This window comes from Stegastes partitus, unplaced genomic scaffold (genome assembly GCF_000690725.1).
Source record: "Stegastes partitus isolate 25-593 unplaced genomic scaffold, Stegastes_partitus-1.0.2 Scaffold4, whole genome shotgun sequence".
In the NCBI taxonomy this organism is placed as follows: Eukaryota; Metazoa; Chordata; class Actinopteri; family Pomacentridae; genus Stegastes; species Stegastes partitus.
The window spans coordinates 666,931-783,336 of record NW_007577735.1 but is presented as its reverse complement, the minus strand read 5'-3'; the positions used below and the strand labels follow the sequence as shown (position 1 = coordinate 783,336).

Genomic DNA, 116,406 nt, shown 5'->3' with positions numbered 1-116,406 from the left:
TGTGTGTATTTGTGTATATGTGTGTGTATGAGAGCGGCAGTAGGTCTGACTGTGGTATTGAACCCGCAGCAGGACATGGAGGCTGAGGGATTAACCTCTCTACTGCCTGCCATGGAGATGCCCATAATTGCATCGATCTGTCTGTTGCCTCGTTTCCACCTCAGCACTGACACGGTGTAGTTATCTCATATCCTCCTAATCTCTTTATTTACAGCCGCTGTGCAATTTTCCCCCCAATTGTTCCACTATATATAACCCAAATATAGCCTGTGAATGATTTAAAAAAACAAAAAAAACCCAACAAAAAACAAAGTGCAGAAAAGGCCTTCAGCAAGATTCCAGCTAATTACTTTTGTTGATGTGTGATGTGATAATATTTGCCATTCAAATCAGGGCTTAAAGAGATCAGAAACCCAGTGAAATTAATCTGCTTCCTGAAAACATTCTGTATTCTGTTTGCCAAATGACATCCCATTCTTTCAAAACGGCCAAACTGGAAGGACACAATCGCATCATTCACTGGTCAAGTCGGAGCATTCCTCCTCCGCCAACACTCTCCGGTCACTTCGCTGCCTCAAGCTGCGAGCTTCTCATCACATCACATGTACACTGTTCACTTCTTTTTGTGACCAGACCCTCCAGTTCAAAGCTCACGCAGGCTGCGTGGTTGTGACAGCAGAGGATATAAACTGCAAAAAAGGTAGTGACTTAAAGGAAGAAAGTATTGAGCCATGCAGGGCTACAGATGCAGCTGAAAATTGGCAGTATTTTGTAAACTCATCAGATAATCTCTGGCGCTGAAGCAAGAAAGAATGAACAGATAAGTGTTGTATACACAGACAGGGAGGCAAAATCATGTAAACTTTCATTGGAAATTGACTTCCATTTTCTCCTCTCTCAGTTTACTTCACTTTATTTGAAGCAGTTTTGGACACTATTCTCAATGACCAACCTGACATTTCCAATGCAGGTACAGCTGATTTGGCCTCTACAGAGCTGCAGTGTGGTTGATAACTCCTGTTAAAAGGCATTCCAACAAAAATACAACCTTTATAGAAGTATCCTAAATACTCAAAGTCATTCTCAAACAGAATTTATGTTATGCTTATGTGCTTTTTTATATTTGTATTTCCTGAAGAGTAACACCCATGACAATGTGGCAGATTATCCAGATCTTAAAAGGTATGTGATCTGTCATCTGAACAGCATGTACGCTCCGTCACACAGGTACCTGTCAGGAGTCCATTTATCACCCTTCTCCTCAAATCATGTCTTTTCCTTTGAAAAACACACTGAAAATAGCCCCTTATTCATTATCGGTTTGTTTCGCTGTCAGTCTGTGATGATTAAGTTACACGGCACCTACACACACACTGACTGTGATCTACTGTACAAACCATACGTCAGATGCACAACACCACTGCAGCGTAGGCCACCGCACAAACACACCAGTGTAAAGTCATCTCTCACTGGTGCCAGACTAAATGCTCCTTTGTGACAGCTTTAACAAGTGAAGGAAAAGTGGAGAAAAAAAAAGCTGAGTTCTTACCATGCTGCTACTGTCAGAGAAAAGGTCCCACACTAACTGGAGCAGCGTAATAACAAACACACACCCTCTCTCTCTCTCTCTCTCTCTCTATCTCACTTCTTCATACACACACTTTCACATTCGGTCTTGCTCGTCCTGCAAAGCTGTACAGGCTGCATTCTTGACAGTCTTTTGACAGCAATGAACTTCCCTCACCCTGCCCAGCTGCTCCCCTCCGCCCTCCCTGCGCCGGATCACTGACACATGCACAGTCACTTTTATTACACAACTGCAAACTAAACAAAAACACGTCACAACAACACAACTGGTAGTCAACACACAAAGAGACACGTAGAAGAAGTGCAGTCATTTATTATGAACAAAAAAAAAGGGGAAGAAGAAATGAAAAATTGCTATTTTTAATCTGGACACATCTTGTTTTGACTGTCTACAGTAATGAAACAGGAAGTGAAAGACACACGGGAGAGAATAATGATGAAGACACGATAATGTAGTGTTTTGTAGGAACATTTAAATGAAGAGTTGGTTTTAAAATGCATGAAAATACCATTTAATTATAATCTTCTGTATGTATTACAGTATTATTGACTCTGAATATATGTGTGTGGTTCAGGAGTTCAACTTGCTGCAGTGCATACAGATTTCCTGAGACAACATCTGTGAGTGTGTTCATTCTTTACCCTCAAATGAAAGATGGTGTGAAAGTTTTACAAAATGACACAAGTCTTGGCTAAAAACTAATTTCATCCCGAGTTGGAGAAACTACATTTTCACCCAACTACAGCAAAAATGAGGCCAGCAACAATAATTCTACATCTATTTAGGGATTACGCCAACCGTACAATCAATACATGACTATAAATAGCATTCCAATAACTACATTTTTTACTGTTTAGATGTGTGCCTGAGGTGGAGATGAGTGACGTGGTTGATGTGTACGAGCAGCATTCCAGCAGCAGTGCAGAGCAATTACAGCAATACATAATTCACCTTCAGACTTTTTCTTTTTTAAAGAAAGAAATAAAGGGCCTTCAGGAGCTAGAGATCTTTATTTTGTTTTGTTTTTTCAGAATATTAAAGCAACAAGATTTCAAGATAATGAATAAACATGATATAACAGACAGGGAAATATTTATCAGATGGAACAGTTAAATTAACATGTTGAACAAACTGCACACAGTGAATGTTTTTTTTTTTACATTACACAGGGTCGCTTCTCTGTCGATGCATAATCGCTGGGGACAGAAGTGTATGGAAATCTGCACAGATAACAAACAGAGAGTACTGCGCACATCCAAAATGACATGACTCAACTAGTGGATCCGAGATAAGCATGAAAGTGACAGTAATGGGCAAACGATAGTGATGTGTTCTGACAGCTTGACATGGCTGCAAGTATAGAAATAAATAGCGCAGAGTACAGAAGGAACACAACATCGAGATTCCCTAAAAGTGAAAATTAGCACACAAACCATATGATACATGAGTAAATCAATGATAGCGCACATACAACAAATACTGCAAGTGGCATGCGTTACTATTTTATTTTTTTTCTGCTATATAAAACAAGACTGTATATGTTCTGGTACACAGTGAGGTCTCAGTTTTCTGGCAGCATAAACTGTGATGGCCTTTTCACGCGTAAAGTGTGCAAGTTAGTCGTTGTGCGGTTGGTCGCACCCCAGCTCAGCGAGAGGAGGGGCTACTGCAGCCTGAGGCAGAGCAACAGAACTGATGGGCACCCTCATCCTCACCTTCCTCTCTTGGAAAAAAGCAACACGGGATGAGTCAAAACACAGAAAGACACACAAGGACAGGAGACAAGACGGAGAGAAAAGACAGACACAGGAGGACAGAGAATGAAAAGCAGCATGAGACATACGAAAAGCAGAGAAAGCAGAAAGCAAACAGGTGGAACAGCTATGCAACAGCTAGAGTGGGTGGCATTTTAAGTCGAAACAGGGTCATAAAAGGCATCTTTATGAAAAGTGATGTTTGCTGTACGCCGGTTATGTGAGCGTCACAGCTGCCATTAGATGGCAGTGTTGCAGCATCATGCGCAGATGTGTCTGAGAGCAGCATCAGTTGAGGGATAAATGAGAGAAGGAGAGAAAAGAGGGTGAGAATTCACCAGGTTCACTTGTGACTCAGTCCACCTCAGTCCCAAAGCTTATTGAAGATGACTGCCGCTTCCTCTCGCTCTCTTTTTGAGGAGCTGTGTGTTTTAGTTTTTTTTTTTTTTTTTTTTTTTTCTAAGCCGGCCTAGCTCCAGTTATTACTCACACCTGGGAGTGGTAGGAGACTGAAGCACAGGCTTTTAAGAGGAGAGGATGGAGAGGAGGGGGGAGAGACGTGCAGGAGGTAAAGCAGGAAAACAGGCAGTCAAGGATGAAATGTAAAAGAAGGTGATGGTGACAAATGCACGGACTGCTGTGTGAGCGAAAGATCTGGAGGTTTATTTTAAGTGACTTACAGAGGCTCCTTGTGGGGTTGAAGGTTTGTTTTTTTTTCCGTACTCACTGTAATCACGCCCCCTTACCTGTCCTCCTGCTGTAATCTTTGGTCAGTAGAGGGGCAGCAGTACTGATGGAGACTGACGAAGCTGTGAACAGTCAGACTGGTGGGGAACAGAGCGGCACAGGCAGCGCTGCTCGCCGCCGTGGGAGTGGTGGGAGCCGAGGTGGGCTGCCCCGAGACAGACGGAGGCCGGACACTGACAGGACCAGAGATGGACGACACAGAAACACAGAGAAACATGGGGAAAGCAGAGAAACACAGACACACAGAGTCAGCACCAAAGCAAAGACAGACAAAGAGAGACAAAGCATTTGAAGCCGCACATTGATAGCGACAAATCATGGAGCAGCGATGGTAATAAGAGGAATGGCACATTTAAAAGGAGAAAAGAGATGCAGATGTGTGACACGTTGTACAGACTCTGACTAGAGACACACCCTCACAAACAAAACTGAAAATCCTGACACAGATTACAGGTGGTTTAAATAGTAACATAAAGAATTTCAGAAAAACATCTGATTCAGGTCTAAAAACCACCCAGCCAGAGTTGTTAAATAAGATCTTTTTTTGTTAGTGGAACTCCAACCACTCTGATGGATTATATAAAGCTCTAAACTGGTCCACAGCAGAGTTCTTGGCTGGATGATCCTGTATGAAAATGGGAAACCACTTTCTGTAATGCATGCAAAAGTGCACGTATAACACAAAAGCCTCTCCGCTGCCCCTCTACCCTGGCAGGAATTATAGATGTTCCATCTGCAGATTGTGAGTGAGCAGCTGAAGAGTGTGCAGTGGTTGAGATTAGCATGTAAATGGCTGGTTTCTCACTGGGGCCAGCTGCTGTCAAGGACATGCAGTCCCTGTTATTTTAGCATGGAAACACTTTCAGAGAGGCGTAGAGATGGAGACACAAATGCAGCGCTGTGAGGGAGAAGAAGTAAAATAGTGCAACACTTAGAGCACTTCACTGCAGTTTAGCGGCTTGTTTCATGGAACAGAATTTTAACCTCTAAAACAATGAGTGCAGCAAAGAAACTAGATTTAAAGAGAAGCTAGAAACGACATCTTGAATCCTCTAAAAACGTAAAATCTGACAGCAGGTTTGATAGGCATGTTATTTTTTTAGCAACAAAAACTAAAATTACATGTAGAGCCAGAAACTGTAAAAGCAAAAAAAAAAAGCTTAATTTGCAACTTTCCAACAGTCCTTGAACTACTCATGTGTGCATGCCAGCCCATCTGGAAACTTAACCACAAGAATAAAAATGTGACACTTCATCAAAATCACTTTTTTGTTGTTTTTACATGTCTCATCTAAAAATTCATCCAAAATAAAACATTTTCTTGAACCAGATTCTGTTAAAAAAAAAAAAAAAAAGAAAAAGCCTGGACTCCTTGGTGCAGCCTTGAAGCCAACAGTGACTCAGCTGTGAGCAACAGTCGCGTGACTAAAATTCAAGGACTATTTGGCTGAACTAGGCTGAACTGCAGGCTGTGCATACACAGAGCAGAGAAAAGACAAGCATCGAAACAAATAAAAAAATGTAGGTAGTAAGATATCTGTAGTATGTAGACTTACCATTGTTTCACAGTTCTGGAAACATCTGTAGCCACTTGGAGAAGTGTCGATTCAAGTTTTTTTTTTCAATTTTTGTAAAATAAATAATAAAAGTTTTTTTTAAAAGTTCTTTGTGCTCTATGGCATTAATAACGGTGTCATACTGCACAAAAGAAGTTCTTTCTACTTCTATTCATGGTTGTGCTGTTTCATACAGAGTTCTGAGACTTTATATTGCAGCGAAAAATGAGCCCACAGTGAGCAGAAATCTGAAAAATGTGACAAGAGCAAAAAAAAAAAATCCAAGGGTTTAGACATTTATTGTTATATGTCAGATAATATTCTAGATTTTTCACACTGTCAACAAATCCCATTAAAAAACACAAAACTAACAATTAACTGATCCTAATAACAGGCATTTTATGTGCAGTCAAAGCCTGACGAAAGCTTATTCGTCCGTGTGTTCCAGACATCACCAAAGCTAACAAAAAACACAACTGTGAGGCACATCATAGCACTGAGTGACATGTTCCTTGATTACTATAAACCCACATACAGCCTCCAGCTGCTGTAAATACTCACTAACACACCAAGTCCACGGCTGAAAATAGTCCACTGCACACGTCGTGTTTACTTCTGTTTGAGTAACTTTTGCTAAAAACTCGAGTGCCCCGCTGTTTTATAAAATCACTGAGCCTTTATTTTTTTATTTAAATTGTGAAAACAATGTGGCAACGTGAAAAGGAGTTATACGCAGCGATGAACCTACAGAGAACGACCACCAACATCTGCGGCTCCCCACGGCTCTATGATTTCGGCAAACACAGCCAGCCTTCCTTAGGAATTAGTACAGATCGAAAGCAGAGCTAAAAACAGAGTGAATATTGGATTTTGCATTCACCAGATGGACAGAAACTCTAAATAAATGATGCTATTACTCTAAATAACCCAGTGTTCGACAATAAGCTCATAATATCGGCTTAAAAAGTGATGATACTTCAGTGTTGTCTTCACTACTTGTTTCCGCTGTCCCAAACTGGGGCAAAAAAAAAAAAGGGAACAAATAGGCTTGGATCTGATGGACACGGGATTAGTTGACAATAACGTAAGAAGAAAAATATAGAATGTAAGCAGCCTTATCCTTTAATCCTACAGATGACATCAATTCAAATCTAGTTGCTGTTTGACAGGATTTTAGTTTAACTCTGGCTTTGTAAGGTTGGTCTAAGAAGACAAAAGTCAGCACGTTAAGCAGAGAGTGGTAAGAATGAGAGTGTTTAAGGATATAATCATGTAGGTGGAGCGCACGTTTGCTTCGAGCGGATGATAAAAAGTTCCAGTAACGTGAGAATAAACTGTCAGAGGCCATTTAAATGAAAGCAGACTTATTTAAAGACTACACTCAGGTTACACCCTCTTTATGAGACACGTGTTATATTGCTGAACATTACCCGTCTTAATTTCTCTTTGTTAGATCTCGCCAAGAAGGGAAACATTGGAAACAAACAAACCCGATGACCTGTTCAGCTTCTGGATGAAGATGTGGAAAGAGGAAGAGGTGCCGTTATGTAAGCCTGAGCCACGCTTGTACTCGCTGTGTGGTCCTGCACTGCCAAGATTTGTGTTTTACCAGAACTAAGTGATGGTTCCCGTTAGAGTGTCCCAAGCGAGGTGAGTGTTGACAGGCTCATCTACAATCTGATTCCTGCTACATGAGCAGTTACACCTGAATCCCCGAGTGCCACAAGAAACACACACACAATGCCCCAATCGCACTCCTCCTCCTCCTCCTCCTCCTTCTTCTTCTTCTACTCCTCCATAGAAAAACCAAACACACACTCTACCCACACACACTCCTGAATGCATACATCTCTCATTCTGTTATTAGCTGGCCCGCAGAGGATAACGAGATATGAGAACGAGATGGAGATATGAATCAACATCAGCGCAGGTTGAAAGAGATTAGTGAAAACAAAGAGGACACAGCAAGTCCACGCTTTAGAGAGAAAGTGGTACATTGGGTGAATGTGTGAGGTGGCGTGTATTTAAAGCAGTAAGTTGACAGAGGCTTGGAGGCAGGAGGAAGAGTGGGAGGAGAGAGAGAGAGAGAGAGAGAGAGAGAGAGAGAGAGAGAGAGAGAGCTACATGAGAGTGGGAGAGGTTGAATACATGAGGAGGGCAAGGGTGAAAATAATCAAGGGAGGAGGAATGGAGGTAAGAAGGACAACGAGGGAGGAGGGGATGATGTGGAAAGGCACGAGCCGAGTGATGGTGGAGTCAGTGTTTCCTCGAACCTGCGCGGCGGCTGCTCGGGGGTGTCAGCGTGTAGGTGAGCAGCTATGTATAGTCGAGCGAGGAGAGTGGGAGGCTCACATGCGGCGAATCACAGGGAGACGTTGGGCTGCGCTGTTTCTACGTACCACGGTGGACGTGTCAAAAAGCAGACCGTGGTCAGAGAGAGCTACCATTTACATCCACGTGGCATTTTTTTTTTGTTTTTGGGCGAGGGGCTATAATTTGCACATCCAATTCAAGCGTGATGGTATGAGCCACTCCAAACTGTGCCTTCACTGTGTTTTTAAAAAAAAAAAAAAAAAATTCTCCACCATTGTCTACGAAATAAAGCGTGGGGGAGCGCACTGCGTCATCCCACCTCCAGCGTGTGACCCGCCTGACTCCTGCTGACAAACGGGGATGTTTGATAACCACACATGCTGCGTCGTAGCCTAAAGTTAAGTGTGTTTTATACCCCCACCACCACCACCACTGCCACCATCTCCCCCCTCTTTCTACCAAGCTCTTCCACAACCAACCCCTCCCGGTTTTCCACCGCGAGCTTGAGTCTCCTGCTGCTTGGCAACAGTGCGGACTGCCTGTGTGGGCGTTTGGCGTTGAGTGCCAGGCGAAAGCACTGACAAGGAGGGGCACAGTTACAGTTACGATTCAAACACGCACACCAGGCACCTGCTGTACCCTGTGAGGCTGCGTGCACATGTGTGTGTTTGTCGGTTTGATATTAACTGGATGTGATTTACCAGAATGGAGAACAATTAGACTTCATTTGAATGTGATGTGGGAGACATAGAGGGAGTAATTCAAGGAAATGATATCCCTGCAAAACCACCACAGGGATATTCTGTAAAGTCTGAAACAGATCTCGGTTGTGGAGAATGACTAATTGTTTGCATTGGCGCCTAGAGAAACCGCATCCCAACTTTTTCGGCGATGGAGAAACCTGTAACCTGCAGATGAACAGAACAATTCAGCGTTTATCTGTCTTCAATACGTCTCCTTCATCCCCATCGGGCTGTCATTCAATCCTTGCTTCTGTCTTTCACCCTGCTCCTGCTCCCACTCCTACCCTCTCTTCACTTCTCTCCATCTCCCTCTATTCTGTGTCTCTCGCCCACAGAGTTCTTCACAGAAGAGCTCACAGCGTTCCCACGGTAACCAGTCTCCCTATTCTGCTTCACAGAACGTGCGCATGAGTGTTTGACAAACATCCCGCCTCGAAAAGTGCCACTTATCTGCGTTTGAACGGGAAAGACAATGAATAAAGTCATAGTAACAGCTGGGAAAACACTCGGGAAGCGCGCCAGAGTTAAGCAAACGCTGTCCAAATCGCGTCCAGTTTGAGCGGGGATGTGCTGAAGCCATGATGCTAACGCCAGGAGGTGGTGGTGGTGGTGGTGGGGGGGAGTTGATGATTAGATCGCCAGTGGTGTTTAACCCACTGATGACTGGACAGCAGTTTAGCCCTAATGACAAAGCAAGACCTCTAATCTCTGTGCTAATTTGCCAGAGCTGTTGTTAAGACACAAGAGAATCTGCAAACAGCTGCTGTTTAACACAAAGCTGCTCAAAAAAAAAAAAAAACAGCCTGGGGGGCAAGAAGGTGGGTGTGACAGGATCAGGATATAGGTAAGGGGAGCAGGAAGGGAGGGAGGTGATGCAGACAGAAATGCAATATTGCAACTGTCTTGAGGACAGCTTTACAGTTTCCACAGCAACTATACTGTATTTCTCGCGGCGCTAACACTCCGAGAACATTTCACTCACTGTGAAGAGCTTTACATCACAGCTATTCACTTGTCCCCACCTAACCATTTCAAGAATGTCCGGTCTGATGATATATGCAGATAGGCGGGTGAATGAAAGTGGATCAGTATGAATGACGGGGAGCAAGGGCAGGAGTCTAGCGGTGTAACAATATGCTGCCGGAAACATTTAAGTTCAGCATACTGTAGATGGCAAAACTGAACAAAACTGAGAATTTTTTTATTCAGTCAAAAACCCTGTCTGTCTTTTGAAACCTATCAAATCACACTATGAACCCTGTGAATGCATTTACATGTAATATGCATGCTGATAAAAAAAAATAAAAAAAAAAGAAAGAAAGAGTAGATTTGTGCATTAGGCATAAAATCTTTAGTGCCTCTTGGTGCTGAAGGCCACTGGTCAGTCTATTCTGAAGGTATATTTTTTTCATCAGGCTACTAATATTTGGAAACATGTGCCTTTCGTGAATCCTGAGTAACGTATGGCTAAATATAAATGAATAGGGGTATGATTTTTCACTTGCATGCTCTGTATGAAGCCATGAACACTCACTGCACTCAAAAATGGCAAGTAGAAGGCAAAAAAACACCACCCACATACAGTTGCCTCCCACACACACACACACATCCATCATTTAAATTTACGTCAAGCTAAACTGCATCACGGTAATCATTAGCACAGTTGTGATATTTTCATTCTCTGCAAAATTAAACATTGTTTATTCCATTACTGTGAAAAAAAAAAAAAAACCATAAACACTTGATTGGGCTCTTAAGAAGTCGGCTTGATTTTCTTCTAGAAACGTATGACAAATCCAGAGAGACTAGATTACCTCCCATCACATCACACAGCATGTTCGGAGCAGGTCAGCACAGGCTCAGCTGAGCTTACCCACACATTTGCCTGAGGGCCAGTTCATCTTTCTCTAAGTCGTACCAGTGCTATCTTAGCTGTGAGCTATTGTGCGATGTGAAAGTGCAAAAAAAAAAAGAAAAATTCATGCGTATTATGAGCCCGTTATTAGCGTCAAGAAAAGAATATTCAATCAGGAACAATAACTGTGCTTCAGTTAAATGCAGGAGAAAAGAGAAAGAAAGAAAGAAAAAAATAGCGGGTGAGCTCAGAGGGGAAGAGAAAGAGAATAGCACAAAAGTAATTTCTGCAGCTTCTCTGAGTCATATCTGCAGCAGTGGGAAACAGAAACAGCGAGGGGGAGAGAGAGAGAGAGAGAGAGAGTGAGTGTACGTACGTGGGTATGTGAGAGAGAGACAGAAAGAAAAAGGAGAGGGTGAGAGAAGGGGTTGGAGTGGGGTGGGGAGGGTTGCAAAGGGGTTATGTGGAAAAGGGCTGCGCGAAAATTAGCAAAATTGAGCTCCTTGTGAAACAAAAAGCCCATTAACGTTCGCCTAAAACCGAATTAATGTCAGTTTCAGAGAGAGTGGAAGCGCGTGGCCTCGGTGCCCTGCGTGGAGAGAAGAGAGGGATGGAGGGATGACGGTACAGAAGTACCTTCACAGGGCCTCTGTGGAGATTCTCAATGTTCCCACTGTGGAAGAGTGAAGAAAGATAGCACAGATCTCTGTTGGGTTTTTTTTTTTGTATTATATAATAACACTGCTCTGAGTATCAGCACCACTGGGGATGTCGCTGAGACCTCTAGCTGCCCCTGCTGCTCATCTGTGAGCTGTACAAGGCCAGATGCATGCACAAGGCGCATAATGACACCCGTATGTAACTACAGTGTCACATTAGTGTATAATAATGGACATCCCAGGTGATATCCTGCAGCGCACACTTGCAAAAAAAAAAGAAAAAAAAAAAGGACACATCACCTAGACACACATATATGCACAGCAGTAATTGTCACCCCTGGGCTAGTGGTAATTATACTCTGGTCATACTAATTAATCTCTCGCGCACTCTGTCTGCCTTCCTCCGTCTTTCGTGTGTTTTTTGGATGCTCACACCAGCACATACTTCATATAAAGACTATCTCACATACAAAATGCACTCACATGACCTCTCCCAAAATAACAGCAGCAGCACGAACAACAACAACAACAACAAAAAAAAAGAGAAACATCTGCCGCACTCACAGCGAGCCGTGGCAATGCCCTCAACCCTGCTGTTTCTTGGAGGAGGGACTTGACATCAAATATCATCTCACCCCGAGGCCTCCGACTCACATTGTTCACACTGCCATTAACAGCAGGAGAGGGTAGCATTTGGGACAGCTGTTTATGGCGTGCCGCTGGGAGTAAGGAGAGGAGAGCGAGCGACTTTGTTTTGATGCAATTCCTGCACGCATGGTTAATAAAATGGGTCCTCTGCTTCTTTTGTCTGAAATCAAAAATTGTGGGTTACGTGAGCTGCGGAGAGCACAGGGCAGAGATGAGGACTCCTGCTGGAGGAACAAAAACTAATTGGGCAAAAACAAAAGGCAGCTCTCTGAGCCTTCTCTTGCCCAGACTCCCCTCTCTCATCTCTCCCCCTTCCTCCCTTCCTCCCTCCCTCACACACCCTGTTGACAGATGGCAAATCAGTGTGTGTGTTCCACCTTTTCTCTTTTAGACTGAGGCACGCTGAGTAAGGTCGCTCAGTCACTTTCCTCCCCCTTGTCATCTTTTTCCCTCTCCCATATCTTCCCTCTGTCTCTTCCCCTCATCTGAGCCGTATTTAGAGTGTCATGGGCGACAACGATGAAGAAATTCCTGTTTGCATCTGATCCATTATCAGAGGAGAGAGTATTTGCCACTGACCTGAGCTAATAGGCCAGTTTTGGGTTGGGCTGAGTCACAGCCAGACAGGGACAATATGGCTCTGCTGTGCGGGTGACTCTTTATTAAATGTGACACTTCATATGATACGCTTGTCTGAGCCTGCATCTAAAGTCAGCTACAACCGCTACAGGCAATTAACAAGGGAGGATCAGCAAGATCTACATTTGCAATTCATCATTGCATTTAACACCCACATAAATAACTAATATGTGCTTCTTTGTAATGACAAAGTCACCCCCGGGGATGAGGAGAGGGAGACCAGAGAGGCAGACAGCGCAAGAAAAGACGACTCCTGATCGATAGGGGATTTGGTCAACTCTGAATCAGTCATTGATAAGAGCACTGGGACCATGAGAAAACAGACAGCGAGCGAAATCCGGTAATAACTGCTCAGATGATTGTGTGTTGAGAAATACATATGCACAAGAACCAATGGCTTCTGTTACCAAGACTGCAACAATTTATTTCACCGTGTACTTTTTTCACATGAATTGCTGCCTACTCACGAAGCTTAATGCTTCCAGAACAAAAGCCGACTCGATCCCAGTGTGTGTGTGTGTGTGTGTGTGCGTGGTTAAGTGAGAGCGCGGACAGATGCACTTGCTGTTTGCCAAAGCTGTGTTTGCAGCACTCCAACTTCAGGTCAGCCTTGAATTTGGGGAGGGGGGGGCTTAAAAAAAAAAAAGCTCCTAGAAACCAACCAGCACACAGATCAGAGTGGAAGAAGAAGAGGAAAAAGGAAAAGCACATTTTAAGCAAACAGTGGGCGGATTTTCAAACAGAAAGGGCTTCTCTGGTCCAGAAAGTTCAGATCATCATTATAAAGAAGCATAACCCTCATGCCTGGACTCCTCAGAATACTACCATGCGACTCCCACACACACCATTAGACTGAGATCATTACAGGAATCATACTCTCTGCAGGCAAAATTACACACAGCGTGATGGAGCTGACACCTTCGAGCACCTATCACTCTACCCATAATCCTCCAGCACTTTGCAGATTTCCTCCTAGTGGTGCATTAGAATATGACTTCTAAGGTTTAGCCCCATTACTGGGAGGATTATCTGCCATGTCTTAGAAAGACTACTGCTCTGCACAGCCTGTCATTATGTGGGCTTAGCATATGAATGTTCTGTCACATTTCAACGTTATGCAGACTGAGGTCAACCGGACAATTATGACGAGATCGCAGACTTGATTTGACTTGCTGGTGGGATAAGAGGCCTGTGTATGTGTGTGTGTGTGTGTGTGTCAGAGGGGAGCTTACTTTCTGCGTAAGGTGGAACTGGTGTTGGTGTCTTGGCTGTCGGTGCGTTCGAGCCGGTCTGCTGTGGAGGAGCCACAGGAGAGGCCTCGGGTCAGCCTGGTGTGGGTTCTCCTCTCTCTGCTGGTCCCCGGAGTTGTGGTGGATCCAGTTGCCACCTGAGACGCTGAGGTGCTACTGTTCCCGCCACCGCCGCCAGCTCCACCGCCACCATGATGGATGGGGAGGGACAGGGGCTGGCTGTGGTTGTGGTTCTGCTCAGGGGTGTCTGCTCCAGGGGTACATGGGCTGCGCTCCTGCCTCAGGTCCTGGTTCTCCTGGCTGACCCGGTCCAGCTGTCCCTCCAGCTCCTCGATGCGCCGCCGCTGCGTCTCCAGGAGCTTGGCCTGGCTTTCGATGATGTTGTTGAGCTCCAGGAGGTACTCCACGGCCCGGTTGGGGCTCTCTGGGCTTGTCTCCATGGTGGGAGCCCTTCCTCGAGGGGGGTGACCGCCGCCAGCCGCAGTTTCGACCCCGCAGGGTCGAGATCCACCCCCCCCACCAGCCCTGATGAGTTGGGGGGGGAGGGAGGGACCGACGAAGGCTCTGGTGAAGGTTAACTTATGGGCTTTGGATGTTCAGAAACAGAAAGTCACAGAGATTAGGAGGTTGAGAATTTCAGAGAGACTACATATCCCCAAATGTGAGGGCAAAAATCAGCATTATAGCATCTTAGTGGCTATGAAAAAAGGCTGCAGATGAAAGAAGAGAGTTCAAAGCTCAGAAAGAAGCTGGTGATCGACGGATTTCCTGCAGTCATTTTTAAATCAGCGCCGAACAGGTCAAGAGTTGGGGGCTTCATGATTAATGTTAATTTCATGTGCAAGCTGCTGAAAAACAGACTGGGGAGGCAGTGGCAGAGGTTAGTATTGTCTGAGGCTTTTCAAACAGCTGGAATAAACTTCCACTTCATCTGATGGTTTTCTGTGCAAAAATATATATAAATATATACAGCAGAAGAGTACGAGTTTACCCACTGACCTGTGACATATTCTGATCATTAACTTTACAGCTTTCTTTTCAAAATAAAACACCAAAGTTCAACCTGTCGACATTAAGGGGGAAGGGGGTGAGGATGGGGAAGGGGTGTGGGGAGACGCTCGTGTAGGATCTACCACTAATTATCAGGCGTTGTCAATCATTACATAACAGAGAAAATTCTGCTCCTTCCCACGTTGAATATCCCCGCAGTCCATCATCGTCGCTTTCAACCCATGGCTCGGTGCGTCTTTAAAGCGCAGAAAGTAAGCAGAGCTGCCTCGCGAAGTTCATTCTCCAAGTCCAAATCGTCCCCTCTGGTCCGCCAAAAACTACATCCCTGCTGTTTGAAAAATTCAGATTACATCCCAAATCGTGCGTCTCTGTGCGGTTTCATCCGAGAATCGAGCAGAGTTTAACCTCCACGTCGCGCATTCATCGAGACTGATCTCCGAGATTTAAAAAAAACAGAAGAAGAAAAGAAATGATGATAAAAAAAATTTTAAAAAAAGAAAAAAAAACTTGCCACCTCTGAAGAACCAGCAACTATCCGGAATATTTAGACTGTCCTAAAGTCTCCACAGGCTGTGACAAGCCCTTTAAACTGTACTTTTGTGTTTCTGCAGCCTTGGCGCTGCTGTGTTGGGCTCTAACCGAGCAGGGAGGCTCCTCTCCCACTTGTCTGACTTGGGCTGCTCTCGGCTCCGTATTCCATGCGGGCAGCAGAGGTGGCTGTCCGTTCAGGTGGCGCACAAACACAGAGGTTTTTGCTCCTTTGCGCGTCTGAACTGCAGCGATGCGTGCGGCTCTTCCTGCAGAGCGCAACAGCGTCAAGTGCGGAATAATGACAAGTGACATCCGCACGTGGGTTTTCAAAATAAAAGACTAACTGTTGCGCATAAAGGAATCCCTTACCCAGTTGACCACCGACAAAAACAGCTATGCATTAGCAGGAAAATATAGAAATTATCCAGTGTATAATTGAAAACTGAAAAAGCAAATTAATTCATGTATCTATTTTTTTTTCCAATTCTGCAAGCCTAGTGGTCTTGCAAGACACCTCAAATGCATTTGTCCATGTAGATATTAACATAGATTCAGAGCCAGTGAGTGATGGCAAGATATTCACACCTTTGACTGCAAGAAAATAAAAAACAATAAACAAACAAACAAACAAAAACAGTGGAGACTTAAACAAAAATAAACAAATAAACAAACTCAAGGCTGTGCAATCTGCAAATCAAGTTTGAATTGTCAATTACAATTAGCAAGCAGTGGCCTCCACCAAGCAGCCAATTTTCCCCATATTGTGATTTCCAGCCAGTGTTAAAGTCCTGCATTCATTTGATCTACACAATTAGATTAATGGATCATCAGAACAGTTGTTGTGTACTCTGAAATATGTTGTACAGTTACTTTATTTCTGCAGTTCCTTACTGGCTTTTAAGCTCAGTCCACTCCTGTAATGTAGCCTGGCTGTAGCTTCCTCCTGTACGACTGAGGAGACAGCGGTGAGGACTGAATGGAGTCAGAGCTCCACTGAGTGGACACACGGCTCAATGACAGCATTCTGCGCGACTGACACTTCACAGCATTTACTGTTTTATGAGAAAACAATCAGATGGTAAGCCACAACATCACCAAAATGTAATCATCTGTTCATTGGGCCATTATCAACATTCCCTGAAAATTTCATGAAAATCCGTTGATAACTTTTCAATTTATCTTGCTAACAAACAAACAAACAGACAAATGCTGGCTAAAACATAACCTCCTTGGCGTAAGGAGGTAATAATAAGAAAAGACACTCACCTTAAGGACATCACGTAGTAAGTAGGGTATTGCAGAAAAGGTGCGCTCAATTTGCTTACCCAGTTGTCCAGGAACGACATTATCATTTTGTGCACACATTACTTCGTGGCCACAAATTAGTATTTCGTCCACACGTTGCACTTATTTCGTGGCCACAATATAGCTTTAACGTGGGAACGAATTAGTATTTTGTGTGCATGAGATACTACTTCGTGCGCATGTTATAGCTATACTGTGGCCATGATTTTATTTTATTTTGACCATGTCATGTCTTGGGCTCTCGAGTTTTGTTGCGAACAAACAAACCAACAAACAGATAAACGACGGCTAAAACATAACCTCCTTGGTGGAGGTAACCAGTCCCTCCCATCTGACCCCTGTGTGTTTTCTGATAATTCACCAGAGAAAACTTTAAAAAGAACATTTTGGGTAAACTTTTAGGGATCATACCACCAGCTGGCATTGCTGCTCAAAACAAGTTATGGCAAATGAAATGTCTTATTTTTACCAACATTTTTACATCGGGCTCATTTTATGGCCATGATTCCTTCTGTGTCAAAATCATTTTCTACTATATTCATATTGACACTTACGAATGGCACTTATGGCTGTAAAATGGAGAAACAATTCTGGTTGGAATTAAAATGTACAAAAGTGCAGCCCCTCTTCTATCCATTCATTTATACGCCACCATTGCATGTCACTTACCTTGTCTCCTCTGTAGTTGGTGTTTTGTTCTCTCTGCAGGTTTCTCTGGAACTGGAGCTACATGTCTCTGATCTGCAGTTACTGACCTCTGACCTCCAAGATTCATTGTTCTCTTATGGATCGCTTGCCTGTTTTCTGCTATCCCATTCTCTCTCTGTCTTACCCTAAATATGATCACAAACCTAGTAAATCACCCTTACAGAACTTTTCTGAGAGGTTTCTCAAGACAATGTTTTAAAATCTGTATTTAAGAATCAAGTGCAAAACATTTACAAACATTTATTTGATAAAATCCATTCTCTCCAAATTGATGGCTGAAACTTGCTGTAGTGTTCAGCTGACATTTTATTTAGAAAGTCCAGTGAGAGTCTCACGTTGCATCTTTGCAACTTTACACACTCCAGGAACCCTGTTGAGCGCCTGAATCCAGGCTGCTCAGGTAAGAACCAACACTGTACATTGCAAAGTGACTCTTTTTTTATTATTATTTGTTCAGTATTTCCCTCTAACCACCACCCAAACGCTTGATTTGAAGCCATTTGAATATATTTTCAGTCCACTTCTTCTCCTCCTGCAGCTGATCTGAGAGCTGCTCTGCTCTCACTGCGGTGGTTTTTATTTATTTTTATTTTTTTTGTTTTGTTTTGCATCTGAGCTGACTTGAACAGAAGGATGCGGCTTAGGACAACACGAGAGGAAGGCAGGCCTCAGAGCGCTGTTATTTTTAGGTGGCAGTGCTTAAGTGTTCATATCTGAGCTGCAACACTATAAATTCACCTGATGTGTGTTTGTGTGGGAGCTCACACAGGTGAGGCTGGGCAGTGCAGGAAACTATTAGACTGAGTATGGAAAATGTAAAACCTATGTTCTAGTAGGAAGCAGGTTTAATATTTAATCTGTGGAAAATAATGAGATTTCAACCTCTTTATGGTCCCCATTCACCCATGAACCCCACAGAACAAGATTTTTATGTGCAATTTCTTCTATCTCATGGGGTCATTAAAGCGATCTTAAAAATTCTCTCTCTCACACACCTTCATCTTGTCAGATCCCATCTCACCCATATTTTTGCTGCCATCTGCTGTCCATTTCTGTGGCTCTCGGGGTGTCCAGAAAAAGCAATAACAGGGAGACATGCATGACACACGAGGAAATTGGTTCAGCAGTTTTATTTGCAGTTTTATGAGGATGTGTTTACAGTTCAGCCATACAATCCCCCTTAGGAAATGAAAGTTTAAAAAAAGAATATTAGCAAACGTTATAAAACAAGTCTTATATATAGGCTAGCAAGCTACACTGTATGTATGGTCGTTGGCTGGAGAAGTTCAGTGCTTCGTCGCAGCAATGCAAACCAATGGCCAGATCACACCGAGCGATTTGTTTCAGTTGCTGTGATTACAAATGAAGGAATGACTTCACTTACAGCATCGACCTTTAGATGATTCTGGACTGGTAACAAATAACAGTCTGCGTCTCCAAATGCCTCCACGAAGAAGAGCCAACGTAATATTGCTTTAACATTTAAATCAAAGGAATCACCTTTTATGAAAAATGCTGTGAAGTCACTCTGTAGCTTTTTCTTCCTAATGGCTTTTCTAGAGAGCAAAGTATCTGAAAACCTGAGTATATCAAAAAAGATAAATCTCATAGAAAAATAACATCTCACAGTATCCATTCAGAGCTTGATTCCTGTTTTTTTTTTTTTTAAATCCGTAACAGAATTTTTAAAAAAGACAGCAAAAGAAAAAACGATGTGCTATTTTATTTTGCCATCTCACACACTGAGCTCAGGTTGTGGAGAAATTCCTTGTTGTGGATTTTACAGTAAGGGCCTTTTTTTTTTTTTTTTTTTGGCATGACTGAAATTACTAAACGGCCCACCCACGTTTAGTATTAGAGACCTCAGAGCAAAGGTTTTCACAGTAAGAAAAAATCAGTGGTTAGGATAAAGTGGTTTATGTTACCAAGGCAACTGTACGTGGCACGTTGGGCACAGCACTCTCTAGAATCTAGATAGTGTTTTTTTTTTTTGTTCTGACCCCACATACACAATATTAACAGTACTTGAAATATGCACACTGCCAGATGCATATTTTTGGCATCTTTTGCTTACTTCTGAAGTAGGGTACGACACAGATCATCCTAATCCACACCCAAGCAGCATATTACAAAACATTCATGTATAAATAGGGACAATATAGGCTGTGTTTACATTTCGAGCCTCCACAAAAGCTAGGTACCACGTTATCTGTCATCACACGTTAATAAATAATATGAATGGTTAGCTGTTGTTGGTAATATATAGATATACTGCATATATTCAAATATTCAGACTCGTTATGATATATTACAATACAGTAATACAAATAAGGGCTTAGCTCCATTTAGTATAGTATTTACAATCTGTTTTTCTCTACAAATATTTACAGAATATATAGATTTCACACCTGCTTTCAAAAGGGATTTGCAATATCACAATCAAATATCCAGTTACATGGAACAACATTACAAGTTGAGGCAAGTGTCCACATAAGACAAAGAGGATATTGTACAAACACATTACACTGATTCCTCTCAGACCAGCTCAACTCGGTGCAGTAACTATGGACGGCTGATAGTCTCGGACAGTTGCATTATTATTGCTCAGTATCTTCATGAGGTAAAATTGAATGTCTGTTCTTGAGCGGTTAGGGGAGCGTTGTTGAGTGAGAGCTAGGGAGGAGGTTGAATCAAGGTGAAAGACCTTGTTGTCGTGGAAACATCTATCACAAATGCTGCAAATGTGAAGGGAAACGGCGCCTCGGAAGAAAAAATAATAATAACATTTTTGAGGGAGAGATAACCTTTCCTATCATTTATGAGTTAAAATGTGATAACTGACATTTAACATCAGCCAGAGATCAGCTGTAAAAAGGCACGAAGAATATGACTTCATACTACTGTAGATATCAAAGTGACTCAGAGAAAATGTTGGTAGTAGTAGTGCGGGTAGCTGCAGAAAAACAAGTCTAACAGTGTGGAACTGACAGAATCGGATACAGTATCATTCAGCTGCTGCGTGCTAAAAGTCAAGAGACAGCGCTCCTTCCTCCCCCCCGTCCTGTCCGCCTGCCGGGCCGCCTGGTCCCCTGTGTGACCTGAACCCTGCTCTGCTGGCTGGGCGCGAGCCAAGGGCCTGGCAGCACCGCCGCCCTGCGCCCGCCTGCTTCTGTGGCAGCCAGAGAGAGGCCTGAGATGCTGGCAGCAGACACGCTGCTGTCAGATTGGCTGCCTCCAGACTCTGACTCATCATCATCATCATCATCCCCCAGCTGCTGTATGGACAGTGTGGAGGTGAGGAAGGAGAAGGGCTTTCTCTGTGACACCGGATCTACCACAGCAACACTCAGTAATGGCCTCTCCAGCTGCCCGCTCTGTGCATCGTCATCTTTTTCATCTTCATTCATTTCTGTGTCTATATTTTCGCCCCCGTCATCATCCCATGACCTCTCCTGCTCCTTTTCTGTCCTCAGCTCCCTGTACTCTGCTGCCACGTCCCAGTTTTCCTCCTCCCCCTCCTCCTCCCAGTTCTGCTTGGGACTGGGAAGCTTTTGGTTAAGACTTGGAATGGGAAGGAAAACTTCATCTTCACTCTCCTCTCCCTGTAAATCTGCTCTTTCCTCTACTTCCTCCACCACTTCTTCCACTCTTTCCGCCATCCTCTCTTCCACCGTCTCCTCAGCAGTAGGTTCTCCCTGCTCCTCCACCTGCTCAGGCTCCTCACCCTTCGCCACCCTCACCCTCTCTTCGCTCCTGCTTTTCCTCTCTCTGCTCCTCCCTCTGTCCTTTCCCCTTCTCCTTCCCCTCCTCGTCTCCTTTTCTGCATCACTATCATCATGTTTCCTGAGGGCATCTCTGGGTAAACTCTGAGTCTCCCTTTTTCTCCTCCTCTTCCTCCTGTCCCTGGCTTCCTGAGACCTTCCCCTCCGCTCAGAGACGGGGCTTTGTAAGCCCGAGTGCTCTCCTCCCCCTGAGCCCCGTCTTCTCCTCCTCCTTCCTCGCCTTTCCGTCTCTCTCTCATCTCCATTCGACTTGCTTCTCCTCTTCTTCTCCTCCTTCTTGGAAGTGTGTCCCCTCCATCCGGCGGAGTCTACTGCAGCCAAACCCTGCTCCTTGGGGTGATGCAGGAGGGAGGGGGAGGTGATTCGGTGCTCATGGCCTGGACACACATTATGAAGGGATGGAGGGAGGAAGAGAAAACAGACTGAATAGGCAGGTAAAACAGAGGAATGGCAGAATCACTGGAAGAAAGCATTATGTAATCTGTTTTATTTAAGGTGCATTAGGCCAGCTTGTGTAACAACAGCTGCTTTTCTGTTTTGTGCAGCCATCATTAGTGATACGACACATCTGATTATTTGTATGCTCTGTGATTGCACAATTATGCCATTTTCTTCATTAATTTCTGATGTGCGCTCACAAGCTGGGAGGCAGAATCGGTTAAAAGGCAAGTTTGAAGGAAACAACATTTTGCGCTAAACATAATGTAACCTACATTACTAACTATGTAGATAATCAAGATTACATTATAATGAGGAGGTCCAATACAGGCTTCATGCTGTCTTTCACTAAGTGAAGACAGCAGTGGTGACTGGGGAGAGGGATGTAGAGAGACAGAAAATGGGAGAACTAACAGGAACCATTACCAACCGCGTATTCTCTGTCCGTCCAATGACATAGAAGCAAGGCTCGCCTAGCTTGGAGTTGGTCATACATAGAGACAAACTGGAGAGCTCCACTGAGAGAGAAAAGGAAACAGAGAGGAGGCAAAGAGTGGAGCAGAAAGGAGAGAAATGTTTGGAGGAAAGAAAAGAAAACCATGACAGGAAGGAGGGGAAAAAAATGTCATGTGGAAATGGTAAAAGCAAAGATTAGGATTAAGTGAATCACAGGGGTGATGGGTTGAAAGAAGGGAGACACCAGAAAAGTGAAAGAAAGTAGTTTGGTTAGAATCAGTCCCACAGAAAACGAAGAAGAAAGGAGACAAGACACCCGAGACATACCCTATGTATCGCATGCAAAAGACAGGAGGCTCTCTGCATTTTAATACCTTCTTTTGTTGATTAAATCCACATATTTCCATGCTTTTACCCATCGTCTGTCTTACCGTAGTCGGGCACGTAGCCGTTTCCTCTCTTAAGGACCAGGTGGATGCGGTGGCCTCCTCTGCGGATCTGCTCAACGGCCTGGCTGTGGGTCATACCGGCCGTGCTGTCCCCGTTGATCTCCACGAGCTGATCGCTCACCTGCAGCCACAACATCACTTTAGATACTGTCGCTTATTAGTTTGATCCAAATGACAGCTGACAAGACATTTCACTCAAAGCCCTGAATGACAACCTCATGATGGCGCGAGAGCAAAAGTCAGATCACCAAAGTCTGGAGGATTCATTCTGTTAATCTTTTCATCAGCGAATAAGCTATGTTGCCAACTCAATGTTATTGTTGCTCATCTACCAATTTTTAATTAATTAAAACACATTTTTAAAAACTAAAGATTTTAGGGGCTTACGTTTCTTGCTTATCTGCCAAGAATGATTTGTCATCCAAATACATTTTAAGGTGACAAAACAGAATACAGTAAAATGTTTTTTATTTTTGGAAAATCTTGAAATACTGAGCAGGTCATTTCTGGTTCGTGTCAGTTTGGACAAACTTCAGGAAAGATGTCTTTGCACCACCTGAGATTTTGTCCAGACTTTACTTTTTTGTTATTTCTGACCCAGACCTAATTTTAATGCAACATTTTGGCAGAATTTTGAGAAGTTTACATGTTTTTAGACGTGGGATTTTATGTACATTCATCCTCAAAAAATACTTTAATTATTGGTCCTTAGTTTGATAAAGTTCAACGTTATTGGGGCCCCAGAACGTTCCTGTAAGGGAACATTTATGGACTTATCCATATTTCCTACTAAAACATAGTCTTTGGTTGACATTTCACCAGCTTTTGCGACCTCAAACATCAGGAGAATTCAATGTTTGGCATATATTGCCAGACATACCAAAACAGTGATTATTAAAAGCCATTTCACTGTCTCTGTTGGTCTTACTGTCAAGTTTGTGTTGTCTTTCCCTCCTCATAGTTGTTTGAGCTGGAATGGTGACAGATCATCCACTATTGGCAACAACAGATATCATCAGATGGAGGCCACTAACTGTTGGCTTGTCATACATGCCACACATCAAATTCTGCTGATGTTAGAGGCCTTAAAAATTTGTGAAATGTAGACCAAAGAGTATAATTTTAGTAGGAAATAAGGATGCACTCATATATACACTCTTACAGGAACGTTTTGGGGCTCCAATTACCAACCTCATTTAAAAATGTTACTTTTTTTTTTTCAATTTTCAAAGGACAATAATTAAAAATACAAAAATTCCCCAAGTCTGAAAACATATGTAATTGTTAAAATATTGTCAAAATATTGTACAGAACTTAGTTTTGGGTCCCAAACAACAAGCAGATGGTGCAGCCTCATATTTTTTAAATCGACATCTACTGATATTCTGTCATGAATTTGGCCTGACTACTTCAAATGTTTGCTAGAAAACATGCTGTGACTTTGCGAGTGCACAAGGTAAACATGTGAAATGTAACTTATGCAAATGGGATTAAATAAATTCAGTATACAGTGTATAAACAAACTGAAATGCACACAGCAAACGCACTCACCTGCATTTTTTGGCTCCGTGAGGCGGGCCCTCCTTCCATCAGTCCAAGGACATAGAGGCCCATGTTGTACTCGCTTCCCCCTCGGAGGCTGAAGCCAAAGCCTGAGGGGCCACGATCCAGATCGACACTGTAATACCTGGAGTCACGCTGGGAGAGAAAGGTAGAGATTGTCATGACTACAAAACAATATTAGACGCTGTCAGGAGATAACAATAGCATCAGACATTTTATTGATGGAACACATGCGTTGTGGTATCGCGCTCACCTTTGGTCGTGATCTCTGACCCTTCCTGCCTCGGTGAGCTGGGTCATAGTCAGCGGTTTCTGAAAGGGTTGAAGAGTCTAAAAAAAAGAGATGATCATTAAGGTTACATCATGAGTGTTACTGCTGAGTATGCATGTCTTTAGATGCTGCTTGTGTCTTACAGGTGCTGGGTCGGGGGACGATCGTGAGGCGCAGAGTATTTCCCGCTCTGCGAAGTATCTGAGCGAGCTCCCGATGAGGGAGCGTCACCACTGAGCGTCCCTCCACCGCCTCCAGACGATCTCCAGGCCGGATCTGACCGCTCTTTGCCGCCGGACTGCCTCGACGGACCGTCACAAACCGGTGGGGAAGAAGGGAAGCAGCTAAAAAAAACACAACAAAATGAATGAATTAATGTTGCCTTAAGTGAATGAAGTGCTTGAGGTTCAAATAGGGTAAAGTTACAGCAACTACAGCCTCCATCCAACCCTAAAACTTTCCTTTTAACCGAAAGCAGTGAGTAATAAGTGAGGTCAACAGTAGATAAATTTAAAAGCAGGGAGATTTATCTCACCAGTGTGTGAGCCAGAATTTCTAAAACAAGCTGTAATTAAGCTTTGGATTGTTTTTGGCAGGGATTACTTTATAAATTACTTCACACAGAAGCCTTTTCCTTACACCTCCCCCATCGTCTCCTTGAAACCTCTTCTCCTTCATCTGGCCATCTATCAACCTATCTCTGCATCCGCTGACACACCGGGAACAGTTTTTCACTGTTGCTTAATTTGCCTTTCACCTCAACAAACTGTCACGGAGCCGAGCTTTCCAGCAATAATTTTCCGTCCTGAATCTGTCAAACTGCACATAACAACAGACTTTGGGTATTTACACTTTGGTTTTTACAGCGTCAGTGATTCTTATGCTCATCTCGTCTAAGATCCCCAAACTTGCAGGCTGTCCGCATTAGTATGCCAGTGGCTGACGAAACACACACACACACAGCAGTACTTTATTTTTTTGTGCTGGCACCATTAAATATTTCCCTCCTCAATGTGGGAAAACGCTGGCCGTCATCTCCCAGCCTCTGCACTGCTCATCAGCTATAATACACAGTGTGAAGCCGAGGCCTGCAGATAACGAGTACTGACTTTTGCAGTCAAAGGAGGTGGCGAAGAAGGGACAATTAGCCCCGTGTTTCTTGAACTCAATTTCTCTTATCTTCTTCATGAAGAGATAGCTCACAAGAAAAGTTCAGCTCTGGTCAGTGTCTGAGGTTGATGAGAAAAATATTGAGAAGACTAAAAATAAATTTGCTGCCATTAATCTCCCATGCCAACTGAAAAGCTTCTTACAGCTTTTAGCTGGACAGTCTGTCTGCTTAGACTTGTATCTTCTGTTACTCTTTCTGTATTTTAGTAACCTCCCAATTACTTTCTCCCTTGCCCTCCTCTCCCTCTGAGGCTATGTTGTACTTTGGTGACAGCTGGTCCCTCCAGAGTCTTGCCAGTGGCCTTATGTAACCTATCAGGCAGCATAAACATTCCCTCATCAAGCTGAGATGTATAACCCTCTCCTCAGTCCCTCCAGGATAAAAATAGCAACTTTCAATTGATTTAAAGAGCAAAATGAAATGCTTGCTAACAGATTACAATTGTAATTGAGTGGGGTTGGAATACATCGTTGGAGATGAGGTGCACGTCACATTGGAGTGACAATTCAGTTAAAATGTAGAGCCTATAAATCAGAGCCCAGAGACATATCTCCAATCTGGGCCTAATCTGGGTGACCCAGGCAGAAACGGCAATCAGGTCAAATCAAAGCCAAGGCAGCTTTGCAAATAGTCTTCTTATCATGCATAATACATCCACAGTCGCCAAACACATGAATACACATGCAACGTCCATGCTCACACGCACGCAGCAGCATTGTGCGAACAGACACACACACAATCGCACACGCAGTGACTCACACGCAGAGAGATTGGGACAGATGTACTCGGCCACAAATGCACAAGCAGACACACTTGAACTACACACAGATGCATCCGAATGGACTGCTTTATATCGTTGTGCCTTTTCCTCTGGCTCTCCGTGTTCTCCTGTCCAGAGTAATCCCACTGCGGTATGCCCAGCAGCCAGCCAGCCTCTGACGCGCTGCACTGATTACCACTCAGGAGTGCTAGTGGGCCCCCCCCTCCACTCCACCTCCACCTCGCAGCCATCGTAAAAATCCCCCTCTGCAGCCCAGATGAATCGGCGGGTGCAGACATCGCCATAGCAGCCTGCAGATGCCCACAGCATGACGGAGACCGGGGGGCGGGTGGGGAGAGAGAAGAGAGGACTGTAGATGTTTAGCAGCATCACTCAGACAGTAGTATATGTGCAGGGTGGTTAATGCTGAGCAGCACTGCTACTACTTATCTGCTGTTAAATCCATTTAGTTTGCTGCCCATGTAGCTGACTGATGGCTCTAATACGCAGACCATTAGCCCATCACCACATCATGTCATGTGCTGCTTTAAGCCTCACCGGCTTGAAAAACATTTTAAATCTTTCATCAGTTGTTGCTTCAGTCATCGCACCGGCACATAAACAACCACATTACATATCTCTCAGTTTGATCAACTACCCGCAACATGTGAGTCTGTGGATCTAACTTCTATACTGTCAACACATCTGACTAAGCAAACTTTGGACAGCAACACAGAAATTCCAAAACCCTCATGCACAAAGCAAAAAATGTGCACCAAACCTTCCCTTTTTTTTTCTTTGATAAACATACAATGAGAAGCAAATAATTACGTTTAGACTCCTTCACAGTTTTCAAAGCAGACTGTAGTCTCTCCAGCATGGCTCTTTGATTAGCATGCACAGAAAAACAAAAACCCCAAAAAAGAACTCCTATATTCCGTGTCAAGCAGCTTCAAGGTGCAGAGATTCACATGTAACGGTCAACAGGAACCAAAACACAGGTTTGCTGTCCCCCTCTGTTGCTCCTCGGCGAGGGAAATGTTCAGTGTAGCATTCAGGGAGTGATGGAGAGAGCGGGAGGGAGGGAGGGAGGGAGAGGGAGAGGAGGAGGGAGGGAGAGAGAGAGAGAGAGAGAGTGGGAGAGTTTTAATCTTTTGAAAAACCAGACTGGACGCTTTTACTGCAGAGTAAAAGGGGTGTGAGAGAGAGAGGGAGAGTGGGCGGTAGCTTATGAGTGAGAGACGAGTGGTGGAGAGAAAGACTGATGAGAGGAAGAGAAAAAGGAAATGATTAAGGAAAAAGGGATATAGAGAGAGACAGATTTCTGTTTCGGGGACATGACGAGAGTGAAATGAAGGGGCGACTGAGGACATGATGGAGGTCTCTGTGCTGTGGAAAAACAGGTGCAGCTACAACCTTAATCCCACCACAAAAACACAAATGTGTGTTAGCTTGAGCCATAAAGCAAATTGAACTGCATCAGAGTGGAACCGAGCAGCCAAACACGACACATGGGGAGGGGGAGAGGGAGCAATACATCACGGGGATGCTGCGGTTAACCTGCTATTCGTAAGCACTACACTATAAGGTAATAAGGGCAGGACGTTTTCGCTTTTCCCGACAGAACATAAACAAGCCTCAATGTCCTGTCAGGTCAGAGCGGACGCAGAAAAGCGCAGACTGAGATTGTACTGATTTGATACTTCAAACAAAAGGTCATCGTGTAGGCGACGTTCAAGCTGACATACTAAATTACAAAGATCACATGCACATATGAACCCAGAGGAATACAAACCCAGTGGGGATAGGTCGACATTTTGGGAAATACATTTCTTGCAGAGAGTTTTATATTAAGGTAACTGTCTGCTGGCTGTTCAACCCAATGATGATGATGATATTGGATATTGAGAAGGGGATGAAATGGTGAGGTCCAGACAACTTTGTGTAGTTGGTTTCATAAAATCACTTTTCAGTCATGGATTAAGCCTTTAAAAACTTATCTCAGTGTGTCAAAATGATACATTTACAACTGTTTTCCATGAAAACAATCCCACTGAAACGCTACTCTACCCTGCATAATGCCTCGTGACTAATTCCGCCACGCATGTTTGAACCAGAAGCAGTTTCTGAAGAACACTGACAGAGAAAACTTGCAACCTGCAAGTTCACAGGAATGGTCCTTTAGATTTGTTAGTTATGAAACCCTTGAAATCTGAATCCATGTTTTTGAGACTTTGGCTCTGCAGTTTCTAGGAGGAATGCTCAGCCGTTGTGTTGGCCACGTACTTCGCTCATGATCTGTCTTCTGGTATATAAAATACACCATATAGGCATGGTACCAAGCTAAAGACTTGTTTTTCACTGAAGGGGGTCTTTAATTTTTGCAGTAAGCCACCAAATTAATAACCAAACCTGTCGCAGGTAGTACATTTGCATTTAGCTTTTTATGTGTGTCATAAAACATACACTTGAATGATGTTGGGCAATTTCCTCGTAGCTAGCCAAAAGTCCACTTCATGATAAAACAGCCACTGAAAGTAGTCGATGCCAAAACAGATCTCTTACAACACTGGAAACAAAGCCAACATGAAATGAAACATTTAACTAGAATAAGGCTGGATGATGCATCATGACTCATCCGGTGGCTCGCGGCCACAGTGACCACTTTTTAATCTGTAATTACCTAATGGTGCTTCTGTCCACAAGGGCATCCAAATGAAACCCTTGGGCAGGTAACCAAATGGTAGTGCTGGGCCAGAAAAGTTCACCTAATACTGCATAATGTTCAGCCACTTCTATTTCCAATCCCTGGTGCCACACACCAAAAACCCGTGCTCTTACCTTTACCGTTCTCCACATCCTGAGAGGCAATGACAAACCCAAAGCCCTCTCCAGGCTTTCTCCTCAACTCCACATCAAACCCTCGAAGCGGCCGAGTTCGTTCAGCACTCTGCTTCTCCAGACCTGTGTCAGGCATTGGGACGGCGCCGGCATCGTCCTCCAGGCCCGTGTTCATCCAGTCTTTGGGCTCCATAGTCAGGGTCACCGGGATTGATTCCAAGAAGCTGGTGCTCTGGATCAGTGAGGATCTTGTGGGGAGGGCCGGGGAGGGAGGGGTGCTAATGGAGGTGCGGGGCATCGGCAGCACTTCTGGGAGCAGAGAGGAGCTATCTGAGCCAACAGGTGGAGGAGGGGGGCGGAGCAGAGGTGGAGGGAGTCTCCGAATAGAGCCGGGTGAGACGGTCGAATGATAAATACCTGATAATGGGAGAGAAAATTACTGTCAGATGTAATTCGCCACACTGTAAAATAATGAGTTTTTAACTGTAATTTAAAAAAAAACCAAACATGTACTGTTATTTGACATATTTTCTCTGCTTAGTTAAATTATTGATGATATCCAGTAAAAGCCCAACAGCATCGTATTAATTTACAAGTTGACTGTAAGACAAAGCAAAACAGGTCAAAACTGTAAATAATCCTCATCAAAAATCAGTCTTTTTACAAATGGAATTTTTTTTTGTTATTTTTAATTGTAAAGCAACACAATATTTCCTGTATTTAAATCGGAAAAAAATTTAGTTATTTTATACATGTTTGCTGCTATTTGCAAGAGGAATTATGTATTAAGGACTGAAGAATTATAAATCATTTTTAAACTGTAATGTTACAGATTTCTCCAGGTTTTGTTAAATTACAGACAAAAATATTGAAAATAACAATCATAATAGTAATAAATATTAATTTTAGATATTACCTGTAAATAAAAAAAAACATGCCAAAAGTGTACATAATGTCCACACAAAAAAATGTATTTTTACAAACAGTAATTTGTTCTTTTACACTGTATATCTATATAAATTACATGATTTCCTAACTATAGTTTAATAAATAAAAACTATTATTTGCCATTATCTTTGCCGTTTTTAAATTATTTTAACATTACAGTATTCCAATATATTCTTGCTGCCAGGTTTTAACAGTTTGGTGCTTTTAATTTGGTTTTGTTTTGTTTTTCCCCACAGTGCACAGTGAATTGTGGCAGGGAGGTTACTAAAATCACTTACCTCCTCTGTAAACTAGTAAAACGACTTCTCCCTGTTTGGTGTGGTCCTGCAGAACTGTTTGTACCTGTAAACAAATAAAAAGGAAACATAAAGTGGGTATTCTTTAAATTGCTTGCTTATGTTTGATCTTGCACCCTGCCTTAAAACACGCAGACTCACTATTCTAAACTTGGGGATGGATTTGTCTGACTCATTTTTTCCCTTTTAAAGCTACTGACAGTTTCAGTAAATATTGTGACATAAGCTCTCTTTGATTGGATTGCTGACAATTTCCCCCACTCCCTTGCTGCTTAATAAGCAAAAAGGTGATTTGAGTTGGGTTCATATTCCCTCTCCTTAAGTTCCCCTCATTGTTCCTCCATTACCTGTGCAAAGCTGAGACTCTGGACATCAGCTCCATTGATTTTGACAATAGCATCCCCTGGCTGCAGGGAGTTGCACTGCTTCCTGTCCCAGACTCTCTTCACCACAGTCATCCTGCCTCCAGGCCCTCCAGCCGTCACGCTAAAGCCGAGGCCTCTGTCTCCTTCAGCCTGGGCCAAGGCCACCGGCACCAGCTCCCCTCCGCTGAAGCTGCCAACTCCACTGCCCACACTCATCCCCCCGGGAGAGGACACGCTGCTGGGACTCGCAGTGGGGCTGGTGTTGCCATGGAAACCGTTGAAGCCCCGGTGGTGGGGGCTGTCTGGGGTGGGAGGAGGTCTTAGGTGGGATGTTTGTGGCCTGAAGAGGTGGGAGTGGATGTTGCGAGGGCCGCCGGGGGAAGAGGAAGGCCTCCGTGGCGACTGAGGGAGGGGCAGCCGCGACCCCGACAAAGTGCAGGTGGACAGGTCGCTCTCAGACGACTTGGACGTTCCATAACGGAGAGGATGAGGCGGCGTCGAGAGGGAGTTGTTGTTGTGATTACGGATCATCGACGCCCTGATGAGGAAGGGAAAGCAACACAAACTCAGCATTTGCTTTGAGATCCTGTATGTTCTTATACACATTAATATTTAGAGCCTTAACTAATTTGATGTTTTATTTTCATCATTGAATAATCTGCCATTTTTTTCTCAGTGCATTTTTTCTTCTGTGAATTGGTTTTTTGGCTGAGTACAACTTTTAAAAAAAAGCATCTTGACATTTGGCATTTTTGCTTAAAATAACCATTTATCCAAAAACTTGCAGAATACTTCTCTTTCAAGTAGCAGGTTGACTGACTGACAAACCACTGCAGCTCTCAAAGTCAGAAATAATCTTTCATTATGCATTTTCCCTCAAATATCTATCAAAAGCTCACTGACTCTCTGGATAAAATTGGATTCCTCTCCAGGAAATTAATCATTATTTTTTAAATTGAGAGTAATAGCAGAGAAATATCAGGGAATGAGGTGGTACAGTAAATAGATGAATGACATGCAACAAGCGTTTACAGCTGGATGCAAAGGACATCAAGGTTGGTCTGAATTGAGCCAAATTATACATTTCAAAATTTTAGATAAGCCTTTAAGCTGTACTTAAAGTACACACTTCATTTACGTTATATGCAATGTTTTATACCTGTGTGAACCAATTGCAGAAACAACTTCGCTGTCACTCTGGCTGGCCAGCGTTGGGTCGAGTGACTGCAGCCTGGCCAAGCTTCTCAGAGAACGAGGTGGGCGAACCGGAGGGGAAGAGGCAGCGTGGCTCAGACTGGATCGCCTGTAGGGAGGCAGCGGTCTGGAGGCGAAAGACGTGGCATTTCCATTAGCATCTAGAGTCATGCCGGGTTCCATATAGCTCCCGTCACTGTGGACCCCGTTAAAGTTAAAGTGCTGCATCTGGGGTGTTGGTGTTGGGAGGCGAGGTAGCTGGTGGAAAGGCTGAGGCTGGGTGGTGGTGGGCAGTAGGATGGGGTCTCCACTGTCCAGTAACCTTGGTGGAGGCTGCTTGGGACATCCATCGGGGTTGTAGAGCATCGGATACCCTCTTCTAACTTCAACATCCACGCTGTGGCCCACAGGCACTGACTTGAGCATCTCTACAACCTCTTTGTGGGACACTCCAAGCACACAGACATCGTTGATGTACACCAGGATGTCCGCTAATACAGAAAAAGCAAAAAGACACAAATATAGATGTCATTACACCATATTTATCACATCGCTTTGCATTTTCACACCTTGGTACCTTCGTGATACTTTGACAGTCTGTTTTTACATATCACTGTTTCAGCGTTTTTGACTGATTTCATATGCTTGAGTGTGCGGATTCCTGTTTACAATTGAAATACTGTTTGTGTGTTTTGTGTGGGTGTGGACTAATCCAACCAACTAATCCCCCTAAACCAGCCTATTAACAGATATGAACTAGATCAGTCCCTGCAGAGACAGCCTGTGCTCTGGCTTCATAGAGCGGTAATATCTGCTTGTATGGGCATTTGTGTGTGTGTGTGTGTGTGTGTGTGTGTGTGTCTGTAATCAGGACCTGCACTGCTGCTTGTGCATGTGTTATGGTTAGATTATGGTGTGCTAGCCTTGAGGATTAAGGACTGATTGTGATATACAGCTTCGGAAAATACAAGACTTGTAATCACAAAAAGGGGAGATCGAGAAAACAAGGATATTTTCAGTTTCAACACTTCCAGGATGGTTAGAGCTCTTATTCTGCAACTATGGCAAATCGAGTAACAAAACAAATGCTTACAAGTAGCTATTTAAATGTTCAGATAACCATATTTCACACATTTTCTCTATAGAAATACATTTCACCCAGTTTTCCCATGCAGTAACCATCCCTGGTACGTCACATCTTTTACCTGTCTTGAGTGCAGAGGGTCCACTTGCAGTCACACTGTACACCTGGAGGAACTCTCTTGGCCTGCTGCCCCCCACGATATTGAAACCAAACCCTCTGGATCCCTTGATCAAGTGTGTGTGCACAGGAAAACCCCTGAGCTCCGCGGGCTGGTCGGTGAACCCTGGCAGTCGCCGAAACAGATGAAGACAGCAGCAACAGAGAGGAATAGAGAGGATGAAACAATAATGATGTTTACCTCCGAGGACAAGTCATAAACGTCTTTAAGTAAGTGAAGAATAAAAACATGCCACCAGGGTGGGTTTAGAGAAAAGAGTGAAAACAGTCCCGTGTGTTTATATGTAGCAAAATGGTCCGAAGTGAGTTGAGAGAGAGAGAGTCATAACACCATAAAACCAATCGCCAGATGGCTTTTAACAAAATACTACACAAACCAAAGCATATGGTGGAAAGATTGCATTAAGAGCAGAATCCATTACCGGCGAGCATCCTAAAATTGGCAACATAATCCATTAGCTTGACCCAACCAAGTACAGTAATCCTGGACTTTTTATTTAAAGTTTGCATCACCAAATCTGTGAAAATTGTTGTTAGAGATTACATTTTTTACAGTTTGCCTCCTAATCGGACCCAGTCTTAGTTGTGGTTGCTGAAGCAGCATCCATTTCAATGTAAACATGTTTCTGTTACACTGTCACATTACTATTACAAAAACAGTGTGCTGTACCAGATTTTACCTCTGGCCATAATGAATATTATATCACCTTCTGCTGGTGAGATAAGTGTACTGCACTTCAACTGAGGCGAGCCCACATCACCGCAACAGAGGTTTCTTAGGTTCAGTTGGCAATCATGACAGACAAACATCGGAAACTAGATTTTGCTCTTATTCTTTTATCACGCGACCAAATTATGAAATTATGCTGCCAGTCACATGCCATCCACGTGTCGACCCTGCCAGCCTCGGCAGCGAGTCTGGCTGTTTGCCAGCAGCTCTGAGCTTTAGGCCTTAATCACTTACACGTCGCCGTTCAGCTGAAACCTCATTCCATCTCATTTGACTCTAACAAGCTGGCAGTGTCTGTTACTTCCGTTTGTGACGAATATGTAGCTCCGCTTAGGCTGTTCGACAGTTAAATGTGTTGCCAGTGTTCTAATAATTGCATAGAAGGAGAGGGAGAGAGAAAGGCGGGGAAAAAAAAAGAAACAAAGAGGCTCACATTCATTTTTGTAGATGGTCTCCCTGCTTGACGCTCGAGGACTCTGCCAGCTGGTTCTCTTGGGGCTGCGCCTTGCAGAGACAAAGGGGCAAAGCAAAAAAAAAAAAAAGAAGAAGAAACATAATAGTATTGGATATAATATGATAGCACTACAATTTATTATACATGTAATGCACAACAGAGATCACTGCCATTATTACAACATTCCATTGAAACTCTACTCTTCGGATCATGTTTAACACAATAGTCTGACATTTTCGGAAAAATAGTTATTCTCTTTCTTGCAACGAGTTAGACTGACAATCACTTTCATGTCAAGTAAATATTAAGCCAGAGCCAGGAGATGGTTAGCTTAGCTTTGCGCAAAGACTAGAAATAGGGGGAAATAGTCATCCAGGCTTTGCCCAAAAATAATTGGCTCACTGATGTATAAGTCATATCATGCTTGTTTAATTAACTGCATTAGAGCTTAGGTTAGGTTCTGGTGATACATTGTTTAGTTAAGTGGGTGGGGCTTGGCTCAGGTTAAGTTAAGAGACAACACAAATCAGTAGAGAATTTTAAACAAAACATCTCGGATTTGGTCAGAAATAAACAAATGATATAGCGATAAGGAGTTCAGGTGTGTTAGTTTCAGTTTTTTTCCCCCTTGCTTATGGTCTTTATGCTAAGCTAACTGACTCCTGGATCCTGGCTTAATATTTAGCAGACACATAGAAGAGTAAAGAATAAGCACATTTCCCAAATTTTTGTGCTTTTCCTTTAACAGATTTATGAGGAATGTGTGGACACTCACGCTATGTAAAGTGACTCTCCTGGGTCACTGAAGGCCTGCTCCCAGTGATCAGGCATTACACCTCTCACTCTGGCACCGCTTCTGCTGCCAATGATCCCGTTCTCTATGACACGACCATCCCCACCGCTGCTGGATGCCCGGGGCCGACCAGGGGATCGGTGACAAAGAGGGATGCTGCTGCTGACACCTGCAGAGCCTCCTGTAATGACAGTAGAAGAAAGGCTGTTTTAAAAAAAAAAAAAAAAAAAACATTGAACAGTGATATATTATTTAACAGATGCAGTAAGTGAAAAGTTGCTCCTGCAATCTGTAATGACCTTACGCTGTCAATTCCACTGGGCGTTGTCAGGGAGAAAGACCTGAGGTCAGCATCTCAGCCGTCTTTGTTCTCCCTCTAAGGAGGAAGAGTGTGTGACCATGCATGCCATACTACCAGCAGAAGAAAAATAAGCACTTTTCCCCCCCTCTAGCTGTCCTTGTAGCTGTCCTTCAGCCCTGAGCTCCAGCGTGCATCTGACAGACGTCGGACATGACGCTGGGTGTCCTGAGTCCTGCTGCAAACGACAAGTGCTGCCGAACCCATCCACCCACACAGCATCACTTCAAAAGATGACTCAGCAGAGGTCAGGGTGTTGGATGACTCTCTCAAACTTCATCCTGTTTGCATTCTGCATTCACCTCCCTCCAGTCCCAGCTGCCTGCTGCCCTACCTGACTGTTTGGAGCACGTTTCTAACTATCTGGATCGGTGCCTGTCTGCGTTTCCTACCTCCCACTCTGCCCGCTTCTTATCTGCTGTACCATTCTGGCTCCCTGCCTCCACCCGTCCCAACACTCGGCCTCCCTACCTGCCACCACCAGCACCCTATGTTGCTGCTCCTTCTCCCTAACCACCTAATCTCATACCTGCCTTCTGTTCAGGTCTTATGTGCTAGCTTCTTGTTAACATCACTACATCACCTCTCCAAATCTGCCTGTCGAGGTCCATTTACTCAAGTACTGCACTTAAATACAATTTCGAGGCACTTGCATTTTATTCGACTATTTCCATTTTATGCCACTTCATACTTTTACTCCATCACATTTCAGAGGAAAATGAGGTTTCTCTGTCCATATGAATATTTTTGGCTTGTGATAATTTATGAAAAACAGTTTCATAAGTCTAGAAAAAAATCCTCAGAGGGTTTAAGTAAGTATTCTAGACCTAAAGAGGTAAAATATCTTAATATCGCACAAAAATGCAAAGATTACAGGAAAGTCCACAAAATGAATACACGCGTTTGAATTCCCATTAATCATACCTTAAGCTGAACGTCCAGGGGATTTGATTTCCTGCACCACAAAGGAGACCAAGCAAATGGTTGTCTTTTACTCACCCCATTAATCATGACCATTCAGACCCCACCTTTGGAAGGGCCTTGACTCGTAGTTTGGGGACCGCTGAGCTAAATTATCTCACTGTACCTAATGTATTTAAAACTAGCTGCACCTTGGGATACAAAAAAATTGCTTACATGTCAACACATCATTTTAAACAACCTAATACTGTGATAGATATTAACACATCAGTCACAGAAAACATGTTCTTTCAAAACAAGTACTTTCACTTTAAAACTTTGAATGCACGTTTTCTCACTGGTGATTAATGAGCTCCTTTAAGTCTTCTGTTTAGCACAATAAACAGTGTCTGGCACAAGAGTCATCAATCACATCCAAAATAAAGAAGTTTGCTTTATTGGGGGAAAAAAAAAAATCTATACCGACCGTATGGTCTATTTTTACGGGAGCCTGAGGATTTTATTCAAACTATCCTGCCTTCATGTCACATGACTTCCCAGTTTTGCTCCCCTCACCTCTCTGTGTGCATACTCGACTATCTGCTTACCCCTTCGCCTCCTCGACCTAAGGCATCCTGACCTTCCTTTGGAGGTGATCCAGCAATCAATGAGGCCACAGCCCCACCGAGAGTTTACAGCATACAAATCGGGCTAATGATTGATTAATTTGGGCATCAGAGACCGGAGCTATAGATAGAGGGACGTCGCAGTGTTCAGTTGCTGGAGACTGTGTAAGGCTTAGCAGATGCCGATATGTTTTTGAGCTATTAAAAGGACTCCAATAACTTTGCAACACTCCTCTTACGATACCCTGTACCCCATCACGTTGTTTAACTTACCTGACAGGCCCGAGTCGTCCTCGCCGTTTATGCCGTCCTCTGCAGTCTTCTCCAGGTTGCTGAGCGATTTGCTGCGTGTGCGGAAGTTTCTGAGCAGGTTGCGGTGTTCCTGGTACGTGATGGGGGGGCTCTCTGCACTGATGTGAACGGGCCGAGGTGTGCCGTAGTAATTCCCTGAGGCAGAGAAGGACAGGAGAAAGACATCTTGCCTTAAGAAACGGAGATGCAACGAACACATCAAGCTGTAAAATAAAACACACTGAATGTAATGCACATACATTTGGTCGAATAGAAATGACATATTAAGACGAGAAATGATCAGCATTGCTAATAAAATCTACTAGCTCAAATCTAAAGGTCATCGTTAACATGTTATGAGTTCCAATCTGATATGAATTCATGAGGTAAATAAAATCTGTCATATTCGGATATTCAGTAGCAGAGCAGGATCATGTGATTATCTATATATACGGCACATATGCTCGTGTGTATTTGCGTTATGTATCCCCTGAGATCATATACTGCGTTCAATATTCTTATTTCTAGCCATCTGCTCCAGCTGCTAAAGAATAAATGAAATTACCTCCACCCCTCCATTTGGCTCATGAAGATCCAAATGGGTTGAGGGGAAACATTAGATTAGTGAACTCAACAGCAAGGTCACCAGCCGTCACCATTTACAGCAGTCTCTGCAGGCGACTGCACGCACAATGCTGCTGACGCTCCTGATTGCTTCGCCGTAGCTGTGTGTCCGTCAATGTCACATATAAGGCAGGTGAGGATGACATTTACTGCTCCCATTAAACCCTTATAAATTATGGATGCTAATGTATGGAAGCTTTTTAATCAGAGGCAGCACTCTGACCCTTGCAGGAGGAGGAGTCTGCAGGGTAGATGCAAGTTGAGAAACACCTGATATGTCATTAATATGCATCAAGAAATAGCTTTCAAGCTGCCTGCCCTCCTTTTATTAACTATGTAAACCCTATTCATTACAATAAAAACTGCCAATACATCTTAAGTGAGTAGGGAGAACAATGAGGGATAGAAGGGGATGGAAATGCTTTCTGTCGCAGTGTGAAATGCACAGCATATAAGTTCTGCTGCTGAGGGTCTCTCAATCCCAACAACAACAAAATAGTTTGCAAATGTGCGTAAGTGGTGAGGGATCATGGGAGTTGTTGTCTGTACCACCAATGCTGATGAAAACCTGAAATGATGTAAAACATTGGTCTCATTGTTTTTAGACATTTTACCGTGGAAATGTTACATATGAGGGTAAACCAGGATAAGACGCTACCGTTACAACAATGTCTGTTTTCCTTTAAAAAATTAAAAAATAAAATAAATTTAAAAAATATATATATATATATCATTTTGATCCAATATGCCAATATGTATACAAGAAGCATGTTTAAGTGAACAAATTAAGACATTGCAACAATAATGTTAACACATACAGCTTTTTAGACGGCTTCACTATTGCCACATAATTTAGCATTAATAAGCCAAGCAAAAAAGACAATTTACAGTAAATTATATTAAAATTCCTGACATTATTATTGTAAATCACTAATCAGCAGAAATGGTTAGCCAACAGTAGTGGAGATTTCAAGCTAGCTAGCTATTACTACAGTCAGCTAATATAGCACAGCAGTATTAGCTTAACAAAAGTCTGCTAGTAAGTTTTTTAGACAGATAATGACCTTTTGATGGTTAGTTATTTTATTATGTATTAGATAATAGTGTACATTATTTATCAGAAAATGAGGATAGATATTGAAAATCATTGGTGTCAATGGGGCATCTTCCATCAAAAGCCCTCTTCTTAAATTATCACATTTGCAAATCAGGTATTTGATATTTTATTTCAGAATAATGTGCAACACTCCATATGATCCTTACATAAATAGTAAAGTTGTACATGTCTATTCTTATAAAGTATATTATCAGCATACCTCAAAACCATTTGTTTTTATTTCCTCTAACCAGTAAACTGATTCCAAGCCTATTTAAGATGAACAACTATCCTCTGTGATAATACCTAAAATGAAACCTGACGATATGACTGCTCAGGAGGGAAATTATGATGGGATGAGAGCATCTGACTCCAGTTTAAATCCTACACCTAAATTATAAGACTGATACCAGTCTCACAGAAAAATATTTGGCTAAAGTCAAGAGATATTTAGCTTAGTTCAAATACAGCTTGAATACAGCAGAAACAGCGAGTCTGTCTCTGGGTACAAAAATAAGTAAAGCAACAAATCAGCCCAACAGCACCTCCAAAGCTACTAATTAACATGGTCTATCACCTAAATTTCAAAGCTTCTTCAGTTTAATCCTCAGAACTGAGGGAGCCTCTTGGATGAAGGTGAAAGCCTAGTTGCTCTTTACTGAAGCTTCTAGAAGTACCATGACCTGGATGACTGAGAATCTCCATAGATGTGGTATATCTCATTGGTTTAATCTGAGCAGGAGCACTACGAATGTAAAAATCACAAGTTGTGGTTCAACGGGTATTGCCAATATTCATCCTTGTCAAGAACTAGAACGTAAGACTCCTGTAGAACCTCAACTTTTCAATTTTGCACATCAAACAAACCAGATGCAACACGTTAATTATCGAGCTTTAAGAAGTGCTGGTAGGGGTATTTTGGTATCTTCAGACAGAGCCGGGTCACCTGCTTCCCATTGATTTTAGCACAAACAGTATAAAAAAGATGGCGTTCAGTCTTTATACGAAGCTAAACTAACCATCCGCTGGCTCTAACGGCTCAGATATAAAATCTTCTGATGCAACCCAGCAAGGCTTACTTAACTACAGGACGTACATATGTCTTAAAGTTGTATCTCAATTATACATCATAAATGTAATACGTATTATTATATACAGCAAATTAAACTTTGCTTTCTTTTGGCTGTAACTGATCATTCAGCTAGATGTTAATATGGTTTTCCAGTATTTAAACAAAGAAATATCTTATAATTATGAGCACTAGCATAATTTACAGTTTAGACAACACAATGAATCACCATCCAACAGTCTTTGAAGAAAACTGGGTTACACTGTAACACTCAGCGGTTGGTGGAGACGTTCACCCATAGTTCCAACTCACCTTTGAACTTTCCACTCTCGAGCAACGCTCCCGACTCCTCCAAGGAGAAAAATTCCTCAATGGAGACAAAGTTGTAGTCTACCCCTGAGATTTCCCCCTCTCTGGGCTGTCTGGTTGTACCTGGGAGAGAAGATATAATGTAATATATCAGAGTCGTGGGGATAGATATACCACCGGCTCTGACATGGATGATATATCAGTTAATCATCAGGGGTCATCAATCTGGGTGCAGTGTTTAAACAAACTGCAACTCAGCAAACTATAAATAGCCCAGGATTGCATTAGTTTGACAAATTATGCAGAAATAGTCCAAAAGGTATTAAACAAATGGCTCTGTACAGGTTGTGATTCATGATGGAAAGTTAAACACAATATTTAAAGGACTAATTGAATCAGATTACAACATTAACTGATAACAACAATTAACAAGTGGACTGTTTTTTCTATAGTGTCTTAATCTGGCCTGAAAAAACAACCAAAGGTTAACAGAGCCTCTACCCGCAAACCAAAATTTGCCCTTTGGTATGACGAGCACAATGATGACAACGGCCATTCACCAAGGCCTCTTTATTAAGGACGGATCAATAGGAACAGAATTAAACATTAATGAGGCACTGAGAAAGTCTTAAAGTCCTTCTATCACCATTGTAAAGATGGAGCACTCAGATGATCAATGGTCTGTCATCGTAATTGATTCACATTGACCTTGGCCTGGAAGAGAGCAACGAGTCCAGAAAAGCATTCTGCATCATTACAGGAGGCGAATCTCAGTGTTTGCTCTATTTTCACCCACACTTCAGAACTACAAACAATTAAACACAAGCACAGACATGCCATGTAGTGTGAAATATATCACTTTTTTTTTTTTTTTTACATTTTTCACCAAGTTAAATCTGGTGAAGTCATTTTAATTTGCAAATTGAACTATAAGGCGCCCGTTCTGACCTTGAGATGAGTAAATCCGTTTTCAAGATGGAAAAAAAAAAAAGAAAAGAAAAGCGCAGCACCCAAACCGAGGACAAATCTCTGTCCTTCTCCTGGAGGACCGCATGTGATGTCAGCGTGGGGCCAGCAGGAGGGAGTCACACCCAGCTACCCTATAAAACCCATGATTAATGCACTGCTGTCCTGGGAGCAGCTCTCCCAGCCACAATGACACATACAGCACCGCACAGAGCATGCACGCAAACACAAAGGCGCATAGACCAAAAAAAAAAAATCCTCCCAAAAAACCCACAATGAGAACTCACACACACTGCAGGGAGCTCACACGGCACAGACACAAAGCACTGGACACCAAACATTAGCCTGACCCCTTCTTCCTGTAGCACAGACTGTGTTTAATGTACAGTAACACGATGACACACCGGCTTCTGATGTTTTGCCAGCAGTTGTAAAGCTCGTCGGGCTGGCTCCTTCTATTGCACATGCTCTATTTGAGGTTCCCTCTATGCTCTCCAGTGAAGTTTGACCCTCTCTTCTCAGCTGATTAGAAAAATGTCTGCTTCTTTGTAAAGAGGCCGATAAGGGCCAATGTGGCTGCCGAATGTTGAAGCTCACACCAACTCCATCTACTAGTCCATCCCTATTTCCAGGTTGTGCCATGTTTCATCACCGCAGACACTGCAGAAACTAACAGGTAACACGTCTCATGCATTTGCACCTCCAATCTGTACTCTTAAAGGAAATTAGAGGTCTTTGTGTCTAATTAAAGGTCTAATAGCAAATCTCCTGATGGCATCTGACGTGTATGTAATTCTCCTCCTCCCCTCAGGACGCACAGTATCTCTCCAGCTGATATGGCGCGAGGCGAGGATTCATTATCTATGCACCCTCCTCGGAGATATATATGACATGTCAGCGGGGAGACAGGATGGATTATTGACATCTTCTTCTTCCCCGCCTGTCCCTGTAGGCTGCTGCACACTGATCCCCCGAGACAGGGGCGAGGGAGGGATTGAAGAGGTAATTACACAGAACTATGTATCAACACCCAGAGAGAGCTGTCTGTCAAGATCACTGCACACAAATAGCTAACAATGAACCCTACAGTTGAAAAGGCCACAGACAGTCTGCCTGACATGCTGGAGCGAGCATATTAGAATAACTAAATGATGATGTTTCTTATCTCTGACTCACTCTGAAGACAATTAGAAAAGTCTTTTGTGGGGGGAGACGGAGACACAGCCAGCCTTGATAACATGACATTGGCTCTGAATCATCCAAGGGCACATGTACAAATGGTTAGAGCGATTATACAAAAGTGGATGGAAAAGTTGAAGAGGGTAATTCAAGGTCTGCAAACCCTGCACACGGAGCAAAATGAATGACACAAAAATGAGCAACTTACATGAAATAGAAAGCTGGTATGTATAAAATGGTTTGTCTTCAATGGACTGAACATACAGTATGCTGTTGTTTGTTGACACATGTACCGGCTCCCCAAAGCTTCATGGTTACGCATCCTGTCTGCTTCAATATGAGCACACAGGCCCATTAGACTGCAGTCATCCCCTCCTCCACTTTGGCACTGATGGACATTTGCTTTTAATTTAATTCCCCCTCTAGATTATTGATACAGTAGCCTGCATTCACTTAATTCTGTCATTCATTTCCATTTTTATGCACTGCCCTCCTGACTGAGCCTTTGTAATGTTATTTCTTGCATCAGTGCCAGCTTCAATATCAGAGAACACTGTCTCATCAAAAGGATTTAAGGATTGAAATACTCTCTAAATAGCACAGCAGTAATAAGCCACAGAAAGAAATAGCATCTAAACGAGAAAAATGCATATCAAAAGCGAGGCCTTGACGTACTGTCTTTGCTTTCTCGCAATCGAAAAACATCTTTAACATACGTCAACTGAGGCTAATTAATCACAATATAAGGTGATTTAAAGCTGGAAATTACAACAAACTACATCAGAGAGTCAACAAAGAGAGCAGCAGGAACATACATGTGGTCCTGAAGGGGGCCACAATGAGCCACTGATGAAAACTCCTCAGCTTTAAGTTCCTCTTAAACACAGCTGCCTCCTTGAGGGAAAAAAAAACAACAACAAAAGGAGGAAAATTCAGCGTCTATGTGTTTACAAGTGGTCTGAAATTAGATGCGATGTGATCCCGAGCCGTCTTGGGATCAGGCTAGCATGTGAGTGTTGGTATCAGCACGAGAACAACAGCATCTTACTGTGTCATCTTCAGCAGATCAGGGGATTACACACCCAGGAGGCCGAGCTTGCCTTGTTGTCACTCTTGCTAAAATAAATCACTTAGAGACGGGATGTAGTTTGCAAAGTTTGGCACCACTGGTGGAGGAAAGACTGGACTCCTCCATGTAACACCTCTGGTCAATAAATTGCACAAACACACAGTTTCCACGGAAAAACATCTAAAACCTTCTCTGACCAACACATCTTTCCCGTTCTGATTACCAAACAGCTGAAAGCACTAATGTCAATTTGGGGAATTCAGTCCCTGAGCAGCTGCTGGTAGATGCACGGCTAAGTAATGAAAGAGCTTTAAATGGCTAAAACTGCAATTAAAGTATAATGTGATATGCATGTTGTATTATAACGGTGACAGTTTGATGTCTCTTGCGCTCTCCTGTGAGTTTTGAACTGTTCCTTGTTCTTTCAGCAAGAGTGTTGTGTGGCGTGGTGGCAGCCTGTCCCACATGACCTACTTCCTTGACTAAAGAAGAGATTAGCAGCAACTCCACGCTGCTATAGCAAGGTTAAGACTGCAGACACACTGTGAGGTCTGTCTCTTTCACACCACCACAACCTGAACAATAAAAAAAAACACAAAAAAAACATACAAGACAACACGAGCTAGAAAATCCCCACAAAAACACAAATCTTCTCTCAGAAAACTCAGCTATTATATCCTCCAGCCGATTCCACTGACGTCATATTATAGAGGATTAAGAGCAACAGATGTACTACAACTAGTTGCCTTTGGCTGCCATTGTGCTTGATTTTATTCATAAGCATCAAATGAAACTGCGTGTGCAGACTACTGGCTTTCTTTTCAGAGAATTGTACAAACACTGTATAAAAAAATAAAAAATCTGTTCAACACAACTACCATTAGATTAATCACCACCCAAACAAAAAGCCTGAAGCTCAAGGGTGTGGATTGTAAGCAGGAGACTGCCACTGAGGATAAACCCAGTGTGGTGACAATACAGACTGTTGCTACGGAAATGCCCAAAGTGATCGCACCTTGTCTGTCTGTTGCTGTCGATCTCAATTAATTTAAGATATTTCTTCATACAATCAGCCCCTGCTGGTATGTCAACGGAATCACCAGCATACATTAACACGAGGAAGTGTGGAGAACAGTTCTGCAGGACTAAATGCCAATTAACACCAAGATACTCGCACGGCAGCAACTGTGAGGTGTGTTATCAAAGAATTAATGAAGCCAGTACCAAACAAAAAAGAGATGCTTGAGTTAATTATTCACCTTTTATTAGGCTTAAACATAAAACATACAGCACATGACGGCAACAGGATGAATTTTTGCAGAGGAGACTTAAAGGACACAAAACTGCAGCAGACAAGACCAGATGTGGGTCGATCTATAGAACTGGTTCAAAGTCAAAATGGGAAGCATCTTGAAGTAAATGCGTTTTTTCCTCAACTTTGTATGCAGGTTATCTGTATAATATCTGAGGTAGGAGTTCAACAGATTCTGGATTTGTAGGGTTCATACTGATATTAGGGAAGAAGAAATTCTTGCTTGGTACATATGTTAGGTCAGGGTCATTGTTTATTGTCTTTCTAGCGATGTATTTCACAGGGTAGTAAGCAACGTATTATGAAGACACCGCTCGACTTCACACCACTATCTGCTCAGCTGTGACGCATACTCTGCTACATGTGCTGCAGACAGTGTACAGAGTGTTTTGCTTTAGCATAGTAACTAACTAGTGATGACGCTCTTTCTAAATTACCCTGAGCATCTTTTTCTTTATTATGCTCTGTAAAATAAAGCTTTCATATCTGTGGCCTGACATATTGTTGACAGGTCAATATTATGGGTCAGCTGATATAGCACCCAAAGTACACATGTCTAGTAAATGTACAGTAAGTTTTTGGAATATTTACTCTTGCCAAATTTGTCACTACAGAAACACAATGATATATAATAATAAAAGTTATTTTGGCATATTATGATTTTTGCTTACATCAACCTTGTGTGTATGTTTTTCAGTAAATTCTGTAAATAGGTTTTCACCAGTATAGCAATAAAATTACAGTTAAAATGTGCTACTTTTTAGGTGTAATTTATGAGAATTGGAGTATTTTGAATCCATTAGTTCTTTGTAAAGGGCACAACGGTGATCAGACTGATTTCATAATTAAGTATTTATTTTTGTATTTCATGTTCAAATGTTCTGTTTTTATATATACATTAAGATAAATACTACTGTAAATATTACTTTGGGTTTAAATAAATAATAAAAGAATCTTCGTAAACATCTACGATTTGTACACTTTAATGCTTTTTTGCTTTTTGTTTTTTGCAGTCTGCAGCAGTTCTGTAGAAAGGCCAGTATACAAAGACAAGACGTGTAGTGAAATACAAGCAAGAAGAGGAGCACAAAAAAAAAAGGACTTACAGGGCACAGCGCGGAGGTAAAGGTTCTCTCTGATGACCTGCTGAAGCTGGCTGTCCACCGAGCCGGGTGTGAAGCACTTACTCAGATACAACCTGAGATCCTTGCACAATGTGGAGCCTAAGGGAAGGGCAAAGAAAACAAGTACGGCATGAGGAGCAGGAAGCAAAAAGAAACAGAGAGGAGAGACATAAAGAAAACAGCTCAGTAAGCATAAACAGTGCTGTGATGGATGTTTAAATTTATCTTAAGTACTAATCTTTACTCCTGCCAGGCTTGATTTAACACTATTGCTTTATAACCCAGACTACCACATTCACACCGACTGATCTCGCTGTATCGCTTCGCATAGATCCTGACTATAAAATGTGTTTCTTGAAGTGACGGGTGCAGATGCAGAGACAGCGCGCTGGGGCTAATTGCTCCAGACGCTACAGTTGAAGCTGTCACCAGGTGAGGCAGGGCTGATCACCAGGACTCAGTTTCCTCTCTCTGATCTCTTAATATCGTCTCGAGTGCTTTACGGCCTCGGATGACAGGCCACTTGCTGTTATGGATGGGCTGAGCGCGTCTCACGCTTGTCACTCTGACAGACGACCACTCTGTCGGTGCTTCCCCTGCAGGCTGCCGCCCGGTCGGCCATCCACACCCCTGCCGCCCACCCCACCCCCACCACCACCACCGTCTGTCACAGCGGTTCTGCCCAGTTGTAGACTGAATTTCCTGCGTGCTATTAAAACTAAAACGTCACAGTGGTGTAACTGTATTAGTGGAGGCAGTCAAATGCACGTACGTATGACTGGTCACATATGGCTGCTGCCTGTAAAAAGGGAAATTAATCTGGCCTGCTGCCTTTTGGGAGAAATGATGGGCTTTTGTTCATCATGTTATAAAACAGCTGCTATTTTCCAGTCTGTTGAAGGGCAAAATTCAGACCTGAACGCTATCTCTCTGAAACTGAATAAGCCGACAATGATTGGATTTTCTAACAAATTTGAAATCCCTCGCACATTCTGCAAACATCTGTCAGATGTCAAGGATAATAGCAACGCAAAGAAGAGCCTCTGTGGCTACGCTTTCACACGGAACACTAAATAATATTTAAAAACGTGTGTGTCATCATCACTCTTTGTTTTTGTCCTGCAGCATCTATGCTAAAACCTTTAAAGTGCTCTGTTCCTCTGGGGACTGCAGCCTGGTGTCCTGCATTTGGAGGCTGCAGCAGAGGTAGTTGTAGTAGTAGTAGTAGTAAGAGGAGGAGGTGTGGTACAGCGACCCAGCATCAGCTCATCCATCACTGTCCACACTATATGCAGTCAAGCTGCCTAGAGAGGGCTAGGCAGACTTCAAAAATGATAATGGATCTACCAGTGGCAGGAGGACCAGGAGCAAAGGTCCCCATTTACACCCCTGTGGCCAAATCAGCTATCAATCTGGTGAGCAAGGCCACCGGGAGCCGCAGTCAGGTGACACTCCGGTGACATATTGCTCTGCTCAGAGCCAACAAAGATATCCATTCCCCCCCCTCCTCGACTGTTCTAAATATCAAGGCCCCTCGTGGGTGACAGACAGCTATATCGGCACACTCTTGTCATGTGTCATCAGCAATTTTGACCTCCTACCCACATATTGACCAATCGCCTTGACATAGGCAGACTAATTGACGAGTACAGATCAGCATCAGAATTGCTACAGGCTGCAGTTTTGGCTCTGTGGAGTCAGGGGAGGGTTACTGAGTGAGATTATTATGGACAACAGCTTGGACACCAGCGTAACAGATTGTTTGAGTGCAGTGGTGAGCAAGATAAACAGCAACAAGTTAAAATGGCTTCTGAAAAGCAAATATTAAAGCATCGGTAGCAATATGTAATACATAAGGTCCCTCAGCAGATGGGAGGCGCACCTATGTTCACACCTTTCCTTGCCTGTGTGGTGATTATTTATACATCAGCTAAAACAATGAGCATCGCACTAATTAATAGGGGGGTTGTGTGTTTGTGTGCCGAGTCATACCTGGAGACACAGTTTTGATACGGATAGGATGAGGGCAAGAGTTGAGGATGCCGCGGACGTCTCCTAATGTCATCCCTAATACTGGTGTTCCCCCAATCTCTAGGATAATATCACCCACTGTAAGGCCGCCCCCCGGAGCCGACGTGACAAAAGGAAACTCTCCATAATCTGCCCCTCCACCGACGGCGATCCCCAGCTCCCCCGACGAGCCCAGCAGAGGGACGAAGCTGTCCTGCACCTTGGAACGCCAGTGCAGCTTCTTCACCGCCGTCTTAGACATGGCAAACGAGCTGGAAAGAAAAAAGAAAACAGAAACGGAGGCTGAGCACAAGGTGTGAGAGCAGAAAAGCCAAAACTGCGAATGACACAACAGGCACGGAAAAAAATCCTGTGACTTTACATTAATTAACCTTTGTCAGTTGTAATTTCTCACATCATGGTTAAATTCCATCTCCACAGGTTTGGATGTTTTCTCTGTGAGAATGGCAGTTTGAAAGTCAGCTATAACCCTTCATGGGAACCATGCCTTTGTTTTGTACAAACATACTGTAATACAGCACAGCAGCAACATGATCATCCAACAGAAAAATGTCAGAGAAACTTTCCCTCATGTTCCCTCATGGCTGGCATCGTGTTTACATGTAAACATGGGAGTTCACACGTCTACAGTCACATGGGAAAATTTGCGCTTGATAGAGGTACGAGTCATGAATGCACACACATGCTGATGGACAACCTAAGACCCTGTGACTACAGTCCAATACTTGCAGTAATTTCTGTATCTCCAGTGACACTTATTACACTGTAAAAACAACAACAACAGCAAAAAAAACACAATGATAGTTTGGTAACAGGGGAGCAAAAAAAATACTGTAATATTAATATAGGAAAATAACCATCTAATAAAAATACAATAATTGTCCATAATTAAAACGTATATTTTTAGCCCTACACTGTAAAAATGTAATGTTTTTAACAATTTGAACGTGTCAGTTTTTGAACAATTTACAGATTTTCTCTGTTTTGTTATAACACAGATAATATATATTTTTTAAAATCACAGAAAAAAATATTAATTTACATGTGGGCTGTGAATAATGTCCACATCAAACATTGTTATTCTTTTAAAATGTATGGTTTTAAAATTATATTGTTTTACTGCATTTAAATGTGCTGCAAATATAAATATTTTACAGATATTTGCAATAGTTTTTTAAATATTAGATTGTGTATTTTTTAAATCATATTGTTTAATGATGTTTATAAAATAATGAAAATTACCTATATTTTATTGATACTTACATAGTAGTATAGTATAATAATTGAATTTAAAAGTCATCTATTAAATAAAAGAGACATATTTGTAAAGTTTTCATTCATTTGTGAATATCTTTTTTACCAAAAAATTACCATTTTCTTTGAAAAACTGTAAATGTTATGATTAGTCACAGTTACAGGTTTTAATGATATTTTAATGTCTATTTTTCAAATTTTATTTATATTTTCTAGGAAATCTGTATTTTTTACAGTGTACTTCAATACAAATATAAAGATTTTTCTGGACAATTAATAATTAACATTTTTAGTCTCTTCGTGTGCACAGATCCTCATGTTGTCAGCTCACATGCTGCAATTGATGGCATGTTTTGTGTGCTAATGGCAGCTGGTTGCAGTTAAGGTGAGAAGTCTTCAGGCAAAGCTGGTCTGAAAATAATGCGTTTTGTTGCGACATGCTTCCTGGAGAGCAGCTGCGTGTGTGTGGGCTGTGGATGTCGCTGACACGGTGAAGATTTGTTTGAGTCGTCCGTGATGTGACAGCCGTGATGCCAGAGATCAGACAAAATGTCCCTCTGACATTATCAGAGCAGCATTTTCACCTCGACACACAGGACAGCAGGGTATCAGAGTCAAACACACAAATGCAGAATAAAGGGGGGAAAAAATGGGGGGGGGGATTGCTATTAAAAGAATAGTTTGACGTTTGGCTAAGGGTACTTCTTCACATTTTGTGGAGAGTTAAGATGAGGAAACTGACACCACTCTTATATCTGTCCAGATCATGACTCTCAGATGAACCCATTAGATGTTAATATTGCACCTTGCCAAGAAACAAAACTACAACCAATAATGTGTGAATGCTATGCACAGACAAACCAGATAAATAGCTTGTAGCAAATTAAATTGGAACTTTCGAGATGCTGGAGATTTCTTTTCCTTTGGTGAGCACCTGGCAAACTGTTTCCCCCAACTTCCAGTCAGCAAAGTAAATCTTCCTGATTCCTGGCTCAGGCTTTGTAATCAGGATCGCAACATGACTGTGGTACCAATCGTCTCATCTATCACTTGACAAGAAAGCTACTAAATATATTTCTACTTACTTCGGGTCACCTCCATTAATACAAACTCGCTTAAACACAATACTCCAACAATAAAGCGGACAATACTGATCTCCAGGTCCAGCGTGGCCATAAGATTAGCAATTACACATCACCGGGATGCAATCCTCTTAAATGGCTGTGGTGACCCTTGGCTGGGTGGGAATAACATGAGTGCAACACCGAGCCCATCCCTAGCAGGAAGCCCCCCTTGGGTCCTGTGGGCCCAGCAGGCCTAATAAGGCTGCTTTAAAGAGTGAGAGAAGGACAGGATATATCTAATCCCTTCCACTTGACTGGCCATTCAACTGGCAGATCTGACAGAGATCCTCTTCCATCCTCTCTCCAACTGCTGAGCTAAAGAAGTGAGGTCCCTGGTGTGGTTTTTTTTTTTCTTCTTTTCTCCGTGCAGAAATGGACAAATGAGGAAACGGGGAGGTCGGGAGTGCAGCAGGATTGAAATATAAAAAGCAGAACCGTGTAGCAAAGAAATACAGATGGATTGTTTGTGGGTTTTTTGTTGTTTTTTTTCTCTTGCACTCAGAGAGTAACAGGAGAGGAGAGGAAAAAAAGAGGAAGCACAAAGGTCAGCTAGAGATCGAGAGGCGCCACACAGCCTGAGGTTGGCGTGGAACTCACTTGTTTGACCTTGCAGGGACTTCAGCTCAGGCGACATGAGTCAAAACTAGAGAGAAACAGTCGAGCTGTCGCGAAAGCATCGAGAACCCAAAAACACACAACTTGCATTTGAGTCTTGATGTCCTGTCACTGCTCATCTGGCACATTTGAATGAAACACAATCAAACATGGAGCCCTGCATATTTCAGCCTGAAATTAGCCAAACACTGCCCCCAGTGCCTCTCTTCCTCTCTCTCTCTCTCTCTCTCTCTGTCTCTTTCTACCCCACTGTGAAACCTTCTGCAGCAACATTGTCGACCTGCTTCCCCAAAGCCAGCCAGCCATCCGCCCACGCACAAAAAGCCTAACACAATGTGCATCACGCGTGCTGTGAGAGGAGAATAAAAACAGAAGCAACTTTTTCGCCATCAAATCAGACACAACATCCCATGTGCACCCATCCTGAATAATAACCCTATAAGCCGTTGGTCTCTTCATGCTTTGTCTAAAGATTTCTGGGAACTTCTCGGCGGTAAAAGATTAAAATGCTATAAATAAAACAACTGATAGGTTTGGAGTATTATCCTGTTGGAACGGTTGCATTGTGTGTCTGCATAGTACGCATAGAGGCAGAGTGTGTCGCCCAAGATGTAGCTGTTGTCTTGACCTCCCGCGTCTGATGGGGGTTTAATGAGCCACAGCCTGTCAGGTCCGCTGAAGCCTGGACTCGTCCCGCTGCAGACACGTACCCTGACACCGCCGTGCTCTCTCTGCTGTTGGTGTTGACGCTACAAACTGGCCCTGCACACTCGTCCTACTGTGTCCATTAAAAACACTGTGCTATCAAGGCCGGGGAAGGAATGCGCCGCACAAGAGGGAGTCATGTAATTCAGGGGATTATTAGGTGATCAGTCATTTGCAGTGAATACATTTACCTTGTGTATAAACACGCTGGATTTGATTTAGGAACAATCTGAGCTGTCGTGTGGAATTTATTTAACTCCAAATGGCAATATGTGACATTCAGCTGATGAGAAGGTAAAATGATGACCTCTTATTCACTCTCGCTCGTGCTGTTCCAAAACAAGATGAAGGGTCTGCAGCTACGCTAGCAGCGCTGTGAGGCTATACTTAGGCACAGCAGCGGTTTCATCCGCTATGTGTTCACAGTGCCGCGCTGATATTTAGCAGGTATCACGTTTAAAATCGTCACAATCTTAGTTTAGCATGCGAGAAAAAGACGAGGTGAAGGTGACGAGGATGCTGCTAGTTTCACAGGGGATGAAAAGTTAGAGTTCATCCTACTGGGAACATAAAAGTCTGCACTAAATTCAATGAAGAATTTTCACTAAAAGACCACATCAGCCTCGTGGTGGCGAAATGTTAGAAGGGATCGTGAGAGGCAGTGTCTCAGATCGTCACATTTTTCGAAATATTTCTGCTCAAGCATCTCTGATTTGCTTAAACTTTTAATAGCTTAACATGAGGATATTTATAAAGACATTGGTGAAATTTTAGCCTGATATATTAAATACTTTCTGAGATATTTTTTAAAACTGCACATCAACCGACTTTCAGCACTTTTTTTCGCATATTAAAATTTGTTTTAATAACAATTTCTCAGAAATTAATAAAGATAAAAGCCTGAAATTTTCACTGTTACTTCTCATAATGTAATTGATTCAGAATCTGGACCATTCTGTGTTACTTTCATTAGACTATCAGGGTAATTTCTTGTTTTTTGTTGTACAGCCTGTTATATCTGTTCAATTAAGTTACGAGACATCAACATAAGTAACTTTATTTTTATTTTAAAAAATTTAAAAAGTATTTTATGTTTTGTTTTTATCATTGTTACATGCAGCTACATACGGTTCAGAACATATCACTAGTTGACTTCTGCATTTTCAGTTTTTTGTTTTTTTTATTAATGTGTGCTCAAAAATATGACTTTTCCCAGCTTAATTTATTTTTCATATTTTCTTAACCCATAATTGGAGACTATTTGATCTAGTTGTCCAGTACTGCAGATTGTGAATCACTGGTGTGATGAGAAATAAAACAAAAAGTCTTACTATTGTTCAAACATAGCCTCAAATGTCAACGTGTGAAAAAAAGTGCTAAAAGTGGATTGTTAGGCAATTATTTTAAATATCCATAGTGTATGATTAAAAAATAAATAAATAAAATTCAAGCAAATCAGAGACGGTTGAGCAGAAGGCCCCTGATGATCTGAGACAGAATAAGCCACAGTAGGATACATCCCCCTGGCTCTGCATAATTTCATAACAGTCCATTTAATAGCTTTTGAGATACTCTGTGTCAGTCCCAAAGGTTTGAACCAACTGACGTCTCCATCCCTCTAGCCTATATGCCTCTGTTTTCTAAAAACAACATACATGTGCTGCTCCAAATGAATTATATTGACAATATACCTATAGGGGGGGACACAATATATGGATTCAAGGATATCTAAACCTATAAAAAGAATGCTCTATTGAGATTTCTGACCTTTGGGTCAGGAAAGAGCTGACCAAAACAGATCCTGTTTCCACTGACTTCCTCTCCAGCAGCAACCTGCTCAGGATCTCTACGGCTTTGCAACTCTGGCCTTTCAGTGTAATCTCAAACCACAGCAATCTGTCAATGGCAAAACACACAGCCTCCTGACTTGGGGGCTATTCTTAGATATTTTTTTTATTTACTGACTGTATCTGTTTATTCAGAAAGCATAAAGAATATGCTGGAGGCTATTATGGCGCGGTGCATAGTCTAAGCAGCTGCGGCACACAGAGTTTTCTGTTTGAAAATGACTTTCCAGCCTGAAGTGCACGAACACTCACAGCTGTATTATCCAGAGAACAGCCATTGTTCTTAGTTAATTAACCACCAAAATTATTTTTTCCTACTAAAAGAGAGCCAAACTATAATTTAAGCTTCATCCTAACAAACTCAACATTTTAATTGCTGCACAGTAATAATACCTTATGGTGCAGCCGCGTTAATGCAAAAATCTGAGGTCCAGCACAATTAAATTCTTTGCAGTGATTAGTGTAACGAAGCTGGGGCCATTTCACCCCCGGCAGCTCATGGTCTACAACGAAACGTCTTTATTACAGGACAAATTAACTAAGCAGTTATTTCAGGTTGGATCTCCAGGGTGTTAATTTATTGAAGGTACAAAGATGAGCTTTGCCATGGAGCTCAATAATTCAAAGTCAACTTCAAGCAACGAAGCAAGGACAAGAGGGAATAGCACTTGACATTGGGCTGGAGAATGTCTTCGAAGACCTTCAGGGAAAAAAAAAAGAAAGGGCGTAAGCAAAACACATCAATTAAGACAAGTGAATAATTGAATCGCTCCGTTAAAAGTATCTCTGGCAAGGCCAAGAAAACAACTTCTTGGTGATAGATTTATTCAGCGTGGGTGAAGTCCAGCGTGCACACCCTTCCATTTAAGACGGCACTTAAAAGCAGCTTCATTGACCACACAGTTGTTGACAATGATTTTAACCTTCATCCAAGCAGCTCAACATCTATTCCGTGTATCAATAACATCCGTGCGGCTGTATGGTGAGAGCGGTGACTGTCAGCTCTCGTGATTCTCCACATGTTCCTGATGTCTATCTAGATGCCGGCCCTCATCCCATCAAAGCCGCCTCTCAGCTTGTAGATCACTCTCTGACATAATCGGCTTTGACCACAGCAGAGTTTGTGAAATTTTTGCGAAAGGGCGAGAAACTTTTAACACGATCAGTTTCCTTTGACCGTGTTGCTCGGATCAAACCCTGCTTCCCTCGGTCTGATTATCTGATGCTAAACGTTGCTATCACTAAATTGTTTTCCTGCGCTGCATGAGCAGAATTGAAATGTGCTCATAAACGCTGCTGTTGGTTTCACTTGGTGGTACCATTGCTCGCTCTGTTGTCCACATTTTATTTCTGCTCTAAATGACTTGTGCGGTAATGAAATTAGCGTGTTCAATTAGCTCAGCTAGAATGCTCTATGACTTTATGTAAGCTTATTTAGTATTTTATGCATGCGCAGTGAAAGTTCAAGGCAGCGTTCCTAAATGTGAATTTTGGTGGATATTGATGGACTGGCTGCATGTTTTGTCAGCTAGAATGTGACCAGCATGCCTAAAGGGCTGCATTTGTGGGTCTCTCTGCAAACGCTGGTGGTGAATAAGCAAATGAAAAGACACACGGCTCTTTGTAAGTCTGCATAAGCCCGTCCAAAGTCAGCACGACTGATGGTTGCATAATATACTTATTACTGCACCGTTGCTGCACGTTAAAGGTAAACTTAAAGACAGCATTCATCAACACACAGAGGTCGGTTCGAATACTACTGGAGATGAAACAATTTGTTTAGTAAATGTCTGATTGTATGTTTCACAGTTTTTCATGTTTAAGTTTTGCACCTTAGGCTTTGCTGTCTTTATGTGACTATAAATTGAAATAAGGATGCAATTAATGATTACTTTAATTATCACAGATTATTTTTCCAGTTACTTGATCAATTGCTAAACATAAAAAATGTCACCTATCAACTATTTTATGATTAATTGCTGACTTGTTTGTCAACTAATTGATTTATTGATTAGTCTAATTCTAAATCAAATATTTAGGGGTTTTCGCCGGTTAATGAGACCATACAAGTAATAAGATCATGTTGTTTTACACTCACTGACTTTGGTCAATCAAAAAACTGCTGATAATTGGTGAATAGTAAAAGACAAAAGGGGAAAAAAAGCAATCCTTAGCTCTAAATTAAACAAATAACTGGTTGTCAGATTGTCATTTTGCCTACATTTTCTTGTTGAATAATTGTTGTCAAAAATCTTTACAGTCACAATAATTGATGGTACAGTGTCACACTCGGGCTGCACTTAACCATTGTTTTGATTATTGATTATTTTAAAGATTTTTTTGGTTTGAATAACCAGTTCATCTTTTGGTGGTAAACATGTCTGTCACAAACCCCTATATCACATCGGACTAATAACAATGTGAAGTATTGTGTCAAATAAGAAGCTAAAATCATAGTTTAGCATTTTTTTTCTTAATAAAAAATTATCAATGGATGATAGGGGTGTAACAATACACATATTCATGCTGAACCGTTCGGTACAGGCCCTTTCGGTTCGGTACAGACGTGTACCACGGTACGAAAATTTTAAGACTATTAAGAATGGCCAATGTACAGAATTGTTTCAAATGCGAAACTTTAAATCTCATGGCGCCCACAGTTGCGGTGGACTTTCTGCGGCTCACAGTTGTGCAGTATTGCGGAGCTAAAAACTAGTAGGAGTTTCCAGAGGACCACATGATGTGACAGACTGTTTATTCTCCTGTCGGCGCTTCCTTATAAGCCTAGTGTGTATGGCTAGCAAATGGGATGGCAAATGCTAACAACAACAACAACAAGCCAGATCTGGAAGACGCTCCAGTGTCATTAAAATCACCCGGTTGGGATCACTTCGGTTTCCTGGTGAAGTCCGAAAAAGGATAAAAACAAGTCGACAAGACGAAAACCGTTTTACAAACTCGACCCATTTATGAACAGCACACAAGCTCAAATTTGGCTGCATAATACTTCTTTCATTTATTTGAAAACTATTTTTTTATTTTTCATATTTATCGCTGAACTTGGTTGTTTGCAGCAGTGTCTTCCTGTTTCATACTGGAAAAGTAATTCAGTTATAGTTACAGCAGACCAATAAGGTGGAATTGTTAATGCTGCACTTGTACTTTTATTTATTTTATTTTGTTTATTTGATATTGAGAACGATGCAGCAGTATTTGTGTTACATTTGTGTACATTGTACATTTAGTTTGATTTACTGAGCTGCTAACAGCTTTTTGGTTTAATACAATAAACAAATGTTTTGGATTAATTATGAGCAGGTTTATTTTTTGTTGAATTTTTCCCCCTTAGCTGAGAACTGAACCGTACCGTACCGTACCGTGACTTCCGTACCAAGGTACGTACCGAACCATGATTTTTGTGTACTGTTACACCCCTAATGGACTATCAAAATATTTGCTAAAATAAATAAATCATTTTCAACTAATTAATTCAGCTCTCCTTTTTTGTTACATTTGTAACATTAACTAACATTTCTTAACATTTCCACCAGTAGTGTTGAAAACTTAGATTACATAATGATTATCTTGGACCCTCTGCCCTCTAGGCAGATATTTGCAAAAAATGAGGGACAGGTGACGAAAACAAAACCCTCCGATTGATCCCATCCCACACATCAAACTCTAAGCTCCTCTCTTCACTCTAACCTGTGGGGAAGCACACTGCTCCTAATCTTACAGCATCCTGCCATGGGTGGTTTTTGGAGGTCAGCCAAGTAAAGCATCTTAAATAACCAGTGACCTTAAATTCGTCTGAACTGATAGACTGGTGGAGTGGCAGCCAGACGGAAAATGTACAAGAGAATTCTCCTGTCTCCCACTTCATGGTCTTATCTCGTATCCGCGCCCTGACCTCTCCCTCCGAAACATTTACACCAAACTGTGCGAGCAACATGGGGTGTACTAAACCTTCCCTGATGCTCACTCACTTTCAAATCTAGGGCACGCGAGTGTTCGACACAAAACGGACAGCAGTGGCAGATTTAAAAATAAAAGATTAAATGCTTGCGAGTTGAAAAAACACAAAATATCTCCCTCTGTCACATGCACGGAGGCATTTTGCCCCTCTTACACACTCGATACAAACTCAATACATGAAAAGCTGATAAGAATACATGGGATGCAGAGTGCACTCTCTTCATGCAATCAATAAATACTAAATCTACTCCAGTGCATGGTTTTATTTAACTGTTATTAAAGCTGCTCTGCTGTTGACTACAAAAGGGGACTTAGTATGAGATTAAAACATTGTGAAGTATTGGAGTGGCGCTCATTCACACACACACAAACACCTGACAGGATAACACCAGCTCAGTGATGTTCCCTTTGGGGGAAACTGTATATTTAGAGTCACGGGATCAAGGTCAAGGCAGGGGGCACATTAGCGGGGCGCGATGTGTTGTGTACACTCTGCTCTTCCGAGGAACACCGCTGTGACAACAGGTCATCTTTTACTCAATATGCCAGGACGCATTACACCCCTCGCTGCGATCATAGATGAGTTCTCATCAGGAAGAGGGAGCGCTTTAATTAAACAGAGCAGATCAGCTCCTCAACGGCGATGACGGATAAGAGAGACAGAAAAAGGAAAAAGCAGGGAGAAATTAGGAAAATTAAAAGTGGATGATACAGAAAATAGAGTGAGTGCCAGCCGGGAAGGAGACTGGAGTAAAAACAGAAGGAACACAGAGGAAGGGTGTGGTAACCTTATGAAGGAATGGCTGAAATCATAATAACAAAATGAATAATTCATAAAGAAATGGAGGGAAGGTTCAGTTCTCTATAATGAGTCTTTTTGTGAGGTCGCAATTTGGTAACCTAAGCAGGCCTTCAAGAGTGTGCATGTGTGTATGTGTGTGTGTGTGTATATGTGTGTAAGAGAGATACTGCTGATTCAGTAGGGATGGTGAAGGTGACCCTCGCCTGCTCCTGCTGCCTCTCTCACCACCTGATATTGATCCCAGTTGTCCAACTCAGATCTGACTCAAGGATACAAGGATTCATTGCCTTCTTGACATTTCAAATATGGCACTGTGTAAATTGTAACTCCGCACACTATCATTGATTAGTTATTGATCTGCTACCTCGGTGAGAGTCTAACCACTTAACGGCAGCTTAACTGAATCTCAATGTGTACAGGTGTGGGCATGAGCGGCGGCTCCAGCCTGTTTGTTGTTGTTGTTGTTGTGGAAAATTTCATATCAGACTGCACATGAACTGTTGAGAACTAAGAATAGAGCAGACTACAACTGCAGAATTCAAATGCAGTGGCTGGGAGCAAAGGTTTGGACCACAGATGGGAGAATGTGCAGTAGCCCAGCCCTGTCAAGGGTAAACTGCCTAGCACACACATGCAGATGCATACTTTGTTTTCACCACACCTTAAAACAGCAGCATGAATATGCATGAGGCCGAAGGACACAGGAGGTACATAATTAGACAATCAACAACTCCCGGATGACACGCATTACTACGACAGAGGAGAAATGAACCTCACTTCATCCTCCCCTCTTGTTAGCAGTAAGAGGGGAGTCGTGTTTGCACGTCGACACGCATTTCCACTTACTGGTGGCTCAAACTTGGGCTGAAGAACCGGAAGCGAAAAGGAGGACACATGCAGAATAAAAACCCAAAGGCTCTGCTCACTTAAAACAGGTGCTGCACTCGAAGATGAGAAAACAAACAGCGTGAGGTCCAGAGCAGCATGTGTGGACGGTCCAACGCCACATGCCTCTGCTTCTTGTCCAACAAATTAATGATTCATATCAACAGTATAACCTTGAGTGCTCTCCAGAAGGAAAGAACAATGCACACTATTAGGTCAGAGTCACACATCCATCACTTAAAAAAAAACCAAAAAAACAAGCTGCCCTGTATGGAACAGGGGACACACCCTAAACAAACAACAAACACACACACAGAGCTGCAAGACACTTCTTCACGCTCCTACTACACACATGTATGCACACACACCTGGCTGTGAACTAACGCTGAGCACATTTTGCAAGTCAGCCTCATGGCAAAATGGGTGCAGATGCAATGAGCATTTGTTTACATTTCATTAAGACAATTTATGAAGCAGGAGATTGGAAAGTGGGGAAAAAAAAATTAGAAATAACCTGTGAAAAACTTTCCAGATGTAGTCATGCACACACACAACTTGACAAAATGACACTCCCATCTTTGAGATCTCTCTTCCACACATAGTTTACATGCACACACACTCCCTCCCTCCTTCCACACACACACTTGGATTACACACAACAGACTCTCAGATTTCTCATATTTAGTGAAAATACTGACCTGCCCTGGCGCTGACACACACACATTCTCTTCAAGCAGTTCAGCCTTTCAAAGAGGAGCCGTTTGAACGCGTCTATATACATTGACCCGACTGAGGTTAAATAATGAGCCAGCACTTAAATAAATACGAGTTGCTTGATTTGAGAAGGAAAAAAATAAAAATGACAAAAAAAGCAGCAGAATTTTTGGTGGGAATGCAGTGATGAGAGTAGGATGCGACCACCGTATCCCAGAGAAAGTCAGGGACGATGTGCACGGCTGACGGGATATTTGGACACTAGTGATGCTCTGAGAGCTGAGGGATGTTGTAGAGAGAGAGAGGAGAGAGAGAGGAGAGAGAGGCTGAAATAACACACACATACACTATCGGGCAAATCTGACAGCGGACGCTCATCATTTTAAGCAGCTGCTGCACTGCTATAAGCACAACAGCGTGCAGAGATGAATGCATCCAAACACGCTATTTCAACTTATGTCAAGTGTTTTTTTTCTTTTCTTTCTTTCTCCCCTCCTCTATTGTACAATAACTGCCGGAGACTTCTTACCTTCATGTTCGCATCAGATCCTTCCTTCCCTGCGGTCTTCGTTTGGTTTCGGATCATCCAGGTTAATTATTTACGGATGCATTTGGGTTTTTTTTTTCTTTTCTTCTAGTCGATGCAATTACAAGGATTCAAAAAAAAAAAAAGAAGGGGGACAAACGTCGGTACTATCGATTAGACCGGCTAGAGGTGTCATTGAACTGCAGGCGCGGTGCTCTCAGGGCGTCAATTGAGGAGGATTGGATTAGATCAGATAGCCCAGGCTACTTTCAAAGAGTGGTTAGGTTGATGCCCCCGCTCCTACAAAAATGCACTTTTTGGAGGAAAGAAACAATGATAAATGGCAAATGAGAAGGTTAGCCTGAGAAGTTAGGGAGCGCGGAGGGGAGGGAATAAAAGAGTTAAAAGTACCGCCCTCTACTCAGGATCTCTGTACCTGCATCAGCAGCATCACTTTTCGCTTACGAGTTACAAGCTGGACTTAAAGGCGTGAGAACGTGAATGTGCCAGCATTACCTGATTGTTTACAGAGTCAGGGCTGCCCTTAATGTAGTCATGAAAATGCCCATTTTAAAAAGAAAAAAGTAATAATCGCTAAAATTCATAATGAAATACATAAATCGTAAAATTTCCTCCAAGTTTTGTATTAGATGTAATAATATATATAGAATATGTAAAAAAGTATAATATGTAATAAGACTAAACTAACAATACTGAAATGCTACTTTTGACAATTTTATCCGCGTAAATTAATTAAATTAAGTATTACTAAGGGCACAATATATTTTTGTCTTTTATTTATAAAACTATATCAACTACATTTGCTTCTTGCATAATTTACGCTCTCTGTGTGGCTTATAATCACACTTTGTTGTACAGACGAGATAAAAATCTCTTATCGACGTCAATTCCGCTCTTTACCTTTAATCTGGTGCATTGTGGGAATAGGAGTACTTCCCAACATGCACACTATTCAAGAGCAGCACAATAAAACTACATCTACCATAATTCCTTGTTCCTAGTTTACTCCACCACAAACAATCATGGCGTCGCACGGACAAGATACCGTAGAGAAAAAACCGGCGGCGGTGTCGTTTGGTTTCACTAAAACAGTTAGTAAATTTAAACCTCCGACCCTCGACGCTCCGACTAAGAAAGAGGAGAAAGATTACTTGACCGGAATTGATGGAAATGAGTTGCAAAGGTACGCCTGGTATGCCATTGCTAACGTAAAATGTATTGGTCTGCGTTAGCGTAACGGCTACGATTCCAATGTGACACCGACAAGTGAAATATTGCGCGTTGTTAGCATATGTAAAATTTGTGTACAACTAATATGGCTACAATAAGTAAAGTAAAATCTTGTTCCTAAGCTGCTCTGCCTGCGAACTCTCTAACTTTCTTCTGTCTTGCAGTTCAAAACCTACTGATAAGCCGAAAGAGCTCATCATACCTCTGATCCAAAAGAACCGCTGGCACAAACCGGACCGAGCGGGCCAGAGCGATGAAAGTGGCGGCAAAACAACCCAAGAGAGCGACTCCGTGGAGTCTCAGGCTGTCAAAGAACTCATTGAAGGTGTGTTCAAGATATAGGAGGGTTTTTTTGTCACAAACAGTACGGGCAGAGAAATGAGAAGTTTCACAAGGCTGTACAATACCACGCACGTGTATAAACATATTCCTTTAACAGTGTAAAAAGTCAAATAATGAGGAGTAAAAACATTGTAAACCTAAAGTGCAGTGTGTGTACATGTGTATGTTTTGTCATGCTTAAGATCGTGTCCATGTGCATACGTCTGTATGTCATACACATATTTACATTGAGCCAGTATGCAGTTATATTTAGTGTGTGCATTCTGTGTCTGGTGAGAATGATGAGTGCACCATTCACTCACACAAAGCTCCATAAACCTCTCCAACTTTTGTTTGTAGATTCCCGGAGGCAGCTTGAGCTATGGCAGAATGGACCTCCATCAGAGAGTAACCTCAACCTGGCCATTCCCTTGTTGATGCAAAACAAAGCGCCAGAGGGGTTTGAGGATGGAGACCATGTGAAGGTGGACCTGCGGCCTGAATCTGTAAGTATAAAGACCAACACAGGGACACATACTCCCTTTACTCTGTAGTTGAGAATGTGAGTTTGTCCATAAACTCTTGTAGAGTCAGTAAAAGAGCATTTTTGATTTGATCTTTTGAATGGAGTCTTGATAAAAATGCACATTTTACGTATGTCTTTGTTTTTATTGACATCACATTGGGAACTTTCTTTTGCAGCTCTAGTGGAGTGATTCAGAAATTTCAGAAATATGCAATTATTTGCTAGCCTAGAGATAACATTAACATCATAGCTGGTACACCCAAACATGAGAGAAATGTGAAGAGATTTCACTGTCACAGGTAAAAATCTTAAAAGAAGAAAATGCCACTGAAATAGGAGATGTAAAGATCAGAAAAGTCAAATTTATAGTAACTTAGTGAAATCGATAAAGATGACATGACATGAACAAAAAATAATTTTATTGCACTGTGTTTAAAAAATCAACTCCCTTCTACATTTAGATAGTACTGACTGATGGCACGTCATCTTCCAACAGTCATTATCAACATTCATCTAATTAACCTTCTCATGAAATTGCCTTTATGCTTTCAGTTTAGTAAGTGTTCTACATTTGCCGGTCTGACAGTTTCACCTTAACTCCCTTTCTCAAGGGCATTTGGAAAATAGCTTTTTTAGAAGGGCATGGCTCCCAGGACCTCAGTTAATTATATTTTTTTTAAATGTGAAGATCACAATATAATCTACTAGATAGGCATTTCAGTGAGCATAAAAATGCCTGACAGTACAAAATGTCTGGCATACTGGCTGCTTTGAATCAGAGTGAAATTTGAGTGTGTGAAAGTGCTGACTGTCACCCGAGTAGAATAACACCCCTGTGTGCACATACAGCTGCGCGCATGCGTATGGCCACGGATGACTTTGTCATTACAGTATAGCTTTGGTGGCAGACGGGCATCAGCGCTCTCCTCAGGGACATAAAGGCAACCAATCAGATCGCTTTCTGCTTCTTTTCATAAGAGGCCTCACATGTCACCTCACTGTCATCCCATATCTGCTCTCCATCACTGTAGATGTGACTGGCAGAACATGAGAGTCAGGGGAAAGTTGCTCACTGTGCCCCGGAGCTCATTTTAATGCAGTCTCCTCTGTGAGTGCGGCCCCCAGCTTCCCTCAGAGGGAAGCCTTCAGCGGAGCGATGTGCAGGGCCACTGCTCCGATGAGCTGCTGTAGCTGCTGTCTGGTGACTTTAGTCAGCCTGGACCGAGTCTGACAGCCTCGAGTCAAAAGGCTGAGTAAGACCGACATTACAAACTGCTTCTCTCTGTCAGTTGCCACTTTTTGTGTTTCATAACTCAAACATTACATAAGCACCTCATTTAGCCCTTCAGGACAAATTTAATGCAGACTATGCCGTCTGGTTTTCTTTGGTTACATTTGACTTTAATAACTCTTGATTTCGTAACAGATTATTTTGTTGTATCTGTTTGTCAGTCAACAGAAGCAGATTATGAGACCGTTCCTGTTGAGGCGTACGGACTTGCTATGCTTAAAGGGATGGGCTGGAAGAAAGGGGAAGGCATTGGACGTACCTTTAAACAGTAAGTAACAAATCAACCTGTCTTCTTTACCTGCCTCTCTCCTAATTTAATATTTTGCTGAACTTGCATCGCTGCAGTGTTCAAATCTGAGCCGAAAAAAATTTATTAGGCAACCAGACCAGACCGACCACGATGGCGGAGAGAGACATCGTATGCATGCAAAATCTGTCATTCAACGGATTGGCACATTCAAATTATATAATGCGTAATAATGTACTGTCTAATAAGTAACAGACAAATTTATTATTTATTATTTAGCTGTCTGTGATAATCTTACTGCTACTGTAACAGTAAAATAAACATCTCCAACAGCTGTGATGGAGCTCAAAACTCAACCCTGGGATGGCTGCTATCTAGCAAGTTATTTATTGCAACTTATACAGCTATGTTAGATGTAAAGAAAACTACACAGTGTGACTTGCTGGTTGCATGTCGAGGATTCTTCATGATTATAAGGAATTGAAGAAGTTACTGCTGTTGCTCTTTGTGCATAAATGCGACAACTTTCTCTCTTGCTGCATATGCTGCAAGTCTTTATTATACTCAAACGGTAAGACTCGTACAAACAACAGGAAGCAACAAACTAAACTTCTGCTACTGTTAATGTGTTGTCTAAACCTGGCTAACATTCATTACTGGCGAGGCTCATTAATCTGAATCGTAATCGCAGTGAAGATAGATTTTTTTTTCTGACATTTATCAGATGGAAAATTGTAGGAAAAAGTGATTAAGAAAAGCATGCAAACTCTGTCTTTTGTCCTCTCTGTGATGCTTTTTGACCAGTATTGTTGCTGAAACGTGAATAAAGCCTTCCCTAAATTGCCTCAAATTACTTGAAATACGTGGCTTGTACATGCTGTCTGTTAATGTGACCGCATGTAGTTCAGACTTGTGTCGCATCGAAAGTGATACAGAAATGTTACTCGGTCCAACCTAGAGTGCTCATTCAGACATGAAGCAAACACATTCAGTCACCATCTGAAAGCAGTGCCTGACTGAGAGGAGCTTAACTTTAATCACAGTACAAATCTCGACCTGGATCTTCCTTCAGCCTGTTTTACATGCTGCACCCTTCCACCTCTCTGTTTATTGATTTAATACTGTCATTCCCTGTCTGCTACAGAGATATAAAGCCAATTGAACACCAGCTCCGTCCAAAAGGGTTGGGCCTCGGGGCAGATCGTTCGGCAATAAAGGACCTGGAGCCCAGCAGACGTAAGCGTCCGCCGAAGCCAGGCGAGGAGCAAGAAAAGGAGGAGGAGCTAGTGATGGGTCCTGGGGGTTGTGTGCTGGTGGAATCTGGGGCACATAAAGATCTATATGGCAAGGTATAACTGATCTGAACTTTGATTAGTTATTTATGGCCCTTTATTGACCTACCCCGTCTTTATGCAGTGATTCTCTTTAGAAAATATACCCACTCCTTGTCATTTGTGTGGTAGCTCTAACTTACTTTTGTATCTTTTTTATAACTTGTTGTGACTTTCATTGTTGTGTGGCAGATAGAAGGTGTTGATGCAGACAACGCTCGAGTCGTGGTGAAGCTGGCTATCGGCGGCAAGACTGCGACAATCAGCCAGTACGCCATTAAACTAGTTGGACGCACGGAATATGACAAATACAGCAAAGACCTCAGTGAGTAACTCTGAACAAATGATAGAAGAAAAAGGCAACATTTAAAGGACTTAAGACAAAATTGTGTTTGCTCACTTACCATTTTTATTAGTTACAATGTCCAATTTTTTTAGTTACTTGTTCATGACAAATATACATTATTGTTTCAGCTTAATCAAATCTGACATTGGAACGTCTCATTTCACTCATTTCAAAGTAGTTTTTGGTCACACATCTGTCAAAGTTGTCGTGCTGCAGTATCTAAATGTAGAAGCAAGAGGTTTCTCTGTGCACTGCCAGCTAGCTATCATCTACTGTAGCCTGCATGTGAGGTGTTTAGGGAACATCTGTAAACTGTAGTGTCAATTGATAAGCAGATGTTTAGCAAGAGAAGTGTTTTGGGTACAATTTTGATGATTGGAGATGCACTGAAGTTAGGTGAAGAAGAACCATATTCAAAGTCTGACAAACAAATCTCTGATGCAAAGACAGTGTTGAGCAATTTTACAATTTTTAATTGACTAAATAACTGACAGATTAATCAATTGTGAAAATAAATGTTAGTTACAGCCTCACTTGTGCAAGACTTTAACTGGGCTAAACAGGTTTGAACGTTTTTGTTTTTTTGTTTTTTTTTCCCAGTTTCAGCTTATTTACAAGATGAGCCACTACCAACATTTGGCCACAGCTTGTAATTTTAGTAAGCTAAATATATATAAAAAAAAAAAAAAGAATTACAGACACTCACAATACTACAGTGTGGATGTTTGGTGGTGTGCCACATTTTACTGCATGCTATTAATGCCATTTTTTCCACCAAACAGGTCGTCTCAGTAAAGCGCACAAAGAGAAGGAAAAGGAGAAAGAGAGACGAGAGGAGAGGGAGAGGAGCAGTAATAGTGACAAGGCAAAACACAAATCTTCCGAAAGAGATGGGGGAAAAGATGAGAGGAAGAGGAAACACAGAGAATCAAGTCGAGACAGGTACATCTTCATTAAAAGATGAAGCTGCAGTCATATTGACTTTTATGTTTTTCATTAAGCAGTGTTTAAATTGAACTACTTCATGTTTTTTTTACTACGAAAATGTTTTCTTTGACTAATCATGCTGTGTATTCCTTTTTCTACTGTTTCTTCTGTAGAGATAAGCCTCCAGTGAAAGAAACAAAACGACCACCGGCTCCTCCCTCCTGGCTCCAGAGAGATCTTAAAGTTCGCTTCATAGACAAAGCTTTCAAAGGGGGCAGGTATTACAATTCAAAGGTAATGAAGCCATTTTTTTGTGTCAATTTTTAAACTGAATAAATAGAAATACCCTGATAGATGCATCTTTTTATACATATAGGTGTATAACACTAAGTAGCTCTGCAGTGGGGAGGCTCTACTGGGTATGGAAAGACAAAGGGACATTTGGTCTTTCTTTATCTTACTTTTGTTGTCTTTGTAGGATAAATCACAAGCAAACCAGCCTGTTTAATCACAGTTGTTGTCATCATGTGATGGCTGTTCTCTATAGCCCCGACATGTAACGGCATTTTTAAGGAGATTAGATTAGATACGATACACATTAGTTAAGGTTCAACTTCAGAGTCTTCGCTGTAGCTACACAGAAGCTCCCTGTCTTAGAACTGCTTCAGTTTCTCAAGTTTTATCTAAATCATGGAGTCATGATCAAGTGGCTTGTTTTAAACCACCTACTTTGATAATTCTAAAAGTTGAATTTTGGTCACAGCTTTTAAAATCTGTCTTGTTTAGATGCGAGTGGAGGATGTCCTGACACCGTCTACCTGCGTGTGTCGAACTGAAGAGGGAAGACTGCTAGACGGTGAGTCATCAGTGCATCTCAGTCTCACTAAGTGTTTGTTTTCTCTCTCTGTGTTTTTCGTCTGGACACTAATTGGAGTTGCACAAGTAGTGTACAACATATGTGCAACCGTTCCTGCTAATTTCGTAGTACATCTGGTCTGTTTAGGTCCTTCTCATACTCATACATTTTTGCATATACAGGTTTCTGAGGATATAGCTTTCTAGATGATAAATGGAGTAAAAAAAAAGATCATATTCTAAGAAACCTTAGTATAATTTTTCAATCGAACACAGAGCAGCTATTGGGAATTTAAAAGAGATGGTTCATTCATACATATGTGCACAGAATGAATCCACGAAACCACAGCTTGTCTCTTTTTGAACTTCAGTTACACATCAATTACATGAGTGTTAATTGGTAAGCAGAGGCACTTGTGGGCTGATATTAATTATTTCTCAGCTTTGTACAAAGCCAGGGTAGCTGGTTCCATTCTTAATGCTAAGCTACGCTTATTTAACGCCATAGTCTGTGGCTTTATATTTACACAGAAGTGTTATCCGTCTTCTCATTTAGGTTTCAGCAAGAAAGTGAACAGGAGTGTTTGTAAAAAATGTTAAATTATCCCTTTAACTTTCTGATAATAACAATAATAATACAGTGTACACAGAATATCATAACATACTGTGATGCTATCAACAAATTGTAAAGCGCACAACATATTGTGATGCTCTTTACAGTTTGTTAATTTTTTCCTCCAAGTGTGGTTCTCTTCTGTCAGGATTATTTACAATTCCTGCATGCTGAAGTTACCACTGACTTTGTGCATTTCAAATTACATAACCTGCTAGCTTCTGCTGTCCTTTGACTTAAGTATTTTTGGTGTTTTATTTGATAAAAACTCATGTTAAAGCTTTGATTTCCTCTGCAACAATTTGCAAATAAACCCCATGTTGTTCTTGCAGCAGTCACTTTCTGACAGCTCATTCATGTAGACAGCTGCTATCATGTCACATAGTGAGAGCCTTATAACATAAAATCTGTTGGTGACCAGGTATTCACTCTACTCCCAACTGCTGCTAAGTAGCTGTGATTATGCTTCAGTAAATTACCCACGTCTTTTTTTTCCCTTGCAGATGTGAAGCAGGACATGCTGGAAACCATCATCCCAAAAAGTGAATATGATTCTGTAATGGTTGTGCTGGGTGAGCACAGGGGGCAGGTGAGCAAATGATCATCTTGACTGCAGCACATGTGCGCTTGTTGGACTGTGACTAATCATTGCTTTTTGCATCTTATATTTACACCTTCAGGTCGGCCGTATTCTTCAGCGGGACAAGAACAAGTGCAGAGCGATGGTTCAGCTCGACAGATACGAGGAGAAAGTGTTCACGCTGGAGTATGACTCCATTTGTCACTATGTTGGAGACCACTGATTTCTGATCTGTATTGTAATATTTACTGTCATTTTCCACCCCATCTCATTTTAACTGTTGTTTTTTGTAATATTCATAAATAATGGATTTTCAAGCATTGCAATTTTGTAATAAAACCGTGTCACAAACTTTTATTTGTACAGATGTTATCACAACCAATAAGAAAAGTTGCAACAAGAAATTTTCACAGTAGTTTTGAAATTTATTATCATGTCCACTGATGGTTCAACTAACAACAAGAAAGTCAATCTTTAGGTCATATAAAAACATATTTACAGCTGCTCTACGAGTTAGAATATGAAAGCTCTGGCGGTTCAAAAACTCAGCACTCCATTGGGTGACACATTTCACAATAGAAAATCTGTCAGTTTGTAATAACAAGATGTGAGGAAGAAAAGCTGAACATTTGTGTGTTTGAGTTGGCATCTTCTTGGATTCCTGCTTACTCCTTGGGTATCTGGTTTGCTGCGTTGGCCCGAAGCACAGCTCCTGGACTGGGGTACGGACGCTGCTGGAAGAGAGGCCCCGCTGCTGTGGTATCTGCTCCTGTTTTTGCTTCATTACGTTTGGGTAGCCCGCTTGACCACGTGCCCCTGTAAAGGTGAATAAACCTGTTTGGTTAAGTAATTCGGTTTTATACAATCTACATTACCATACCTTAAAGAGGGACCACCACTGATTTTTCACATCCAAGTCAGTTAAGCAATCATAAGGGGCGTTGTAAGCAAGTTTGATGTAGCCAGGCTTTCCTTGTTAAAGCCAGCTTGATAAAACCTGAAACCCCAGTAAGAGAAAACTAACGGGTATCACAAAAATGGTGATAATTTCTTTGTTAAACAGGTTTTCTTCCTCAGATTCTGTACATGCTACCATAACAGGTGGGGTTTGGCACATCATTTCACTTTTCTTCCATACAAAATGGATCAATTTTGTGCAATTTATTGCAGTAAAAGCGCTGCCACTGCAAATGATGGGAGGTATGCAATTAGAGAACTATTAAATATGTAAGTATCATTGATTTTACCACGCAGTGCACTCTCAATGTTGGCATTTATTTCTTACGTGACAGCTGCACATTAGAGCTCTTTAACTTAAAATTTTAGACATTTTAACACTTAACAGGTGTTTTTAACTATTATTTAACCCATTAATCTCACTTCACAGTACACCTCTGTGGCTAGAGTTGCTCAGCATGTAAAAACAGTTGAGTAAAGTCTTCTGTAGCTGTAAAAGTGTTTTATCAGACTTTACACAGCTGACAACATCTCAGTTTCGTCTTTTAAGATAAATAGACCTTTTTCACAACATTTTGACTTCACATCATAGCAGAAACAGCAGAGGTGAGGCTAATTTCATCAAGTTCCATCAGGTTTTCCAACAAGACATGACAGTGAACCAGACTGCAGATCCTGGAAGTAGCTCATCTAAAGGGAATGCAGTGGTTCTTTAATGTTATCAGTTACACCTGTGCTGTTCCTGCTATGACAAGCCAACACGTCAGTTGTGAAAAAAGTCTGTGGGTGCTAATCATTATACTGGTGTGTCTCCCCGCGTCCCTAAAGTGCCTCACATTTTTGCTTCTCCCAGTGAGGTTTTGAGAAATGCAAAGACAAAAAAGCCACAGCTGTCAAATTAGAAATCCTTCCATTCCACAGCATCATGTCTTAAGTGAAGGCTGCAGAGCTGCATCACCTGTCATCTCAAACTGACACACATGAATGTGCAGCATTGTTATACCTCACACCAGCTGAGAAGACTTTGGCACAGGATAATCATGTTATCTTACTACAAGCTCCTCCTAAAGCCTCCTCTATCTTTGCTCCGCATCAAAGTACAGTTGAGTTTTTAAAAGAAGCAAAATGAAAAGCACTTTATACTGGTCAAGGAGGGTCTAATGAAAAGATGATTTATGGGAATTGCCGTCAGAATGTCTCAACCTCTAATGCTTTGTTTTAGCCTGTCTCTCTCAAGTCTTCGAACTTTACAGAAGTGCAATACTAGTTTCTCGAAAAATAATAAAACAAATAACAGAAAACTACTTGTATAGCACTTGAGTTATAAAGTGTCCACTTTCAAAGAAAAGACCAAGATTCATTTGATTACTAGTACTGTACCTTGGGGCATCAGAATAAGCACTTGGATCCATGGGGTCCATCTCATCATCTTTTCTACCTGAAAATAAAGTGCACATTTAACATTCAGTCACATAAAAAGATTCTGTGTGTATGTGTGCAGTATGAGACAGATGTGAGTTCTACCTCTTTTGCTTTTGTTGTACGGTGCCATATCTTCTCTCCTCGGCTTCCTTCTGTCTCTGTCTCTTCCGTCATCCCTCTCTCGGTCTCTGTCTCTGTCTCTGTCCCTTTCCCGATCTCGGTCTCTGTCCCGTTCTCGCTCTCTTTCTCGCTCTCTGTCTGGCTTCTCAAACGGCCTTTCAACTCTTTCATCACCTCCTTCAGCTAAAAAAACGAACCGAGGCATTAGTCACAAAGTAAATCACGATTAGAGCTTGTTGAAAGCAAAGTGCACTCTGAGATGAATGGCCAGATGCTGGGATTTGTGAGTTACACATGAAAAGTATAACAGATATCCATGGCAACATGAGTGAAATAGTAATTACTAAAACAGTGCTTCATGGACTCTCGAGAAAAATCCTACCTCTGATTTTCTTGGCGGGTTTTGTTACCACTGCTGACGGGTCATTTGGGGATAGCCAGGCCACCAAATCTGTCTCCACATTCCAGTAATAGGGAAGACCACTGTGGATCAAAGGGGAAAAAAAAGGCTTAGTATGTAGCCATAACCTATATAATAATCTGTGACCAATCGCTGAAATTTATTGCTAAATTATGTGATCAAAAAATTTATATTCTACAAACATGCTACAGTATTGCATGACAATAATTTTAGTACAATCAACAATGAATTGTAGAAATAAAGTGTACATACCAAGCAGAATCAAACACTTTGTACCAGTTTGGTGGTAAATTCTCTATTCTAGTGGCTTCATAATCTACATTGTTGTCATCGTAATCTTCAGCGATAATCTCCTCATCTGCGTCTGGATTAATAGGAGGAGAACAGTCGTTATAGACAGGGGAAAAAAAGCATGAAACAATGGGAAAAATGCTTGAAGGCACAGGGTCACGAAGGTAAAATTGACTCCACTACCATGCTCTGTTGGCTTTACAATCCCTCTCTTGGCCAAGCGGGCCAGCAGTGCCGGAGGTAGAGGCATCCTGAGAAACAGAGACATTAAGATTATATCATATAATGAGGACTGGAAATCAGAGGAGAGCAGACAGCTACTACATCATCCAAATATTGTAAAAAATAAATAAATAAATAAAATAAAAGATATTGTATTGGCCATTATGAACGGTATGCCTGTATGCCCCTGTGAATGTGCAGCTGTTTGTTTGTTTGTTTTTTAGAAATTAAGCAGTAATCTACTTTTAACCAATAGTGGCAAAACTTCACTGGCTATGGGTTTGAGTTTTTGTTCCAAATGCACACTACGTTCATTAGAATGATTTCCTTTGAGTTTTGGAGTTTGTATCGAACAAAACAAGCAATTGCAGGAAGTGATGTTGAGTTCAGGAAAACTGCTTTTCAAGAAAATAATCAGTTAATGAATAAATAATGAAGGCAGCTTTAGCTTCAAAACCATTACTCTCATAGAAACTGTGCAACAGGGCCACAGCAACACATGCAGCAGCGACAATTTTATAGCCACACGGCTGAGACTCTCTTTAAAGTTACCATGGCGGTCATGGGTTGGTCAGTTTTATGTTTTAAAAAAGAAAAATGCAGTCTGCTTTCTGAAATCATTCCCAGGAGATTTTTTATTTTATTTTATCTGGAGCTCCCGCCTGGTGAAGCTATTCGGTCGCAGCAGCAGAAGGATTAAAACAACAAAAACACCTACAAATACGAACTAAGCTATACAAACGCGAACCCTACACTTTCTGTAAATACTAGTGAGTGGAAATCATTTAATATTTACCCGTTTTGAAGTAATATAGCCCCTTTAATCGTGCAGTCTGTGGTCGAGCAGTGCCGACGACGCGACTTCCAAAACAGCACACGGCGCGCACAGTGATGACGTCGCAGTGTTAGCTTGACGACAACAAACATGGAGGAGTATGCCCGTGAGCCCTGGTAAGATTAGTTCATCAACGTTTGTATCTGGCTGTATATTAAAAAAAAAAAAAAGTAAACCTTGGTTCTAGTTTTGACTCTTCAATGTCATATTTACGTTGCTGTGAGAGTGAACAGAAAAGCTTTGCGGGACATTCGACCGGCTTAGTGAAGGCTCAGGATAAAAACAGATATCTGTGCTGTCAGAATGTAACCTCTAACCACAAATAGCTAGTAGTGTTACTTTTAACAGCATCTAACATGAAATTACATAGTTTCAAGAGACAACTGAAGGTATGATACACTAAACAATAAACCAGGGTAATCTGTACCACAAAATGTGAGTTCCACTTGGGCCAGGTTCACTGATATCAACGCTTTTTCTCGTTTAAAACAGCTAACATACTGTTATTCTAAACGAAAATATTGACGCAGCATGCAAATGGTGGCGAAAACGTTAAAAATGACATAACGTTTGAACCGAATCATTAGTAAAAGGTGGCTTCCAGATATATTTTCATCACCACCAAATAATTTACTCAAAATGGACTAACTGTCCAAAAGACGGATGTTTTTTAGATTTCAAGTTTGTTTTCATCTTCTGTCATAATTTCATAAACATTTGAATTCATAAGATAATTGAAACCGATTTAAAAATACAATAAATAAGATGTTTAAAAAAGGTAACTGAAAATATGCAACGCTACAACTGATGTTTGGTTAAAAATGTAATGTTGTTAGTTAGAAGGTGTATTTAATAGAGAATGTAACAAGTCACATGACTGCAGTTTAGCTAAGGGTCACACCTGTGGGATTATGGGAGTGAAGCAATACGGCTGCAGAGGGAAAATGCCTACATTGCTACAGAGGAAACGATATGACCCAGAAATAGCTATTCTGCATGATCTGAGACACGCACACAATAACTGTGACTTTTAAGTTTTCTCTGTTTCATATTTGTTTGCAATATTAGTCAAAGTGCATTGTATGGAGAGTTTTATGCACTGTTGTTGCAAGCTCGTATATTTGGACCCGTCTAATGACTGAATCTAGTTTGAAAGACTTATTATTTGATCTGTCTAATTAGAGACACTTTATTAGGAAATGTGTATTTGAAATGATTTGTGAGGAGAAAATTTCTGAGGAGAAAAATAAATGTTAAAAGACATCTGTATGATGCGTGGCCTTCATTACATCAGACTGGACTAGTTACAATCCTGTAGTTGTTTCAATTCTGCTTCACTGTTGCACAATGACAATAAATCCATTTCTATTTCGTATTGGCCCTATTGACACTAGTATTGAAACGCAAAATGAGACGTAGTATTGACAGAATAATTACTTCAAAGATGAATCTGCGCTCCTCCTTTTTATTTTTTATATACTGTGCATTTTCTAGGGAAGGATCTCCCCTGTTAGTTTATCCATCACACATTTATGCTTTTCCCTCTTGTTTCTTGCTGCTTTCCTGCAGTCCGTGGAGGATAGTGGATGACTGTGGAGGAGCTTTCACCATGGGTGCGATTGGAGGAGGGGTGTTCCAGGCAGTCAAGGGTTTTCGAAATGCCCCTGCCGTGAGTCCAAAACATAATTATTTGTTCTCTGACTTGTCAGGTTCTTAAATGCAGAATTCAACTGTGCTCTAATATTTCAGGGTGTTGGACATAGACTGAAAGGAAGCGCAAATGCAGTGAGGGTAAGAGCGCCACAAATTGGAGGTGAGCAGGACTTGTTTTGTTAGTTCTGAACTGTTTCATTCACATAGTATTCCAGTTCTGGCATTCATTTTATTGAGTCTATCATATATCATTCCTTTTGTAAGTTAAATTGTTTAGGTGCAACTAGTTTTATTTTGGTGGCTGAAGCCCAGTTATTTCACAATATTAATAATCACATAAATCATGCATTCAGTCAGACAAGCTAACGCTCATTGGTGGGGATTTTCAGGTAGCTTTGCCGTTTGGGGAGGACTCTTCTCCACAATCGACTGTGGTTTAGTTCGCCTGAGAGGCAAAGAGGATCCCTGGAACTCCATAACAAGTGGTGCACTGACTGGGGCCATCCTCGCAGCACGCAGTAAGAAGAACCCCAATAACACAATGAATTAGACTCCAGCTTCCTGTGCCTGTAAACACATCAGTGTAACTTGTCTGACAGAATCACTGAATGTTTTGTTTTTCTTCAGGTGGACCATTAACCATGATGGGCTCTGCCATGATGGGGGGGATTTTGCTCGCTCTCATTGAGGGTTTTGGTATTCTCCTAACCAGATACACTGCGCAGCAGTTTCAGAACCGTAAGTGAAGCTGATTAAATTGACCCCTACCCCTAAAAACACATCTCTCTGTATCAAAGTTACATGTTTAAAAGTTGTTGTTTGTTTTGTTTTTTAAACATAAAAATAATAAATAAATATCTGCCTTAAATCGCTTAAATGTGAATCCACCCCTCCCCTCTTGCGACACCTCCAACTCTGCTCAAACACTGTGAAACTACTCTATGCTAGACAATGGCAAGTTGTAATGTTTAAGTAATTCAGACATATATGTTGGAACCAGTAGCAGATTCTAAAAACAAATTATATTACAGAAAGCCCCGCCCTGCAAGTCAACAGGATTGGTTTCTTGGTTTTGTTACATATGAAAGCCTGCAAGTCTGAAATGTGCTGCTTTGAGTGTTTCTCTGAATAACTGGTCAAAAGTAAAAAGTACAACATTAAGACATTTACAGCAAAACTACAATTATGTTTTTTGGGTAGCTTAAAGCATCACAACATTGATGTCAGATTTTACAATCGTTGCGATGACATAATCACAAATAGGTTATCGATCAGTCAACTTCACTTCTGAACTTAACCCTTTCTGCAAATAACTACCTAGAGTTTAGAGGGGAAATGGCACAGAGCACAAGGGAGTGTTTGAATCTGTTAGTTTTAGCTTGTAGAGGTCTGAGACAAGTACCAAATAGCAGAAACTGTTGCTATAAAGCACACACAGGATAGATTCTGCTTCCTTCTATACCTGTTTGTTGTAATGATGCTGCAGAGTTTCCTGTTTTTTTGCCGCAGACATTACCCATCTTATACTTTTTGAGAGGTTTTGACATCAGTAGATGAAAGAGAAAGTGAGAACATACTCAATAAAAGATCAATAAAACATTATCCACCAGGAATTGTGCATGTGTAGATGTTTCTTGTGGAAATCAGAGGTCAGCGTACATTTTGACCCATCACAATAAATAAATGTGTGGCTAAGTGCACGATGGGGTTCTGTTCAAGTGTCACATTAAGCTGTGATAGTAACATATTACTGTCTTCATTACTTACACGTGTGCTTTCCCTGCTGTGATGTCTGTTGTTGTGAAGCGGATGAGATTGGCTGAGGGAATCCTACCATACCAAGAAGACTGACCGAACAGCAGAAATACAAAATATATCTTCATCGTAGTGTGTCGAAGAGAAACATACATTTTATCTTGACTGTATTCATGGCATGTATGACCAGGACGCTGCTACAGAAGCTTGAGAAATTAACTTTGCTGTGTCTTCTTTCTTACTTCCTCCAGCTGTTCCTTTTGCAGACGACCCCAGTCAGTTGCCGCCGAAGGACGGAGATCAGCATCAGGGGCAGAAGAGGCAGTTTCAGTAGAGAGCTTTAAGGACTGAGACCAGCTGTGGACACAGTGAGTTAAATCAGTGTAATAGGAACGCCAAGACATTAGCAACAGGATGATCAGGAGGTGGATGAACCGGTCCCCGCAGCGGTGTCAGGTAGTTGCACTTTTTGCTTACACCTCAGGGGCAAATTACTGTGAGTTTTACTTATTTATGAGCAAATGTTTGTATGTGAACAATGGTCCTCGTGACTAACTTCGTATTTGTACCATTAGAATCTCATGCAGCAATTTCTGTTTTAATCATTATTGCGTCATTGCTGGGAACTGATAGGGTTAAATATGCAACTCTAAAATTTATGTTTAAAATGAATTTGATTCTTCAGTATCTTGGCAACATGTATTTCTGAAAAAGCCCATATACTCCTTTTATTTTGTTTTTACATTGTTCTTTTGTGTTAGTTTGTAAACTTACAAAGCTACACCAAAAGGGAATTTTCTGTCCCACAGAAAACACGGCTTATTACCTGCCTGAAACATTTCGTTTGAAGTCCAAACTTTTCTTCCATCACTTAACTGCATCACACTCTTCTAATGTTTCCTCTTTAAAGCCACTTCACATTAGAGCTACATCTCTCTGTCTAAAGGAGACAGGAGCTAAAAAAAAAAAGACAGATGGTCCTTTAGCAATACACGAAATGAAAAAAGGATTTTTTTTTGGTACATTAAGTTGACCAAAAAGTGAACATCAGAAACCTGTAAATGTGCATGATATGGGCTCTTTAAAGGGAAATATGCTTGTTTAATTTTTTTGCCGAGAGTTAGAGGAGAATCAGTACATTCATACATAATACCACTCTCATGTCTTTATGGTAGACATGTAGCAGAAGCCAGCAGCTGCTCATTAGTTAACATGGTAAATCTCATTTTGTTGAATGTGTGCAAAAAAACTAAAGTATAAAACATCAAATCTGCAGTTTTATGTGCCAGACTTGCTGGATCCTCTCATCTAACTCTCGGCAAAACATCCGACCACTGCTTAACGCTTCCAAAGATTTTGCACTTGGACACGTAGATGTTGTAAACAGTGAAGCCAGCGTTGTAATGACTGCATGGTAGAAGAACAGGACATGTTTGTTTCAGTAAGGGTTTACCATAGAGAGTGGTGGGCTGAGTATTTGTTTATAAGTGTATTTAAACGTCAGCTGTGACAATCAATCTGTGAATGTTTTGAATTATGTGTGTTACAGATGGCTCAGCAAAACCCCATTCCATTCTCTGTTTGCAATTTATCCTAATAAGTTATTGCCTCATTTGGCAGCTTTAGTAATATTGAAGTTTTATTGAATATTTAATGTCTTACGCATTAGAAAATAATTGCACCTTTTTCTGCAATACTGTAGAAAGATTTTCTTGAAATTATGGCTTTAATTACTCAGACAGTTCTGTTACAACTTGCACCCATTGTCACTTTGATGCTACAGTATCCGATAGCAACCAAGCACTTTTTAAACTTTTAATTTTCTTGAAATGGTAGCACCTTCCACTGCGAAGAAATGATGCAACACGATCCAGTGGTTTGCTGTCAAACTTTGTATAGAGAGAGAGAATGTTTATTTTATCCTAATATATTTATTGTGCAAAAGAAAAAAATAAAGGTATTAATGTTCTATAAGAATTTAATTGTCGTTGTGTTTTCATCATGGCCCCATCGTTCAGAAACATTAAAACTGTGTTTATGTGTCACAACCTAAATCTAAAATTTGTATTCATTCAGCATATTCGCTACAGTCAGCTTTGCACCAGTTTAATATCTATGATACAGAGTAATAGAACCAAGCATTAGTACCCTGGATGTGTTGTCTGTTTTCTTATAATTCAGTACAAAAATCTTTAAAAAGTGTATCTTGGCCAAACTTTCAAGTGTCATACTTCATGTGGGAGAGGTGGTTAGTTAAAATAAGTTGTAGCACGTGAAAGGTCTCATTCTTATCTACATTTTGATACCAGGTTCTTCTTCCTCTAGCTACGACAGCTTCTATGTAAAATAAATATATAAATAAATGAATGGGCTTATTTTGAAAATGACAAATGTAGGTTAGTAACAGCAAAACAACATTGGTGTTCACATGCCTTCTATGATAGGAGATCAAACCAGATTGGAGCAATCAGTGTCTATTTGAAAGTCTTTCAATTTCATCGCTCATAGTGTTCAGTTCTTGTTCTGTCGGTTTGTACTGTAGCCCTGTTTGCATCGCCAGATTGTGAACAACGGTGATGATGTGTAATCTTGGTTCCCAACACTTGTCTCTTCTATGGAGCCAAGAAAATGATTGTGCAGGAGTTATTATGGTTTTAATTCCTCGTGCAAATGGAATGCCAAATTTTACATTTTGCTAGTCTTACAATATGACTGTATTCAAGAAAAAAAAAAACTGTGGACACAGACATAATCTTTGCTAGAAGATGAGTTGGTGTCAAAAAATAGGCAAAATTGGACCTTTCATTAATTTGTTTGGACCAACTATCCAACACGATGATATGAAAATGAAAATTTACCCGAAATGCACATTTTAAAGTTTTCTCCAGAAAAATACATACAGGGTAGCAAAGCATGTTTCTATTTCTGTCTGTTATAGACATTAAACCGATGCAGTTCTGCTATTAAAACTGTGAGATATGCCATTAAATATTGATGCTAAAAGCTGCTTACAGGAAAAACTGATCAAAAGCAAGATTTTGATTTCAGATTGTGACATGTCTGTTGTGGATGTAAAGGAGATGTGGTTGCAGCTTTTAACAGGGCTCTAATGTGTTTTTCATCCCAGAAAATGTCATGTGGCTCTCTCCTGTACTTCTAGAGTTATTAGGGCTCAAACATGCTGAAAAAAGTGACATTTCAACCCACAGCTTTGTACTTCAACAGCCTGTAACTTAGAAATTATTCACAATATGAAAGTAAACTTTTGTATGGCTTCACTAAATACGCTCAAATTTGGGTACAAAAAGCCTCACTGATTCTGATGGGCTTAGATGTGAGTTGGTTGATTTTATATGAAATGGCCTGTTATGAACATAGTCTCTGTCATTCACTGTGGACGTGCGCCCCCCGCTGCCGCTCCTCCGCTACTGCATTCTGGCTGCTTCTGTCCAAGGTCCTGAAATGCGTTTCTAACCGCTTTCTCCCCTCATCTCGAGGCTGTTTTTTGTTAATATTCTTCTCCTCTATAGCTAAAACATCGCAGCAGAATCCCGCAGAGCCTCAGGGCTTCTCCACCTCCACCTTCCCCTTGAAAGATTTCCTCTGTCATCCTTTTAAACGGCTCAGCTGCTTTAATCCTGCCGGCTGACCACCGCGGATATGGGCACGCGTTTCTCTTAATATTCCTCGCCTTATTATGTGCCTGCGCAGATAAAAAAGGCAATTGCAGATTTTTTCTTTTCTTTTTATTTACTCAGAGGAAGAAATTACCAGAAAGCGGCTTTAATTGGATTTCCAGGCTAGGAGCAGGAGGCGGGCAGCAGGATGGCCCACAGCCTCTCAGCTGCACCGGCGCTCTGCATGTGGATTTGAAATGACAGGCTGCAGATGGTCCTGCTTTTATTTTATTTATTTATTTCGCCCGTGGAAAGTCGTGTCTTTTTTCGGGGCCAAATTCATATCTGTGATCCATCGCAGATCCCCTGAGGAGTTGATGGTGCGTTTTTCTTAAGTGGCTCCGTGGTGTTGAACTACAGAAATGGACGGGGCAAAGAAAGGTAAAGCACACAGGAACAACATGTAAAATTATGCATAACAACTTGGATGAGATTCACTGCACTGTATCTTCAATGGAAAAATCCAGAGGAGAGATAGAACATGTCTCTAACATTTTTAAATGTCTTCTGATTGGTCAAACACATGATAGTAGTAGTTTTTTTCTGTCTCAGTTGCAGCATATAGTCTTACACTAACAGCTGGCATCATGTTCAAAGTTTTCTTCCTAGGACACACAGTTTAAGCTCTTTTTTTTGCCCACATTTTTTGGCTACTCCTCTGTGGTTTGTTCACGGATGAGTTGATAAAAGCACCCGCAGGCTTATTCTCTGTGCAAGGCCTTGTCAACAGGTGTTCATGTGCCTACTTGGGGATAGTGCTGGGCTAAGTGCCACGCTGCTCCCAATAAAGAAGTAGGTCACATCTGGTCTTATAAGATATCCTTTCCTAATTATGTTAGATAATAAAATGTACGCTGAGACAAGAAATGTAGACGTGACCTGGTGTGACCCAGGACTGAGAAGTCGGACACTAACTAGAGTTTCTCACAAGTTTGTTGTTTTGTTTGTTTAAGACACCCACTGCTCTTCTAGCCAGGAGTTGTCAGAGTCTATCATCCATATGAAACACTTATTTACTTACTCAGTTTAAAACAATTCAACCAATAAATCTTTCAGTGTGTTGCCAATAGATTAGATTCATGTTCAGGATGCTTGAAAACTCAGAATATCCTCTTTATTTTGTGTTTTATCCTGTTATTTCTTGACAGATGCCCCCCCTGGGGGCGATGCAGGCAAATCAGACACCCTCGGGTCAACTGGCTCAGCCAGAAAAAGAGGAGGGGGGGCCAAGAAGGCGATGCAGGCAAACAAATCTGCCCTCAGGGCCCCCCGAGCGCTGTGCTGCCTCACTCTGAGCAACCCCATCCGCATGGCAGCGCTGGCCCTAGTGGAGTGGAAATATCCTTTCTCTGAGTCGTGTTTGTGTTGACTCACGCAGTGTGCTTTGTGGATGTTTATACAAACCCTCCTACATGTGATGCGAATGTGGTGATGTGTGAATGTGAATATGTTGGGATGGAGGTGGTTTTTTGTTCTGTTGTGTGTGTTTTCAAAGAGAAATGAATCCACAATGTCTGTTGTAGCCTTAATTACAGTCTTCAAGCCTTTTGATATTTTCATTCTACTTGCCATTTTTGCCAACTGTGTGGCCATGGGTGTTACCAAGCCATACCCAGATGATGATTCCAATGCTACAAACCACCAACTAGTGAGTTTTCTGTGGAGAGATATATACATTAACTTGTTTCTGTGCATCATTTGGAAAGTTAGAACAGCAATAAACACTCTGCAAGCCTAATGTTACAGAAGATACAATTGCTAAAATATAAGTTAGGATGATGCAAAAAAACAGCCAAACATTTACTAACTTGCTGGTAAAAAACATATTTATTTCATCAGTGTGCTGCCTGGTAGGTGGTGTTTTCAAACACAGTCTACAAGAAGAATGAATCTGAAGGATGCTGCACCTTTAATGTAGAAAAGTCAAAATAAAGACCGCAACAAAATGCAATTGACACAACAAAATGCATGACACAGTCACAAAATACAATGAATGAACATGACTTCTTCCTGCAGAAACAGGAAAGAAAAGTATAGAAACACATTTCAGGTCTTTATCCAACAATTAAGTACCCTCTGCTAGTGCATCCTTGCCTGTCGTGTTAAATTAAATAGTCACTTAGATGAATAGACCACATAGTTAGAGCACACGTGAGAGAGAAGGTGTTTGAAGAAAGATCTTATAAAGACCAACATGGCAAATGTCATGTTAGGTATTCACTTTAAAGTGCTGTGATTAAAGAGAACTTTCTAAAGGAGAGCTCCTTCTTCAGAATATAATGAGGTGAACACTTTGTATTGCCATCACGACTTCTTTTACACTTTATATTCTCTCATGTTCCTTGTTTCTAAGAGCATCTCCTCTGGTTTTTCTGAGATCATTTTCAGTCTAGGGTCCCCTGAGTCATTTATAATATAAGTGCAGGAAATGGCAGTTTTAATGGTTTCTGAAAAGGAGAAAATGAGCATTTCGGTTCTTCATAAAAAGGACAGGAGTCGGTAGGCGTTCTGCAATTAGCAAGAAGGTCGGTGGGTTTTGTGGTGGGTGGTAATGGCATTAGAGGTAAAAAGTTGCGCAGTGACCTCAGCTAGTTGACCCTGTCAGGGATCATGACTGACTTAAACACCAACCATCTGCCTCTTCTCTCCTCCGCTCTCTCTGTCTCTTATTCTTTCTCTTTTTCTGATCAGTTTTTGTTAGTAAAATGACACGATGTTCAAACTGAAAATCAGTCACACAGGAATTATAAATGAAATGACTGAACAATAATGTAACACATTCAGTAAACATGCAGATGTGACATTGTCGTTAATGTTATTGCACTGTTTAAAACAGTCCTCATGTAGATGGCAGAGTGAAGTCATTAGATATTTGAGTTCACGTGAGTGTAGTTAAAAGGGTGGTGGACGCACAGACACACACATACTTACAGCAGGATACATGTTAGTAGATCCCTTTATTGGATTTCACAGAGGAGGTAATCTGACAGTTTAAGATATTCTTCCTCGCGAGGACTTAATATCAGCTGTTATCATTTTTAGATAAGGTTTGGGTGTGTTTTTTTCTGATTTCCTAAACAACAGGCATCACCTTACTTTAAAGCACATCATTCCTGGATTATTGTGTCAGTTTGAGGTGAAGTGACAGTGATTAGGGGCATTAAGCTGAAGGTTACAGAAAAGGGATGTGGGGACAGACTTAAGCATGTGTTAGACACTGGGTTAAGAGGTTAGAAAGCCAGTGTTCAGCTCTTAATGAGAACTCACATGACTCTTTTCAGTGGAGCAAGAAAAAAACTGTAAATAAACAGCAACAATAGCCTCTAAATGTCAATAACATACCCTAAAAATAACTAGACTTTTTCTTTTGTCTCACTGAATGTTTTTTTTTTTTCTGATGTACTCATTCTATTTTCGCCCCACCATCCCCACTGTTTCTTTTGTTCCCAGGAACAAGTTGAGTATGTCTTCCTCGTCATCTTCACCATTGAGACTTTCACTAAAATCCTTGCCTACGGCTTAGTCATGCACCCCAGCGCCTACATACGCAGCGGATGGAACTTGCTTGATTTCGTTATCGTCATTGTCGGGTATTTTTGGTGCTTCGTGCAGTCACCGTTTCCATCTATGGATGTTCTGCCGGTAATGGGAAGCGTGACAGCTGTGTTCTGATTCTGTGCAGGTTGTTCAGCGTGATAGCGGAGGGCATGACGGATCACAAGCCAGGAGAGGCCCATCATGCTGCAGGAAAACCGGGAGGCCTGGATGTCAAAGCTCTCAGAGCATTCAGGGTGCTGCGACCGCTTCGACTCGTATCTGGAGTGCCAAGTGCGTTTGTCAGTTATGGCAGCTTGTTTGCCTGTTTGCTTGATCCCACATGCACAACTAAAAAGAGTGTATTTGACCCCGCCAGGTTTACAGATTGTGTTGAACTCCATCATGAAAGCCATGGTCCCCCTTCTCCACATTGGTATGCTGGTCATGTTTGTCATCATCATCTACGCCATCATCGGTTTGGAGCTTTTCATCGGCAGGATGCACAAAACGTGCTACTTCCTGAGCACAGGTACATGCTCTCAGCCGATTCAAAGCATTGTTCCTGTTTGGTGGATGTTTACACTCAAAGCCTGTTTGTCTCCTGCTGCTTCCTGCTCCAGGTCTCATGGTGGAGGACGATCCATCTCCTTGTGCGTTTGCCGGCAGCGGGCGCTTTTGTGTGGGCAACGGGACAGAGTGCAGGGGCAAGTGGGAGGGTCCCAACGGCGGGATCACAAACTTTGACAACATCTTCTTTGCTATGCTGACAGTCTTCCAGTGCATCACCATGGAGGGTTGGACTGATGTGCTCTATTGGGTATGCACAAATGTCCATGAATCCTCCATTTCTTCGTATTTGTTTGTGTTGTGGAATTCTGGAAGAAGTTGATGTAGGATGAGGAACCCGACACAGAGAGACACGCTGGAAATAAGATGACTAGGGTTGATGACTACGGTTTACTGAATTCAGGAGAAGTGACACTAACAGAGCAGTAGTTAACGCATGCAATGCCAGCATCAGTTCTGAGGATTTCTCTCACACCTTCGGTCTTATATCCTCCTTCGGTGGGAGCCACATCTAGATTTATGAGTGAGAGGAAAACAAAGATAATCCGACGCGTTGGTGCAATCTGTCCTTGAGAGGTACAGGGAGTGCTTGCCTGTCTTCCTACAATAGATCGACATGAGGTCAAGAGTCTTTTTAAGTTTTGTGGATTAGTACACATCTGTTACAAATACTAGCTTTACATAAGGGGGTCAATCAGAGGAGCTAAGGGGAAAGTTCAATACCCGCTCTAGAAACTTAAAAAAGTAAAGTAATTTTTTCTTCACAGTTTGCTGACTGATGCTAATTTACATTTTCCATCTCTCTGTACAGATGAACGATGCCATAGGTTACGAGATTCCATGGATTTACTTTGTTTCTCTGGTCATCTTCGGGTCATTTTTCATCATCAATCTCGTATTGGGTGTGTTGAGCGGGTGGGTAGTCGCTGCACTGCACAAGAAACAAAGAAGCTGCTTCAGAACGCACCTATCACATACGTCCTTTGTGATTTTCCTACATTTGCTGAGTTTGTGCCTGTATTCATGTGCACAGAGAGTTCTCTAAGGAAAGAGAAAAGGCTGTGGCTCGTGGTGAGCTACAGAAGGCCCAGGAGAGCAAGCAGATGGAGGAGGACATGATTGGCTACATGGACTGGCTCATAGAGGCAGAGGATGTGGATGAAGAAGGAAACAAACGTCAGTTAAATGCATATTTTCAAATATTTTCAAAACACACGCCCTCCAATCCCAACATTAACGCTCTGTGGTCTTACATTTACACATAATCCACTTCCTGTGTCTTTGAAGGTGCTGCAATTGCAAAGAAAAAGATGATGAAGAAGTTCGGCTGGTACAAACACAGTGAGGATGGAGGAGGTACGACAGCTCCCACCGTCTGTTTTGATGTTTAATTTATTTGATGCTCTCTTAACATCCAGTACATCTGCGTGTGTTCAACAGAGTCAGACTCAGACGATGATATCGCGTACCTCGATGATGACAACGGCTGCTGTGCTTCTCTTATGTAAGGCAACAGAGAAATGTTTGCTGTCTCCATGCAGGAGGAGATCGTGTCATTATAATTAATGTCTTTCTCTCTCATTTTCTTTCTTTCTTAGGGCAAAGTTGATGGCCAATAGCTTCTGGTAAGATTTTTAATGTAACACAGTGTGTATGAAATGTTTATGTGGCGAAGAGAGTTAACTTTTAGAGTAGTTAGGGCATATTAACAAATTCTAGTATTATATCATCCATAACTTTTGATTGTGTCGATCATGTATTTCATATGAATTTGCTGAACATTGCATTGCTTTTTAGAAAATATAGCAAATTTGCATCAAAATATCATCACTTCATAAGACCAGAAACAAAAAGGATTCAGTTTGAGTGGGTTAATACATTCTTGGGACGGTTGTCATTGAGTGGTTCAATGTGATGAAAGTTTGGTATGTTAGAGGACGTTATAGAAGTTGCATTATTTTTATCCACCACAGTGAAAAAACTTCTAGATATCACTAAGACGTATTCGTTACAATGCAAGAACTCATTCGTGTGAGAGCATAAAGGAGCCCATTTCTAGTTTTCTGTTTTACTATCGTCATAGAGATCAGTATATCCAGAAAGCATTTTTATTAACACCTTGTCTGACTCACCGGATGTCTCTTGCGGGTCGTCTCCCTGCGTGCAAATGTTCCACCAAAACCACTCCACCTGTCACTATTTTGAAGGAACCCCAGATCTGCATCCTTAGCCTTGCCCACGATGACTGTGATTGGTTTACAGAAATGCAAACAACACAGTGGTTTTTTTTTTCTCCCAATAGCAGAATGATACTGAGGTGCAGTCAGAACATTCTACACCACAGAATGGGCTGAAACCCACAGGATCCAAAGGACACATTAACAATGTCCTGGTGCCAGACACCACAAGACACCCCCAAAAGTCTTGCGTCCCACACAATATTAGGGAGCTGTTTTAAATGTTGTGACGAATCAGTGATTTTGACACAAGGACTACACAAATTTATGTAGTAAACTCTCTCACTTATTGTCTTTGATGCAATGACTCCATGGCACTACATGTGCACATAGCAGTGTGGAATGTCAGATTAAACAAAAAGAAGACTAACCCAGGTCGATCTGAAAAAATCTGGAAATCATTTATTATAAATGATAAAGGGAGCTTAAGTCTCTCTGGCCTGAAGGTCCCTTGTGCTGAGACCAAAGTTACTGTAAGTGTCCCATTCAATGAGAATCATTGCCCAGCACTACTTTCACTAAAGTGGGTGAAGCATGATTGGGTTTCATTTCTGTTGCATCAAATTTGAGTTGCAGTGCATTTTTAGAACAAGTTCAATAAGATCAGTGTTTACTGATGCAGTCTGGTCTGGTGATGGGGACAAAGTGGCCTATTGTATTTCTAGGTTGTTCATTTTGGCCTCACAGTTGTGCAGTGGTTACTGATGAAGTTACTGACTGAATTTAGGAATGTTTTTTTCAGGTAAAAATTAAAAAATAGCAGAGACTTGGTTGATCCCTTGGGCTCAAAAACTAATGCGTTTATAAAATTGTATTAAATCACTAATGGACTATATTCTATCATATCATATTATTATTATTTTTCGTTGCACTGGAAATGAATGGAATCATGACAACACTGAAGCTACTGCTGCTGCTAAAGCCTTTTCCTGCAAATGCAATTTTGCATTCAACACATTGTTTCTATCTTTTTCAGTGACCAGCTGTGCCAGCTGAACCATACTTTTAGGAAGAACTGCCGCGTTGCCGTCAAGACCACTAATTTCTACTGGTTGGTGCTTCTGCTGGTGTTTCTTAACACAGTGGCCAGCGCCTCCGAGCATTATGGACAGCCAAAGTGGCTCACAGAAATGCAAGGTAATAATACAGTGCTTCTTTTATTCTAACCTTTGCTTAATATTTGTTTTTCTGGGTGCTGACTCCAAATGTGATTTAAAAGGAATTAAAATTGACTTCTCCGTCCCCCAGAGCGAGCCAATAAGATCCTGCTGCTGCTGTTTACTCTGGAGATGCTGATGAAGATGTACGCCTTCGGTCTGCAGATCTATTTTATGGCACTGTTCAACCGCTTTGATTGCTTTGTGGTGTGCGGCGGTATTCTCGAGACACTGCTTGTGGAGCTGGAGGTCATCCCGCCCATTGGCATCTCCGTGCTGCGCTGCATTCGACTGCTCAGGATATTTAAGATGACTCGGTAACTAGCACCAGAGCTTTAGAGAGACACCACTAGCGTAGATCCGTGACCGGTGTTCATGCTGTCTTGTCATTTCTAGACACTGGGCTGCCCTGTCTGATCTGGTCAATTCCCTGCTCAACTCCATGAAAGCTATCTGCTCCCTTCTGCTCCTGCTCTTCCTCTTCCTCATCATCTTCGCCTTGCTGGGAATGCAGTTGTTCGGAGGCAAATTCAACTTTGACGAGACTCAGATGAAGAGAAGCACCTTTGACTCGTTCCCTCAGGCTCTGCTCACATGTTTCCAGGTGATTTTACATCTTCAGAATATCCCACCACTATCCTCACAGTTCTGTGTATTATTGAGTTGATTCCAGCTCCCTCCCTCTGTCTTTCTAACTGTATCTTCCTTCTTGCTCCTTATGGATGTTCTTTTACTGCAGATCCTCACCGGAGAGGACTGGAACGCTGTGATGTATGACGGCATCATGGCATACGGAGGGCCCATCTTCCCTAACATGGTGGTTTGCATTTACTTCGTCATCCTCTTTGTCTGTGGTAACTGTATCCTTTTCCTTTAAGTGACAAACACATCAGCAGGGATTCCGATCACTCCCGCTCTCATCTGAACAATAACATTAGGTCTTTAATTCCAAAAGTAACAAATCCTTAATTCCTTAATTTTGTGATCAGACATCCTGCTCAATGTCTTCTTGGCTATCGCTGTGGACAACTTGGCTGGAGGTGGTGGAAAGAAAAAAGTGGAGTAAGTTTGAGAAAAGATCACGAGCAGCAATGTCAGACACATCTGTGACTGACTTATGCTTTTATTTTCTGCTGCATTTACACCGATCAGTTATTTTTAGCTTCACAATAACATTTATTCCAATTCAGAGAGAAAAAGGAAGAGGAGGAAGAGTGGGATGAGGATGAGGAGAAAGAGGACGAAGATGCAGGGGTACGGTATTTAAAAATCTTTTGCTGCACCTCAGCTGACATTTATAAAAACCAAGTAAGTTACAGCAGCTGATATTTTGTCTCGAGCACAGAACGAGGAGGATGACTGGCAGGAAAACGAGGAGCTTCGAGCCATCGAGGGACTGGAGGGTGAGAGTGATGGACGTCCCCCCGGCACAAGAGGCATTAACCACAGTGATTAAGAGTGATTGAAACTGTCTCTCCTGTTTGCTCTTTGTTGTAGGCGTTGCTCCATTAAAGCCAGAGTTCTCTGGGCCCAAAGAAAAGATTGTGCCAATACCTGATGGAAGCTCCTTCTTCATTCTTGGAAAGAAAAACTGGTAATTTTAGATCACGCACATTCATTGAAATAACATTTGATGAAGTATTGTGCTTAAGTACAATTTTAAGGTGCTTTATTAGAGTGTTTCTGTCTTATGCTTCTTTATTCTTCCACTCCACTGCATTTCAGAGGGAAATATTGTGCTCTCTGCTCCTCTACATTTATCTAACAGCTCAAGATATTTTTAAAATGAAGATTTCACACAGTGGATGACATAACAAGCTTTTATAATACAACACATTGTTAAAGATTAAACTGGTGGTTTCAAGCATGTATAGCTTCTTTTTTTTTTTTTAAACAAAAAACACATCATGGATTTTACTCTCTAAACTTCTCAAATAAATGATTTCAATAAATATTAAAATGATCCCATATCTCACCGAAAATCAAAGATTACAGAAAAACTGAAAACGGTTTTGTGGATCAGATTTTTGTTGTTGTTGTTTTTTCTTCTCTCCTCTCATGAATCATGTGTAAGCCTCAGATTTGTCTGCTGTCCCTGAGCATAAAACCATATATAAAGTAGTTCAAACCTGCAGCAACACTGATGCTTTTCTAATAATCATCTAATTATTTCATTTGTAATAATATATCAGTCAGTAGGAGAAAAACAAATCCTTTTGCTTTAATACTTTAACTATGTTTTGCCACTAATGCTTTTCTTTACTTAAGTCGGGTTTTTCATGCAGGACTTGGGGTATTTTTACATTTTTGTATTGATACTTTTCCTTAAGTAAAGAATCTTTTACCACTCTCCACATTAACCCAAGAAATGACAGAAGTGATGTTCTGTAGCACTGATTTACCTCCAATTCTTCATTCTTCAGTTTACGAGTCGCCTGCCACAACCTCATCCATCATCCCTACTTCACCAACTTCATCCTCATCTTCATCATCCTCAGTAGTATTTCACTGGCTGCTGAGGATCCGATAAAATCCCACTCGTTCAGGAATATTGTAAGCTTCACCTACATCTCCTCTTGCAAACAGCCTGTCACATTCCCTCCATGTTCACCAGCTCATAAATATCAGCTTCACGATTAACGAGACTGACGGCTGATCTGTCCCCCCCTCAGGTGCTCGGATACGCTGATTATGTATTCACTTCAGTTTTCACCGTGGAGATCGTGCTAAAGGTAACAGCTACGGTGACTGGAACTGACAAAATGAAGTGGAAAATGATGTGCTATAAAAAGGGTGTAGTTCAAAAGCTCGTGGCAGAGCGACTAGTTTCTAACGTTGTTCCTTCGCCTCCTCGCTCGTGTCTAGATGACAGTCTACGGAGCTTTTCTGCACACCGGCTCCTTCTGCAGGAACGCCTTCAACCTTCTCGACCTGCTGGTTGTCAGTGTGTCGCTCACGTCTTTCTTTCTACAGTGAGTAGATACGCATTCAACACAAACCGCACAGTGTTCTCCTCTGACAGAAAAATCAATAGCAATCTCTATTTGTGCTGCAATTTGTGGAACCAGTGAAGCGTAGAGATTTGAAAAAAGATATATAAGTGTAGTTTTATACTTCATACTCTCTTCTTTCTGAGTCAGATCTGTGTCATTTTTTTTTAGTTTATTACCCCAAAAATCTCATGAGTTTTCTGAATCCATTGTGTTTTTGCTTTTAGCTCAAGTGCGATCTCCGTGGTAAAAATTCTCCGAGTGCTCCGAGTGCTCAGGCCTCTTCGAGCCATTAACAGAGCAAAGGGACTGAAGGTAAATGAATATGTTCCATCTTATTTCTGTCCCTTTATTTAATCATATTGAACGTTTGCTGTTTATGCAGTGTATATAGTTTGTTGCTGTTTGAATACATTGGTTTTGTGGTTTGTATGTTCACAGAACGTGGTGCAGTGTGTGTTTGTGGCGATCCGCACCATCGGCAACATCTTGATCGTCACAACGCTCCTTCAGTTCATGTTTGCTTGTATTGGAGTGCAGCTGTTCAAGGTACGTGTTTACACTTTCAGTAGTAGTAGTAGTAGCAGTCGTAGTTTATTTCATTCATTGAAAAAACAAAACAAAACAAAACAAAAAAATTCAACACAATACAAAAAAAAGTTTCCATTTCTGAATGAAAAGGGAGCAGGAAGAAGAATAAACTTATGTAATCTGCCCCTTTATAACAAACAGTCAACAAAATGACAAAATGACTATAAAGTCTACGGTCTGGACACATTGAAATACAAACTCTTTTCACATCAAATACCAAACCTAAAAAACATGCCCATTTTTCTTTGTTGTTATTGGTTTAATTTTTTTTTTTAAATGATTACACAAAACCAAAACACAAGCCGTTTCTTCCACTTTTTTATATTAAAGGACATTGTGGAAATGGAAAAATGGGATAGTTTTTGTTGTTGTTTAAATTATTATTATTTTTTTTTTAAATGGTTTGAAATGGAAAAATAAACAAATTGTCCCACTTTCTGTTTTTTGTTTGTTTGTTTGTTTTTTTCCTTTAAAAAAATGGAATTTAAAAAGTGGGCCAGTTTTCTGTGCTTTTTCCCCCGTTCTTCTTGTTGTTGGTTTAAAGGTAAAATTAGAAAAATGTGTTCCAGTTTTTTGGTATTTGACAGGAAAACAGACTTTAGTACTCAGACCGTATAACGTCTCTGTGTTTGATGCTACAGGGCAGATTCTACAGCTGCACTGATGAAGCCAAACACACTCCAGACGAGTGCAAGTATGTTTTCTTTCTTCATTCAATACAAAGCCATTGACAATCTTACAACATATGGTTTACTTCATGAAACACTTTTACGTGCCTAATTTCAGGGGAACTTTTGTGGTCTACAAAGACGGAGATATGAACCACCCCATGGTCAGAGAGCGGATCTGGCAAAACAGTGATTTCAACTTTGACAATGTGCTGATGGGCATGTTGGCCTTATTCACTGTGTCAACGTTTGAAGGCTGGCCACAGTGAGTCGTGACTTCAGTTTGTTTTAATGCAAAGACAAGGCTGCATTTCTTTATTGTCAACAAATCCCATTTGTCTATACATTTCCCACTACCTTCCTTACGCTGTCTGCCATTCTTTAGTCACAAATATATAATCACAAATATCCCTCTGTTCATCTGTTCAGTGTTGTGAATGTGATATCTCTTGAATGCCTTGAGAGGTTTTCTTCAAATGTGGCACCAAGATTTACTTTGACTTAATGATGATTTTGTTGGTCTAAATTTCACTGTGACATGTTTTTGGCCATAAGTCAGGAATTCACTTGCTACTTATTTACCTACTTTGTAATAGGTTCAAATCATAAAGTGGAAACATTTTATATTGGAAAGGTCTAGATCCTTGCTTGTGGAACTGTCGAATTGTAAGATCAAATGTGATATAATGTTAGTCAGTAACAGGTTTCCTGTCATTATCAGTGACATAACTCAGAAACAATAAGGTGTATTGTGACCATGTTTCACATTTGGTCGAATGCTTGTTTTGGTGACACCAGTCTTAAGTGTCCACATATTACATTTCTTCAAAAATCATCATTATATACATTTCATACGCAGATGTGGATGATGTTTTTATATGGCTCTCTAATACCCTAGCAAGTTTTACATGACTAAAACAGGATTTTAAATAATTTAAAATAAAGAAACTTGCCTCTTTGTTGTGATATGTATGGCAAAATATCATCATTCCTGTTCGTTGAGCTTTATATAGATCTAATCAGTGTCTGACCAGGAATCACAACCTCACCTTTGTGCTTTTTTCTTGTTCACAGGCTCCTTTACCGGGCCGTGGATGCCAACGCCATAAACCGAGGCCCTATTTACAACTACCGAGTAGAAATCTCCATCTTTTTCATCATCTACATCATCATCATTGCCTTCTTCATGATGAACATATTTGTGGGTTTTGTCATCATCACATTTCGAGAACAAGGAGAGGCCGAGTTCAAGAACTGCGAACTGAACAAAAATCAAGTTAGTCATTTTACAAAACCTTGATTTATAGTCTTATTTTTGGTTTCAATGTATGTTATTATCCATGCTTTCAGATATGCAGCATGTTTATTTCATTGTTTTGTACTAAACAATGTCTTTGTGTTTCTTTTCACCCTACCCAGCGTCAGTGTGTGTATTATGCACTAAAAGCTCAACCTATAAAGATTTACATTCCCAAAAACCCATCCCAGCTCAAATTCTGGAAAATTATCAACTCCAGCCAGTTTGAGTACGTCATGTTTGTACTGATTCTGGGAAACACCCTCACTCTGGCTGTTCAGGTACCATTTCATACAAATCTGTCATGAATCACAGAAATATTGAATCTGTTTCGGCATGCTGATGTGAAGCTTTGTGATGCTGTTTCTCTCTAAGCATTACGAGCAGTCCAAACTCTTCACCTCCATCATGGACATCCTCAACATGATCTTCACTGTGGTTTTCACTATAGAGATGATCATCAAGTTACTGGCTCTGCGGGCTCATGTGAGGCTTCCACTCTTTTATCTTTGACAACAGCATTCATTACGATTTGCTCCTCTGTCTGTTGTTTACTCTCGGTTCGCTTTTTGTTCTTCCGTGTAGCACTATTTCATTGATCCTTGGAACTCATTTGATGCGCTGATTGTCGTGGGGAGCGTGTTGGACATTGCAGTCTCTGAGTTTAGCGTAAGTTTCTTCACTCTTCCACAAAGCAACACAATACAACAGAAAGAGTACACCCCTGTGCAGTATGACTGAAATGTGATGTGCTTCAAAACTTTATCGCCTCTCTATAATGGGATTATTATTTAAGTTAATGAGTAGAGTGTTTTAGCTTATGAACAATCAAAAACAAATATTTTAGAAATACTATATTGAAAATACAGCCTCCAAAATAGAAACTTTTAATACAAGAGTTAATAAACCCGTAATCATTGATGCACAAGTTAGAAAATTTGTGATATTTGAAAACTGGATAGACCTGTGAATTCCAGTTAGCTTAATTGCATGAAAATGGTCATAAAATGATCTGTGAACTTTCTCAACTTTAGACCTATAGACTGTGTCTACCTGCATGTCTGCATTATGGTTCCACTAAGAGAATAATTATCAGAGGATCTAAAAAATCTGATTGTGGGACAATAATGGAAAGACGTACCAAAAGACTGGTAGCTAAATAAAAATCATTGTAAACACAGCAGTAATCTGGAAGTATAGAACAAGTCATAGTAGCACTAAGTACAGTCACAGAGGTCATCCTTCTAAAATGACACAGTGAACAAGGTACTACTTGTACAATTCAGTTCTGAAGAACAGACCAGCATGTGCTTTAGAGTTGGCACAGAGGTTATCAACCATATTCAGAGTTTTGATGCATGACATCCAACTCTATGAACAGCATTCGAATAAAACACTGATACTTGCTCTATAGCACAAAACTGCAAGATTAAACTTTCGTGAACACCATGATAAGATGCCTAATGAATTTTAGATTAAATTAGATAGAACTTCGATAAGGTAGAACTTTATTGATCCCTATGGTAGGGTACTTATGGGAAATTGTTGACTTTTAGGAAAATTTCAGAATTTTCTGGTTGAAGGAGACCAAGATAATGTTGTTAAGCTCAGATGTGGTCCAACATATTTGCTATGAACCTGGTCAGGAATGCCACAATGAGTGCATAGTCCTGACAGCAAAGCACAGATGTGGGAGCAGTTCAATATTGGGAACACGAAAGTCTCTCGTAGATGGGATCATGTATGCCTGTGGATATACACAAGAGTTTCTAAAAGAGAGAAAAGCGACAACTATGGCACCACAACAGTTCAACTTCCATGTAAAACATGCAATATTTACTTTTATGGAACAGTTTTACAACAAATCTGTAAACTTTTTGTTGTTTCACCTGATGCCAGTTTCTCATTTTAAAGCCTTTATCAGCCGATACTGATGAGGTGCTAACATCATTGTGCATCACTACTGTATGTACACTATGTTGCAGTGTTTCTTCAACTGCTGTGAAAAAATACGCAAGAATGGATCTCCAAGCTTTTTTCTTTCACATCAAATCAAATAAATGTCATGACATTCCACTATCACAGATAAATACTGTATTAAAGCCTTTATATGAGCCTGTAGCAACACTTGTTGTTTTAAAACCACTGATCTGGAAATTTAAAAAACTTGGGATGCTAGTAGCTCTGGTCCTTTCTCAGTTAATACCATATTTATAACAAAAAATATTCAGATTCTCAGATTTTGATTACCTCAAAATATGACCAGAGAATAATTGAGATGCCCCAAAGAAAACTACTAATACCATTGGAGCTGGAGGTATTAACAATCAGCATACTCACAGAGGGTACATTACAGGCTGATCTCACTATTATTTAAATACATATATTGGCTTCTTTTAAACCAAAATGGATTTGTGTTCCACCTAAAAGTTTAGAGACAACTTAAAAAAAAATCTCAAGCATGAAACAAACTGACTGGGAAGCACCACCTGATTATTTCTAATATTGTGGCTGCTCAGTCTGTAATGTGCTGAGATGTTAAGTTACTACCTCGTTGAAGTGATTTAACTGATATCTCACTCTACAAATGAAACCAACAGTGCTTGACGGCTTTTTAATTTCTTTCCTCCTACATGGCGTCCCTGCCTGTTGTTGACTGCCTGAAATATTGATCCAGGGAGGAGGCGGCCACGGAGAGGTGAGAACTGGATACCGGCACTGGAACGCTCAGTGTGTTTTAGGATTTAGATATTCTCTTAACATAACCGTGCATTAGCTTTCTCGTTAGAGTTTACTCGCTTTGTTACATGTTTAGCAAAGCTTTTAATTTATCTAAAAAGAATATTCAAAGGTAGAACATCTTAAATTTCTGCAAAGTACTTGTATTTGTACTGTGATTATAGCCAAATTATTCAATTTTAGCAATCCATCTCACTTCAGTGCAACCTCTTTTTCTAACACAGTATGTATTTACCTGTCTGTCTCGACACGTTTTCCTTCCAGGGTGGTGGGAAAGGAGAAAGTGGAAAAGTGTCCATCACGTTCTTCCGTTTATTCCGAGTGCTGAGGTTGGTGAAACTGCTCAGCAAAGGAGAGGGCATTCGAACTCTTCTCTGGACTTTTGTCAAATCTCTGCAGGTAAGAGCAGCACTGAGTACAAAAAGAAAAACACATCCACATAAATCAAAAGTGTCTTGGCGCTTTTACTGTGCTGTAACTGTAACTGTGCTCTTGACTTTTATCTGCTCAGGCTTTACCGTACGTTGGCCTCCTCATTGCTATGATCTTCTTCATCTACGCTGTGATCGGCATGCAGGTGAGTGTTTCCTTTAAAAGCAGAAGGTTTTGATTAGATTATACTATATCTCTTCCACTAACTATAATCAATCAAGAAGCTAATAATTGATCAAAACAGTTGAAGTCACACAAGAGAGTCTGCCTTCAGTTCACTGAGTTATTATTGTTCTTTTTTAGCATCTTATACAACATCTTTATTACACTTAACATGTTTGGGTTTTTTTTTTTATTATTTGATCATGTTTGAATCAGACCATCCTTGATCTATTGTCAGGATTGTGAACATGATATCCATGCCAATAAACTGTACTGACTTGAAAATGAAACTGTAAATTTCTCATCAAGTGCACCACTGACTGCTGTCCTTTTTAGACATTTGGGAAAGTGGCAGTTGATGACGACACACACATCAACAGAAACTGCAACTTCCAGACCTTCTTCATGGCTGTTCTGGTCCTTTTCAGGTGAGCCATTTTAAGAGCCATATTCCAAACATGTTTCTTACAACACTCTTCCTTCTTCAGTTAATGCCAGTATTCATGCTGCTTTTACTAAGAGCTTTCATCATCTAATATTAGCTCCAAGTTTTTAGCTCCGACTCAAAATTTCTTTGACTCGCAAACTCAATTGAAATTCACACTTGTCCTTTCACAGAGTTTAGAAGGTCTAGATGTCAGTGTGTGAGTAATGGATAAATGAAAACACTGCCTCCTGCCTCCCTGCAGGTGTGCCACAGGAGAGCAGTGGCAGGAGATCATGTTGGCAGCTCTGCCCGGCAGACGCTGTGACCCAGAATCTGACACTGAGCCCGGTGAAGAGTTCAGCTGTGGTAGCAACTTGTCCTACATCTACTTCATCAGCTTCTTCATGCTCTGCGCTTACCTGGTGAGTGGAGCCACGGAGGATTAAAGCCCATTTATTTCTTTAATCGCTTCCTTCTCAGATCATTTGTAGTAAAACACTTTCCCTCTTTTGGAACACAGCCTCCTGACTCCAGATTAAATTTAGGTCTAATTAATTCAAACTCGTGTTTCACAGTCTATCTGGTCCAGTGGAATCAAAGTCAGAAGAAAGTAGTGAGGATAGTGTTACAGCAGCAGCATTTTAAAAGCTTACCCTGTCTTCTCCCGTTCCCAGCTCTTCAGTGAACTCCCATCCATGGATTTTATTAATCCAGACAGCAGACCCAAATCACAAAATCCAGATTTAAAAAGCTTGCAAATGTTTTGGTAACAGTTTAGTGACCTCAGTGCTATTTTAAGGGTAAAAATAGAGGTGACTTTAACCTTTTGGAGGAGCAGGTTCCAAGTGGAGCCTCATGCATTATCTAGCTGCTGCACACCTGAAGAGGAAATAGTAGAAACTGAAAATATAGCAAAATAAATGTCAGTTTACCTGCCTAAAATGATCAACAGTGCCCCATAATAATGTGTATATAAACCAGTGCCTTTCATTACGACAAACTACACTTAAACTACGCATTAAATGACGTCAGCAGACGCTAAACTATTAATTATTGGCCCTTGACAATGAAACACAGAACATAATGTTTTATGAAGACTGATACTGGAGCCCCAGAAAGGTCATATCAGTACACATATATGTATGTATTCATATTTCCTACCAAAAATACAGTAATTGATAATCATTTTACCAATGGAAACCCAGGTTCCAGTTTTTTGCTGTTTTGAGATGCCAAAATAGTGACGTGGACTCATTCATAGTGCCTTTTTCTCATTATTTGTGTGAAGTTACAAGTGGTTTCCATGTTGTCCTCATGTTTAAATTTCACAACTCAAGAGGCTTATTTTACTTTATTGAATGTTTCCAAATGTACACTTGAAATGAGCACTGCTCAGAGAACATGATGATAATTCACCACACATCACAATAAATCCCATGTTTATTGAAACACGTCATGGCAAGGGCTAATGAATAAAACGTTTACATTTGCTGGAGTCATTCAACCATATGGATATTGAACCCTTAAAGTAACTTCCCAAAATTCAATAAAAAAAATATTTTTCCAGAACTTGACTTTGGTTCCTCAAGAACAAATACAAAAACAAAGTTTGACACAGGGGGGGCACAATGTTTGTTGAATTCTATCTGAATTGAGACAGACTGAACCAAAGGCCGGAAACTCAAGCATGAAGAAAAAAAAAGTTCCTCCCTTTAATATTCGTCCCTCTAATCCTATCTATGAATCTAATGCAGTCCACAGATTTTCAAATGTCTCTTTTAATTTTGCCTTTAGTTTGACCTTTTTCTCAGTCTGAGCTGCCTTGTTGCTCCTTGAAGATTTACACCAGCAGTGTCCAGGTTCATGTTCTCTTCTTGTGTGTCTTGAACTCCTTCTATGGTTTCTTCCCTTCTTGACAGCTGACATCCATCAGTCTGTGTGTGGTCTACGACCTTTAGCAGAGACCCCCCCGGCAGCTAAAATAGAACAGTAACCCCTGTGTCCTCCTGTGTTTTGCTGTATTCACAAAACTGGGCAGACTGACATGCACATTATTGTCCTTTACAAAAAATCAGTCTCATTAACTTGTGTATCTAATATCAAACATCTGCACAGTGAAATTATTCTTTGATGTTGGCCTTGTACAGAGACTACTGATGTGGTGCTTTCACACAGATTTTTTTAAAATGATTGTACTTGTTTTGTTTCTGTCTTTCTGTCAGATTATCAACTTATTCATTGCTGTTATCATGGACAACTTTGAATATCTAACACGAGACTGGACCGTGCTCGGCACTCATCACCTGGACGAGTTTAAGAGAGTTTGGTCTGACTACGATCCAGAGGCCACGTAAGACTTGTGTCTCTTTTTTCCTCCTCTGTTAACGTGGAGGTTTCCAGCCTTGTTTCCCTTTCTGTGTCTGTCCTATCAGCTCTGTGTTTATCTCCCTATTGCAGTGGCCGTATAAAGCACATCGATGTGGTCACTATGCTGCGGAGGATTCAGCCACCTCTTGGCTTTGGAAAACTATGTCCTCATCGCGTTGCGTGCAAGGTGAGTAATCACACATTCAGTGCTGCACATTTGGTGCTAGAAACAGGAGCAACCAGGTGGATGTGACTCTTCCTGCTTCAATTTTGAACCCTCAGAGACTGGTCGCTATGAATGTCCCGCTGCATGCTGATGGGACGGTCACCTTCAACGCTACTCTGTTTGCTCTGGTGCGAACTTCACTCAAGATCAAGACCGAAGGTTCGACCTTCCACAGATACACAGACACATGAGACGAGGTTGCTCATTGGAATAAGGGTTTCATGTGAGGATCTGTTGTTTGTGCTCCACTCAGGCCCCATCGACCAGCAGAATGAAGAGCTGAAGGTGATTATTAAGAAGCTCTGGAAACGCACGAAGCCTAAACTCATCGATGAAGTCATTCCTCCCCCTAGAGGTACATCACAAAATTACACAGCTGTCGACCACAATGACAAGAAAAGAAATATTAGATGAAGCTTTTACTTTTAGAAACAAAACTAAAAACAAAAAAGTATATATTATATAAATCTCACTATCCAAAGAAGTGTTTGTATAACTGGAATTCATTTAACAACCATCTAAAGTCAATTTTTTTTCTTTCCTCAGGGGACGAGGTGACTTGTGGGAAGTTTTATGCCAGCTTCTTGATTCAAGACTATTTTAAAAAGTATCGCAAGAGAAAAGAGAGGGAGAGGAAATCCAAAAAGAAGGACAAGGCGGCTTCTCTGCAGGTAACTTGTGCTATTCAAGCCAGAGAACCGCACCTGACATGTTTTATTTTATGGGTTTTTTTCAACAAAAATGTTCAAATGTCTTGTTAAACGTTCACATACAAGTTGAATATTGAACCATGTTTGCCTTCCAGACAAGTTGTGATGTCACAAAATTAGTGGTGGAAGAAGTATGCAGATCTTGTAGAAAATATTCTGCTACACATTAACACATTAAAAGTCTTGCATTTCAATTTTTACTCAAGTGAAAGCACCAAAAGAAACAGTACTCATTATACAGAGAGGTTCGTTTGAAAATAATGTATATTATTGAATTAGAATTGCTGATGCATTACTGTGTTCATCACNTAGAGTGTTTTAGCTTATGAACAATCAAAAACAAATATTTTAGAAATACTATATTGAAAATACAGCCCCCAAAATAGAAACTTTTAATACAAGAGTTAATAAACCCGTAATCATTGATGCACAAGTTAGAAAATTTGTGATATTTGAAAACTGGATACACCTGTGAATTCCAGTTAGCTTAATTGCATGAAAATGGTCATAAAATGATCTGTGAACTTTCTCAACTTTAGACCTATAGACTGTGTCTACCTGCATGTCTGCATTATGGTTCCACTAAGAGAATAATTATCAGAGGATCTAAAAAATCTGATTGTGGGACAAAAATGGAAAGACGTACCAAAAGACTGGTAGCTAAATAAAAATCATTGTAAACACAGCAGTAATCTGGAAGTATAGAACAAGTCATAGTAGCACTAAGTACAGTCACAGAGGTCATACTTCTAAAATGACACAGTGAACAAGGTACTACTTGTACAATTCAGTTCTGAAGAACAGACCAGCATGTGCTTTAGAGTTGGCACAGAGGTTATCAACCATATTCAGAGTTTTGATGCATGACATCCAACTCTATGAACAGCATTCGAATAAAACACTGATACTTGCTCTATAGCACAAAACTGCAAGATTAAACTTTCGTGAACACCATGATAAGATGCCTAATGAATTTTAGATTAAATTAGATAGAACTTCGATAAGGTAGAACTTTATTGATCCCTATGGTAGGGTACTTATGGGAAATTGTTGACTTTTAGGAAAATTTCAGAATTTTCTGGTTGAAGGAGACCAAGATAATGTTGTTAAGCTCAGATGTGGTCCAACATATTTGCTATGAACCTGGTCAGGAATGCCACAATGAGTGCATAGTCCTGACAGCAAAGCACAGATGTGGGAGCAGTTCAATATTGGGAACACGAAAATCTCTCGTAGATGGAATCATGTATGCCTGTGGATATACACAAGAGTTTCTAAAAGAGAGAAAAGCGACAACTATGGCACCACAACAGTTCAACTTCCATGTAAAACATGCAATATTTATTTTCAACAGTTTTACAACAAATCTGTAAACTTTTTGTTGTTTCACCTGATGCCAGTTTCTCATTTTAAAGCCTTTATCAGCCGATACTGATGAGGTGCTAACATCATTGTGCATCACTACTGTTTGTACAGTATGTTGCAGTGTTTCTTCAACTGCTGTGAAAAAATACGCAAGAATGGATCTCCAAGCTTTTTTCTTTCACATCAAATCAAATAAATGTCATGACATTCCACTATCACAGATAAATACTGTATTAAAGCCTTTATATGAGCCTGTAGCAACACTTGTTGTTTTAAAACCACTGATCTGGAAATTTAAAAAACTTGGGATGCTAGTAGCTCTGGTCCTTTCTCAGTTAATACCATATTTATAACAAAAAATATTCAGATTCTCAGATTTTGATTACCTCAAAATATGACCAGAGAATAATTGAGATGCCACAAAGAAAACTACTAATACCATTGGAGCTGGAGGTATTAACAATCAGCATACTCACAGAGGGTACATTACAGGCTGATCTCACTATTATTTAAATACATATATTGGCTTCTTTTAAACCAAAATGGATTTGTGTTCCACCTAAAAGTTTAGAGACAACTTAAAAAAAAATCTCAAGCATGAAACAAACTGACTGGGAAGCACCACCTGATTATTTCTAATATTGTGGCTGCTCAGTCTGTAATGTGCTGAGATGTTAAGTTACTACCTCGTTGAAGTGATTTAACCGATATCTCACTCTACAAATGAAACCAACAGTGCTTGACGGCTTTTTAATTTCTTTCCTCCTACATGGCGTCCCTGCCTGTTGTTGACTGCCTGAAATATTGATCCAGGGAGGAGGCGGCCACGGAGAGGTGAGAACTGGATACCGGCACTGGAACGCTCAGTGTGTTTTAGGATTTAGATATTCTCTTAACATAACCGTGCATTAGCTTTCTCGTTAGAGTTTACTCGCTTTGTTACATGTTTAGCAAAGCTTTTAATTTATCTAAAAAGAATATTCAAAGGTAGAACATCTTAAATTTCTGCAAAGTACTTGTATTTGTACTGTGATTATAGCCAAATTATTCAATTTTAGCAATCCATCTCACTTCAGTGCAACCTCTTTTTCTAACACAGTATGTATTTACCTGTCTGTCTCGACACGTTTTCCTTCCAGGGTGGTGGGAAAGGAGAAAGTGGAAAAGTGTCCATCACGTTCTTCCGTTTATTCCGAGTGCTGAGGTTGGTGAAACTGCTCAGCAAAGGAGAGGGCATTCGAACTCTTCTCTGGACTTTTGTCAAATCTCTGCAGGTAAGAGCAGCACTGAGTACAAAAAGAAAAACACATCCACATAAATCAAAAGTGTCTTGGCGCTTTTACTGTGCTGTAACTGTAACTGTGCTCTTGACTTTTATCTGCTCAGGCTTTACCGTACGTTGGCCTCCTCATTGCTATGATCTTCTTCATCTACGCTGTGATCGGCATGCAGGTGAGTGTTTCCTTTAAAAGCAGAAGGTTTTGATTAGATTATACTATATCTCTTCCACTAACTATAATCAATCAAGAAGCTAATAATTGATCAAAACAGTTGAAGTCACACAAGAGAGTCTGCCTTCAGTTCACTGAGTTATTATTGTTCTTTTTTAGCATCTTATACAACATCTTTATTACACTTAACATGTTTGGGTTTTTTTTTTTATTATTTGATCATGTTTGAATCAGACCATCCTTGATCTATTGTCAGGATTGTGAACATGATATCCATGCCAATAAACTGTACTGACTTGAAAATGAAACTGTAAATTTCTCATCAAGTGCACCACTGACTGCTGTCCTTTTTAGACATTTGGGAAAGTGGCAGTTGATGACGACACACACATCAACAGAAACTGCAACTTCCAGACCTTCTTCATGGCTGTTCTGGTCCTTTTCAGGTGAGCCATTTTAAGAGCCATATTCCAAACATGTTTCTTACAACACTCTTCCTTCTTCAGTTAATGCCAGTATTCATGCTGCTTTTACTAAGAGCTTTCATCATCTAATATTAGCTCCAAGTTTTTAGCTCCGACTCAAAATTTCTTTGACTCGCAAACTCAATTGAAATTCACACTTGTCCTTTCACAGAGTTTAGAAGGTCTAGATGTCAGTGTGTGAGTAATGGATAAATGAAAACACTGCCTCCTGCCTCCCTGCAGGTGTGCCACAGGAGAGCAGTGGCAGGAGATCATGTTGGCAGCTCTGCCCGGCAGACGCTGTGACCCAGAATCTGACACTGAGCCCGGTGAAGAGTTCAGCTGTGGTAGCAACTTGTCCTACATCTACTTCATCAGCTTCTTCATGCTCTGCGCTTACCTGGTGAGTGGAGCCACGGAGGATTAAAGCCCATTTATTTCTTTAATCGCTTCCTTCTCAGATCATTTGTAGTAAAACACTTTCCCTCTTTTGGAACACAGCCTCCTGACTCCAGATTAAATTTAGGTCTAATTAATTCAAACTCGTGTTTCACAGTCTATCTGGTCCAGTGGAATCAAAGTCAGAAGAAAGTAGTGAGGATAGTGTTACAGCAGCAGCATTTTAAAAGCTTACCCTGTCTTCTCCCGTTCCCAGCTCTTCAGTGAACTCCCATCCATGGATTTTATTAATCCAGACAGCAGACCCAAATCACAAAATCCAGATTTAAAAAGCTTGCAAATGTTTTGGTAACAGTTTAGTGACCTCAGTGCTATTTTAAGGGTAAAAATAGAGGTGACTTTAACCTTTTGGAGGAGCAGGTTCCAAGTGGAGCCTCATGCATTATCTAGCTGCTGCACACCTGAAGAGGAAATAGTAGAAACTGAAAATATAGCAAAATAAATGTCAGTTTACCTGCCTAAAATGATCAACAGTGCCCCATAATAATGTGTATATAAACCAGTGCCTTTCATTACGACAAACTACACTTAAACTACGCATTAAATGACGTCAGCAGACGCTAAACTATTAATTATTGGCCCTTGACAATGAAACACAGAACATAATGTTTTATGAAGACTGATACTGGAGCCCCAGAAAGGTCATATCAGTACACATATATGTATGTATTCATATTTCCTACCAAAAATACAGTAATTGATAATCATTTTACCAATGGAAACCCAGGTTCCAGTTTTTTGCTGTTTTGAGATGCCAAAATAGTGACGTGGACTCATTCATAGTGCCTTTTTCTCATTATTTGTGTGAAGTTACAAGTGGTTTCCATGTTGTCCTCATGTTTAAATTTCACAACTCAAGAGGCTTATTTTACTTTATTGAATGTTTCCAAATGTACACTTGAAATGAGCACTGCTCAGAGAACATGATGATAATTCACCACACATCACAATAAATCCCATGTTTATTGAAACACGTCATGGCAAGGGCTAATGAATAAAACGTTTACATTTGCTGGAGTCATTCAACCATATGGATATTGAACCCTTAAAGTAACTTCCCAAAATTCAATAAAAAAAATATTTTTCCAGAACTTGACTTTGGTTCCTCAAGAACAAATACAAAAACAAAGTTTGACACAGGGGGGGCACAATGTTTGTTGAATTCTATCTGAATTGAGACAGACTGAACCAAAGGCCGGAAACTCAAGCATGAAGAAAAAAAAAGTTCCTCCCTTTAATATTCGTCCCTCTAATCCTATCTATGAATCTAATGCAGTCCACAGATTTTCAAATGTCTCTTTTAATTTTGCCTTTAGTTTGACCTTTTTCTCAGTCTGAGCTGCCTTGTTGCTCCTTGAAGATTTACACCAGCAGTGTCCAGGTTCATGTTCTCTTCTTGTGTGTCTTGAACTCCTTCTATGGTTTCTTCCCTTCTTGACAGCTGACATCCATCAGTCTGTGTGTGGTCTACGACCTTTAGCAGAGACCCCCCCGGCAGCTAAAATAGAACAGTAACCCCTGTGTCCTCCTGTGTTTTGCTGTATTCACAAAACTGGGCAGACTGACATGCACATTATTGTCCTTTACAAAAAATCAGTCTCATTAACTTGTGTATCTAATATCAAACATCTGCACAGTGAAATTATTCTTTGATGTTGGCCTTGTACAGAGACTACTGATGTGGTGCTTTCACACAGATTTTTTTAAAATGATTGTACTTGTTTTGTTTCTGTCTTTCTGTCAGATTATCAACTTATTCATTGCTGTTATCATGGACAACTTTGAATATCTAACACGAGACTGGACCGTGCTCGGCACTCATCACCTGGACGAGTTTAAGAGAGTTTGGTCTGACTACGATCCAGAGGCCACGTAAGACTTGTGTCTCTTTTTTCCTCCTCTGTTAACGTGGAGGTTTCCAGCCTTGTTTCCCCTTTTGTATCTGTCCTATCAGCTCTGTGTTTATCTCCCTATTGCAGTGGCCGTATAAAGCACATCGATGTGGTCACTATGCTGCGGAGGATTCAGCCACCTCTTGGCTTTGGAAAACTATGTCCTCATCGCGTTGCGTGCAAGGTGAGTAATCACACATTCAGTGCTGCACATTTGGTGCTAGAAACAGGAGCAACCAGGTGGATGTGACTCTTCCTGCTTCAATTTTGAACCCTCAGAGACTGGTCGCTATGAATGTCCCGCTGCATGCTGATGGGACGGTCACCTTCAACGCTACTCTGTTTGCTCTGGTGCGAACTTCACTCAAGATCAAGACCGAAGGTTCGACCTTCCACAGATACACAGACACATGAGACGAGGTTGCTCATTGGAATAAGGGTTTCATGTGAGGATCTGTTGTTTGTGCTCCACTCAGGCCCCATCGACCAGCAGAATGAAGAGCTGAAGGTGATTATTAAGAAGCTCTGGAAACGCACGAAGCCTAAACTCATCGATGAAGTCATTCCTCCCCCTAGAGGTACATCACAAAATTACACAGCTGTCGACCACGATGACAAGAAAAGAAATATTAGATGAAGCTTTTACTTTTAGAAACAAAACTAAAAACAAAAAAGTATATATTATATAAATCTCACTATCCAAAGAAGTGTTTGTATAACTGGAATTCATTTAACAACCATCTAAAGTCAATTTTTTTTCTTTCCTCAGGGGACGAGGTGACTTGTGGGAAGTTTTATGCCAGCTTCTTGATTCAAGACTATTTTAAAAAGTATCGCAAGAGAAAAGAGAGGGAGAGGAAATCCAAAAAGAAGGACAAGGCGGCTTCTCTGCAGGTAACTTGTGCTATTCAAGCCAGAGAACCGCACCTGACATGTTTTATTTTATGGGTTTTTTTCAACAAAAATGTTCAAATGTCTTGTTAAACGTTCACATACAAGTTGAATATTGAACCATGTTTGCCTTCCAGACAAGTTGTGATGTCACAAAATTAGTGGTGGAAGAAGTATGCAGATCTTGTAGAAAATATTCTGCTACACATTAACACATTAAAAGTCTTGCATTTCAATTTTTACTCAAGTGAAAGCACCAAAAGAAACAGTACTCATTATACAGAGAGGTTCGTTTGAAAATAATGTATATTATTGAATTAGAATTGCTGATGCATTACTGTGTTCATCACTTTAAATTTGCAGCTGGAAGCAGATATTAATGACTTTATTTACCGCGAGGTAATTTGTAAATGCCCCCTTGCATGAGGACAAGGAAAGTTCTGTTTTAATCTAATAATAATACAAATATTAAGAACAATTTATATATTGATTTAAAAAGCACAGTGGTGGATCCCACTTGTTGATCCATCACTGTACAAGCCATGAAAACCTACAATGAATCAGCTCAACTCAAAAATGTTGTATTTTTCAACATACACACAAGTAACTGATGATTACAATTATTAAATATATATAGCGGAGTCAGAAGTACAATATTGCTTTCTAAATTGTAGAAGAGAAGAAGTATAAAGTGCCAGAAAATGGAAAAACTCATTAACTCAAATTGTGTTAAATTAATTTTACTTGAATAAATGTGCTTAGTTACTCTACACCACTGCAAAAACATCTGTTTTAAACAGAGATTTTAAAAACAAAGAAACTTTCTGCCTTTAGATGCCGAGTTTGATCATCTGGTTTCAAATCCTTCTGTATAGTAAAGCTTCACATGAAGAAACAATGAGTCAAAAAAGTCTTTGAACAAAGGGGGTTTGGATAGTGCTCAGCAATAACTTTTAACCTATATCTGTGTGTTCTTAGCAAGGGCTGCGGACGCTGCAGGACCTGGCTCCAGAGATGCGTTTGGCGATGGCCTGTGACCTGGAAGACGAGGAGGCCACAGAGGGAGAGATGACTGCCGATGAGATATTCGACAGTGGAACGTCAGCGAACACGACGCCCGCCCCCACGCCAGTTCCACGTCTAGACATGCTGGTAGAGCAGACGACCGTCATCGTCGAACCCGAGCCCAAGGTCTCCAATGGGGACGTGATCACCGAGCAGGTGACGGGGTTGCAGGAGCACCAGAGACCAGGGTCAGAGCTGGCAGGTCTAAGCATTGTGACGGAGCAGCCTGTGAGGTCTGAGCCTCTGCCCTTCAGGTGTGTTTTAATATATTCATACACTGGCACTGCGATCTTTGAAAGCCAAGGGTTGATTCCTGACTTGCCTGTTCTCTCCGGTTCTCAACAAACAGAGCTGACTCGGTGACTGAGCTGCCTCCTCCTCCTCCTCCTCCTCCTCCAGAGATGTCCGGTGGAGGAGAAGTTATAGCTGAAGAACCAGTTGTTGTGGCTGCTGGAGGAGTTGAGCAATTTTACAGCAGTGAGGGAGACGCTGCAAGTCTAGCATCAGTAGACAGGTGAGAAATATCGATTTATTAAAAGTCACTGTATGTTTTATACATCTCTATTTTTATACACCTCTTGATTTTTATCTTCCCACATAGTTTTGTGAGTTTAGAATTGGCTGTTTGCACTGAATGGGATTGCACTTAATTTTGTTGTGCTTTTTTCCGAATGGCATTAAAGATTCTGATTCTGAAATAAGGAAGATCATCAGAAGAGATGCAGGATATGTGTCATAAATGATTAATTAAATGTAGAATGTATTTGCTTTCTTGCTTAGAGTCAGATAAGAAAATCAATATTCACTCTCTAATCTGCCAATTTAGTAAAAAGCAAGAGTAGGAGACTATAGTTCAGCATTCATGCCCTAAACAAATGGGGGAACATTTAGTAAAGCATAAAACTCTACTTTAACATGCTATATTTTGTTCTCCATCTGTTCGATCTTGTAGGTATGCGTACCCAGAGGGTGTCTCTCCTGTACCCACTGAGACCGGCTACAATGTCCAGAGTCTGGAAAGAGCGAGCAGCATCGGAGAAATACCCTATGACACTCATCACACCAATGGCTTTGTGAGCAACGGCTACAGCGACGCCAACATGAACAGTGGAAGTGTTGCCGCAAGTCCCACTCCCTACTCTGAGAACGGATACAATGGGAATGGATACACAGGCTATAATGGGAACGGCAGCATAATCAGCGCCAATGGAAATGGAAGCACAATGAGCGGCTGCAATGAAAATGGCAGCACCGTCGATGGTTACAACGGGAACGGCTACAACGGAAATGAGAACAGCAGCACACAGTTTGTCAGGAGACGGCTACTTCCTACCATACCCAAAGGTGAGAAACCTACGCTTTCATTTGGTTTCTTTTTTCCTCCTCTTTTTCTGATCCTTAACCCTCCGAACTAGCAGTTTGGAGTGCTTTTTTGCTCCTGTCCCATTTTTACTTTTACTTTGGGCTCATTTTTCACTAGAATATAAAGTCCTGCACTCTATGGAAACATGAGAACCATAACTAGAAGTAGAGGGACCTCTTAATAGTCTTATTTTCAGTATGACACAGTTCTAATGCCATTACACATAAAAAAAAAAAAAAAAAAGAAAACTTGAAAGTTGAATTTCTTTGATTATTTATTTTACAAAACTTGACAAAAAATAGAATCAAGTTGTACTACATTTTTCCAAACACCCACTGTTTTTACCAGACATGGGAAAAAATAATGACTTTACATACTGTAGACACGTTACATGTTAAAGTTTTTGTTTCCATACTTGTCTCCCATCTGCTCTGTGCAACCACAGCCTGCAGTTCTGCCTAAATGTTTGTCACATGGCTGTTGGTCATGACTGAGTGAGTCTTGGATTCACTGTTGCACAGAATGTTTTGTTTTATACACGATCTGGTTAGAGCAAATAATTTATTTTTGGCAAATTTTTCAAACCGGACTTGTAGTAGAAAGTGATTTTTGATGAAATATCAAAATTTGGTTAGTTTTTCAAACAGTAAATCACACACAATTAGTTCAAGGACTGCAGGAAAGTTTAAAAACATCAGTTATTTCTGTTTTTTGCAGTGTCTGGCTCTGATGGTGTCATTTTGGCAATTTTTTTAAAAGCTACTTTAGAGGGTTAAAAAAAAAATAGCATGTTATTCACACAACATGCAGCTGCAATGAAAGTTTAAATACTTTTTCAAGCAAAAGTACCCAAATTTTATGGTTCCATATTCTCATGTGACGTTTGGTTGTTGCTTTTCTTTGTCTCATTATAAACTGAATGTCTTTGGGTGTCTTTTGAACTTGGACATTTGAGGAGAAGTGATGTTTTACTGCTTTCTAATGTTTTTAGCACTAAACGACTTCCTATTGCATCCCAAAACATATGTACAGTCAGTGCTTATTTATTGAAAACCATCAGATTCTGTGTTGCTAGAACAATGAGTTTAATTTCCTAGTCTGTGGAATAATTACAAATCATGTATGCATGGGACTGAAGTCATAGACTTTTACTACAAATGCTCAAAGTTGAATTACCAACAGGACAAAGCAGGTCCTGGGATCCCAAACTTCTCTGTGAAACAGTTACTTGTGATTGTGAAGCACTAAAGCAGAATTATTAGGGACTTAAAGAGTATCTTTGCATATCATTTTAGATTGACATACTTGATGAATGCATGTTAACACAATCAGCGCACAACAGAGGGTCACTAGATACCCACAACTCTTTTTGGCCCTCAGGGACAATGCAGCCATTTTATTGCTGAATCTCTCCAAACAGGGTGCATCCAGCTCAGTTTTCTCACACGTCCACCTGCTTATTGTTTCAGGTCGTAAGCCTGCCTTTAACTTCCAGTGTCTGAGGCCACAGAGCAGCGTGGACGACCTCCCCATCCCAGGAACCTACCACGGCAACACGTCTCCAACCAGATCCCGTCTACAGGTAAAACAAAGACAAACACACACTCTCACAATGTAAGTGTTTATACTCAGGCAGTGTGTTGCTATATACACCGTTGCCCATACTGAGTCCCAATTACCAGGTGAAACCAATTCTGACTTTGGGGTCTGGCCTAAGAGTGGGACGTCCTGCCCACTGACACCATCAACAAGCTTGTGGACAGTATGCCACCATGTCTTAACACATTGATCCGTGTCAGGGGTGGCCGTACTCAATATTATTGACTGAGTGACATTTGAAAGAGTGATATTGGACATTCTAATGCCTGAAATCCCCTCCAATATGTGCTTCCTGTTGAACTGACCAAGGTTGAAAAATTGAAACAAAACACTTTATCCTATTGTTTCATGCCCTCAATTTTGTTTAAGTCTGAACACACAGTTTGCAAAAGTTAATTATAGTTTAATTTTTACTGTGATATGCATTGTATGTATATTGTGAACTCAATAACGTTTTGAGAAGATATATACTTTATCAAGAAAAAATCACAATCATTCCATGAGAAGAAGTAAAAAAACATATTATATTCCAACTTTATGGGCAACAGTGTAGTAGGCCAGGAAAAATGTTTAGTCTCTCCTAATACATGGTATGTCGGATGCCAAAAATACCCGTATGTCCGACTAAATCTCGTCAGATTTTGCAGTATTCTGTCCCACAATCCTCTGCGCAGTTACGTCATTTATCATGGTGTCTAACGTGAGTATAAACAAGTCTAAGCTGCTGAAAGCACACAGGCAGATGATGGCTGATTTTGTACCACAGACTGCAACAGTCAAAGTAGAATGTGCCAATTCTACGAATGCTGCTTGAACCAGTATTTACAATGTGAAGGCAGCTGTAGTACGTACTTCACGAACAAAGATTATAATTCTGTGTTTCTCATCTTGATTCACTGGTCGTCTTCTTTTTCTCTCCACTGTCAGACCCAGCACAGTCTGGACTCGCGGCCCAGCAGCGTGTCTTCGATGTCGTCCGCCTCCTGGGCCAACGCAACAGCAGCTGGCGCCACTCCTCTTCCAGGAATAATTGCCCCCTCAGGGCGCAGGGGTAAGCTCATCTACACTCCTATGATCCTGGTGGACGAAGCCACTGGTACCAGCCAGCCGCTGTGGAACGACGGGTCTGCCAGCCTTCCGGCAGGACGACGTCCTGGCTGGTACCCTGGTCAGACCAGGACCTTCACCAGCGTGAGGATGCCGCCTCCTGTCAACCAGGGCTTCGTAGACAAAGGCAGCGCAGACAGTCTGGTGGAGTCGGTAAGTAATCATGGAGCAAGTGATCTTAATGGATGAGAACAATAATGAAGCCACCTGTGCAGTATTTTGCTTCACTTTGAGCCCTCTGGCAGTTAGGTTTAGTGACTTATAAAGTTAAAACTGTATTTTCCACTTATATCTGCTGACATTTCAATAGCTAGATCAAAAGATAGGTTCACAATTTTTCAAATCTGAAATCAAACAATACTTAATAGAGGAGCTTTTCTGTAACTGGACAGTAACTTTGAGAGATACCGTCTTGGTTTAACAAACTGTTGTTGCCTTACATTTGCTCCAGTTGATCTTTGGAATGGATATTTAGCCAAAACAAGGAGTGCAGAGTTTGTTATCCATTGAGTACATATGAATCACATGAGGAAGGAAGCTCCTATTGTTTTAAGATGGACTATAAGATTCTGACGCTGTCCTTTGAGATACATGGATATCCCTGCTTTGATATCTACTGTAAATATCATGCAGGCAATGATGACAGAAAGAAAATGAAATTCTACAGTCAGTTAAATAATATCAGTAAAAAGATTATTCTGATTTTGAATACTGAAACTGTTTGACATATATCTGTGCACCACTGACAGATGTTCTTGGACTAAATATAATACCTTTTCATTCTACTAATGCACCTTAAATCCACATTGTGACAGAAAAAAGAAAGAGTCTGAGTTGCTTCTTGCTGGTGACAACAGGGTATTTCAGTTTGGTTCAGCGAATCTCTCAGCTGATAAGATTGTCTGTGCATTGAACAAATTAACAATCAGACTTGCATGAATGAGTGACTGACGGTATGATCCTCTCTTAAATTGTTGTTTTTCTCATCAACAACAACAGATCTTGATCTCCGAGGGTCTTGGCGTCTACGCCAGGGACCCAAAGTTCGTGACTTTTGCCAAGCGGGAGATTGCAGAAGCTTGTCACATGAGTCTGGACGAAATGGAGAACGCTGCTGCCGACCTGATAGCACGAGGAGCCAGTCAGTCGATTTCTCGCTTTGAGGATGAGCTGGCTGATGAAATGAACTGTGTGATTTCTTACTGAGATCAGCAACGTGAGAAAGTGAAAAGTGAGGTTTGTAAAAAAAAAAAAACAACAAAACAAAAAAAACCAAAAAGTCTCTCATGTGTGGAACATCCTACAAGTGATCAGTGAAGATGTTTTTTCTTTTCATACACAGTACGTTGAATGTATTTTACTTTTATTTGTGAATGCCAAAACATACACACACACTGATTTTAAGAGCACACGTCAGCATGTGGCAGGACTCAGCAGGGCTTCCCTGTGAACTGCCTGGTGAACATTTTCATTGCAGTGTTTTACAGAAGAGTCGTCTGTGGCTCTCAGCATTGGACTATTTTTTGCATTGTATTCTGGTTTTGTACTGTACTTGAATTGTTGTAACTTTATACACACGCGTTGAGTCGCAATTAAAGCGAAAAACTGTAAATAAGAGTGTAATAAACTCATACATGTAGCTCAATAGTACTTTTTACACAGATGATGAGAGTTTGTGAGTGTCCAGCAGCATTAGCTATTTCAGAAAAAATATTTAAATGCACTGAATTTCCTCTAACATGCAACATGCAAACTTGAAGCAAAAATATCTGAATGACTTTTTTGAGTTATTGGAACTATCTGGATGGGTGGGTATCGGATGGGCACAAATAAAAAAAACTGATGTTTTCTCAAGCGTATGTAATTTTTTTTTCTTGTGCATCGTTCCAAACAGTGCACTTAAGCTCAAAGGTTCTTTGTTTAATAGCGGATGTCTTAAACCACTGTGAAATATAATCAGTGAATTATATAATTAGCTATTAATGGACCAGCAGATGGACAACATCTGGGTTTCACTTCCCCCTTTAAACAAAAGACGTGTCTGAAGCAATAAGCCAGGCGTGTGTATTGTTCAAGGCTGTTGTGGTGGTGTGATGCTGCTGCACTGTGTTATGAACAGGACAGTTTACATCGCTGTAAAACCCTAAGTGGATTAAATGGAGGCTTAATTTGGGAGGTGCAGTTTTACATTTGGGGATTTGTATTGTCTCCTTCTACATTTTTAATAATGTTTAATCAGGTTAGCGGAGCCGGAAACCATGCATCCAAATCATGCAGTTCCAGAGCCAGAGACAACTGCAGAAATGTACAGAGCAAGAGCACAGAGAGAGAAAATAAATCACACGAGACACAGAGTTAATGGCATGCAGTTGTGAGATGCAAATGTATGGAGAGGTTCTCGGTGCATCATGGGAAATTCCCCCAGCAGCCTATTTCTATCGCAGTATAACTAACATATGGTACAGGGTCAATTTGAGTAGCCTTAACTATAAGCTTTATCAAAATGGAAAGTTTTAAGCAAAGGGGTTGTCTGACTCCCAAAACCCAAACTGTTCCACAGCAGAGGAGCCTCAAGTAAACCTGCAGTCTGAGAGTGTTCTGTAGAAATAGTATGGTACTGTGAGGTCTTTAAGATGCAGCAGAGCTTGGTCATTAAGAACTTTTAATGTAAAGAGAAGAACTAAATTCCATTTTGGATTTTACAAGGAATGAAGAAAAGCTAATGTTGGTGAAATATGATCTCTTGCTGGTTCCTATTAGAACTCGTCTGAACCACTTTTGACCAACTGAAGGTTTGTCATTGAGTTATTGGGACAAAACTAAGTTCTGTGAATTATTATGGATACATTTTGAGAATTTTGTTCTTCCAGACCTGGGATTTTTTTTTTTTCTTCCTCAAAAGATGTCTTAACTTGGAAAACATTTTAAGGGTTCAATGTCTCCAGAAATATAATCCTCACAATAATGAAATTTGGTAAGGACACAGACTAAATTGTTTACAGCAAATACAAATCACTGAATGACTCTAGCAGAGGCAAAACTTTTAACTATTGATTCCTGGAAATTGGAGAAAAAAAAAAAAAAGAAGGAAAATAAGGGGGGCATTTGGGCCCCAGAAAGTCCTTGTAAGTGTATTGATGAATATAGACGCATCCATTTTAGTCTTTGAATGAAGAATTTGATGCATGATAGTACGGTAAGCCGAGGCTTGAGTTTTCTGTTGTTTTGAAATGCTGAAACGGTGATGTGGACATAGGACCACAGAGACAGGTGTGCATAGGGGTCTGTATATTGTCATTACATGTGCGAAGTTACAAGTTTCTTCCATGTTATCTTCATGTTGAAATTCAACAAGTGAGCTTATTTTTCATACTTGAATGCCCCCATACTTAAAATTAACACTAAATGTTGCACTGCTTTCCATCTTTTCCATTCAGGGGCCAATTATTAAACATCCGGTCTCACTCTCATTTGGCTGGAGCCATTCAACCATTTGAATCTGCTCAAAACTATTTTGTTTGTGGTTTCACCAAACATTGGGATTGTATTTCGGGAGATATTGAACCTTAAATGTGTCTTCCCAGCTAGGGGGTTATATTTTCTCACACCTGGGAATTTCTTTAAAAATTCAAATTCTCAAAATTTAGCCTGAAATTATTTTTTGGCCCCAGTGAATACTTTATGATGACTGAACAAAAACCCAAGACAGTGCTGCAACGAATTTATTGAATTCTTAATTAATTTACACGAACCGACCAATGAACTAGTTTTTAGGCTTCAGTCTGAGACAGGATGTTCCTGATAACTACAAAGTTTCTTACAGTGGAGATGAAGACCAAGTCAGTGCTGACCAGAGTAACTTTATGGTGTTTTTCTGAATTTTTAGGGCCAAACACAAGGACTTCAGTTTTATCTGAGTTCAGAAGTTACAAGTCATCCACGCCTTTATGTCTTTAAAACATGCTTGAAGTTTCACTAGCTAATTTTTTTCATCTAACTTCATTGATTAATATAACCTTGTGTCACCAATGGAAATTTCTACAGTACTTCTTAATAATGATACTGTCTAAGACAAGCACGCTCAGGGTGACAAGTATGAGTCCTAACACAGAACTGAGGGGAACGCCATGAGTAGCTTTTATATGCTTGGTAACATAAACCAGTTGGAATCTATCCATCCATCCATTATCTATACATCGCTCGCTAGGGTCACGGGGGGCTGGAGCCTATCTAGGCTGACTTAGGGCGAAGGCAGGGGACACCCTGGACAGGTCACCAGTCTATCACAGGGCTACACTTAGAGACAGACAACCAAGCACACTCACATTCACACCTATGGATAATTTAGAATCAGCAGTTAACCTCAACAAGTTTTTGGACTGTGGGAGGAAGCCAGAGAACCCGGAGAGAACCCACGCTGCACGGCAACATGCAAACTCCACGCAGAAAGATCCCTGTTGTCCTCACTGGGACGCGAACCGGCAACCTTCTTGCTACAAGACAATGGTGCTAACCACCGAGC

General features: G+C 41.0%; 5 protein-coding genes across 5 annotated transcripts; 3 read left to right on the top strand and 2 right to left on the bottom strand.

Annotated features, from left to right (window-relative positions):
* Positions 1–20,076: 20,076 nt before the first annotated feature.
* Positions 20,077–60,530, bottom strand: magixb (MAGI family member, X-linked b). Its single transcript, XM_008278150.1, has 18 exons — positions 60,484–60,530; positions 47,995–48,284; positions 45,985–46,101; positions 40,356–40,475; positions 37,246–37,410; positions 35,062–35,260; positions 34,266–34,336; positions 33,047–33,208; positions 31,807–32,332; positions 30,630–31,185; positions 30,265–30,328; positions 29,039–29,455; positions 24,410–24,610; positions 24,249–24,325; positions 23,984–24,130; positions 22,415–22,553; positions 21,015–21,466; positions 20,077–20,984 (listed from the first exon to the last, which is right to left on the bottom strand). Exons 2-18 carry the CDS (start codon positions 48,272–48,274, stop codon positions 20,337–20,339), a joined length of 4,341 nt encoding a protein of 1,446 aa, XP_008276372.1. The 5' UTR covers positions 48,275–48,284; positions 60,484–60,530; the 3' UTR covers positions 20,077–20,336.
* A 986-nt stretch (positions 60,531–61,516) lies between these two features.
* gpkow (G patch domain and KOW motifs) lies at positions 61,517–69,119 on the top strand. Its single transcript, XM_008278138.1, has 11 exons — positions 61,517–61,684; positions 61,896–62,056; positions 62,413–62,558; positions 64,031–64,137; positions 65,261–65,465; positions 65,640–65,772; positions 66,576–66,735; positions 66,894–67,014; positions 67,507–67,576; positions 68,692–68,777; positions 68,869–69,119. The coding sequence occupies exons 1-11, from the start codon at positions 61,524–61,526 to the stop codon at positions 68,989–68,991; spliced, it is 1,473 nt and encodes a 490-aa protein (XP_008276360.1). The 5' UTR covers positions 61,517–61,523; the 3' UTR covers positions 68,992–69,119.
* A 53-nt stretch (positions 69,120–69,172) lies between these two features.
* Positions 69,173–73,085, bottom strand: pqbp1 (polyglutamine binding protein 1). Its single transcript, XM_008278127.1, has 7 exons — positions 72,998–73,085; positions 72,163–72,230; positions 71,941–72,052; positions 71,650–71,750; positions 71,250–71,450; positions 71,106–71,163; positions 69,173–69,584 (listed from the first exon to the last, which is right to left on the bottom strand). The coding sequence occupies exons 2-7, from the start codon at positions 72,227–72,229 to the stop codon at positions 69,434–69,436; spliced, it is 690 nt and encodes a 229-aa protein (XP_008276349.1). The 5' UTR covers position 72,230; positions 72,998–73,085; the 3' UTR covers positions 69,173–69,433.
* A 24-nt stretch (positions 73,086–73,109) lies between these two features.
* Positions 73,110–78,416, top strand: timm17b (translocase of inner mitochondrial membrane 17 homolog B (yeast)). The gene is made up of 6 exons (XM_008278123.1): positions 73,110–73,152; positions 74,606–74,705; positions 74,786–74,849; positions 75,079–75,207; positions 75,317–75,427; positions 76,696–78,416. Exons 1-6 carry the CDS (start codon positions 73,127–73,129, stop codon positions 76,776–76,778), a joined length of 513 nt encoding a protein of 170 aa, XP_008276345.1. The 5' UTR covers positions 73,110–73,126; the 3' UTR covers positions 76,779–78,416.
* Positions 78,417–81,358: 2,942 nt separating this feature from the next.
* cacna1fa (calcium channel, voltage-dependent, L type, alpha 1F subunit a) lies at positions 81,359–113,738 on the top strand. The gene is made up of 46 exons (XM_008278122.1): positions 81,359–81,479; positions 81,657–81,769; positions 83,572–83,711; positions 83,804–83,949; positions 84,035–84,187; positions 84,279–84,475; positions 85,037–85,140; positions 85,259–85,401; positions 85,513–85,581; positions 85,666–85,729; positions 85,824–85,850; positions 87,439–87,599; positions 87,711–87,936; positions 88,016–88,223; positions 88,359–88,479; positions 88,609–88,681; positions 88,810–88,873; positions 88,965–89,022; positions 89,117–89,213; positions 90,043–90,172; positions 90,292–90,351; positions 90,485–90,591; positions 90,837–90,924; positions 91,051–91,158; positions 91,842–91,894; positions 91,987–92,133; positions 92,943–93,144; positions 93,288–93,446; positions 93,541–93,651; positions 93,751–93,834; positions 95,843–95,863; positions 96,169–96,303; positions 96,416–96,481; positions 96,835–96,926; positions 97,188–97,347; positions 99,148–99,275; positions 99,383–99,479; positions 99,575–99,677; positions 99,772–99,873; positions 100,065–100,189; positions 107,729–108,071; positions 108,167–108,329; positions 108,768–109,159; positions 110,648–110,760; positions 111,705–112,037; positions 112,884–113,738. Exons 1-46 carry the CDS (start codon positions 81,359–81,361, stop codon positions 113,088–113,090), a joined length of 6,114 nt encoding a protein of 2,037 aa, XP_008276344.1. The 3' UTR covers positions 113,091–113,738.
* The last annotated feature ends 2,668 nt before the right edge of the window (positions 113,739–116,406 follow it).

Bases quoted from the DNA above. Each gene is read 5' to 3' on its own strand.
- timm17b (XM_008278123.1), top strand. From the start codon at position 73,127: ATGGAGGAGTATGCCCGTGAGCCCTG. The intron at 74,706-74,785 runs GTGAGTCCAAAA...CTAATATTTCAG, and splicing joins GTTTTCGAAATGCCCCTGCC to GGTGTTGGACATAGACTGAA. The intron at 74,850-75,078 runs GTGAGCAGGACT...GGGGATTTTCAG, and splicing joins AAGAGCGCCACAAATTGGAG to GTAGCTTTGCCGTTTGGGGA.
- magixb (XM_008278150.1), bottom strand. From the start codon at position 48,274: ATGTCTAAGACGGCGGTGAAGAAGCTGCACTGGCGTTCCAAGGTGCAG. The intron at 34,337-35,061 runs GTGAGTGTCCAC...TGTCTCTGCAAG, and splicing joins GGAGAGTCACTTTACATAGC to GCGCAGCCCCAAGAGAACCA. The intron at 24,326-24,409 runs GTAAGACACAAG...TCTTTTTTTTAG, and splicing joins CGTCCCCCGACCCAGCACCT to ACTCTTCAACCCTTTCAGAA.
- gpkow (XM_008278138.1), top strand. From the start codon at position 61,524: ATGGCGTCGCACGGACAAGATACCGTAGAGAAAAAACCGGCGGCGGTG. The intron at 65,466-65,639 runs GTATAACTGATC...GTTGTGTGGCAG, and splicing joins ATAAAGATCTATATGGCAAG to ATAGAAGGTGTTGATGCAGA. The intron at 66,736-66,893 runs GTACATCTTCAT...TTTCTTCTGTAG, and splicing joins AGAGAATCAAGTCGAGACAG to AGATAAGCCTCCAGTGAAAG.
- cacna1fa (XM_008278122.1), top strand. From the start codon at position 81,359: ATGCAGGCAAACAAATCTGCCCTCAGGGCCCCCCGAGCGCTGTGCTGC. The intron at 95,864-96,168 runs GTGAGAACTGGA...TTTTCCTTCCAG, and splicing joins GAGGAGGCGGCCACGGAGAG to GGTGGTGGGAAAGGAGAAAG. The intron at 96,482-96,834 runs GTGAGTGTTTCC...TGTCCTTTTTAG, and splicing joins ACGCTGTGATCGGCATGCAG to ACATTTGGGAAAGTGGCAGT.
- pqbp1 (XM_008278127.1), bottom strand. From the start codon at position 72,229: ATGCCTCTACCTCCGGCACTGCTGGCCCGCTTGGCCAAGAGAGGGATT. The intron at 72,053-72,162 runs GTAGTGGAGTCA...CTATTAATCCAG, and splicing joins TGTAAAGCCAACAGAGCATG to ACGCAGATGAGGAGATTATC. The intron at 71,164-71,249 runs GTAGAACTCACA...CTTTATTTTCAG, and splicing joins GTACAACAAAAGCAAAAGAG to GTAGAAAAGATGATGAGATG.